Raw genomic sequence first — 139,282 nt, 5'->3', positions numbered from 1 at the left:
GCCTAGCTGTTCATAAAACCCAGGGAGAACCATCTGGTGATCAGCTTTTCTTTTCGCTCTTCTGACTTTCTTCAGAGTCTGATTTAATTGATCCATTATTTTTCAATGTAATGTGCTGCTAAAGTTACGAGCTGTCATGTTTGTTGTGCGGCCGGCTATTTGATTGAGCACTGACAACAGCCTATCAAAGTCGTGCAAACGTGTTTCAAACTTTGCCTCGCCTTTATTGGCTAGTGCGATTAAAACATGCTTCTGATTGGCAGGCGCTGTTAAACCCCGAAATGGGAGAATTCTTCTTGGCCAAAAACTCAATCACTCAAATAACATTTGAGAGACGGGCACTGAAAAAGCTGCGGTCAATCATGGACAATTCATCACATCCACTACACAGCATCATCTCCAAACGGAAGAGCAGCTTCAGCGACAGACTGCTGTCACAGTCTTGTTCCACGGACCGACTGAGGAGATCGTTTCTTCCTCATGCCATGAGGCTCTTTAACTCCACCCGGGGGAGTAAAAGCCCACATTAAACCCCACCCCCACATTTTCATATTACCCTATTTTTATTACAGTGTGTATTTTGTGTAGCACTGTTTGAATACTCTATATCAACACGTTATATTGGGTATTTCTGTATTTTATTTCTTTCATTTTATTATTATTTTATTTTCAACACAAGGATACTGCTGGAAGTGTGAATTTCCCTACAGGGATGAATAAAGTATCTATCTATCTAACAAACTGGAACTATAAATACTTGAAAAAAATGCAGTGTTTTCTCAGTTACACTATCGTACTATATATTATAATTCAATTAATCGTGCAACCCTAGTAAGAACCCATAATTGGTAAGTTTGACTTAAAATGAATGCCACATTTCAAAGCTCTTGGTGTACTAATTCTACTGAAGGCCTTGCCGCAAACTAGCTCTGTGCAAGGTTGTGCTCGATCATGCATAAAAGTTTTATTACAGAAGCTCACTTGTGATATTTTCTCTCTTAAACCCCCAACGGTTCTGACTAAGGCGCCCTACGCAGGCCCTGGTCCAACTGTGCACAGCCTCATTTAATCTCTTCTAACCTAGCTTGGGGGCATGTTAGCCTGGCTGCCAAAAGTCAGTCAAGTTTAAAAAAAACAACAGTTTTAGCAGGATATTTGAGTGAATGCAAAAATTGAAGACACACCCTGCTCTGGACACCACAGGAATCACTGATGTCGGTCCAAAAACATGCCATGGAACTTCTTTCTGTTCCCATCATAAAATTGCAAAAACAATTCGTCATATGTGAAATCAAGTCTTATTATTTGGCAAAACAGACGTTTTCAGTCTCAATTCATTGCACCGCTGGGCAGTTGGTAACTTGAGTAGGCCCTATCTTAGCTTTGTCCTCTTTTTTCTTCAACATGACGTTAATGATAAAGCCTGAAGATGACCCAATTAGAAGATGAAGCGTGTTCTTGAGGGCATCTTGTCACAGATGGTTGCTTTTCAACAGTTTCCCCCTAGAGTTCCATAGCTGTTCGTGACAATGGTCTTGAGACTTTAGATTTAGTTGATGAGACCATTTGACTTCTTTTTAGGAGTGTAAAAATGAAGTTTCAAAGAAATATTTTTTTAAAATGGGGCAGCACTGACATCTACTGGTACAGAAAATAACTGCACCTTTATTGGATCATTTTTGTTGTTTTTAGTTACCTAGAGTTATAATAATAATAATAATTTCCTTGTATTGTCATTCTGTGTAACAATGTACACAGAACGAAATGTCGATCGCACCTGACCCGTTGGAGCGAGCCGATGCAGCCGCAGCCAACAGACGGCGCCGCCGACCACTTTTTAAGTCTTAGGAATGACTCGGCCGGGGCGCGAACCACCGACCTCCCAGTCTCAAAGCGGGCGCCTTACCATCTAGGCTACTGAGCTGGTTATGTATAATATACTTACAAACACTACATTTTTATGTGTTAGATGACTGTTATTTTCCCCTCATTAAATGTCTACTAATTATTTATAAACAAAAGAACACAAATACTACTTCTTTTAGTCTATGGTTGCTTCATCTTGAAGCGAGACGAAGTCTGTGTGCGTTAATAAACCGCTCCAACGATTGCATTAGATTTTCGTTTTGGTAAAAGTTTGCGAAACCAAATTTCAAACAAGCTTTGTTATCTATTTTTTTATTGATTTATTTAATTTATGTTCTGGAGACCGATTGGTGTTTTGCACGTAAAAACTTTGAGCGCAATAAAAACGTTTTTTTTAAAGTGATAATAATAGCAAGAAAAAGAAGATAATTGTTTTTGTGACATTTTTCAAATGTAGGCGATTATGCGAATGTAAAATGACGTGTGTTTTTATTCGTACAATAAAGACTCAAACAAGTGTTACAAAAATAGTAAGTGAAAACTAGCTCGATAGCAAGCTTACCAATAGGATATTTGTGTAGCGAAAAAGGCAGTAGTTTCATCATTTTCATGTTAATACAAAAAACATTTACGTAACAGTTCAATTGCTGTATAGCTGGAAATGGATGCCCTAGAAATATTCAACACTAAAATACAGTCACTATTAGCACTGAGAATAGATAAGCTTTGAAACTAGTTTAACTAAAATTCAGTCACTTTTAGCACCGAGTACCAATTATCTTACAAGCTAGTTTCCTCCGTTTGTTTTCGGCCTTGGTTCATACCGATCCGAACTTCTAATTCTTTTTGCGTAAGCCAAATTGGACACACTGACCATTATAATCCTGTTTGTGTTCCACGTAGTGAAGACCTATGCCATTTCATGGTTCCAATAGCAATCACAAGCAGCTAGCAGAAAGAGCCTCCGGGGACAAACTTCGCCTTTCTTTGAACGTCTGCAAGTGTCGATTCAAGAGCAAAGAAAGACTTCAACCAAAAGTTAAGGACAAGTACCAATATACAAATATATAGGTCCATAAATGCTATTTTGCAATAGCCCGCTCTGTATTACAGTGGTTACCAAAGTTGTGCCCGTGGGCAACAAGTAGCCCTCTAAGAACACCTGAGTGGCACTTAGACGACTTCTAAAACTTCCTAACCAGTGATGGGTCATTGTCATTTTCTAGAAATTGGATTCCTAACTGTCATTAACATTTCACACATGCACAAACAAATTCCCATTATGTTTTTAAGTATACGATGAATTATCTTAAAAGTATTTCAATTCCTTTTAAATAAGCCGATTTTTGTGCCTTTATACAAGGTAGATGGTTTAGTTGTTGACTAAACTTATTTTAAAAGGACAGTGTATATTATTTGACCACTAAATGTAACTGTATGATGTCGTGCACAGATATATTCCCCTAGTGCCTTCCCAGGCAGAATGAGAGCCATGACGGATGGCGGGAAGCACCCTAGCGGACAGCACTTGATTGAGTTAAAAGACATATCAAAGACATTATACACAACAAGTTAACAAGTGTTTACTAACTACGTTAATGTCTTACTAAGCTGCTTTATTGCGATCAACCAGCCTTTCAAAACAGTAATCTTTAGAGTATCACAAGTATTGAAAACTGTTATGTGCTCTTCCATAATGCCTATTACGCCGAAATAAACTGTCAAATTATCAAGGGGTAAAACGGGACGCCAACGTTGAAACGATAAAGCGTCATTTCCCAAAAGTAAACATTTTCAACATGCTCAAAAGTGATTTCTACACAAGGTGCAAATGCCCCGTGCTTTACTGTTTTATTACATCCCCCCAAAATTTAGACACAAAGATGTTTTAGTAACATTTCCGTGAGGGGGGATGTTTGCTAGCCCTGCTAATGCTATCCTCAGTATCTCTTAATAGCGCTTTTGGTGCTTTCTGACAAAGTAAGCTAACTTATCCGACAGCTTCACAATATTTGTTTGATTAGTCATTGCCAATGGTATTGAATACTATAGTTTTTTTTGTTTGTTGACTATTTAATGGCTTTAACCACTGTTTAGTACAATTTACTGCCGTCATCATGGTGTTGTCACGTGATTAGGTTAAGTGTGTGCAAATGGTCAATACAGAAGACTAGATAGGACACACCGCTTTGAGTTGCGTACCTACTGCGAGCCTAAGCTATTCAGGTCATACTATCAAAATGGATGGAGTGAAAAAATCCAAAAGATGCACTCAACACCGTACCTCAGAGTCCCAGAAAGCTGTAATAACCTTTCATAGGTAAATGTTTTGGGGCTTATTCATTTTCATTATTTAATCTTGTTTGAGAGCTTCAGTAGCTCTTGTCCCTCTTGGTGGCTTACATTGTTTCAATGTTTTTAAAATAAAGGCTGCGCCACATCGGTTGTAAAATTAGCAAGTTATTATCTATTTTCATCCATCGCTTTAATGGGGATGCTGACACTACCAATATGACCGCCAAGTAGGCACACTAGTTAGCGGGCCTTATACAGACGGATCTGGTGCTCTATAGAAATCTGAGGTGTAGTGCAACAGAAACGAGTGTTAATAAGCACAAGGAAGAATACACACTACGGACACTCAAAGTGACCAAAATACCACATGTTTCTTTGGGGTTTTTGGGTACCTTTAGAAACAAGATGGCAGGCAATTGTGTAAGCACCCTTTAGGTGAGGCCCATGCATGTAAAATAAAAGGTATTTTCTGAAGTATTTAAAAAATCTAATGTTTATATAATACATAGACATACAGTGGCACCTCGGTTTTTGAACGCCTTTCAGTTCGAACAAATCGGAGTCCGACCCAAAATTTCGAGAAATTGTTGCTTTGCTGTTCGGTCAAAAAATCGGAGTTCGAACGCCGGTAATGCGTGAGTGCGTACGCTAGGGTGCTATGCTGAGCACGTACGGGTGTAGATAGCTCTCCGCGTGACCAATTGTTAGCGCGTGCGGACATGTTTCGTTTTGCTTTCGCTTTTAATACAGGTGTACGAAGTGTTTTAGCTCCTAATTATGCCTCTGAAGAAAGTCAGTGCAAGCTGCAAAGTTGCTACAGGTGAAAAAAGAAAAGTAGTGCGTACAACTATTGCATTTAAGAAAGAAATAATAGCAAAATATGAAGGAGGTGTGCGAGCGCCTTCTGCTGACCACCACAAAGGTAAGAAATCCCATTCATAATTCTTTTCTTTTTCCTTTTTTTTATTTTTACACGTTCATGTTAGCGTAATCTTTCGTACGGAAGATTACGATAACGCAAACGTATGATTAGCCTGGGTTAGCTTTAAATTTACGTTAAACATTCAAGTTAAACATTCAGGGTGTTGGAACGGAGCCCCCTTTCCAATGAACCGCTCACCACTTGTTGTGGAGACCCGGGTGCTAAATGACTTGTAAATACCTGATTTTTTTTTTTTTTTTTTTTACACATTCATGTTAGCGTAATCTTTCGTACAGAAGATTACGATAACGCGAACGTACGATTAGCCTGGGTTAGCTTTAAGTTTACGTTAAACATTCATGGTAAACATTCAGGGTGTTGGAACGGATTAAAACGATTTACATTATTTTTAATGGGAAAAATGATTTCGGTGATCGAACAAATTGGTTTTCGAACAGGGTTCTGGAACGGATTATGGTCGAGAACCGAGGTTCCACTGTACTTCTAAATTTACAACCTGGTAATACCATAGTGAACACATAACAATAACATAAATTGCTATTTTAGAAATGCATAACAAACTTATTGCCCCTTGAGCTAATCAGTAACGAAAAAACTCTCAGCTTCAAAAAGGTTGGCGACCCGCTGCATAATATTTGTCCTGTTAGCATAAAGCTAACTGGCTTTGAGTGATAATTTTGGTGTATATGTTTACTTAATGTCCAATTCTTGTTGGTTATGTGAGAGTTTTAAAGCAACATTTGCCTTTTTAGGAAAACATTTCATGGCGTTGTATGCCAGTCTCTTATATACCAACAACTAAAGAGTTAAAACAAGTTTTTTGTGATATAGCAAAAAAAAAAAACATTTTTTGGAGTAAAATAAATATGACTAGTAAATTTGAGGTTGGTAAAAATTAAAAGGAAACTTACTAGATTGCGGGTTGGACTGAGGGAGCGAGAGCGCATGAAACTCATCGAGCTTCTGCTCCACTGCAAGCAAAACAAATTGTATGTCAGGGCGACAGCATCTCAACTCACTCTCAAGTCACTTTCAGTACCACAGCTCCTTTCTTGGTCACAACTTCACCCTTGGCGCACACGGTGCCGCCCTGCATGAGAGCGGGCCACACGTGGTACAAGACCAACTGGGCCGAGAAGTCCGAATCGGGGCTGCGGCGGTACCTGTCGGGAAGAAAGAACTGTCTTTATTGTCATCAATATCCAGGGTTGGGTAGGGTTACTTTAACTTGATTACTTTCAATTACTTTTGGATTACTCCAATACCAAATATTCTAATAAAAGACAAAAGAAACAATATGAACAAAATGACTAAATTTTGTGCAGGCTTGGGGAGTAACGGAATACACGGAACGGCAAAAATGATGTTGGCAAGCTCTTTGGATTTATTTTCATTTTGTTTCTGTCGCATTTTATGTTAGTTTTGCCGGAGATCAAAGAGATCAAAGCCAGGAGAGAAAGCTTACCACGTGTTGTGAGTCATCATTTTATTCATATTTAGTTTATTTTGTCTTTTATTAGCATATTTGGTATTGGAGTAATCCAAAAGTAATTGAAAGTAATCAAGTTGAAGTAACCCTACCCAACCCTGTCAATATCAACATTGAAAAACATTGTGTGCAACATGATTAGACATGACACTTAAGGGACATGTAATATTAAGGCTTTGAAGACAAAAAAAGACTCAGCATGAAAACATCATCACAATCAGCACGTTACTATACAAAAGTAATAAGTTATTGTATCTCACTACTTCGTCCAGAAAGTAACTGAGTTAGAAATTGAATTAGTCTATAGCTTGGAGGTAGTCTCACCCAGGGAGTAATTCAGTGTAGAACAGGCACTGACAAAGTAACGTATTGCTTTTGACCATCAGTAACTATAACAGCCTCATAACGGTGGAAAAAGTAATTAAATAGACTACCCCATTACTGAAAAAAAAAAAAAACGCTTTTATATAACTGCGTTATTCCCAGCACTGATTACAACGTAGTTCTTAAAAAAACGGGCCTAAGTTATGATAATAATAATAATTAAATGAAGAATAATAGTGAATTGTAACAATAGTGCAATAAATAAGTGCAATTTTTGACAATATAATTTACAAGATATATCTCAAGATATGTTTCCACAGTTTTGTGCGTTTGTTTAGGGCAGTGTTCATTTTACCTCTGAAAAGTGATGGGTCCCGGGGACTAGCATGCTCAAAAATCTATGGGTCCCAACAGAGATCTATGGGTCCCCAAAATGTTGTGTTATCGAGGTTGAAATTGATAATCGGCCACAATTGTATAATATAAATCTATATATTCATTCAGTTTTAATCATCACAATTTATTGGTAATACAAATCAGTTATCACTTCAAGATTTCTCAGTTCACAAAAATATTGTACATTATACAAAATAGTATCGATGAAATAATTATATTAATCTACATTTTTATTCAGTTTTAATCATCACAGTTAATTGAGAATACAAAGCAGTTATCACTTCAGATTTTTCAGTTCACAAAAATATTGTACATTATACAAAATAAGATTGCTGAAATATTAATCCATATTTTCATTCAGTTTTAATCATCACAGTTAATTGGTAAAACAAAGTAGTTATCATTTCAGATTTTTCAGTTCATATTCTTCTCAAGGTCCAATCCATTATCATCCTCCTCATTGCGTAACCAGGAATATAATTAGGTCCTTTTTGGCAGAAAAGTCCTTTTCTTGCTAGGAGTATTCTTTTGTTTATTTTCTTTCGTTGAATCGTTCGCTTCAACACGAGTGTTTTCCTTGCCGTTTTTTCGTGCCGGAATTATTGCCGTTGTTCTTAAAAGGACAGTGTTTAATATTTGACCACTAGATTTCAGTGTATTGTGCAGTGCAAACAAAAATGAGTGCTATAAAGCACTAGGAAGAATACAAATTACGGACATTTAAAGTGATCAGACGACACAATTTTTTTTATGTTATGAAAAAGAATTACAAATTTCTTGAAATATATTAGTATTTTTAGGAAATGCATGTTTATATGAGTTATTTTTTTGCTGATCATCCAAATCAATACTGTTTAAGTAAAGTTTTTTTTCTACCTCCAGGTAATACACAATGTCCCTTTAAAGATATTACTGTGAAAAATATTTTTTAAATTATATGTCTACATAGATTTGTTTTACAGATTCATTTTTTAAAAAATGGGGGCGGTAATGCATTGAAATATTGGTGCCAACTGTTGTTAAACTTGAAAAGGAAGAAGAAAAACATCAAAAAGATGACTGTCTTTTGCAGCCTTTACTTGTTGCTGATGTAAAGTTCTCCTTCACTGGCAAAGGCCAAGTCAATGGGCGGGTCCAACGTCTGCATGGTGAAGGCCAGTTTGCACGTTTCCCTAATCAAGGGGTTTGCCACTGACAAGTTGACTTTCGGGATGGAGGCAATGCGAGGGTTGAGGTTCATGGCGCTGAGGACTTCCTGTTGCAAGGAAGAGCACAATATTTGCAAGCACCACGGTAGTTTCGATGATATCGCCCTACTTTCTTACCTCAATGCTGTTCTGCACGTCGTAGAGGTCTTGGTTTCGGACAATGTAGTCCACCACAGTGTCTTCCAAGCTTTCGGGCCCGAAGTGACATGAGGACAGGGTCTTGCGAGCACGTAGTTTGAAGAGACGGTGGGCCAGTTTAGCTGCCTTGAAGGACTCCTGAGAAGTGTAAGGAGATTACACACAACAAGCTTTTTAAAATCTGCCACCTTTGCGTATGGAATTTTGTGTACAGTCGAAACTAACATTTTAGTTGATATCCGATGATTATTTTGTTGATAAATCAGATGACATAAGATATTCTCATTGCAATCCCTAAATTTAAAATACAGCATTATTTCAAATGATATAAGAATAAATAATGATAATGTCATTAGTGGTTGGGCTAATAATGTCAGGAGTAAGGCAAACCCGTAGATTTTTTTTTTCCTTAAAACATAAGGAAACAATAATTAATACTAATAAATAATTTTTTAAAGGGACCCCAAAACTGGCAAATTTGTAAATATAACAACCACATGAGGATTTTATGGATTTTTGCAAAAAAAATTGAATCAACCAAATTGTGACTTATACAGTTCATTTGTTCAAAATTTTGATTTAATAGAAAGGCTTCCAATCATCAAAATTAGCAAATTTGGAAAAAGTGATCTTCAAAAGAGATCCAATTAATTAAATTTCATTGTGAATTTCACATGTTATAATGACAATACATTCTATTCTAATCTATTCTGTTCTAAGACAAATATTTTCCACACTGTAAGGCACAGATGCAAAGAAACAGTTGAACTGATGCCAGAAATTATTTATCTGTAATATTTTTGATGGGAAGAGTGCCCCGAGATTTCGGGATGAAAGAAAGTGTGCCTTTGATCAGAAACTGTTGATAAACACGAGTTTAATGCAAGGATCGGCAACCCAAAATGTTGACAGAGCCATATGAGATTAAAAAAAATGAATAAAAAAAAAATATGGCTTGGGCTGCAAAAAAATCAAGTCAAGTCGTGTTTATTCGTATAACCCCTACGCAAGGAGTCTCAAAGGGCTGCAGAGACCACAGCTTGCTGCAAACTACAGACTATTATTACACAATCCTCTGATTTAAAACCTACATGAGGGCAAGGAAAAACTCAAAAACCTCAACATGAGGAAAATGAAGAAACCTTGAGAGTTGATGATGTAAAAATGTGACTGGACATGTTGAATTTCTACAAGAATGTCTCCGAAATTTTAATATGATGTGTGAATTTTCTGTAACGCAATTAAAAAACAAAAATGGATGCATTGAACTAGTTTACGTTTTCATGATATTCAAATATTTGAAACATAATGAGTATATGCCATAATCAGGTATATTTAAACAATCAAAGTTGATTGACAATAAATTCAGAATGAAGATGATGAACTTTCTTTTTAAATTGCATTACAAAAGAATTATGAACTTTATCACATTATTCTAACTTTCTGAGATAGTCTTGGATAATTAATACTTTTTTTATCAAGTATTAAATGTTTTTTACATTAAAACTCACGGGAAGTCGACCATCAGGAAAAAAAAATTTTTAAAGAGAAAAAAAACTGTCACAAGAGAGCATAACAAATAGAACCCCGTGTTAATCATTACATGTTTTATGAAAGCCTTTCACAAGCCTTTTTAAAATGAAAACAAAAAGGGTATTCGTGCATAAATGTTTTTAATTCATATTAAATATGTGTTTAAAACATTATTACAGCAATAGAACATGTTACAAATGTTGTGAGTCCTGTTTGTCCTTCTACAGAAACCATACTTCTAAAAATTTGTTTCCCTCCCTCATCTTTTTCCACAAAGCTAGAGGGAACCACCACGGCAGTGCTCTAGAGCTGCAGGTTGCTAACCCCGGCCTAATGTAAAGTAGAAATGTGAGTCTAACTTTACTGCTAGGAAACTGGAATTAAGGCTGCCCTAATCGTTTTTGAGCGCCTCGTTTTTGCAACTAGTAAATGAATGAGTAAATGAGATGAAGGCAAATCAAATCAAAAAAGGCCTGTGCGTTGATTTGGTTCATCTGTGCTCTCACCACCACAGCAATGAAGATGATCCTCTGAACCGTCTCAATGTCATTCAGGTAGCCCAACAGCTGTAACTGCGCGTCAGCGCGCTCAACGTTGTATAGGTCATTGAAACGTGATACAACGCGCATCTGTCGGGAGGAAGTTGTAAGTTGCGACCTGGTGCTCGTCTCTGGGCGGCTCGAGGTGGAGGAATTGCTTTTGGCCAGCCTGACAAAAGCCGTGATAAAGCTTGATGAACGCAGGTTGCAGGGTTATAGTGTTTGTGTTTTCGTGTGTATTGCTGATCAAACCTCTGTGAGCTCAGATAGGAAACATCATCCCTCAACTTTGACATCTGGCGCTCATAATCGTGAAAAGAATCCAACTTCTTCTTGTACAGTTCATTTTGTAAGTGCGCTGTTCTCAAGCTAAAAAAACAAAAACAAAGAAATCACCTTGTAATCATGAAATTTCAAAGGGTCCTATTATTTTCACAATTCATTTTTCAATGGGATAATTTGCAAGCATCTCAGTACCGACAAGGCACTGTCTAGTCCGAATATTTAAGTTCCATGAAACAAACTAAATTTCCAAATTCCAAAGGCCTACGACTAATGTAGTGAAAAATGAAAGATAAAAAATCAATCAAAGTAAAAATTTCTCCCACTGAAAGCAAATACAAATACGATTTTCAATACTATAATACTATATATTTGTTCTTATTTTACAATATATTTAAGAACAAAATTAGAAAAATCATACATAGAATTAAGTTTTGTATTCATTTTCTTAGAAAAAAAACCTAAAATTAGCAAAAGTATATGAAATAGCAGATAATTTTGCTCATTTGAAGGATTAATTTGCTTATTTTAGTAGAAAGAAGGGGAAGAAAATACTGTCATTATAAAGAAAATACTTGAAATGGGAGAAAATATTCGTCTTTTATATTTCTTATTTAAATAGAAAAACAATATAAAGTTATTATCAAATTATATATCAAAAATATCAAATATGGCAAAATAAGAAAAATAATATTAAAAATGAGAAAAATCTGCTTGAGATGTCTATTATTTTATAGATTTACTTATTTTGAACATGTGGAAAGAATGAAGGCTGTTTGACTAGGAGAGCATGTAGAGCAGTAGTGCTGGGAAATAAAATGTGAGGAAGGCCTAAATATGGTTGGATGGATGGGGTGAAACATGCTCTGGGTGTGAGGCTGGTTAATTTAATGAATGCAAGAGTGTGTGCTAGAGATGGATATGAATGGCAAAGGATAGTTTAGAATGAATGATATTGACGCAGCTCGAACTGGCCAACCTGGGCTCCCGGTTGGCCAGCTTGGGCCATTGTTTAGTGAATGTGAGTGTGTTCTTAACTCTAGCCACATCCCAATAGGGGGATATGTTATAAGTATATAGATAAATAAATTTACTTACTTTTATGTTTATCAATATTTGCCTATTATAAGTATTATTATTCTCATTTTACTATATCGTACCTTTGTTTGTCACAGCATGTGATTTTTTAAATCTTATTTTACAATATATTTTTTGTTCAAATAAGTAAGACAAAATACTACTCAAAAATGGCCAAAATGTTCACCAAAGGAACACTATTTTTTATTTTATTTTGGGCAGTGTAGCTCAAGGAGATTTTGCACCACTGGAATTTAACCTGGTGAATTGGTATCAATACCCAAAATATAAGGACGTTTTTCCAACGTTTGGGACGAAAAGGAGCTAACAAGGGGGGAAGAAAATAAGCTAATAGTGGTGTTATACCATCAAAAGTTCCAAGTACTTCTAAGGCATGGTCTAGATCTTTAGTATAGAACATACAGGAATTATTCCAAATTTCATCTGGAAAAATGTTAGTTATTTCTGAAGTGTATGTATGCTTGTTTTAATTACTCGTCTTTCAGTTGCAATAATTCATCTTCGTTGGCCTCCAGGGTGGAGGATTTTTTGCCCGTTGTCTTGTTCGTTGTATTGTTTAGATCCCTGCGGGTATTATCCAGCCTGAAAAGAAAATACATATCATAGGTTGACTCAGGGAGCAAATACATTATGGTATCCTTAAATCTGCCACTAAAAGCTAAATATATATTTAAAAGTTTATAATTGTTTATATTTTGCAGCAACACCTTTGTAATTTAGTGAAAGTATGGCACTCAGAAGAAAATTCCTTGATGTTTGTGGTGTGACTTTTTTGCCTTGTGTGTGAGCCTCACTCTGCTTTGACCGAATCCAGCTGGAGCCGAGTGGAGCAGAGCTGCGACTCTAACCAGTGCATGTCGCTCAAGGTGCCGGTAGAGAGATCTGTGAGTCTCTTGTCTTTCTCCGTCAGATCCTGGTCGTCACACAAAATTCAATCAGTTGTCCACAAACCAGCCACCATTTCTGTACTTGGGAGAGCACTGTCACCTTGCTGAAGCGGCTGAAACTGGTGTCCTTGTGAATGGGTGGCCGTAATGGTGAGAAACAGGCCCCCAACCAAGGAAGCAACCTTGTTTTGATTGTTGATACTCCGTCTGTGTGCTGGCCTGAGTCCAAAAGATAATTTAGTTAGGGTTGTGTTGATTTTTTTATATTTTTTCTTAAGACTGCATAAAGCAATTACCTTCGGCAGCTACAGAGTTAAGGATGGCAAAAAGTTGTCCCTGGATTTTGGCTGTAAATTCCATCATCTCACAGCATCGGTTTAGGTTCTCGTCACAGGAAATCACCTTGCGAGCATAAATTTAATAAAGTCACATTCGATTGGCTAGGGCAGATTGCAGATCTTTTAATGGATTTTCATTATTAACAAATATCCATCTGCACCAGACCTCAGTAGCGTCGCGAGGTTTGCTGTCGCCCATCCTAGCCTTCTCCAGGCAGTAGGCAGTGGACACCCTGAACTGGTTGCCAGCCAGTCACAGTGCACACAGAAACAGGCAACCATTCACATGCACATTCATACTTAGGAACAATTTGGAATCACCAGTTAACCTGCCATATACATGGCTTTGGTATCTGGGACGAAACCAGAGTGGCTGAGGAAACAGATGCAGGCACGGGGAGAACATGCAAACTCCACATGCATCCACATGCATGGGGAAGCCAGTAGCTGGAATTGAAACCGGGACCTTGGCACCATGGGGCTGATGCACTAACCACTCATCTCCCGTGTTGCATTAACAAATATCTCATCTCATCTCATTAGCCGTACCGCTTATCCTCATTAGGGTCGCGGGGGGGCTGGAGCCCATCCCAGCCATCTCCGGGCAGTGGGCAGGGGACACCCTGAACTGGTTGCCAGCCAATCGCAGGGCACACAGGGACAGACAACTCATTCGCTCATTCACACCTAGGGACAATTTGGACCGGCCAATTCACCTGAAATGCATGTTTTTGGAACGTGGGAGGAAACCGGAGTGCCCGGAGGAAACCCACGCAGGCACGGGGAGAACATACAAACTCCGCACAGGAAGTCTGGAGCTGGATTTGAACCCACGACAGGTTCCCATGACATGAACTGTGCCGCACAAGCGCTAACCACTGCGCCGCCGTGCTGCCTATTAACAAATATGTAATGTTAAAATAATCGGAAAGCAGCACTGTGGTGCATAATACAAATTACAATTGAATATATGTATTCATCATTGTAATTTCCGGACTTAAAGCAGAAAGTTTTTGATACACAGTTTCCACCCTGCAGCTTATGCGCATAGCAGAAAAGGTAAGAGTGAGACAGGTGGTTTTAAGGAAGACACAACTGCCAAAAAACAACATAGAAGGAAAGTTTAACGTACGATAACGTGCTTTATACATAAATAAAATTAGCATAAAGTGACCCTCATTATGGAATATGCAAAAAGAAAAGTATAAGACGAAGCTCGAGCTGGCCGATAAAGAAGGAAACAAGAGCTTCTGCCCGTATACACCGCATTGATCACCCGGCGGTGATACGCTGGAAACGGAAGCAAGAAGAACTAGAGCAGCCAATGTAAACATTTTAAAAATAAATTATCAGGGATAATTCAAGGAGGTGGACCTAACGAAAACTCATTCTTGAAGGCTGAGTGAACTCAACAGAAAGCAGATAGGGGAGGTGTTTCCACTGTGCAAGTAGGCACGCGAGGGGCCATAGTCCAGTGCGGCTTTTGTATGTAAAGAATGTTTTTTCCTTTAAAATGAATGAAGGGCAGCATATGGTCAGGTGAGAATTATAGTCCGGGAATTACAGTCTGTTAAATCCTTTATTTGTTTTTTATTTCTTGCCATGAATTTGTATAGGTAAAGAAATGGATGATTACTATTTTCAAAGGCTTCTGTTTTGCTAATTAATACAAATATCCGATATCACATTTAATATAACAAAACACCCGAAATACATTTTGAAAGAAAAATGGTAACTTAATTCCCTTCGCCCGCCCACAAAAAAGGATTTGAAAGGAAATGTGAATGTAAATGGTCTGCATTTATACAGCGCTTTTCAAGTCAATGAAGACCTCCCAAAGTGCCTTACAATGTGCTTCACATTTTTCCCTTTTACACACTAACTGATAGCAGCGTCAGCCATGCAAAGCAACTACCTGCTTTCGGGGGCATTAGGGATACAGAGTCTTGCCCAAGGACACTTCAACATATAACACGGAGGAACCGGGAATCTGGATCTCTTGATCCCAAGACAAGCGCTTTACCTCCTGAGCCAATGCCGCCCCATTTAGTATACTGTAATTGGAGGGCATCTCCTTTCATGGCAAGTAAAACAAATTGAAATGATAAAAATGTGAATAGGAATACAAAAGTACAAAATACTAGTGGTAAAATACATATGTTATTACAGCTGAAGAGGCGGACAATTGAATGAGGAATGCTGGTTCAATTGACCAGGAGTCACCTGTGTTGCATCCCATGATCGCGCCATTTTTCTGGCGTGCATGTAAGCAAAATACCAGAAATAAGGATCTGAGTACAGACTAAATAAATTTAGGTTGACAAGTGTTCAAATCCAGCTACCGGACTTACTGTGCGGAGTTTGTATGTTCTCCCCGTGCTTGCGTGGGTTTCCTCCCGGGCACTCCGGTTTCCTCCCATATTCCAAAGACATGCATTTCAGGTGGAATGTCCGGTCCAAATCGTCCCTAGGTGTGAATGAGCGAGCGTGTTGTCTGTCACTGTGTGCCCTGCGATTGGCTGGCAACCAGTTCAGGGTGTCCCCTGCCCACTGCCCGATGATTGCTGGGATGGGCTCCAGCAGCCCCGCGACCCTACTGAGGATAAGCGGTGCAGCTAATGAGATGAGATGAGATGTAACCACTTCTGGATTTTTATGGACAAACCGGAAGTACGATGTACTGAACTGTCTGATCAAGTCAATCACTTTTATTTTTTCTAGCCCTTAATCACAAAATGCCTCAAAGGACTGCACATACCACAGTTACACCATCCCCTGATCTGAAAACAATCTTTTAAACAAGTTTGAAGCGCTTTGGGAAAACATCCTGGCATAACCATGGCAACCAGCTTCCATAGCAACCAACAACCAAACTCAAATTGTAAATAAGTTTAAGTTAAATATCCGTGTGCTGTGGTTTAAAAATAAACCTATTTTGTTATAGTTAGTATAGATGACAAGGCCAATTTGCCATTTTCAATCATACAATGACACCCCCCACATGACGCAGTTTTCATGATGACGTGTTCTTGTGTCATGTTAGTTGGCGTGAACTTCAAAATTAATTAAAGAACTTACATGAAACTCTCTTTTCCATCTCTCCAACCTGTCTTGTAAAATGTTGAAAGAAGAGTGAGTTACCAGGGCGTTCAAAACATCCGCCATGGCTGAGCTCCACCGAGGTACAAAATAAGTCAAAACAAAAGGGGGAAGACAGTCCGGTGTTGAGGGCAAAAATAAGCAGGAAAAAACAAAGTATTTCGAGCCTACAGGTGAGTCGACGTCACGTCATTGTCCTTCTACCTTTGTTTCACAGCAGTCAGACTCAACACACGGAGGGTGTGTGCATGCCAATGTGCTTTATATTCCTGGTTTAATTTATTCAATGCATGAAAGTTAGGCAGTTTGCCTTTTTAATCAAGCAACGGGGCGCCAAAGTTTCCCCCTGTCTGCTTTATTTTGGCATGATCAAAAACTGACTCAATAAAACAAATATAATAACAAAACGGAAAAAACAATAATAAAAGGAAAGAAGAAACATCAGTGCTGTAAAAATGCACTAGAAGGCCAAGTTGTTTACTTTATTACGTATGCTTAGTTTATGAAAAACGATAGGACATTTTGCAATTAAACCTAATTTCTCGGTTACTGAGAAAATTGAGTATTTTGTTAACAATTGATATAAATTAGTCGCTGCTTTCATGCAATGATAGCAAGTAATAAATGAAAAAATAAAATGATTCCAAAAATGTACAGATAAAATATAAAAATACTTTATTTTGTAGCGTATGGAAACTATGGTCAAAGTTATTTGCTATTTTTAGGACCCCCAGCTATTGGTTCGTCACATCGAACGTACCATGTCAAAAATCTATAATTCACATTTTTTTAATCTTCTTTGTTGATTTGACAATGATTGAAATAACGATTTAATTGAAATAAAAGTGAATAGCAGAGATTTCACCCAGTATGAAACAAGTTACAATCTGAATAAAAAAGCAAATTAGAATTAAAAAAAAACAGTGGAGCACTGGAAAGTGGTACGTTCCTTCACCACACTCCAGTTGCAGAGAGGGAGGGTCAACATGGCGTCTGAGCAGGTCCGTTATATTCTCAATTTGTTTACATTTTTTCCATATCTGACACTATTCTGAGATTACTAATGTAGTTGTTGCTATCGTGGGCTCCTTTTTTGCACCTGGATGGTTTACGTTTACGTCCAGGGATGTCATCCCAGTGTAACAAATGCTAGCATTCGTATCGTATTTTTTCTAAATAAAGACTGTGTTGCATGTAAAATGTGAGGAATCGTGACATTTATCAGAATAATGCTCTACGAACTAACGATAAGAGTGCCCATAAGTAACAGTTTCCTACATGTTTTGATGCTATATTTGGAATGGTGTATTTTTAGTGATGACCCCACATGCAGACAGGGTGTCTCATAGAAGTTAGTCACATTGCAGCACACATAAAACAGTAATGTTGCAATGAATAATTTGCATGTTTATGTTTGGTCAAAGTGCCATTAACAGTTAAAATTTAAATGCCATTAAGAGTTCAAGGTGTAAAAGTTCACAAAATGGATTCAAATAGGGCATTGACCAAAATGTATGTTTGAGCAGTGGCAGAGCTTTTTGAATGTGCTCCAGCACCCCCTACAGAAATTCCACCCGGTGCAGCTGCGTGTATTAAGCACCATGGGCGATTTTTGGTTTGGGGGTGCTGAGACCCCTGAGCAAGAGTGGGCAAACTACGGCCCGCCTGCAACCAGTCAGTTTTTTTCATCCAGCCCAACAAGAATGAATGAATGAATGAATGAAACTTTATTTCGAACGTCCATCCATCCATTATCTGCACCGCTTATCCTCAGTAGGGTCGCGGGGATGCTGGAGCCCAGCTATCTTCGGGCAATGGGCAGGGGACACCCTAAACTGGTTGCCAGCCAGTCGCAGGGCACACAGGGACAGACAATTCGCTCGCTCATTCACACCTAGGGACAATTCGGACCGGCCAATCCACCTGACATGCATGTTTTTGGAATGTGGGAGGAAACCGGAGTTCCTGGAGGAAACCCACGCAAACACGGGGAGAACATGCAAACACCACACAGGAGGTTTGATCTCATGACCTCAGAACTGTGCCGCACACGTGCTAACCACTGCGCTGCCGTGCTGCCCTTATTTCGAACATGAGAAAACAAAATTAAAACAAAACAACAAGTAAAAAAATAAAAACAATGGTCAAAATATAACAACAATATACACAGTAGTGAATATAGTACTACTAAAAAAACATGTTTTTTGTGCCAACGTTATCTCTTTGTGTGTCTACAACAAATATACTACTACAGAAGTACTACAAAACTAAATATCAAATTTCATGCTGTAGAAAATACAATAGAAATACTACTACATTAATACTAACATGGGCAGCACGGCAGAGCAGTGGTTAGCGCGTGTGCGGCACAGTTCTGAGGTCATAAGTTTGAACCTCCTGTGTGGAGTTTGCATTTTCTCCCCGTGTTTGCATGGGTTTCCTCCAGGCACTCCGGTCTCCTCCCACATTCCAAAAACATGCATGTCAGGTTAATTGGCCGGTCCAAATTGAGAGCGAAGTGTCTGTCCCTATATGCCCTGCGTCTGGCTGGCAACCAGTTCAGGGTGTCCTCTGCCACTGCCCAAAGATAGCTGGGATGGGCTCCAGTACCCCGGCGACCCTACTGAGGATAAGCGGTGCAGATAATTGATGTATGGATGGATAATACTAACATGCAAAAATAATATGACAAAAATATTACTACAGAAATACTACACAAGTACAACTAGAGTAATATTACAAAATACCGAACACTACAAAGATACTATTAAGGAAATATTTCTACAAAAACATTACAGTAATACTCTAATACAAAATTACTGCCACACAATGAGACAGAAATGCTTCTACATAAGTGTTTTGACAGAAATAAAACTACTACAGTAATACTACAAAAATACTAGATATACTACAAAAATTTGGCTTTATAAATTGTACAAAAATATTATTGCAGAAGTATTATAAAAATAGATAGATAGATAGATAGATACTTTGTTCATCCCCGAAGGGAAATTCACATTTCCAGCAGCATCCCTGAGCTGAGAACAATCGAGAACAATCGAAAATAACACGGGAGCTGCTGGAGTGGCTGCCATTTGTGACGGCGCCGGAAGAAAAGATTCAATTTGAATCATTTACAAACAAACAAACAATTGAATCATGTACAAACAAACAAACAAAATATTCATGTTTCAATAAGTGGAGTGTTAATAAAATATTTCTGATACTGATATAACCAGATAAAACTAATTTTAAGTTACCTGTCCAAATGAATGTTGTGCCATCTCACCTTTCCCACTCTCTCTCCTGCAGTTGACTTGCTGCTGCTCAGGTAGATAACTTAGCATTAATAACTACAGTAATAAAACAAAGACAGAAATACTACAAAAATGTGACTGCAGAAATTCTACAAAAAAATCCAATACAAATACAATAAATACTGTCACATAAATATCACGACAGAAATACTACAAAAAATACTTCTGCGTAAGTATTACGACAGAAATACTACATAAATCCAACTATAGTAATAATACAAAAATACTACAGCTATACTACAAACATTCTATTATACATATTTAACAAGTATACTATTGCAGAAATACTGCAAAAATACAATAAAAATATAACTACAATAATACAACAAATATACAGATACATATTTTTGTTTTGTTTTACTTTAAAAAAAATCTCACATTTTTCATGATATTTAAGCTATCCTGTCCTTGAATCAGGAAAAGAGAGCACCCCCAAAAACGGGCTGGTTATGCCCATGTTCTGCTTGCTCTGCTTTTTCACAGCATCTGTTTTGAAAGACAATGTTTCCAACTACAATGGTACCTCTACTTACTAATATAATTTGTTCTAGGGTTAGCTTTTTAACCTGAAACATTTGTAAGTAGAGACGCCTTTTGAATGTATATGCGTCAATCCGTTCCAAGCTCCGCAAAAGTATATATTTTTAATAAATCATAAAAGAGCACCAAAACATGAGAGAAATATTAAAATGAGATTACCGCACAATAAACGTATAACGAGAGGCACTCTTTGTAAAAAGATAAAAAATAAATAATAAACATATTAAATTACCATTAACTTTTTTTATTGGTCCTCAGCAGGCGTTTCTTAAAAAACTGATCAAATGACATCTGCTTTTGCTGAATTTTGACAATATGTCGGAAATGGGTTAGATGTCATCATAATGAACTAAAGCCTGACCTGTCAACACCTTTTGTAGGTGATTCCTTTCCACAAATTGTCAGACTTCATGGCATTCTCTCAAAATGTCTTTAATTTGGGCTTGTGTAAGGATGGCTGCATCCTCTTTCTTGTCATCCCTGAACTCTTGCATGGGAGTGTGTGCTTCTATATTTTTCTATTATCATCTTGCTTTGTTTCAGTGGCCTGAAAAAGTGTCCTCCTCTTCTTTTCTCCTTGTTCACTTTTCTGCATTTCTTTCGTGGGGTCCATGGTGAATGACAACTCTTGTAGCCGTAACATACAGTAGACTGTTTACCGAGCGGAAAAGGGACACGGAGAGCATGCCGGGAAGAGGATACGGAGAGCATGCCGGGTTTAATGCATACACAACTGTTTGTCAGGTAGAACTCCTAGGAGCGGCGAATGGCAGCGCGTGCTCTACTGTATTTTTGACTTTGAAACCTGAAACTTTTATATGTAGAGACATTTGTAAGTAAAGGTAACACTGTGTTCTCCAGGAGAGCGCCAATGGGCCGGTAAAGAAGTCCATGCGGGAAAAAGCCATCGAGAGACGTGGCGCCAACAAGGAGCACAACAGCAACTTTAAGGCGGGCTATGTGCCCATCGAGGAGGAGCGTCTGCACAAGACTGGTCTCCGCGGACGAAAGGGCAACATGGCCGTGTGCGTCATAGTGCTGCTCTTCCTCCTCGCTTTGATTAACCTCATAGTGAGTATGGCTTGGATAAAATGCATAGTGACATTACTTTTTTGTTTTACAATTCATATATCACTGTAAATTCTGGACTACAGAGCGCTCCTGTTTAAACCGCATGCACAGATTTAAAAACAAAACTTCATTTTGCACTGAAATTAAAGTCACGAGCTTCAACAGCCATAAGAATAAACTAATTCATGTCCATTTCACACCTGGCGTCAACCGCCTGGGGAAAATTCGATGCAGACACTCACCTGACATTGTTTTCAGCCTCGGAAGTTTTTCAGTTCTGCTTCAAGTTGTTAATGTCATGCAGGGTTGGGTAGGGTTACTTTAACTGGATTACTTTCAATTACTTTTGAAATACTCTAATATTAAATATGCTAATAAAAGACAAAAGAAACTAAATATGAATAAAATGATGACTCACAACACGTGGTAAGCTTTCTCTCCTGGCTTTGATCTCTTTGATCTCCGGCAAAACTAACATAAAATGCGACAGAAACAAAATGAAAATAAATCCAAACAGCTTGCCAACAACATTTTTGCCGTTCCATGTATTCTGTTACTCCACAAGCCTGCACAAAATTTAGTAATTTTATTCATATTTAGTTTCTTTTGTCTTTTATTAGCATATTTGGTATTGGAGTAATCCAAAAGTAATTGAAAGTAATCCAGTTAAAGTAATCCTACCCAACCCTGATGTCATGTTAGTTCGTTTTATGTAAATATTCAAGATGGTGATTACAAAGAAGAGCGCATATTTACTACTGCGCCGAAATAAAACGCGGATAAGGGCAGCGCCGTATAAAATGTGAGCCCTTTATTTCTATACCACAGCGCCAGGGCAACAATACTGTGGACAATATTGCCAGATTGTAACACAGACGCAGAAGTTGTCTTTCCTCATTGTCATTGGTTGTTGCCACGGTAGCAGACCAAAATTCATTTGCTTGTTAACGTTCTTCGAGAATCAAAAGAAATTTCAGCGACCTCAATCTGATGCTGATCATACTGAAAGAAAAGTGTAGCGTGTTGAAGGATAACCACTGCTGTTTAATTTGAATGTATAAATAAGGATTTGGTTTGTGGGTAAAAAAAGTTGAAATATCGTGAGTACATTGTAAATCTTAAATAAAATACTGTTAAATCTCTCATTTTGCTCCTTTTATGTATTATGTGAATAATGCTGGCAAAAACATGGACTGTTTTCTCCCGAAAGGGGCTCATAAATGTTTCTAAACATCACAGCTGAGTTTTGTTTTAGAGCGCACGCATTGCGAAAAAGAGCAGCTCGCTGTTTTCCTCGGTGCCAGCACAAAAAAAAGAATAAGCCAAAGTGTTTAAAATTTAGCAAAAAAGTAGTATCTTGTAGTCCGGAACTTCCGGTAAATGCGATTTGACTTTACAACATAACAGTGTGCATTGTAATGTTGTTCCGTTTAGATCACTCTGGTTATATGGACAGTGATCCGCATTGGTCCGAATGGGTGCGACAGCATGGAATTTCACGAATCGGGTCTGCTGCGTTTCAAGCAGAAAGCCGACATGGGTGTTGTTCACCCGCTGCACAAAAGTACTGTTGGGGGTCGGAAGGACCAAGACCTACTTATCGTTGGCAACAACAACCCGGTAAGAATAAAAGGAAAACTTATGAGTACACCAGTGAGCTATGTGAGCTCTTTCTGGTGGTCATCAAAAAAAATATTTATTTTTTTTAGTTCTGAGTATTTGCAGGGTAGAATATCGGACTGTTTTACATAAATGGGTTATGTTCTTTAAAGAACTTTTTGTTTTGTCTTTGCAGGTTGTGTTCCAGCAGGGCACCTCCAAATTGAGTGTAGAAAAGGACAAGATGTCTGTGGTTAGTGACACCGGGATCTCCTTCACGGACCCTCGCACCCAGACCACTTTCTTCAGCACCGACTATGAAAACCATGAGTTCCACCTGCCGAAGGGCGTCAATGTGCTGAGCGTCAAGAAAGCCTCCACAGAAAGGGTAAGCTCCTATCTTCATAATATATCATAGATAAAGCTTTTGTTTCAGTGCTTGGTACTTGAAGTTCTGGTAACTAGTAGGTTACAATTAGCCTAAAAAAAATAATTCATTTTTTTGTATTTGTAATGATTTAACGAGAGAACAGTAAATACTTATTTTTAAATGTTATACTCAGTTATAAGAATTTGGTTTTCTTGTATAATTATCGTGAAAAGTGTTTAGACTGTCAAGGCAACGGGACCAAGAAGAGATCCGTCTTTTTCCTTTCAGCCCATTTTTTCTTTTCGTTTTCTCAATTGTTTCATAAACTTGTTGAAAGTTGAGGTGTGATTGGGCGGCTATACCTGAGCCTGTCATTAAGTGGATAAATAGCCGCCTCCTAGCATTGAAAAATACAATGCTAAAGTTGGGTTGGATCCCTTAACCACTGGGGTTGTTGGGGCAGAATTCCCTGTGGTGTGTCTTGGTCGTGTAAAGCCTGGTGGCGCCTATCCGGGCCAACAAATGTTTCGAACCGGGAACCTTTCACGTGTTAGCCCAACGCGCTAACCACTGCGCCACGAAAACACTGCTAAAATACAGAGTATGAATCAGAATGCCGTCTTTAAACTATCAGTAATGCATACAACATGTTATTTTCATGAAACTTTTAAGGAACTTGTTTTTTAGTACATTAGATCCAAATGGTGTTTATTCTTCACAAAAGCCATATGTGAATATACACATACAGTGGAACCTCGGTTCTCGACCATAATCCGTTCCAGAACCCTGTTGGAAAACCGATTTGTTCGATCACCAAAATCATTTTTCCCATTAAAAATAATGTAAATCGTTTTAATCCGTTCCAACACCCTGAATGTCTACCTTGAATGTTTAACGGAAACATAAAGCTAACCCAGGCTAATCGTACGTCCGCGTTATTGTAATCTTCCGTACGAAAGATTACGCTAACATGAACGTGTAAAAATAAAAAATCAGGTCATTTACAAGTCATTTAGCACCCGGGTCTCCACAACAAGTGGTGAGCGGTTCATTGGAAAGGGGGCTCCGTTACAACACCCTGAAAGTTGGGCTCCGTTCAAACACCCTGAATGTTTACCTGTAAACATAAAGCTAACCTAGGCTAATCGTACGTTCGCTTCATCGTAGTCTTCCGTACGAAAGATTACGGTAACATGAACGTGTAAAAATAAAAAAAAGGATAAAGAAAATAATTATGGATAGGATTTTTTACCTTTGTGGTGGTCAGCAGAAGGCGCAGCTGGACGGACGTCACTCCCTTAGCCGTATCACTAGATTTCACAGCCTCCTTATTCTTTAGTATCGTACTGATCATAGATTTAGCCATGCTGTATTCCCTAGCAAGATCAGAAACTCGCACACCTCCTTCATATTTTGCTATTATTTCTTTCCTAAATACAACAGTTGTACGCACTACTTTTTTTTTTCACCTGTAGCAACTTTGCCGCTTGCACTGACTTTCTTCGGAGGCATAATTAGGGGCTAAAACACCCGTACGCCGCTCAGCATCGCACCCCAGCGTACGCACTCGCGCATTACCGGCGTTCGAACTCCGATTTTTTGACCGAACAGCGAAGCAAGAATTTCTCGAAATTTTTGGTCGGACTCCGATTTGTTCGAACTGAGAGGCGTTCGAAAACCGAGGTTCCACTGTATTTATTATACATCATTATTCCATTCTTGAATTACACTTAGTCAATTTCCCTGCGGGGATGAATTAAGTATCTATCTATCTATCTTGTTTGTTTACGCATTTTTATCCTTTTAATTTGTCTTACTCTAAACTGAAAGGAGAATCACTCTAATTTGTTGTACTACTGTATAATGACTATAAAGGCCATTCATTCATCATGGTCTGCCGTCAGATCACCAGCAACGCAGCATCAGACCTGAACATCCGCGGGGACAGCAAGGCCATCATTCGTGGGAACGAAGGCGTCAACATCATGGGCCGCACTGTCGAGTTCCGAATGGGTGGTGACATCGAGCTCAGGGCGGTAAGTACTCAAAGTAGCAAAACACCAGGACAAAAGTATTCTTTGGGTACTTGCAACCTCCTCACAAATCTCAGCTCCACGGAATCACGCATTCTGTATTAAAACGCTAAACGTCGCGTCCGTGTTGGCACTCACAGGAAAACAGCATCGTGCTCAACGGCTCGGTCATGTTCAACGCCACGCGCATCCCCAACTCGGCAGGCGACGTCTACTTCGACGAAGGCGTGGAACGCTACAAGCTGTGCATGTGCGCTGACGGGACGTTGTTCCGCGTTCAGGTAAAGTATCCCAACATGGGCTGCCAGACATCGGACAACCCATGCCGGAACACACTGCAAGGACTGTAACCTTTTACAAAAACTGTATTCTTGGATTACATGATGACAGGAAGCTGCTGTGTTTGTTCATTTGACCATATAGTATTATTTGTATTATTATTTATGTCCTGCAGGGTTTCACATGGACTTACTCAGCAGTTGTGTGTCTGTGTGATGTGTTTACTGACCACTAAACAAGGAGTTGAATTTACAGCACTTAAGTCATGCTCAAGGCTCTCAAAACTGTTAATCATTACATCGGTTTGGAGAGGATTTAAATGGCCTACGCTGAACATGTAAATCAACAAGACCTGTGTCAAATGGTCAAATGGTTGCTCTCACAGATATTGGTTTTGTTCAATTAATTTTCTGTTATTCTGCAGATCAAATTGCCCCACTTTAAAATCATTAAAATTATATAGTTTATATGTATATTGATATGTTTAAGGAGGAAAATTGATTATAGTCTTGTATTGATTATTCTTTCCTATTATCAATAATTTGTGTATTTGATTATATTGAACAGTTTTTAAAAAGTCTTTCAAATTAATAAAAATTTAAATTAGTGTTGATAATCAGCATCATGATTAAAAAACAATTTTAAATTGTTTATAATTTTAAAATTAATTTAAATTAAGCTACAGATCAAATTGAGTTATCTAAAAATAAAAAATCTTATGACATTATTTTGGGCATATCCAAAATAAAATACATAACTGTTCAAAATTCTAGAATTTTAAAGGGGAAATGGTAGGAAAAGCTTACCTAAGCATCCAAAATATTTATTCTGTATGTAAATGAGAGGCATTCTAAACGGTGGAAAAAGTACCGACTTGTGTTGAAAATATGTTTGAGGGTGATTGGTTAATTTTGCTCTCTGCCATGTCTCATCTAAATAATTTTTGTTGCTTTGAGTATTAGTTACATTCACATAAAGAGCATGTTTTCCACACATATATATATATATATATATAATATATATGTCACTTTTAAATATCCAATTGTATGTTTTTTATTTTCCTTTTGGTGTCTTACAGTAGCCAACCAAATTGTGAGTATTCTTTCGATTTTGTACTATCACTGAGTAATGATCCAAAAGTATGGAATGTTTCCTTGCCAACATGTTGGTGTGATTTCTCTGAATAAAAACATGGTGTGTCAGCGTACCGCTGCCTCTTATCGTTTGTTTTGGTTAAAGGTCTCGGGGTGTGCGCGCTCTCAATTGGTAAATGACAACCTTTTATGATGGAATAGAATGTGTGGGCTAGGCCGTCAGGAACGTGTTTATCTAGGCGTCAAAACGGGAAGACTGTAAGGTATTGACCCCGCGTAAATGATTGAACAGCGTCTTTGGGCGGGTTTGTTCTTGAGCAATCTTTGGATGTGAAGTTTAAAGTGCTTTAGATGTGACAAGTAGACAGTCGCTGTGGATTATTTGGATTGGGCAGGATGGCTCGGATTCTGATGCTTTTATTGCTGATACTGGCCCCCTCCGGGCTCCAGTGCCACTCACCCGCTTGCCCACCATCCTGTTCGTGTCCGGAACCGGCCACTTTAAACTGCTCCTCGGCCGGCTTGCGGGCTGTGCCGCAAATCTTGGACTTTATGTCATATCTGGAAGTTTCCCACAACAAGTTAGGAAAGGCGACGCGAGCTAGAAGGACACTTCCTCACCTCCGCAGCTTACGCTTGGCTAACAACTCTATTTCGCACCTGTCGCTCTGCATCCACGGGCGTGTCCAGGGTCGAGGCTGCACCTCCTGGAGCCCTAACCTGCAGCTGCTCTCCGTGGAGAGGAATGAGCTACGGCGACTCCCCAAGGGTGAGGCACACGGTCGCAAATGCTTTAGTGAAGGGGTCGGGAACCTTTTTGACTCAAAGAGCCATAAAAGCAAAAAATATTAATTTTATTTTGGGAAAGAGCCACACCATAAATTATGAGACAAATTTACTAAATTGCTAAACCGGCGCCCCAGACAAAAGCTTAGTCTTCAGCTCATTTATTTTTGATGATTTGATAAAAATTATGAAAAGAGAATAATGCCAGAGCCCCTGTCCCAAATTCAACAAACAGACTTGACACTTTAAACTTGTCTCTTTCTTGCAATTACTCAAGATCGGTTAAACTCCTTTTGACCTTTTTTTTCATACATATTGGTTTCAAAACCAGATGCAAGCATTTATTTTGTAAAAACGTCACAACATTCTGAGAATAGGGAGCCTTATGTGCTTACCTTTGGCGAGAGATGGGAGGGAATGCTTGTACTTTTTGCATAGCTCCACCCATCCCTCCCACTCACCCAATCAAATGACTAAGTTCTCTTCCGGTGTTTTGGCGTATTTACAGTTCTGTGGATTCATCATAAAGTATCTGAACACTGAACACAGATTATTTAGTGAACTTTTAAATAAAGGATTCTTTAGCGTTGTACAGCCAAAACGAGTTTTTTTCCCCCTTTTTTTGTGTGACACCTTGACTGTAAATTGTAGTGAAAAACGTGCCCTATATATACTGCGAAGTGTCACCTTTAAATTTAGCTTTTGTTTGGCTTTACGTGTACCTGAATAGGATAGACAATTTGGGTTTAGAACAAGATGGAGAAATTTTGCATTCAATCAAATTGGTCTCTGAGCCACAGATACTCATAGAAAGAGCCATATATGGCTCGCGAGCCATAGGTTCCCGACCCCTGCTTTAGTGCATCTGAACATGCTAAATCAAAGATACTGACCCTCATTATAACCAAAAGGCTTTGATGGAGAACCCTAACCCAGTAAACAAGTGATTCAATAGATGTAAACAATATTGCTTGTCCAAGATTCTTATATTGTACCAAACTCGAGCTCTGATGTTAAATGCACGATTGCCTTATCTTGAGCTTTGGGACAAGGCCCTTACCTGAGCATCTGAGATGGGTGGGTTCTAGGTTCCTCTTGACAGGCGTAAAACCCGTCAATAAAATCAATGGCATACAAACGGGTGTTTTGATTAAAACCACTGGTCCCGAAACTACTGCCCACTTCCACATTGGGTCCGGCCCCCTGAACAATACTAGAGCATTCAGATTTGTTTTTCAGTTATATGAGTGTGTGTGTATAAATATTTATTTTTGTAGAACATGCTTTTTTTTTTCTACCTAAAAATGATCTCAAAGACTGGGTGCGCTTTTTGTTGTGACAGAATTTTGACCCGGGTAAGGTTGGTGAGAGCGCCAAACTCTTACAACTATACTCCCAGTGATGAAAACGACATTAAAGGCATTGGGTTTTATCTCATTAACGAATTTGTCACAATGCTCAGAAAATAAGCAAATAATGTATTGTCATTTTAACTCGTGAAACGCACAACAAAATTAAAATTTGTTTCTAGTACTGTGACTAAAAATTAGGTGATAATGAGATAAAATCTGCCTTTTCACATGTTTTCTGTACCACTTGCAATACTGTGCTCTGACATCTAAACTCAATTTTGACCCGTTAAACTTTCTGCTTTGCCAGGCAGTGTTATGGACTTTTGTTATTATTTTATCTATTTCATAAATATTGTTTTGTTTTTTAATTTTGTTTTCTAAAGAATCAAAATGCTTTTTTTTTATCGTGGCCTACTCAAAATCAATCAATTTCTACATTTGGACACTCCCGCACTCGACACCAACTTAAACCCCAGCCCCTCATCTGAGAAGGGAAAAGTTATGTGGCCCACACAGGAAAAGGTTTGGGGGGCCCTGATTTAAACCTTTAATATAGTGACACTTCAAAAAGGTTAACTTGTGTTGTGAATTTTCTTTAATTACCGGTTTGATATATGTGAGTGTAAAAAAGAAAGTCAAAATAATCAGCCATGATTCTAAATAGAATCATTTTTTAAAAGGTGTACGACTTCACTGCTGCCCTCTACTGAAGTAATTGAGTAATTAAAGATAACCACAAAAATCTTGAGTTAACACACATTGTAACGTGACCTCTTATTTAGGTGGTTTAGGTGTCAAAATTTGATGGCTTAAAAATGTGTTGATATATTTTCAAAAATGTATTAGTTGTATTAATTAGGTTGAATGAGGTTGTATACAAAAAACTTTGTAGAAAATTAAACACTTTATGTTCCAATAACGTAAATAAAAGTTTTAAAATTACTTCAGAATACTTAATTTATTAAACCATTGTGAAATTATCAAATTACCGGTAGTTATGAATTTGATTATTTTTTTACCATAACGGAATAAAAACTTAAATCATTTTCTGTGATTTTTTTTTCTCATTGCTACATTTGTGTGCTCAAATCACTACCTAAAAAGTGAATGATTCAAAATTAATTATAAAAAATACAATTTTTGGTGTAAAAGTCAACAAATTATGTCATTTGCTTACAATGAAATAATAAACCGCACCTATCACAAGTTTGGCACGTGACTGAAGTGCAGATGATCCTAAGTGCTCAGTGTAATTCTGGTTAACAACCAAAACAAAATCCAAAGAAGACGATCGATTTGCTACTCCTGTAGAGTTAGTCTGAAAAGAGTGTCATTACTCCTTTACCAAATCTGCAATGCTCCAAAGGGTTGACTTCTGTGGAAACCTTGGAGGTCCTGCAGCTGTCCTTCAACAGCATCACCACCATCCAGTTAGGAGAACTGGACAACCTGCATGTTCTAAGGGAACTTTACTTACAACACAACCTCATCAGCAGCCTGCACTGGCATGCCTTCAGACATTTACACCAGCTCAAGGTAAATCAATCCATGCAGTAACACTCAAATCATTTAAAAGAATTGGTCTCACTACAGATCCTTGACTTGAGCTTCAACATGCTGACCAGCCTCTACCCTTCCACCTACCTCTCACTGCGCACTATTGGAGTGGACATCCACCTATCTGGAAACAGGTGGCATTGTGACTGCAGTATGCATAACATGAGAAGATTGATCGCTTTAGACAAAAGTAGAGATTCACACTCAAGTGGGTTGGTTTGCGCTTCTCCAACGGATTTCGCCGGTGCAGACCTATTAGACCTGGAAGATGATCTCAAATGTCCGAGCGTTGACAATAAATCACAGTATCGGCAAGATGTGATGGTTAACAAAGGTTCAGAGGTTTTGCTGCCCTGTGCCACAGAAGGTAAAACAAACTAAGTCTTCCACACAATCTGAACCAAATAAACACCCAAGTTTTATTATTCCTAGGTGTATTCTGGTGGACACCTGCAGGTTTTGCACCTGTGAACCGACCTCCGTCCGGTCTCCATATTAGTGCCGTCACGGAGAAAAACACTGGTTTTTATTTGTGTTTGTCCAAGGACCACCAGCTGGTGTCCATATTTCACCTCCATATTGGAGTATCTAGCAGAAGAGTTCGAAGTGTATCTGCAGAAATCACAGGTGAAGAAAAGAGCCAAACCGTGACACAGTCTAACCTGACATTAGCTGTGTGCCTGTCTGTTTTCATCACTTTTCTGGTTGCCTTCATCCTGGGGGTTCTCCTAAGACCTTACATTGACATGCTCTGTAAGAGGATCAAAAGGAAGAAAACGTCCACCTCTGCTTCATCGGCCGAGGAAGGACAATATGACAACAGGGGCTACTCGGAAGGCGAGGACCCAGATGAGTTGCAGCCTCACAGGGAAAGGAGAGTCACATTCAGCACTGTGGATTTCAGGCAAGAAAATGATGTTAAATACTACGACATAGAACTGGAAAGAACAAATAGTACTGTAGTTGGATGTGAACCTGTCACTGATGGAGATTCCGGAAGTCGTAAAAGTCCTAACAGGAGCGATTCAGAAGATACAAGAAAACCTTGGAAACATTTCCCAAAGAAAGAGAGAAACTTGTCAGATTCTTCACTTTCTGAAAAGTGTAAAAAGGAAGTGGAGATTGTTCAACAAAACTCAACACAATTACCTCACATTTCCCACAATAAAAACACGGGATTATCAGGTAAAATAAATGCAGGTTGTACACCACATCCAAACAATGAAACATTTGCAGATGAACCAGAGGAGGAAGAAGAACAATTTGACTTGAGCGACTCAGTCCGCAGTTCATCACCTAGAACCAGCAGCCCCTTGGATTCTTTTAACTACACCAGACAAATTATGCCACGACTGGCAAGGAAGTACTCATCCAATTCCAGTTCATACATGAGTGACGATGAACTTTCGCAATACACGGTCAACCCAGATCTTCTAGAAGAGGAAGTGAACAATGCTGAAACGCAGTTCTCAGACACTCATGTCGGTTTGAAATCTACGAGAGGATATGAACCTACTGTGGGTCAAAGCTCAGAATCTTGGTGGCCCACGATTGATCTTGAGCACTCCATTCTTGTTCCAAGACGGCTGGATATCAAAGTGTGTGACATGGATAATAAATTTTCAAGCTACAAGGAAAAGCCCAGGAGAGAGATAGTGGTCGCTGCAGGTGAAAGACCTTCAACTTATTTCTCAAGCAGTGAGAGTGAAAATGAAACAAGGCATCCTCCAGTTACAGTAAGCCCAAAACCTGACTCACAAAGACACTTGGTAGCGCTTGATCTGGAACGTGCCAGCTTCTATCAGAGAAGCTTGGACATCGAAGCACTGTCACTAACATCATCTGGCAGTGAACCCGAGGATAGCTCAGACCGCTTCGTAGAGGCACCTCAAAAGGTTGACAGAACATGGCATCAAGGTCAAGAATTAAACCATGAAATAGACTCTACATGGCCTTCCATTAACTTTCAAGAAATTCCTTGCTTTGAAAGTGATTTAAAAGTAAATTCAACACTGCCTGAATCCTGTTCAAACAATGACTGGGACAATAAGGAAGAAATAATCTCAAACCTGACCCAGCCTACATCAAAAATATCACCAAGTAATGACCAACAATCCCCTTGGCCTTTAATAGATCTAAATGGTCCTTTCAGAATTAAGAGGCGTTTGTATGCCAAACTATTGTCACCAACTTCAGGTTCAACATGCAGCAGTAGCAGTGATAATGAAACAATGTACTACCCTGAAAATCAAGAGAAAAGGATTGTTAAAGTAACTAGGGAGCCTACTGAAGTACCTCAAATCCTAAATCATGATGCACAATCGCATTGGCCATCAATTGATTTTGAAGATGCTTTCAGAATTAAGAAGCATCTAGAAGTCAAAACATTGTCACCAACTTGTAGTTTAGCATCTAGCAACAGTGAAGATGACATGTTTTACTACCCTGAAAAAGACGAGCAAGAGACTGTTAAATTAACAAAAGAGCCAATTTTAACATCTCAAATCCTAAACTATGACGCAAAATCATATTGGCCTTCAATTGATCTTGAGAATTCTTTCAGAATCAAGAGGCGTCTAGATACCAAACTACTGTCACCAAGTTCACGTTCCGTTTCTAGCAGTAACAGTGAAGATGAAATGATGACCTACTCCCAAAAAGAGAAGTACGCGACTGTACAAGTAATTACAAACGACATAAAATCACTTCAGATCCCAAATTACGACACACAATCAGATTGGCCGTCCATTGATCTTGAGGGTTCTTTCAGAATTAAGAGACGTCTTGATGCCAAACCATTAGCACCAACTTTGGTGTCCACGTCAAGCAATAACATTGAAAATGAAACAATTCATTATACTCATAAAAATGAGCAAGGGTCAATCAAACCTACTCCTACACTAAGACACCCAGAAACACCTTGGCCTTCAGTTAATCTTGAGAATACTTTCAGAATCAAGAGACGTCTAAACTTTTCAGCATCTTCCCCACCTGAAGAACATGGAGCCAGTATAATAAATAAGTACCCCACAAAACCAGCACCATCACTTAATACTCATGCCCTCCGAACGACCTTGCCTCCAGTTGATCTTGAGGATTCTTTTCGAATCAAGAGGCGTCTCAACCTTAAAGCACTTCTTCCAACTTTCGACTCCAGCAGTGACAATGAGCATGAAACAATCCAATACACCAAGAGCAAGGAGCAAATAGCTCCTGAAGTAACCAGGCCCCACACAAATAAATCAGCAACACAAATATATGAGATGCAAGCACCATGGCCCACTGTTAATCTTGAGGATTCTTTTAAAACTAAGAGAAGGCTAGACGTCAAAGCACTGTCTCCAACTTTGGACAACACATTCCACAGCATCCGTGATAATGAAATGACTAACTGCATTACAGAATTGGAACAAGAGACAAAAAATCCAATTATCCACACCCCTAAGGCACCTCTAACATCAAGTTATGACCCAAAATCACTTTGGCCTTCAGTTGATCTTGACGATTCTTTCAAAATCAAAAGGCGCTTGATTGTCAAAGGAGCATCACCACCTTTTGATCTATCATCTAGCAGGGGTGGTGATTATGGAACAAATGATATAATACAGAAGGAACCACAAATATGTACACAAGTAACTAGTAACCAAACTAAAGTGTCATCAACACCAAATTATGGTTCACAATCACTGTGGTCCACGATTGATCTCGAGGATTCTTTTAAAATTAAGAGGCATCTAAACGTCAAAGCCTCCTTACAACCATCGGAATCATCATCTAGCAGTGACGATGAACATGAAACAAATCTTGTCAGAGAACATGAGCAAGTCAGTACTGAAGTACCTACATACTCCACTAAAGTTTCACCAACAGTAAATTCTGACCCGCAAACACTCTGGCCTTCTCTTAATCTTGAAGATTCTTTTGGGATTAAAAGGAGATTGGATGTCATAACAAATTCACTAACTTCTTACACATTATCCAACAGCAACAGAAATTACCAAACGGTTGATAACATCACAAAGCTGGAGCAAGAGACTCTTAAAGTAAATACGTATCCCATCAAAGTACCTCCGACAAAACGTTTTGCACCACAAGCACCGTGGCCCTTAATTGATCTTGAGGATTCTTTTAAAATTAAGAGGCATCTAAACGTCAAAGCCTCCTTACAACCATCGGAATCATCATCTAGCAGTGACGATGAACATGAAACAAATCTTGTCAGAGAACATGAGCAAGTCAGTACTGAAGTACCTACATACTCCACTAAAGTTTCACCAACAGTAAAATCTGACCCGCAAACACTCTGGCCTTCTCTTAATCTTGAAGATTATTTTCGGATTAAAAGGAGATTAGACGTCAAAACAAATTCACTAACTTCTGACGCATTATCCAACAGCAACAGAGATTACCAAACGGTTGATAACATCACAAAGCTGGAGCAAGAGACTCTTAAAGTAAATACGTCTCCCATCAAAGTACCTCCGACAAAACGTTTTGCACCACAAGCACCGTGGCCCTTAATTGATCTTGAGGATTCTTTCACACTTAAAAGGCATCTCAACATCAAAGCTCCTCCTCTGCCTTCTGATTCATTGTCAAGCAGCCACAATGAGCAACAAATAGATAATATAATCACAAAACACGAGAAAGAGACAATGAAAGTAACCACATACCCCATTCAAGTGCCTCCCAAAAAGTGCTATGTCCCACAATCATCGTGGGCCTCATTGGATCTTGAGGATTCTTTCAAAATTAAAAGGCATCTCATGGTCAAAGGACCACCACCTTCAGGTTCATTGTCAGGTAGTGACAGTGGTCAAGAAACAAATAGTTATGTGATAAAACACCAAGGAACCCAGTATACCACTAAAGCATCACCACCACACATATATGACCCACATGAAACCTGGCACTCTATTAATCTGAAAGAATCTTTCAGAATAAAAAAACGTTTAGATGTGAAAGCATCATTCCCAACTTTCACTGTATCACCCAAAAGTGACAATGTAAAGACCATTAACATAACAAATCCGGACCAAGAAATCACAAAAGTCATAAAGTACCCAATAAAATCGGATCCAACATCAAGTTATGACCCAGAAGCATTTTGGCCATCAATTAATCTAGAAGATCATTTTAAAATTAAGAGGCGTCTAAATTTCAAAACAACTTCACTACCTCCAGATTCATCACAATTCAGCAGTGAAAGTCAACCAGAAACAAATGATTACTGCATAAGCCAAGAGCAACAAAATCTGGATAGCCCCGAAGTGTCACCGACCCCAATCACCAATTGGCCCTCTATTAATCTTGAGAATTTTTTCAGAATTAAGAGGTGTTTGGACATCAAAGCACCACCGTCAACTTCATATTCATCACTCAACAATGACCTTGAGGATGAAATAATTTGTCACATCTCAGAGGAGTTTAAAACAAGCCCAAATGCAACAAGGCCCTCAATTCAAGCACCTCTGACACCAAGTTTTGACAGGCCAGCTCTAGATTCCTTTAAAATCAAAAGGCGTCTTGATGTCAAAGCACCTTCAAATTCCTCATCGAGTGATGACAGGGAATATAAATTGAAGGACCACAGCCTTAAAGAGGAGAAAGGTACTAAAATTGTAACCGGGTACTCCCAAAATATGTCACAAAGGCCTAATTATGACCAACCAGGCCCTTGGCCTTCTATAGATCTCAATGATTCTTTAAGAATTAGAAAGCGTCTAGAATTTTTTAGACAACCATCAACTTTTGATTTATTGACCATCAGGGAAGGTAATCATGAAACATTGAAATTCCCTACATTAACAACTGCCCCCAATGTATTATCTCCAGCATCAAGCTATGGCTCACAAACACTTCTGACAGCTGTTGATTTCAATAGTGCTTTCAGAATTGTACGGCGTCTGGATGTCAAAGGACCGTCCCCAACTTTCGAGTCATTCTCCAGCAGTAAAAGTGAAAACATAAAGACGGAATCCACTACTAAAAAATACCAGGAAGCCACCAAATTGCCGACATACTCCATGAATGAACCGCCAGAATACTTTTATGACCCATTATCTCCATGGCCCTTAATTGCGTTTGACGATTCTTTCCGAATTAAGAGGCGTCTTAACATTATACCACTTTCACCAACTTCAGATTTATCATCCAGTTGCATCACAGAGCATGAAATGACTCTACAACCCACACAACAGAACCACGAAGTCAAAAACATAGTTAAGGAGCCGGGTAAAACACCTCAAATGGCAAGTTACGGCCCAGTTGTAACTTCACCCCAAATTGAAATTGAGGATTCCTTCTTGGTTAAAAAACGTTTGGACTTCAAAACACTACCACCAACTTCAGACTTGTTTAGTAGAGAAAGTGAAGATGAAACAATGTACCAAAATCATAAGAGCTCAAAATTACTTACTTACCCTATTAAGGCTTCACTTTCACCAAGCAATGAACTACAGTCATCATGGCCATCACTTGATTTTGAAGATTTCCCCAAAATAAAGAAACGCTTAGACTTCTGTGCACCTTCACCACCTTCAGTTTCTCTGTCCAGCAGAACCGGTGATAAAAAGCCTGATGACATCCTAATACCAGAGCAGGAGATCCATAATCTTCAGACATCCATAAAAGTGTCACTTAAACCAGATTTTCCACCACAATCAACTTGGCCCTTACTTGATCTTGGAGATTTATCACGAATCAAGAGGCGTTTAGATTTTCGAGTGCTGTCACCAACTTCAGATTTACATTCCAGAAATATTAAAAGAGAACAAGGGATTGCAACTGTAGCAAGGTATCACTCTGGAGAATTGCCAATACCAGGGCAAGATCTACGAGGCAATTTTCATTCTGATGCCACGGAGACGCAGGAACCACCACAATTAATTTTGGGTGTCAACAGACATTTAGACATCATATCAAAACCACAATTGGCTCCAGATAGATTTTCTACTGAGTCTTGGTATTCCCTATCAAATCGCTCAACAAGTGACAGCAGTGATAAGAACAAAGATGGAGAGGCTATTGAGTCGCCTGTCATTATTGTTCCTCCCAATCCCCCAAAAGATTACGACATCAAATTGGAAAAGTACGTCAATGTTACTGAAATGCCCAAAAAAGAAACCAAAGACTTTAGCACAGAGATTAATCCAGAGCTCCAGTCACAGTGGGCTAACATGCATCTTGGATTCTCACGCTTCAGAAAACGTCTTGAAATCACACCACATACACGTGAAACTCCTTTGGTGCCCCCCAGTAAAAGTGAAACTGCAGAAACAAAACCAAAGCAAGTGGTAGTTGACAGTCAATTTAACAAACACACACGGTCACCCCTAACTCCAACGCTCATTAATGACAAAACAAACAGACCAGTAACAAGTCCCACCAATGAAGGAAAGCCGGGTTTACCACTTATAAAGAGATACCTGGACATACAAGCTCCTGGTACTCTACAACAAAATCTGGATTCAACTATCGGCAGTGAGAATGAGGGTGAATCAACAGAATTTGTGGAGACCGAACTGACAAAGGACAAATCACAAGTAACCACTCTTGAGAAGTCTTCCTCTAGTACCAGTAAAGATGAGACAAGCGAGGGTGTGGAGGTCACCAAGGTGACAGAAGTTGTAAAAGAGTCGTTTGTACCAGACACTCAATCGCCAATACAATACAGACGCCTTATTATCAAATCTTTGTCTCCACAGAATACTTCTTACAGGGACCAAACAATAGCAAACACTGATTTAATTCCTACAGAGAGCAGCTCCTCCTTTAGTACCAGATACCAACTCCCATCTCTTGCCCCCAAGACCATTCCTGATCCAAGATATCGGGATGATACCTCCTCCATGAGAAATAAACAAGATTCTAACAACGATGTCATATACCAGAACACACCTGGTACTCCTAGCATGGATCCATCAGGCGTGAACACACAAACATTGCAGCATGGGGCCTCTCATAGTGACAGGTACAAGTTACCCTCTACTGCTACATACCTGAAACCTTATGCTTCGCCAAAGACCACTCCTAACCCATATCCAAGGGATACTTCCCCAAGCAGGGAGACATCAGCTGTGACCACAACGACAGAAAATGATTCTTCCTTTAATAGAATGAGATACCAGATCCCATCTCTTGCCCCAAGACCTTTCAGAAGCTCAACTGAGGGCCCACCAGCTGACTTACGATGGACTGGACTGAGGACGCAACTGACCGATCTCTCCAAAAATCAAGCAGACACAAGCCTACCACCTCGACCTTTTGCTGAGTCCTTAAAAAAAGAAGTACCTAAGGAAAACCTGAGCGCAAACGCGATAAAATCTCTAAAACAAAGCGATAGTTCATTATCATTTAGCACAGACTACATGTCAAAGGCTCCATCAGAAAAAAGGGAAAAGGGGCTTAGTGCCCTGAAAGCCATGTCGTCCCAGAGACAAAGATGGGATGGGGAGGATCCAATGAAAAACTCCATCATAGTAAGTGACAACACATTTTCTAATTTCAACCAGGACAGCCCAGAACTCCTCATCTCTTTTACCTCCGCAAGCACTGCAGAAGACCCTCCTTATGAAATTCCTCACTACAGAACACATGCGCCTGTAACTAGGGATATACCGCCTCCTGTCGCAACAACACAACTGCCAGATGAGGCTGTGGAGTTGATGCTGGATTCTCATAGTTCATATACCCCAAGCATTAGTCAAGTTTAATCTGTGGGTCTGGCATAAAAACCTTTTAAAATGTTTAAGATACAACAATGCACTATTTTGTAATTGTCAGTTATATATTGCTGCACCTTTCAGTTTTCAGGAACAAATGGGTTTATGACAGGTAAATTGATGTAGTAATATTTAAAGAAGCTACGATTTTTATTTGAAGCAGACATTTTTGGGAAAATTTCCCTACAGCACTTTGAATTCTATTATGTTTTGAAAGTTTGCATCATGAGCCTTCGTACTGTATTAGGCTAATCGATTGTGCTAAATTACCCGAAACTGCCTTTATCTAAGCATGTGATGTAGGAGCATCCAAATACTCTTCTAGTTAACGTCACTTAGTTTTCAGTACATGTTTTCACTATGTAATTATGTAAATATTATTGATTTAACCCTCTTCTATTAGATAACATGTCCAACATTTATTTTCAGTACATTGTCTTTTTTTTGTAAAATATGTGACTGTGCTCAATGGCAATATGTTCATTCCAGTTTGACATGTGGTATTGCCAGAATTAAACTTGTATTTCCTTCCACTCAAGTCTTTTTCTCCTCATTTACTTACTATTTTTACCATGGTCTGATGATTTGGACAAGTTTTCAGAAAGAAGTGTTCACAAACAAGCCTTATTGAGTTAAGTTAATAAACCCTTTTTTTATTTAAGTATATAGACATTGGTTATAGTGAAAACCGACATATAGACACTTAGTTTTACGTACATATATACAGCGGGGACAAGCACGTTCATCTTCCTGCATTGTCACAATACTAGAACATGAAATTAATCTATACAAAACCACATGTTGTCTATTCCACATACAGTGAAACCAGGTGGTGGCGACATGTGCATGTGTGTCTAAGTCAACAAATGTCCTGCTAAATAAATAAACCGCCTACGCCACTCTAGCGTTTTCATGTAGCGTTAAAATTTGTGACCACTTGTGACCACCATGAGGTTTTCCACATGTTTTTTCCAGGTCTTAACAACGATAAACACAATCATGAGTTCCGCTCAGGAAAACCAAACTATAGATAATTTGATGAGGATTATCCCCCTGAAATTTACAAAAATATCTAACCACAAAAACATTCACACAAATTAATGTACAGAAAAAAAAGGCTCTGTTGGGAGCTGCATGCAAATATTAAAATAATTTGGACGAGTTCGCGTCACAGCACATCCAAAAAGACAAGTGTTTACGGGGTGAAAATAGGAAAAACAGCAGAGTGCTAAAACACAGATCTGACCTGTCCCACAATCTCATAGGTGCTGGTTCCAACACTTTTGGGGATGCTACCTGAAACGATGGGACTGAAAAGGAAGACTGAACCGCACGTTGTGAGAGAGGTGGGGGGAAAACTGATACCGGGCTTGACATCAAACAGAATCCTAATCTTTTCACATATGTACAGTTTTCATCTTTGTATGTGGTAAATTTTGAGGCACAGCTAAGTGGATGCATTCATCGGCCCGGTTCACGGACCAATAAATGCTAAGAGGGGGCCCTTTCCGGCCCACCTGAATGGAATTAGCAGCAATGCGGTTTTGTTTGGTAATTAAAAAAAAAAAAAAATTAAAAAAAAATATGACTGGCACTAATCAAGTAAACAGCTCAGACAGTTGATACCTGCCATGAGAACCCACCATGTGACTTTTTTTTTTAATTATCTAAATGTGCTCACTTTTAAGACTCTGACCCTTTCGCCTTCTCCTAACTTAAAATGTTTTTAATTTCTTAGTGGAAAGTGGTAAAGCGTTACCAAATCTGGCAACGTGCACCCACCCCACCCACGTCTCTTTCGCTTTTAAACGTCGTAGATTCTCCTCGTTGCTGTCGTCACAGTATTTTTGATGTTGGCTTTTCTTTTGCCAGTCGTAGCTAGGACATTTGTCTTTCCTTGTACCATTCCACAAACTCGTCCAACAAGACAGGCCCTGGTGAGAGAGAAAAAAGGGACTCTTAAATCTATATCGTAAAAAAGTTAATTCATTGTCTTGTAAAGACAAGTGCAACAATAATATTAGGTGTTTGATGCCTCATTCATTTGCCATCTTATCTAAATGGAAGTGTACATCTTTAGCTTTCAATGGCACTGAATGTACATTAAACATAAGAGACAAAAATTACATGGTACAGAAAAACAAAACAAAATGTATAGTTTGTAATCTTGGTTAAGTGTATCTGTCCATTTAAGTCTTTCTGCTCCAACACAGTAGACTCAATGAACTGGACAGTTATCAGACCTCGACAGAGCTTGCTGATGAGCTGCACCAGTATTAGAGGAGGGAGACATTGGAAACAGGAACTACAGCTCATGAGGCGCAGGGTTCTATATTTCCTTGATTCTTTGCATTTTCCTCTTTTTTTAATCTGACCATATGTAAATGTCTAGTCTCTAGAAAAGTGCAATGTGAATATACTATTTTTTTTAAAGGTAGTAGTGCAGCTTCGCTATTTTTCTTTTAAAAAAAAAAAAACAACAACAGGGGGTTGATGTAAAAAATAAAGAACCAAAAATTCATTTTTGTCCCGATATAAAAAAATGTTTTCTTTTACGACAGGAAGTACAATAATCCCTTGTTAAGCAGTGCTTGGCAGATTCAGACTGGCTGAAAAATTATCTGCTATCCCTGGTTGCATATTACTGCAAGCAGGGGCCATAGATTGCACTTTTGGAGAGCGCAGCAGCTCCTTTTTTGTAGTGCTGTCCACTATAAGGTGAACTGCACTGGCTTGACCACGATACATTATACATTGCTTTGAACAGGGACTGGTGGGGCGCACTTTTTTCCAACTTGGAAGCTCTTTTCCCACCTAAAATTAACTGCTTTCATGCAGCGGTGAGCCATCATCCTCAACCCCATAGTGCTGTGAGCAGAGACCACCAAGATGACTTTTGTCAAGAGGCTTGCCACTCTGGCACAGTTGTGGCTGCGATCCATTATCTCCAGATGCCTATTGCTGAGAGCAAAGGCGAGTAAAGAACATTTTTCTCTCAGTCCAGTCAGCTAAAGTATGCCATTGTGGCCTGCCTAAAATATACTGAACTGTTTTTGCCACAATCCAATGTCTGAGACTATTGCTGAGAAGGCAATTTTACTATCACTTTGCAGATTTTTGTCCCCATTAACCACGATAAAAATGGATTACAGTGAAGTCCTTTAAGAATGTTTATTCTTTTTTTAGGGAAAAAATTGGCCCAAAAAAGGATTAACAGTGAATAGCATTTTATTCCAAGTTCTAAAAATTGTTTAAATCTACAGTGGTATTACTTATTTTTTTTTTTTTTTTTTGAAAAATGAACACTACTGTGTACATCAATGGTACAACAGATAAGCTCGTCTGATGTAGAAAAAAACGTCATTTTTCAGGTGACTTTAGTAAAGGTGTCTCCAACGTGGGCACCAGGTTACCCACCGACATGTTTTGAAAATAGCTTTTCAGTAATGGGTCATTGTGATTTTCCGGGAAATTTTATTTCTAACTAGCAAGATACCCATTTTAACTCAACTTCTAATAACTACAACCTGGTAATAACACACTAACAACATAGTAAAAACATGAAAAGTTATCATTTTAGAAATGTAAATCAAACTGGTAGCCTTTAATGCCAGTCAGTAACAAAATGTAGGTCTCAGCCTAGAAAAACATTTGGTGACCCCTGCTTTAGTTTATTTTCAGGCAACTAAGCATTATTAGCCAGAGGCTGTGCGGCACAGTCTTTGTTTATGGAAGAGTTGTGCAGCTCTGGAGGGTGACAAGTAAACCTTCTGTTCCTTAGCCAATTGAACGACGTGGCAAGCCTGTAGCGATCAAGTTCAACATTGGGGAACTTACAGGCGCCGTCCTCATCATAGTTGCTGAGGTCCAAGTTGATTGTCCGGCTGAACTCCAACACGTTGCACCACTGATCTTTGTTGACCACTTTGTACTTGGATTGCTGGGGAAAAAAATCAGATTGGGGTGTAATTGAATTTGAGACATATTGATAGAATAAAAAAATGCACCTATATCTAAAATACTTTTTGTCTAATATTACATTATAATTTTGGGAGAACATTTTACAAATACTCCAAATTTCTGTCCTTTCCAAATCACATGCTCTTCGGACATTTCTTACCTCCAGAAATTGATTGAAGACCGGAAAGAGGGGCCACGTCTTTCCTAACAGAAGACCCAGCATACACTTTGCTGTGTTCAAGTCCAAACTCCTCTGATCTTTCTCCTACAAAATGATACAAACACACGTTTTTTTGGTGTTGTACACATTATGAAAATTGCAAAAACTTAAATTTCTTGAAAGCGCTCACATTGCTGGGGGAAAGAAAATACTTGTTCAGTTGGCAAAATACTTTTGCTCACATTAAGCATTTTTGACTATATTCTTCAAATGATACGTGTGTAAATGTTTATGAGACAAATCTCACCCTAGGTAGGCTTTGGGTAAAACGACGGTGACATGTAGCTTATATTTTCAGTTGCAGGAAGTTCTTACCATTACAATTTACCACTGGGAAATGGTACCTTGATTTTTTTGCATGGCCCATGATTAATGTCCATAATTGACATGTAATCCTTGCACTAATACACATTTCATAGTGCACTGTTAAGGTGTAGCATGCACATGTCCCCTTAGATGTGACCCGTAAAGGGTGATGACTTTTCAGAGGACAATACCATAAAAAATAATGCCATCTGCCCTCAATCACAGGGCAAGAAGGAATGCAATGGCAAAGCGGAGCAAGAAAGAAGTGTCGGCGTCAATTTAAATTAATCAAGCTTGTTTTGAAACATGACAACAATTTCAAATCATTAACAAGCCCTTGGTCCCACATTCAAGCACTTTTCAATCTTTGAAAAGACAACATAAAAGTTCATGCATTTACAAGGATTTCAGAACCCATAACTTTTCTGACTCACCCTGGCAAAGTCAAAAGCGTATCTGTAAATATGTTTGAAGCTGGTGGTGTCATTGAGGACCGATCTCAGGAAGTCCAGCGAGTTCCTCAACCTCTCGGTAGAGTCACACCTGGGGGAATCGCACGAGTCAGTCAGATGCATGGGAACAAAAAAATAAGTAAAATAAAATACAAACTACGTACTGCAGAGAACCCATGCCCCTCAGCCACTCCTGCAGCGTAAAGTATCCCATGCTCTGAGCATCCAACTTCCACGCCAGAACGAGCATCACAACCTGCCGTACACATAACATCCCCATTAGACTTCCCTAATGATAGCAAAATCTACACACTCTTGTGGTATAATAATGATCTATGGTGGGCAGATCAAGCAATCTTACATTTTCTGGTTCCACGCCGATGTCCTCACAGAATTTCTCCATCCCCTCTGGCCCAACCACGTCATCACAGCCTATCAAAGTAAAGAGTCACATCAATGTGACCACAACAAGGCCATTTCAAAACTACGATGTGTCGGCTCAACGTACCTGCATATTCATAGAACCACTCCAAGCATCTTTTGTTGGAAAAAGTTTCTTCCTCGCGAATTAGTGCTGTGTCGATTTTTCTGAAGCACAGAGCAAAATCAGTCAAACAATAGTTACCCATTATTTTAATCAAATTGTATTTACATTTTCTATATTGATGTATTCAAGGTAAATTTCTGCATGAATACAGCATTAGACCCGAGTTATCCGACCTGCACGGACGACTAGTGCTTGAAAATTGGTCACATTGAACGTTTACCTCTCCTGACGACTCTTCTTTGCTGTAATATCATCTCCGGCAGTGGGTCTCCTCTTTTTCCGCGGCGGCATGGCTCTGGAGCAACAAGCTAAGGGAAAAGAGAAACATTAGCAAGAAACAATCAACATTTAGGTACTTTTTGGGAGTTCAATTACACGGGGGGATTTGAATAGACAGTAGGGCTAAAACTGACGACTACTTTTATACCCATTTTTAATAGCTTGTCAGTAGACATAAACCCATAAAAAAACAGTTCATTGTTACTTAGAGGCAAATAATAAATTAAAATCAAGTAAACATTTTTAATCCCTGTAAAAAAAAAAACAGGCACATTACCAACAGTAAAACAGTAAATAAAACAAATATATGCATTGTGAAGTGCATTCAATGTTCAACTGCAAAGTCTGTAACAAAAGTACTTAATGGTTCAAAAGCATGAAACTGAACTGTTTTAGAGACAGACATTTGCCGTTTTTAGCGTTTTAACAACTGCCATTTGTTTTTCGGACTGCATGCATTTGTTGGGCAAAGTTTGGCATAACGGTCAAGCTCTTGTCTAGCGAAATATATGCATACAAAATGTACAATACATGATACCAAAACCTACTTGAATCTTACCGATGTGAGTCAGACTCTGTTTCGTTCAACTGTCTGACTGTTCTCTTAAAATGTTCATGCATGACCAAGGTGCTGCCATAACACAAACTTTGCAAGTAGTATTTATATTTTCCATATCCATGCCAAAATGATCTAAAAAGTTTTGGTTTGCGTTCACTTAATTTTGACATTACCGTTTGAGACAGACACTTTTGTACATGGGCTACTCTCAGCAGAGATTATATTGATGTAGAGATGCCTCACTGTATTGGAAAAGTCAAATCAAGTCAAGTCAAATTTATTTATATAGCCCTTAATCACAAAAATGTCTCAAAGGACTGCACAGGATTACAGTTACAAAATTACACAAAGTGTGACTTGCAACAATAGTCGAGAATGGAAATCATTGTAGACCAATTCTATTATTGATTTTTGTCATCGTCAACTCATCGTTGCAGTCCTAATACACACAGGTATTGGTTCATTTATTAAATCAGAGAAGAGAGTACTTTTGGGAGCGGAGACAAATCTCAACAAAAACAACAGTGATAAACAAAACTTCTATGTTAATCTCAATAAAATAAATCACTTCGAGGGAAAAAAGGCCTTTACCCCAGATAGTTTTGCACATTAAAAAAATAACTGATTGGATTTCAAATGTGAAGATGGCAATTCTATCTAGAAACAAAGCATTGCAGATGTTACCGGATGTGTGGTTCTCCTGTGCAACGTCTTCTGTCAGGTTCTGCCAGAAAACATGTTAGACTGCATTAAGCCAATTAAATAGACACTTTAAAAACAAACACAACATATTTCTGAATGATTTACCAGCCTGTGCAATGTGTGATGGATCTTATGGATGCCGGCAAGCGTAGTCAAGTGAGCATTCAGTTGAAAATCTGCCAAAATTAACAAAAATAAAAGACACGAGGCATCAATATTTTAAGAATTTGTTGAATATGGAAATCAAGTCAGGTACGAGGACACACGAAAATCCACGAGGGTGACGTCAGAGTCTTGTCAAAAGTCCGGATCCCGTCCGTTGGCTAACGCTAGCAGTGTCAGTAGATGTTTACGGCTTAGCTTTAAAGCGCCACTGCGTGATGTTTAAGCACGAAACGACAGGACACACTCTTGACGTGATTATAAAATGTGTGTTTCATTTTCAGGTGGTCGCCAAATACAAATTCATAGTGGTTATTAAAAAAGCAATACAGCTAGGCTAACTTTAGCTTATGTACCGAAAATAGCACTGTAACTTGCGCGGAGTTTACAAAGTACCCAAGCGAGGGGTGCGTTTGGAATTTGTAGTCCATTTCCGCCATGATTGTAATGGGCTTTAAAGCTAACCAAAGGCTCTTAGGACTACAATTCCCAAGAACGTCCACAAGCCTACCGATTCTTTCATAGCCAGCTGCCCCCACCACCACTATTAAACCATAGTAGTTTTCAAGATTTTTATATTATCAATAACGTTAATGTTGGTTGACAACGAAACACAAACGTGCAGACGTAGCGTACTGTTTAATTTCTGTGAGGAAGCCGACTAAAGGGGGCATGTGGACCAAATGGAAGATGTTAACTCAACTGCGTCACATTTTTTCTTCTCTTAAAAACCTACACACACATTGGACCCATTTCCACGTTCTTTTGTAGTCCACTCAACTCTCCCGAAACCATATATAGTTCGTTTGTACGTCTCTGCAGTCTTAAAAATACGAGACAAGATCGCAACGCGGGCAGATAAGCTTTGCGTTCAAGAAAAAAAAATATCGACTGTAATCGTGTAAGGCGACCGAAAAGCATTTACATTTAAAACGTTTCATTTGGGAAGAAGTAGGATTGGAATAAGAATTAGTATTCTATTTAAATCAGTACACGTCCTTTTGTTATCACACTAGCAAATACAAAGAGACCGACGCAAAATAGCTCAAAATTCATCGAAGAAACGCAACGCCATGGAGTCAAGTGTTTCTATACATGGTTAAAAAACGTCTAGTTTCTTTTAACTAATGCTAATTTTACCAAAACAGTCGACATGATCTCCTACTTACTGGTCGCATCAGAGTGCATCTTTATGAAGCATACAACTGTCTGTGGGAAGTCTGCAGACCGGCCAATGGGCGGGGCAACGAGATCTTAAGCCGCGCCCTGCGGTCAGTGATTGGAGTGAAACTGCAACTTCCGCCCTACCTTCCATTTAATTCGCCAGTCAAACTGCCACTCTGAATACACCTACCAGTAGTTCCTCCTATGTGCTTATGCAATTGGTTACTATTTCCAAGAAGGCGTACCCGAAATGTATGATTCATTGGTCCAAATTTTTAATTAACATGACTGACGCCCCTAAATCCAAATACTGTACTCTTCAGTCTGTTCTATTTCCGCCTGTACTTCAATTTGATTGGCTATTCTCTTGCCGAACCCAATCTAATTGGGTAACAAGAAATGTGTGTTTTACGCTTAATTTTACTTTAAGTTCCTTTCAAATATACTGTAATGTAGTTCATCATACACGTATAATTTGTTGCAACGAAATAAAAATTTCCAACTTGCAAATAACCAGACCTTCTGATTTTCTCTAAATACCGTTGAATTGAAAAAGTAGCCTTTTTGCTAAGTTACCACAAGAGAGCGCTATTATTCTTTCGCCAATAAATATGATTTCAAACAGGCGGCTTTGGTTCATTGGTTGTATTGAGGTCTTGGGTTCATCCATCCATCCATTATATGCACCGCTTATCCTCAGTAGGGTCGTGGGGCTGCTGGAGCCCATCCGAGCCATCTTCGGGCAGTGGGCAGAGGACACCCTGAACTGGTTGCCAGCCCGTCGCAGGGCACACAGAGACAGACAACTCACTCGCGTATTCCCACTTAGTGACAATTCGGACCAGCCAATTAACCTTACATGCATGTTTTTGGCATGTGGGAGGAAACCAGAGTACCCGGAGGAAACCCACGCAAGCACGGGGAGAACATGGAAACTCCACACAGGAAGGTTTGATCTCATGACCTCAGAACTGTACTGCGGATGCGCTAACCACTATGCTGCCGTGCTGCCCGTATTTGGTTCAGATTAGATAAATATATTCAAACAATCTATCCAGATATATTGGCTTACTATAACCATTTGAAATAATGTTTTTCATTTTTATTTATTCATTTAATATTGTTTACTAAACAGTTAAGTTGAATCAGAGGGTATTAGGAGTTGATTAGATTTAAAAAACAAACTTTCTTCTGTACCGCTTATGCTCAGTAGGGTCGCGGGGCTGCTGGAGCCCATCCGAGCCATCTTCAGGCAGTGGGCAGGAGACACCCTGAACTGGTTGCTAGCCAGGTGCAGCGCAGACAGAGACAGACAACTCTCACGCTCATTCACACCTAGGGACAATTTGGACCGGCATGCGCCTTGATAAGTTTTGTTTTTCTAACTCCATGTCTTCCGACTGTTGGGTCCTGACCCAAAAGTGGTTCTTGGACTGGATTTCAGTGGGTTTCGAGCCTTTGCAAAAATAATGCTAAGAAATAAGAATAACTGGGGATCAGTTACACTTCTTAAGCTGAGATGCCCTGCAAATGTGAGTTAACAAGCTTCTATTTGAAAAAAAAAATCAAAATAAAAAAAAAAATCAAACGTGAATACATTTGAGAAGTGGAAATGATTTTCTCGATTTGAGTCGCACCTTTTAATTAAGGTAGTATTTTGGGTCCTGAAGTCAGACCAATTGAGAATCACTGTTCTAACTTGCTATTGTTTTAAATTCACTTTATAATTTAGCAATCCATCCATTATCTGCATCGCTTATCCTCATTAGGGTCGCAGGTATACTGAGGCCCACCCCAGCCATCTTCGGGCAGTGGGCAGGGGACACCCTGAACTGGTTTCCAGCCAGTAGCTCGGCACACAGAGACAGACAAGTCACTCGCTCATTCACACCTAGGGACAATTTTGACCGGCCAATTAACCTGACATGCATGTTTTTGGAATGTGGGAGGAAATCCACTCTAGCACGGGGAGAACATGCAAACTCCGCACAGGAAGGCTGGTAGCTGGATTTGATCCCATGACCTCAGAACTGTGCCGCGGACGGGCTAACCACTCATCTGCCGTGCTGCCCTTTATAGTCTAATTGAAATTATCATGGAAGACAATTGTCGGTACAGTATTTTCTTCATTGGTGTTTCCCCCCCAATTTTCATTGATCTACTCGCAGACACGTTTTGAGGAAACCATGTTTAATATTTGATCACTACTTCTCACTGTATTGTGTAGTGCAACCGAAAACTATCAGTGACCTACTCGCAGACATATTTTAAAGGAACACTGTGGAATATTTGATCACTAGACTTCACTGTATTCTGTGGTGCAACAAAAAAGGAGTGCTTCAAAGCAAAAGGAAGAATACAAACTACGAAGACTCAAAGTGACAAAACTGCACCATTTTACTTCTCTTTTTTTTTTTCGGGCCAGCCTTTAACAAGGTTTTTGGGAGTACGCTTACTAGCAAGATAGCGGACAATCATGTTAGCTCCCTTTAAGTGAGGCTCATGTTTTGTCAATAAATACTTTTTTAAAAAATCTCCGAGTATTTTAAAAATGCACATTTATATGATAGTTTGTGAATTTTTGCTTATTCTTAAACAAATCTTTTTTTTTTTTTCAATAAATTAAGTTTTTTTTTTAAACAACAGGACAGGGTCAGCAACCAGCACCTCTACAGCGCCATGTGGCTGTCCTAGATCTTTTTCAGAAATGTTTCAAAGTGGATAAATAAACGAATGTATATATATATATATATATATATATATATATATATATATATATATATATATATATATATATATATATATATATATATATATATATATATATATATATATATACCTTTAAACAGTAAAATGTGACAACTTTTGGACATAGTAGTATGCATTTCCTAATTGCAAGCTGCTAACAGTATAATATATATATATATATATATATATATATATATATATATATATATATATATATATATATATATATGTATATATATATACATATATATATATATATATGTATATACATATATATATATATATATATATATATATATATATATATATATATATATATATATATATATATATATATATATATATATATATATATATATATATATATATTCAGACTTCAAAAATAAAGATATAAAACTGTAATTTCTTGTGAAGAATCAACAATAAGTGGGACACAATCATGAAGTGGAACACACTTTATTGGATATTTTAAACTTTTCTGACAAATAAAAAACGAAAAAGTGGCTGTGCAAAATTATTCAGCTCCATTTAATTAATACTTTGTAGCGCCACCTTTTGCTGCGATTACAGCTACTAGTCGCTTGGGTAATGTCTCTATCAGTTTTGCACATCAAGAAACTGATATTTTTGCCCATTCCTCCTTGCAAAACAGTTCAAGCTCAGTGAGGTTGAATGGAAAGCGTTTGTGAACAGCAGTTTTCAGTTCTTTCCACAGATTCTCAATTGGATTGAGGTCTGGACTTTGACTTGGCCATTCTAACACCTGGCTCCATCCATCCATCCTTCTTCCCATCAATTTTAACCATCTTCCCTGTCCCTGTCTCATCTGACCAGAGCACCTTCTTCTACATGTTTGGTGTGTCTCCCATGTGGCTTGTGGCAAACTTTAAATTACACTTTTTATGGATATCTTTAACAAATGGCTTCCTTCTTGCCACTCTTCCATAAAGGCCAGATTTGTGCAGTATACGACTGATTGTTGTCCTATAGACAGATTCTCCTACCTCTGCTGTAGACCTCTGCAGTTCATCAAATTTATTGAATGAAAGCATTGTGCAGTTCAAACCAGAGACAGGAGAATAATTTCACATTAAAAAAACAAAAAACAAATGGCCAGCTAAACCAAAATGACGTTAAGTAATATTATTCCTCTTAATGCTCATTTAGCTGCTTTTTTAAAATGAAATCCAAAACGCTTCATTTCTGTGGCTTTGTCTCCAAGATAACAAAATCCATATGTCATATACACTTCTGTTTGGCAATGCTCAACATCTGTAAACAAACATTATCTGTCTTTTTTTGTGGTGTCAATAGGCAGGTATCAACTTGCATTTCCGGTAAATTATCATTACCTACTGTTATTATTTCTAAATGACTCTCAGTTATATTACTCCTTTCTAAGCATTATTTTGCCATGGCAAAGGCCCAGGAGCCACTAATAACGGGTCCACGACCCACTTTTGGGTCTTGACCCACCAGTTGAGAAAAACTGCTTTAAAGCACAACAAAACGAGAATAAGCCAGGAGGTGGAAAATATTTCTTTATTGTTACTAAAGTTTAATATGGCATTCGTGTTTCCATTTCGAAATTTTAAAAAGCTTTTTCGAATGTCTCAATTTGGTCCAAACTCCACTACAATCAACTGGTATGATTTTTCTCTATGTTTCTGCAGCACTTTCTGTTCCCCTGAAATGTTAACTTTGTATTGTTGTTCGACTATTTCATGCCAATTTTGTTTGTTATGATGCAATGTTTAAAAAAAAAGCCTGAAAAAAATGCTATGACGTCCCCTTTCGTGACGGCCAGGGTGTCTTCCTTTTAAGGTATTCTGTGTCCTTGATATTACTATGTAATCATTTACCAAAACCCCCGCCCGCCTGAACCATCTCCGGTACACGCCAGATTTAAAGCGAACAAGCCCGTGGGGATGTCCTCTCCCGGCCTTGTCCAATCAAAAATCCTCTTTTGGTAGATTGACACCAACTTTGTTCCTATGGGAAACGACTTGATTTAGGCGTATTCTCGCTAAGCCAATAGAAACGGTGAAAGGCGGGGTCAAGAGACCACAGGCTGTTCTGACAGAGGGGTACTTTCAACACTCGGACGGATTGAGAAAAGAAAGAGAGGGGGTGAGCGAGAGAGAGAGATACCAAGAGAGACCGTGAGAGAGAGAGGGAGAGAGCGAGTGAGAGAGAGAGAGAGAGAAAGAGAGAGAGAAAACAAATCACACCACTACGCAAATCCTTCCAATGGAGGAGGGCCAGCCAGGACGTTGGAGCTTGTCCAGCGAATAAGGTGTGTGAGCCAGCCCCGCTATAGCGCAACTCGAACGGGGAAGCTTCGCACAAACAACCCGAAGCGCACAATAAAGTTGTAAGTATCACCGCTGTTGTGTCGACAATGTAGAAAAAAAAAGAAAACTGGGTGGTCACTCGTATCCTGATGTTGTAGTCACCGTTACCGCACGCTAACTTTGTCGCGCGGGGGCTGAAACACAGTATTAAAGCAACCGAAACGATGTGTTAAAAGTGGTGAATAGTCCCCATTAGTTCCATTTTGTAAGCTGGTCAGCACCGCAGCATTTCCCGCAGCTTAAAAACATGAATTACAAACTTGGCTGTTGTGGCTAACTAGCATCTCTCTTTCCAATAGCCCTCAAAGCTACAAAAGCTGCCGGGAGGATGTTGCTTTAAGTCGGTTAAGTAATGTATCCGTTTGACAATTATATTTTAATTTTAAACAATCAAGCATATTGCAAGTTGAATGACTTAAATAACAGGTAAACAAGCCCTTTATGGAATGGTGTTGAGGTTGTTCACTCTTTTTTGTGTTTTTCTCCATTTCTTTCTTATTTAAGATGGCGTATTTGGAGGGACCTTTAAGCCATAACAAAACATATGGACCTATATTTGACCTGAGGCCTTTTATTCTCAGAGTCAGTAACCATAATGACGCATCTGTTTAGCATTGTGTTATAATAAAATTAATTTTAACTTTTATTTGATGCTCTTCTAGTGCCTGCAGTATTAAACTTCAGAATCCCCCTTTTCAAATTGCATTTCTAAAACGCGATTACAGTTGCACTCCTGTTGGCAAGACATATACGATATAAAGACTGACGAATAGAGAAAAAAATGATATATATTATTTCTTTTTCTAAAATGTGTTCACATCTAGTATTAACAATTACATCTAAAATAAGAAACATAGATAACTGGTATATTGTACTTCAACCGGGTGAAATTGCACTGAAAAATGAAAAATATTCCATTGCAATATTCTGAAAAAGATCCAGGGAGTCACTAGGACAGTACTAAAATAATGAAGTAAAGAACGTTTCTGCAATAAAATACTCTTCTGCATAACTGTTTCAGAAATCAGTCATGAACATCTAAAGTAAAACTACATAACCAGGATATTGAACTTGAACCGGGATATTCTACTTAAAACCTTAAACAGTAAAATGTGACAACTTTTGGACATAGTTGTATGCATTTCCTAATTGCAAGCTGCTAACAGTATAATATGCGGAAATAACGCTTATATTATTGGCTATTTCAACTGGGAATGTTCAATTCAACATTTTTTGAGCAGTGCGATACAGAACTCTTGAATAGTCATGATGAATCCAATTTAGAATTAGCAAAAATCTGGCATGAAAACCCCTCTGTCTTTAGGAATTATTCACCATTTTGAAGTAATAAAGGATTACCTTCGTAAATTGTATAGTTCCGGGAGGAATATCTTTTGACGTGGGGAGAGGGTTATTGTCAGCATTCCTAAAGTGAACCAGGCATCTAAAGTGGTGCGTTTAAATTTAAAAAACTACTTTGCGCGGGCAGAAGTACTGTATTTATTTGTGTGTAACATAGCGAGACTTTCTCATTTTTACACTATTTTTATTTACAGTTTCAGAGAGGAATGTTAGAGAATGGCAAAAACAGAAAGTGGTCCTGAAATAAATAAATAAAACGCAAAAAAAGACGTGACGGGGGAAACAACTATCTGGTTTATCTGATGATAAATCGAACTTTGAAGGACATGGACACATTGTAGATTTAATGTTTGTATTGTTTTCATAGTGTTCAATAAAAGATTTGAATCATGGCCGCATGCATTCAAAGTTTGTTACATTCAATGCTTAGTTTGAACCGAGAAAAAGTAAAAGACAAATTTTGACAGATTTTCAAAAGATCAAAAATTAGGGGTTATAAAATTAAAAAAATATATATTGTGTTTCCTCCACACCTTACTCACCTTTTCAAGCCCAGACTCATTTTCATGCCTGAAAATTACCTTTTAAAGTACTTTAAAATCCAAACAAAATGTTTCGTTGGTAATGCATTTATTTACCATTCCTTGTTCAATAGTCACGTATAACATGAGTTAACACTAACAGCTAGGAATGTTCAATACAACATTTTGAGAGCGGTGCAACGCCCAAATAATGCATAGCCAGCGATCTATAAAACTATCTTCCTCCTGCAAACATGAGTAACCTTTAACAAGAAATATCTTTAAATCTAAACAAAATGTTCCTTTTGCATTACATTTATTTACCATTCCTTGTTAAATGGTCACAATTTAACATTAAGTCATCACACTAGAGAATGGCTATTTTAACTAGGAATGAGCAATACCATATTATTTGAAGAAACACGACCTCAATATCATGAATAGTTATCAATACATAAATTTCCATTCCCTCTGCATAAATTAATGACATTTTAAAAGAAATAACCCCAAATCCAGACAAATATTTCCTTCATATAGAATTTATTTAGCATTGACAGTAGGCAATCCCACATTAAATGGCTATTTCCATAAGGAATGTTCAATACCACATTTCTGTTTAGAGCAATGTGATTTTCACATGTTGAATTGTCATTAAAACATAACATTTCCTCCCCTCTAAAAAATATTAATATTTTAGAAGAAATAGTTGACCATTTAATATAGAAATATAGTTTTTCTCTGTATTTCATTTATTTACAATATCTTGGCCACTAGAAAGCATCCAATACTACTATTTCGAGTACTGATACTTTTTAAGAGTCGCTGATACTATAGCTGAGGTATCAGAACTGGCCCATTCACTTTATTGACAAAAGCATCACATGCAAATGAATAGTATAACGTTAACTAAAAAAATCAGTGGAGCTAAACTTGAAGAATTTTAAGATGGTTGAAAAAAAGTGCTTCATTTTAATTTTATTTTAGTATTTCATATCACATTCATTTTCCCATTACTTTGTAATCTATCAACACCCAAATTAACATAAAGATAGTTGATTTTTCTGTTAGGTATAGAGCTGCAACCTTCAAAGCACTTAAAACTCTTCAACAAATCCTAAAAAACGACATCAGTGCAATCATAATTCGTTAAACCATGACTCAAATGAAAACAATATTGCAAATAAATCCAGGCCTTTATTGCATCAAATTTAAATACTTTATGAAACAATGAGAAACTTGTAACTTCACTTTTCAAGCACTGAACTTTGCTCTCGTTATTTTGATGAATAAATTAATGAGTCAATTTGTTATTTTATAAAGGATGGTACTGATATCTCAATAAGACATACACCAGAGATCAAAATGAGAGAACAACTTGTATGAAATATTACCGTCTTCACTGTTCCACAGTTAAATTACATTTTATTGTGTCTATGTCATGATACTACAACACTTTTTTTCACAAAATTACAAAAGGCATTTCACAAGAAAAATATTTTTTCAGAAAACACACTGATCAAAATTCGAGAACACGCTGATCAAAATTAAAGGACAAAAATGATTGGCATGGTTATATTTTTTTCTGAAGGTTACAACAGTCCGCAAAGAAGTACAAGCTTCTGCTGTGAATGACTTTAGCATATCTGCAACCACATGATATTGGTATTGAAGTGCAACGGGTTGAAACATTGAGCTCTGTGAAGTTTCGAGACTGTGTGTGAGCAGTAGCACAAACCCTTCCTCTAAACTGTGCTGCATAACCACCATGTCAGCATTGCAGACATAGCGTAAAAATCTCTTAAATTGCTCATGTAAAATGAAAACAGCCACTTTTTTTCACCTAGCTACAATTTTCTACACGTCTTCTGCCACCTTTCTAATTAGCAACCTCCTGCTTGTGCTTATGCTGACTGTGGTGTTGCACTGCGGAAAGTGCATTGACGCACAGGACTGAGCAAATATTTGGGCTGTAGGCCCTTTAGCACCTGCTCCATTGGCCCATCACTTTTATTCTGCAAACTGTTCACCTGTTTCAACAAGGGCGTCAGTTTTTGGACCACTATCGTCTTTCTATTTTGTCCTTACCGACCGTCAAAGGGGGTGCTTCAAGCATGAAATTTAACCTTCGTGCATGCGCAGTTCCAGAAATGCATACCAAAATTTGTCACTCCATCAAACCTGTGTCCTCATGAATGTATTAATTCCTGTCTCCTCACAGGTACACCACTTTTTTGTCTTCTCAGGTGGGGGTTTTATACCGCTGAGTTCTGATTGAAGGAATTTTCGTTTTTGCCATCACTACTGCTTAAGACTGTCTTCGTCGAAGCTGCGTGTTTTATTGCACCCCTAGAAGGCTGCGTGGGGTTTGTTTACCTGCCGACTTTGGGGGTTGGTTTCTGGGTCTCCTTCGCCTCCCTTGGGGTCGGCGAGTGTGGCCTTATGTTTGTTTGCTGCGTGTCGCGGTTGTTTTGATTTTGCCTGGTGTATCTTCCTATTAGCATGGGGGGCACTGGGTCTGGTTTAGGCTAGCTCGCGTTGTCGCTGTGGCCAATGCTTACGCTGTTTCCAAATATTCCCAGGTTGGTTGCTTGCAAGCCAAGTGGTTTTTGTCCGGCTATTTTTCCTGCTGGCATCAGGACTACAACATCTAATCCTTGCAGTCCCTGCATTGTCGCTGCGGCCTATGGCGGTGTTGTTTCCGGTTAGTCCCCGGCTTGCCTGCTTGCGGGCCGGGTGTTTTTTGTCCATTTTCTTAGCATCAGGGCTGCCCCGTCTACTCCCTGCATCACGTTATCGCTCCATCCGATTCTGGGGCTGTTTTCAATTATTCCCTGGTTTGCTCGCTTGCAAGCCAGTTGGTGGGAGACTGAAACTAGTATCGGCAGGCATTGTAGGCAAACCGGGGCAAACGGCAATTTCATGGGGTAGGCAGGACACCAGAGCCAGCAACCTAAGAGTCCTGGATGACCACATGTAAAAGCCCAGACATGAGGAACGGCAACACACAAAGGCAGCTGCTCACCTCAGGAACGAGGAAGCAGGCAGAGTAATAGCCGGCCGGACACATAAACAGATCCACCGTCACAATGACAGCGAGGGCGGACAGCAGCTTTCCCAGCGCCACGGCACCAGCCAGGTCGATGAAAGAAACTTACCGCAACCAACAGGAACGGTGGCATCCGCAAATCAAAATGTGCCTTATGGGCCGAGGCAGCAGGCCATGGACCGAGCAGCTGTCGGCAAAGACGTCTGACGTGGGCTCCAGCTTCCGTAGGTGCTGGACACAGCCCCGGCAGGGCAAGACGGCGAGGAAAGGACATGCACGCAACAGGGGCTAGGCAAGGGTGGCCCACCTGGGCAAGTTTTGCGTTTCAACCCGCGCTGCCTCCGCCTCGTGTGTTTGGCCTATAAAGCGGCCTGGTTCGGCTGCGTGGTTGTGCCGACCAGCTCGGGCACACCATTCTTGGCGCCAGTGCACTGTTTGCTTGGTCGGGAGTATACGGTGACTTTGTCCTTGTGCTGCTCCTCGTGTCCCATCTTGGGGTTCCCGGATCGTGGCGCATCGCCTTTTGGCAGGCCTTTAGTGGGTTCCCTCACCCAGGCTTCTACTGAGAACGTTGGCTAGCTTCATGCCTTATCGGCTGGCTTCGCCTGCCTGTGGTTCCGCTTGGATGGTGCTGGCGTCTTGCTTTGGCCAAATGCCCCCTTAGTCCTTGTCTGGTGTTTATTTGGTCTGAGTGACGCTTGTCCCGCTGGATTGCGGGGACTGTTTCTCGTATTTGCTGCCGTATGCCTTCAGGGGTGCACTGCCATTCTTTCAGGGCTGTCCCTGTCCCCAGAGGACATTTGTGCTGACGCCTCTTGGGCGTTGCTTAGCACTTTTGCCAGGTTCTACAGCGTTGATGTGGACTCCCCCGCAGTGTTAGGCGTTGTTTTTAGTCCATCCAAGGCTTCTCAGTTTGGTTGTTTCTAGGGATCCTCTTGACTACGCTGGTATCAGTTGATCTATGCTGGTGGTTGATAGGCACAAAATAGAGGGGAAATTTGCAAATATAATTACGGTCCTGTATAATCGCCACCGCATCATGTCACTTAGAATCCTCGTATTGAGACGGGATTCAATAGACATTCCTGAAGACACGGGTGTAATGGAGTGACAAATTTTGTATGCATTTCTTGAACTGCGAATGCGCAACTGTGAAATTCCGTGCTTGAAGCACCGCCTTTGGCGGTCGTACGGGACTCGTACAGCCATAGTTGCATTGTAACTTTCGTTTTAAATGTCACTTCATAGTAGATGAAGTAAATATTCTCTTAAAATGATACAAAGCCTATAACTGTTCCAAAACCCTTAAGATTAGTTTATAAAGAAATCTAATATAGCAATCAATTGTTAAAAACATAAAAAAGAGTGTGTAAAAATGCATAACTTTTTTTGTAAAGCACCATGTGGAATGTATGTCATGGAGGCATGGCTTCGTGAGTGAAATGAGAAGCTGGACTTTTGCTGGGCAGTTAAGCCGTTTTCATGCTGCACTAGGCTTGGCGTGAAAAGGTTATGTGGCGGGGTGATAGAACGTTGCACGGAGGTAGTCAGCATGCCCATAAATGGAAATGCTGACGTAACAGCTGACCAGGAAGTAAGCAGAAAGCTTTTGATATAATTTTAGATGAGTAGTGGTCCACAGTTGCATTTCTCTGGTATGTATATTTTATTGAAAAAGAAAAAAGGTTGTGTCCTCAACGTTTTGCATAAAAGGATTGGGTCAGAGATTCTACCACCACCTGTTGGTTACAGTAATTGTCATAGATTTTTCATTTTTACGTTCAACATATTATATAATTGACTTTTCGATTAATAAATGGAAGGCACCCCTTGCTTCCTAACATACTACTTGTGTTGGGTGGGCTTGGTAAGGGCACATTTTATGTACATGCACCCAAAAATTGATTTCACCTTTCATCTTCATTGTTCACTATCATTGTTTGCCTTGTCTTACCCATCCCGTGTAGTGTCAAAATAGCGCAAGACTTTGTGAGCTCTTGACATATTTATTTTTCTTTTACTCGATCGTGTGGAACCGAGCCGGGGAGCTGGAAATAAACTATAATTGAGCCCTGCTGTGGAAGATTATCCACAGCTTCGAGAGCAAGACTTTAACTGATGTTTGGCAAGTAAAACCACACTCTTCTTTCTACCAGAGAAAAGGAGGCAACCACAGTAAATGTTACCGTATTTAGTTACATTTCTACCCTATAACTAATTTTTGGGGTTGAGAGAAGCAACAAGAGGAATGCCTATACTGGGTGACTGCATGACCAACAAATAGTTCTCACTTTTTTAGGGCTGTTAGTGTTTGTTACTGTTTCATATACAAGGAAAAGTATATCAGAAGTGTATAACGAACATCATAACCATGATGTAGTCTATCTTTTATGTTTCACTAAAAGAAACTGCAGACATTTTTTGCTCCAATGCTTTTTGAAATTACACAGGGAACATTTTGAATAATGATTTAATTTGTTTAACATGTACAACTGTAAACCATATGAATGACCTCGTTGATTTAACTAACTTTCTATTTTGTGAAAGGAAAAAAGTAATAATTTACCAACTGTGAATCTAAGTGAGTAGAAGTTAAAATACAGAAGCAGAGTGCATAGGCCGTGCTTGGTCTCACGACCAATTTCCCGCCTCTTTGGTGCAGCATCCCTATTGCTTGTACTTAAGCAGATTGCAGGTCATGCCGGTTGAAGTCAAGCTAATCATTGATCTGATGCTTTTCGTTCCACTGACCTTTGGCCACCCCTACACTTACCTTCCTTTTGTCCTTGGGAAGTTGAGATGGCATGGTTTAAAGAAATGAATCTGGTTAAAGATTGGAATTTTTTAGTGACATTATATCAACCCGTTGAACTACTTGATCCTAACGGTGTGTGACTCATTTTTCTGTCTGCTTTTGCAGCACGAAGTGTGACAATGCATTACAAGGGGACTGTCAGCAAGATAAAACAATGATTTATCCCCACCCCCTTAATTTGCTGCATCCCTGCAATATGACTGATAGGCTGCTGGTGGGGTTGTTAGAGCTCATATTGTTGCACAGTTGACCTCATTCCTATTGACAACAGTACAGTGGAAGTTCTCAGACCCATCAACTTCTCTGTCTGGCCGCCTGGTGACTCAGTGACAGGCCTTTCTTCCTTTGTATCTTGAGTGGTTAACTGTACCTAGCGGAATCTGTTCGTTGCGGCTTTCTGTTTACCAGAGAATGAGAATTGGAAATAAACATAATGGTGTCCTGACGTTGAATTGTGATAGGTGAACAAAAAAAAAACACTTCTGAAAGTATTTTAAAGATAAATAATTAAACAAATGATTTATAATTGACCAATTTAGAAAGTGCCCACAGAAAATGTGTCAAAAAAACAGACACTTAATGAGACACAGAAAAAGAGTTTTAAGAATCAGTCTGTCAATCTTGTCAGCATCATTTCTTTGAATTTAGATGACTGTAAAATCCTTCAAGTGAACAATTGGATAACCTTTTTTTTGCCAAAGTTTAACCCAAAACGGTTTACACGACAGCTGTGTATTAAGCAATGATCTTTTTTATTTGCTTTTTATATGCAGTGAAAAAACTACACTATAATTAAGTTGTCAACTCACAAGGGCCTGATTTGATATTATAACCGCCAGGTTAGCAAAAACACGATTGCAAATCTTTTACAATAATGGATCGCTTTTGTTGAACAAATTCAAATATTAACCGCTGTTTACCGTTGGCTAATCATAATTTAAACAGGGGTTTGGTTATCAAAATAGTTGGTTACTTGATTTATCATTTCGGGGTCAATTAAGAGACCGTATGGATTGTAAGTATGATCAATGGCAGTGTTTCTCAATTGGTGGATTGCGACCCACTTGTGGGTCTCAGACCCATTTTGAGTGAGTTGCGCGCTTGTGTCTTGGCAAGAAAATGCTGGGAAAAATATAACAGAGGGTCAATTCCATTCCTTAATAGTTGATGGCAATAATCCCTTGCAAATGGGAGTTGATAGCTACCATTTCACACCGCAGAAAAAGACCAGGAAAGTTTGTTTACACATGCTGAGCATGGCCAAACGCATATACAACGAAGGAATACATGAGATTTTATTATATTAATGAGACAAAGCTACTGAAATAAAGCATTTTTGATTCAATTGAAAATTCCGCTAATTGAATATTAAACAGAGAATGTGTGTGTTTTTTTTTTAACACTAGTTGTTGTCGTATTGTGTATTACAACTGAAAATGAGTGCCTAATAGCACAAGGATACAAACTATAGAGAATGAAAGTAACCAAAATGCACTATTTTTGACCTCCTTTTTTTGCCAAGTTTATTGCAAGCTTTTGTGTTTTTTTGTTTTTTTTTGTCTAGGTTACCTTTAGCATCAAGAATGCTGACAATTATGGTTAGGCTCATTCAATTATTACGAGAATTGGCGTCTTTTTGCATTTGGGTCGCGACTCGTAATTCAAGTGGGATGATGGGATCTGAAGTCATACTAGTTGAGAAGCAATGATCTAAGGCACGCTTGACTGTGGAGCTTCCAGACTGGTTGATATTAGTGCACTAGATTTAATGACCTTTTTTTCTTTTTATTATATCAGTCTCATCAATGCTTAACTGGTTGGAAAGTACACTTTAGGACTCAGAGGATCAGTTACATAACAGCTTGATGTCGAAAGGGTAATCTACAGATTATTCCGCTGCTTCGGAAGAAGGTTTAAATCCGGTGCCAGCCTGGAGCTGAGCGAAGCATAGTTGAACCGCCCTGTTGCCAAGATAACAGAGCTGACTTGCTTCTCTGCAGTGATATGGAAATTGAATAACGATTGCAATACTTTGACAAGTGTGACATCGTTTTGGAAAAGTCTCTGGTCTGTGCCCACAATGTCCATTTTACGTGTTAAATGCATGGTGTGCGCTGTGGTTGAGGTTTTATTAACGTCACCGAGCTAAGCAGTGTGGGAACTGAGCAAAACGAGTAATAATCTCTTTGTTTGTTTGGCCAATTGTAGAAATAGTGCAAGGTTGCCTTTTTCTCCCTGCCTTTTGTTTTTGGTCCATTCGAGCTTGTGTAACTTTTTAGAGCGCCAACAAACTCCTGACAAAAGTCTTGCCTTTGCTGTCGCGTATCAAATACTAGCTCCAACAAATGACATGCCTTTATCAATCACAACATGCCTTTGTAGACTCCCCTTTCACAGTGGTACCTTCTTGGGTTTACATGTTTCCTTTTAAAGTGATAATGCTTGGTAAAATACAGTGAAAATATAAAAATGGGGCAGCACGGCGGCGCAGTGGTTAGCGCTTGTGCGGCACAGTTCATGTCATGGGAACCTGTCGTGGGTTCAAATCCAGCTCAAGACTTCCTGTGCGGAGTTTGTATGTTCTCCCCGTGCTTGCGTGGGTTTCCTCCGGGCACTCCGGTTTCCTCCCGCGTTCCAAAAACATGCATTTCAGGTGAATTGGCCGGTCCAAATTGTCCCTAGGTGTGAATGAGCGAATGAGTTGTCTGTCCCTGTGTGCCCTGCGATTCGCTGGCAACCAGTTCAGGGTGTCCCCTGCCCACTGCCCGGAGATGGCTGGGATGGGATCCAGCCCCCCTGCGACCCTAATGAGGATAAGCGGTACGGCTAATGAGATGAATATAAAAATGGTCGAACAAGATTTTTTAAAAAGAATAGAAAAAAACAAGAGTAGAAAGAAGGCAAACCTCATAACAGTAGGAAAGGCAGATTAAAGTCATGAAACAAACGTTGCATACAATGTTTCACAACGTTGATATCAATGACAATAAAGACTTCAGACGCTCCCCTACTTTCAACCGTTCGACTTATCTAAAATGGTACACACGAACATGTCGGAAAATATCCGGACATGGCTGTAAGTTAGATTTTGTATTGTGTGCACCTTTTTCCGAGTACAGGACATTACTGTAGTGCTTCTTTCCACCGCTACTGGCGTGTGGTGGCGCTGTGAGAGGTCACCCAGCATCCACCTGGAAGAAAAAAAAAATCTGCTTCCTCTTCTTAGTTCGTGTGTAAACATTCTATACTGTCTATGTGTATACTATCTCCAGCGTGCTAAGATTTTTGACATTTCATTGTTCAATATCTCGTGCATCCATTTAATATGGTTGGTGTAAAGTGTAAAGAAGAGGCCAGCCGTTTCTTCTGAAATTAAAGTGGAATAAGAAAGTTTGATGCGGTTAAGAAAATGGTCTGAACGCTTTTTTTTTCGGCCTCTTTTTAAAACGCAGGAGGACCTCCTTGAAGCGCATCTTCCAAAAGTAAGTTAAACTCAATTTTATTCATCTTCTTAGAGCATACTATTTTATGAAATGTTTATTTTTTTTGTACAAAACAATACAGGTTACTTTTACAAGCCCTAAACATACTTATATAAACCTTAAACATACAAAGAATAGCACTGAAGCAACTTACGAACAAATTCAACTTACAAACGATCGTTTTGTTCGTAAGCAGAGGAGCGTCTGTATTCTATTCTCTTCCATTCTATTCTATTCCATAGTACTTGATCAGAGCAAACCTCTGACAAAAAACTGGACGAGTTGACCCAAAGTTATATGCAACAGATATAGTTGCTCACAGCTTCAGTTCTTTTCGGTTGTTTATCAGTATTGGAGGACTCCACATTTTGAAGTATAAAACATCTCCCGAATACAACGTTTTTGCGCTGGTAGAAAACATTTTCATGAAGTGTCCTATCCAGTCTGGTCACATTCTTTAGCCCAGCGAATTCCCCCCTTTGGTCGCCCCACCACTGTCACCCTGGCTTGTGACCAAACCAGCCGGACTTCTTTGTCTGCCTGTCCAGAACTTGAACATAGACTTGCTTGTTATTGCTCGCATGGGGAAGAGTTGGAGCCGCCCTCTTATAAGGTTGCCACAAAAATCTGAAAGTCCAGAAGGACAAGAAAACGTGGTAGTGAAAACTTTTGCTACCACAAGAACGAACACTAAATTGCTCCTGCAATAAAAATCCGAGGGACTAACTGGTGCCCCCCAATCCACAGAGCATTGACATTTTTATACTTTTAGGCCTTTTGTGTCACCTTGTCTTTTTTCAGCACTTTCTATTTACCCCTTAATACTACAAACATTTTTGTAACCTTTTACCACCAGGGGGCAGTGTGACTTTGTTTTAAAATACAGCTGTGGCTGTCAGGGAGGTCAAATAAGTGCAATATGCTAGTGATCGTTATGACTGTACTTGAGTCTCCGGGTCCCTGCCCACGAGTTTTCCTGTTTTGTCCTCCGTTTGAAAGCAGCACAAGACGGGAATGCAGGCAGGCGCAGGACTCAAAACGACACCAGAGCGATACACATTGTCCCGGGGCTTCCTTTTTCACATTCCTAGGCTGATTGGGATCTTGGCCTCCAATGTGACGCCATTGTTCTCACTGTGCAGTGGCCAAAAAGCCAGACCGGTTTACAGCTGCCATCATTTCAGCGTTTGACAGCGATCCGTTTGTCACTTGGATTAAAAACATTAAGCAGAGACACTTTATGACTGTTATTGTTTGTAATTCTCTATCCCATGTGTTGTAGTCATACAATAGTTGGAATATATAGAAACTATTGCTTTGGATCAGTAAATCTAAAAAGTGAATTATGCTTTTGTATTTCTATGGAATTTTTCTCAACTAAATATGCAAATGTGACAGGTCTTCTGTTAAGACTTTGACGAAGCAATTTTCCTCTAAATGCTTGAAAGAAGATATGGCTGCAATGTACCAATCAATTGCCATGAATGTTATCCAAAACTTAATGTCACACCTTTTTTTATGCACATTTAGATGATACAATAAACAGCCCCTAGATGTGGCTCTAAATTTCCTTTATTTAGTCATCTGATATATTTTCATGTGTCAATTGCCCGGTTTGACATTCAATTAAGAACACTACACTTTAAATAAACATCAGTTGAATTTTTGTGCTCGTTTGCGGTGCTAAGTATTAACCAGCAAAATAAATTCTACATTAACTGACACAGTGTAGTAAAATCTCCGGAAACGCAGTACTTGTTTTTGTGTTGTGTTCCAGATTTTGTGGCCTTTAGATGGCAGAATTGTACATTTTATTTTTGTGTATTCAATGCTGTTTTGGTCACTTTGAATTTATATTTAAATGAGAACAATGTCTATTTTTTTTGTCAGACTCAAAAACACAGTCACAAAAGTTAAGTCCCTGTGGTTTGAGCCTTTAAATCCCCTTGGCATGTATATTGAATTGATTACATCACCTCATGTGCAGTATATGCTGCATTAGAGTGTTAAAGCACAAAGTGGGTGCGATAGTCAAGATGGCTGTTTTGGGTTGTGTTACGATTATTAATTTTCTAATGAGGTTTTATAGTTTACTGTAGACATATTGTGTAATTTTCTGGGTGTCCGCAAATTCTGGCTCCATAAGACATTATTTCACTTTGTCTAGTTCACCAGAAATTTTCAAAACAAATCAAATGTTGCATTGAGAATTATGGAATTAGTCAAGGTTATGATTTGATGAAGACCTTTTTCTTTTTATGGACCTCTAAAGTTTATGTTCCAGGTAAAACTTAAACCTACCACACCTTGTTCTATATTGCTAGACCAGGCAGTTAACTCATACTACAATTTTAGGTACGTTATAAAAAATACATAATGATTCTAAGAGAGACTGAAGATCTGTCTAACACCTCTCCCAATCAAAATTTGCAAGACCGAGAGTTTTACTTTTGCGTTTGGAAACAAGTATTGTAAATAATGGGGGGGACTCTTAAACTCTTCGCTTTGATGAGAGCGGTGCTATAACTTTATGGTTCTCTCTATATCGCGACACAGTCTGGGCTATACCTCCTCAGATGAAGGTGCACTCTTTATACAAGCCTTGTTTTTATTAAGACTGTTTATATGGAAGCGGACGAGTAATTATATGCAATGATAAGGGCTATCGGTTCCCACAGTCGGATGCGTTGATTTCGCTTCCTCATGTCTTTCTACTTCTCACGCCGCCTGTCAATCTCCTTTGCCTGTGTGCCTTTTTGACTGGTCGAGCAATGCAGACTGGTGGGGGCGTGGCCTGCGTCGCCCTCCCACGTTATCTCCTGTGGAACATGTCCGAGTCCCACCCGAGATAGTACCCATTTGCCGTGACATCACCAGACTGCATCAATTGCCGTGACTCTCTGCCTTCCGACAGGTAGCGTTGCAGTGCTGGGAGTTGTTCTGCTTTGACCAAGTATGTCAGCAACTAGTTAGTCCAGAAAGACTACTTTTAAGAAGTGCAGCATTTTGCCTGCCCTCTTAGTTTGCGTTGTAGCTTCCATGGCTAGCACATGTTCTTCTCCCGGTGAGAGCAAATGCTCTTGGTAGCTGTTCTGGTACCTTAGGATGGGGTGACAATGGCGTGGCACAAGCTGCTGGACGGTACACACGAGCGAATGAGCAACAAATTGAATATGGACTTTCTGAAGAATCTGGTGCCGGGTGGGGCCCAGGTACCCAGTGCTCAGGGGCCTCCTGTACTGCCGGCCACGCAGCTCATCCACATGCGGAGAATGGGCTTGTTGGTCATGGGGGAAACAATTGTGGAGGAGGACACCTCGGTTGACGGCGACCCGATTGTTACCTCTGCCGTGCTACACAGAATTAGGAAAACTCACTTCAAAGGTATGTCAAACAATAAAATTGGTCTCTGTGAAGGAACTAGGTTATTTCTTGATTTGTCCACCTTTCCTGTTTGTCAGCTTGCTCATGCAAATTTCTGTGGGACCTGCATGGGTGCACAGTAGATGACAAAAATGCTCAGCTTTGCTGCCCCCAGTAGTTTCAAATCCAACAAGCTGACCATATGATTAAAAAGTACGATTTTACGCCTTTTTTTAACTTAATTGAAGGAACTTTTCAAATAATTTACCTTCTGTTCCCTTTTTGCAGGCTATTGTCACATCACTTTACAGTACCATAAATTGCGGATAACTATCCACTACTTTTTTTCCTCTACATTTTAAACACTGTGGCTTAGAATACAATGTGGTTCACTCTTTATTTAATTCATTTCGCAAGGCGGATGGTAGTGTGGGTGTTGGCAGCGACTTTGGACACATGACGAGCCCTTCCCGCGGATCTCCCCAGGTTTAGCACGTCGGGGTTCTGCAACAGTGCTCCCCACCCCGAAGGCGGTGTCCCCGGTTGGTCTCCTCTGCGGGCACCAAACAGCTGGCTTAGAACTTTTGTGCACCAGGAAAATCCGACTGTTTAAATAATACAAAGAATCGTGAGGGTTGCAGACTGGCAATGATGCGATTTCTGCCCAGTACTCTGAATGTCAAAGCAAAGAATTTCTATGAGCACGGGTAAACGGTGACTTCCGCCAAGTGGCTCGTCATCTAATTAGCGGTAATCGTGAATGGATAAACAAGATTCTCACTGTGCACGTCCGCCAGTAAATTACGTTTACTCTTATTACGAATAGATTTTTCACTTACCCGATGAAGTCCGAGGGCTAGCCCTGCGCGGTCTATCAGTTCTGGTCCTAAGCGCTCCGGCAGGCTACTTGAGGCAGTCCATGTGCCCAGGTTATCCGTTTCGATATAATCTATGAATTTTTTCAGGGTACCCGCATGATTTTTTTGAAATGTAAGAAATGGACGTGAATGTGTTCATTTTAGTGGTTGTTTAGGCCTAAAATCCATTGTGACTTGTACAAAAACAATCCTTTTCTACATTTGCGTATGCAGTTTTTATCAGGTGCGCTTTATACTCTGTAGTTTGGCAGTGTTTTTCAACCTTTTTTGAGCCAGGGCACGTTTTTTACATTGGAAAAATTTTGTGCCACACCACTAACCAAAAATGTTATAAAATGACACTGAATAGTATGCTTAATTACAATATAATTTGTAATCCCCCCCAGTTTTTACAGTACAGACACTTGACAGTTACATAATATTTACAGAAAATGATTCATAAATGTTTTATAACATTTTAAATTTTAAAACTTGACATTCGATAATTTCTCACAGCACACCTGACGATCACTCACGGCACACTAATGTGTCGCGGCACAGTGGTTGAAAATCACTGAATTACGGTATGCCAACAGACAAAAACAAGAATTTAATATTTAATGTAAAAGTGACAAAAATAAAGTTTAAATAAATGCAAAAATGTTCACTGAAACAAGTCCACACCATTAGTTTTTTTTTCTCTGTAGAATTGCTCTGTCGAAGTGTTTGAGGAGTATGTTAGGAGTGACAAGATTGGATAGATTGAGAAATGAAATTGTGAGAGACAACTGGAGTAGTAGCGGAACTGAGCAAGCGTGTGGATGAGAGAGTACTTTGTTGGTTTGGACACATGGAGAGGATTGATGAGGAGCAAATGGTAAACAGGATCTACAGAGTAGAAGTAAATGGATAGAGACCAAGAGGAAGGCCGCGGCTGATGTGGATGGATGGTGTTATGAGTGCACTGCATGATCGATGTCTAAATGTAGTGGAAGCTAGAGCTCTTGTTGGTGATGAGAATAAGTGAAGAAATGTTGTTAAAGGATAGTGGGATGTTTGGACGTGTTCTAAGGAATGGGCAGGGCACCTGTATGATACGGCAGGGGTAAACCAGTGAAAGCTGTCGGACCATGCTGTTGAACACAAGAGTGTGTTGTGTCACCCTGACCTGAGTGACATGGCAGATTTCTTGTGTCCCGTTTCATCTGGAGGGACGAAAGCATGACCAACTTTGGTGCCGAGGTGCTTAACTTGTTTAGGTGTTTGGGCATTTGTGTTGGCCATGGTCAAATGTTGTGTTTTCTGCTCCTTTTCTCCTTTTTTTTGAGGGATATGGCCAGGGTAGGTAGGTAGGTAGGTAGGTAGGTAGCTCTGTAGGATCCAACTGTTTTAATCCTGAATTTTCACTGAGAATGACATTGCAGTTGATTAGTGGTCTAGCAACAACCAATCACAGCTAATCTCTTTTATGAATCTGAGCTGTTTGTTGTCTACTCATCCGTGAGCGGCCAAATGTCCACCCACAGACATGAATATAAAGTATAAACAAAATTTAGAGGAAAGGGACACAAATGGGAGATCAGAGTCATTCACCTCCCATCTAGCAGATTGCTGCATTTGTTGCAATAGTTGAGCTCAAAAGAGCAACCTGGAGACTGTTTTTTGTTGTGTCTTTATGTGCTGATAATATGAACGTGCAGATGAGGAAGTGGCAGCTTTGATAAGCGCCCCTCGCGTGGCCTCGTGATGATGATCTACTTGACTCCAACTTACTAAATTCAGCCGCAGACTGACAGAAGAATTTATGTCAAATACAGTACGGTTAGAAAAGCATGCCTTATGAACACCGTTTCCAAACATGACCCATTCCCGTCTTTAAGTAGCAATGTCTTCTGTTTTTGAAAATATTTGGAGAGCAATAGCAAACTCACTGGCTTGTTTTCCAAATCAAACTTGGGGTTTTATGCGTGATTAGGTCAATTTCTTTTTGCTTAGTGTTGGCCATTGAAAAATATAACATTTTCTTCAACAAAGTTTGAGCTTTGGTACATGTTCACGCTCTCAATGTTATTTGTTTAAAAGAAGGGGGTCAAATCTACAACTACAACTAAGACATTGCAGAGTTGGCTTGAATAAGTTAAATACGAACTTAATTAATGAGAGATTGTTGCTGTCAGTGCTGTTGTTTGGGTTGGCAAACAATCATGGTATTGTCAAAGATGATAATTTTCGGAGAGGTGTTTTTATTTTAAGTACATGATTCCCACGTATCCTTAAAGTCTTAAAAAACCTTTGATTTATTATTCTAAAAATAAGGTCCTCATGGTCATCAAATTTTCCAATCATCAAAGATCCAATTTTTTAAATTCTTAAAAATGTGAACACATTAAAAAGACTGATATTTGATTGCTCTAAAACGATTTTGTAACATTTATCAATGATCTTTTTTAATAATTCACCGATTTACTTTGGTGCTAACATGGCGTGACCACAATAACGTAGCAATCGAAACGGTGGGGCGGTTTTAGTCGGGCCTTTCAGAGCAGACTTCTCAGTCTTAGGTCAACCCACTATACACATTGCAACTTGGAACAGAGACGTTTACTTAGGACCATGGAAAAGTTTTCATTTAATGAGAAGTGGCTGTCTGATGAACGTTTTTCGCCATGGCTAAAAGCTGTGCCAGGTAATGTGTACGAGGCACGATGTATTGTTTTTTAGTTTTGTTTGTTTCAATTTTTTGTTGGTTTGGTCTTAAATTTGATTTCAAACTGCATTCAAAAAGTCTTTAAAAGACTTAAATTGAACTTGCCTTAAGCTGTAGGAACCCTGAAGTTGTCCTGGGTCTATTTCCAAAGGGCTGATTCAACCTTATTTATGGTGAATACACTCATCATATACTGTGAAGCAAATGCATTAAATTATGTTTGAACATTTTTCCATTGCATTTGGATTTAATGCTTTATATCCAGCATACCACAGAAGAACTATAGAACTATAGCAGGATGCAAACATTCTGTGAAGTTTATTTAACAGCTTGCATTAATCCAAATGACTCTTTAAGGTTGTTTTTGGTTTTTATAACGTCAATGCCATTTGGGATATGTGTATGTTCCAGCACGGATTTTTGAGCTCGTTTTAAATCTTAGTTTTTGTTTTTTCCCAACCAGGAAACATCCACCGATTTCGGAAAACATCCTTTTTACAGCATGCTCAGCGTGGCCGTGACCGTGAGGGTGAGTTATACGTGTGTGGGGAAAAAATGAATTTTTGTTTAATTGAATACATACTGTTGGTTGAGTGTTGTGTTCATACCAAAGGATAATTTGCCTTGTTGTGATCTGGGCGCCACTCCCTTCTGTAGAACTGGCTTAGCCTGAGTTGGCTTTAAAGGGGTTGCTACTTTCCTGCTGGCATTTGTCTAATTTTGTACACACATCATGTTGTCGCTAGGTGTACACTTTTTTGTACGATATTTTAAGGAAACTCTTAACATAATTAGAGCAGTTAATTTATAGATAGAGCACCACGTTTTGTGTTTGTGATGTCAGGTTTGTTTCTAATTCAAGTAAGTGATTCCGCGCAGAACAGTCCCTGCATTGTGTTGTCGCGCAGCCTTGATGTGAAATGACAAATTGGTAAAACATCCCTATTATGGTTCATTGCAATGCGCTGTTAGAATTCAGCAGTGAGTTGGTGGCCAATGTCATTTGTAGGATTAGCTAGAAAATGCATACCCCAAAGTTCTTAAAAAAAGTTTGTCTTTTTACATTTTAAAAAAAATGTAAACAGTGTAAACAGTTTAAGAAATAATTTTATCCAGCTTAAGAAATGTCGCTTTTAACAATATACAGTACATGGCTATATCGCCGCTCCTGATTCTGTATTAATATATTGATTTTATTTGATCATTTTATGGATGGGTATGCTTAAGCCTTGGCTGCAGATTATGTGATTTGTTTTGAGAAATACGGCTTCATCCCGTTTCTGTGGTATAGAAGCTCGATCTTCTGCCACTCAGGCATTACCGGACCGGAGTTCGTGGATCAAATTGCTGCTCAGGTCGATTCCTGTTCCCAGGGCTGCCCTTCAGACAGGAAATGCATACTTTAGCTTTTGTGGGCATCTTGGAAAATCACCTGCTTCAAAAAAGGATATACTTACAATGATAATACAGCAAATTTGAACACCGTCCCTGCATTACAAAATGCCGATGTCTCGGAAGGATTCTTTTTTTGTTGTATTTGGCATGTTAAGACTAATAATTCAAGCCTCAGTGCTGTATTTAAAAAAAAAAAAAAACAACAACAACAACAACTAATAATTAACTGTTGTTTTTAAAAGAATAATGACATGCTTAAAAAATATTGATAAAATTAAAAATGTTACCACCTTTTTTATTGAGAGTCTAAAGTCTCAAATTTTAGAGTCTAAAAGATAACACAAAATTAATCTGTAAATTCAATGAACATGATGCCTAACGTTAACAAAAAAAAACCTAGGTGTCAATTTGTTGACAAAAATTTCTCCAATAAAGATAGTTTAGGAGGCATTTTGTGAATAATAAAGACCACAAAAATGGAAAAGGGATCTTTGCAGCAGCAAATACCCATTTGAAATGAATTATAACGATCCTCTAAAAAATGTGTATGTCTGTGTCATATTAGGCCTCTGATAGTCCTTTGCCCTCCTTTTGAACAAACTATGAGCCTAAATGATTTATGTTCACATGAGATCTGTTTGATAAAGCACCTTTTTTCCAGCCCCCTTCTGTCTTTGCTTCACCGGAAGTCAGTCGGCCCCATCGAGTTTGAATGTTCCCAGAGAGTGGTTGATGTTGTCGGTTCCTCCTCTGCATTCCTCAAACAAGCGAACTGGGTTTACACAAAACAGTTCCTCCCGAAATCTGACTGCTTTGCTGATAACTGCTCTCATAATGCAACGTCCTGTGTTTCTGGTTCGCTCAAAAACAGACAGACGTTGCCCTTATTATGCCCAATGAGGGAAATATTTTCTTGGTTTTAGCAGTGTCACTTTACTGGTATGCTGACCGAGGTCATTACTCCGGTTGCAGAATTGGCCGAGAACCACAAATATCAAGCCGAGAACTCTGTTACAGTGATGCTAAAGAAAATGCATGAGGTTGTAGATTAAATTGCTTTAAAGAGGTCATGGGTTCACAATCCAAGAACATAATAATAATAATAATAATAATTTCCTTGTATTGTCATTCTGTGTAACAATGTACACAGAACGAAATGTCGATTGCATCTGACCCGATGCAGCCGCAGCCAAGAGAGGGCGCCGCCGACCACTTTTTAAGTCTTAGGAATGACTCGGCCGGGGCGCGAACCCGAACCTCCCAGTCTCAAAGCGGGCGCCTTACCATCTAGGCTACTGCATGTCAGGTCCAAAGTGTCCCTAGATGTGAATGAGCGAGCAAATTGTCTCTGTGTCCCCTACGACTGGCTGGCAACTAGTTCAGGGTGTCCCTTGCCCACTGCCCGAAGATAGCTGGGATAGGCTCCTGCACCCCCTGCAACCCTACTGAGGATAAGCGGTGCAAATAATGAATGGATATATTTATTTGGTTCAGAATCTAATTCAGTGGTTGCTGATTCGACCAGTAGGTGGTGCTCATGATTTTCCACACAAATTAGTGTCCAAAAAAGCCTCTTTTTGTCTCCTCTCTCATTTCTAATACAGTTATCAATAATCTAAACTGGTGTTAGGGAGGGGGAAGAAATTATCTAGCAAGAATGTACTGATCAATAAACCCAGTTTTAAGATAATCAACTCATTTAAAGGATCAGGAATTATTTAAAAGCTTTTTTTACTTCGGTGTGGATGCTTGGTGACCTCTCACAGCGCCACACGCCCGTAGCAGCAGAAGGAATCACTACAGTGATGTTCTGTACTCAGAAAAAAAGGTGCACACAATACAAAATCTAATTTACAGCAATATCCGGATTTTTTTTTTTTTGACATCCCGAAAAAAATGTTCGTATCTATTGTTTTTCGTAAGTCTAATGGTCATAAGTAGGGGAGCATCTGTATACTGAAATCAAACTCAGTTTTGTTCCCTGTGCTTTTTTATTTGATACACAGGCCTGTTGTGGTATTAAATGTTGCCTCGTGAAACTCGCGTCTATTAGGCCAGTGCGCTATATGAGCCGACAAAAAAATAATTAGAACCAAGGAGAGTGCTCCCTTTAAAACAGTGCGCCTAACGGGTGTGAAAATGCGGAATGGATGTGACAGTTGCTCAGATCTACATATTAATTGCAGTGTGTAATTTGCCATCTTAACAGTAGTGTTTTGCCTTAATGAGTGAAACTTGAGAAAATTGAAGTTGGCGCTGTCCTGAGGCGTGATGACAGCTGTGGTCTGTGCAGCCCTTTGAGACTCTTTGTAATTTAGGGTTATACAAATAAACATGACTTGACTTGACTTGTTACCCTTGCAATATAGTGCAGAAGAGAGTCCCATTGGCATGAGGCAGGACCATCAATGCTAAACAGGCAACTTCAGTTAAGCTTGAAAAAAAGATCAAAGGTTAATCCATCAAGCTCTCTATTCCTATAACTCCATATATAGTTATTTATTTATTCAACATTTAACCTCACATATCTGATCTATGAGAACTTTTTCACCAGTCAATGAAATTAACAAAATCACTCTAGAGCTAAAACCCAATAAATCTTAATTACAAAAGCGGATTTGTATCTGAGTTTAATTTGTTAAACTTAAATAACCTTGTAAAATAGATGGACTGATGAAAAGTGATCAAATACTACTGTTAAATTGGAAAAAAAATATTTAGAATAAACTCTTAAGCGTTGGCGCAGTCATGTAAATAAACTTGCTTGTTTGTGACAGAAACATGACGTAAGAGGTAAAAATCCCAAACTATACCGCAAGTTTTACTTCTTCACTCTAATTTTCTTCCATTCATGTCCTTGCACCCAACCTGCATTCTTTTAATCTAAGATAGGGTGGGGCGAGTCTTGAATGGAATGCAGGGCCCTGAAAATTCATCAAGAGAATAAATCGAGCCAGTCGTCGCACACAGCAGGACTCTGTCAGAACTGACTACACAGATATGCCATGATGTGCTACACCACCTCTGCCCAATCACTGTGTTTCGAGACTGTAAACAATTGTAAAAATCTGCCGTTCAAAAAGAAATATGCCTCGATCTTCTTCCCCACAACCCCTCAGAGAAGATTCATAAATGCAGCCACTCGGGAACGAAATTAGACTTTCAAACCTGGAGTGCATATCATTTCCATCTTTTTGTATTTTACCCTTACAAAGGAGGACACGATGAATTAATTTGGAATAATTGTATGCACTGGCTCTTTATTGAGTCTTTTTAGTAAATATTGTACACTGAATATAAAGCACACACCCCTGATGATAACATATCCTTAGGATACAATAAAAATAACTCATTCCAGTACAGACGCTGCCCTACTTACGAACAAGACTATTGTTTGTAAGTTAAATTTGTTCGTAAGTCGCTTCAGTGCTATATTTTGTATTTTTAAGGTTTATGAGTATGTTTAAGGCTTGTATAAGTAACCTGTATTGTTTTGTACTAAAAAAACATTTCATCAAACAATATACTCTATAAGGATAAATAAAGTTGAGTGTAACTTACTTTTGGGAGATGCGCTTCAAGAGGTCCTCGTCCGTGGTAAAAGTGGCCGGAAAAAAACGTTCTGACCATTTTCTCAACTGCATCAAGCTTTCTTATTCCACTTTCATTTCAAAAGAAATGGCTCGCTTCTTCTTTACACTTTACACCAACCATATGGAATAGATGCACGAGATGTTAAACTAGAAAAATATCAAAGTTCTTAGCGCGCTGGAGATAGTGTAGGCGTAGAATGTGAGGTGCGCATGAAAGATGTCAGTAGGGCGACAAATGTCACGAGAGTTTAGGGGGGCGTGAGAGTTTAGTTTTGGAGAGAGTTCGGTGTGTTTACAATAAACTGGTGCTGACGGTTGTCGCTCTCCAAAGAGACTGTAAGTGAGTATTTTTTCATGAATGAGGAGCAATCCATTACCCACACAAAACGACACGCTACATTGGAGGCAGCGGTGGGATAAAGAGCAGGTGAAGGAGATGTTTACGCACGAACTAGGAAGAGGAAGCGGATTATTTTTTTCACTTCCGGGTGGATGCTGGGTGACCTCTCACAGCGCCACACGCGGGTAGCGGCAGAAAGAAGCACTACAGTAATGTTCTGTACTCAGAATAAGGTGCACACAATACAAAATCTAATTTACAGCTATGTCCGGATATTTTTCGATATCCCGAAAAAAATGTTCGTATTTACTGTTTTTCGTAAGTCAAATGGTCGTAAATAGGGAAGCGTCTGAATGATGACACTGTTTGTTGTAGACACCTATTGAAAAATGAATGATTGCAAGAGGAAGTGAAATAAATTATCGAGGAAATCAAGATGCAAAGGTGTTAGCAATCTTTTAACAATTATGATCTGGTTGTTCAAAAATCTCATTGAATTTCAAATGTGAATCAATTAACACACGCCTCTCTCTTATTTTAAAGTAGTTTATTACCAGCTCGTTATATATATTTTTTAATTAGTCAAGTGTCGTAACTCATATTAGTCAAAGGTTTTTTCCATGATGTTTTTGAACATCTAATAGTCTAAACACAGAATTCTGATAATCACAAGATTCCACCCATTTTTGTTATGTAATTTGCGGTTGAGAATCTCACACTCGTCTTGAGAAAGGCATCAGGGTTGCACCACAAAGTGGCTGCTTATGTTGACTGTGCTCGGCTCTGCCTGGTTTTTGCATAACTTGTGTAGTGGAGGGCATGTGACACAGCAAGAGATGAGAAATCAACCAAACAAGAAAGGACAAAGGCCTTTTGTCAGTTGCAGCCCTTCCCGTCCTCTCATTTCCTTGGATATTTTGTTAACAAACAATCTGCTTATTTAACTGTGAAATGACTCAATGTCACGCGGATCTGCTTAGTGTCTGAAAAGAGGATTTCTCGACAAGATTAGAATATCAGATAAATCAATTTTGTGATTATGATGGTTAATTGATAGAAAATGGGTTTTCATTTTGAGTCAACATCCAATATTTAGTGCTGGATTCACATTTGAATTTTGTTGAAAGTAGACATAATTAGCTAAATCAAAATTTTTAAGCTTTTGGCCATTTTTAGAATGGTAGAAACACATTTAATTTTTTTTTCTCCAATCACCCATCTGTGAAGACATGTTTATGCTCCCTCCCATTTTGTGAACACCGCTTGGGTGCATTTAGTGTGTGTAACTGTTGGGACCCTTCAGTGTGAGTTCGTTTTCTCAGCCATACAATAAGAGTTTAATAAAAATATTTTCTACATTTATTCTTTTATAACTTGATTAACTCAATTATTTTTTAAATTTAATTTAACCTAAACCAGCTCGGTAGCCTAGATGGTAGGGCGCCCGCTCTGAGACTGGGAGGTCGCTGGTTCAAGCCTCGGCCGAGTCATACCTAAGACTTACAACATTGGTACTCATTGCCTCCCTGCTTGGCGCTCAGCATTAAGGGTTGGAATTGGGGGGTTTGGTCACCTAATGACTAAAATGGCTGCGCCCTGTTTGGCTGCGGCTGCATCGGCTCGCTACAGTTTAACTGTACGTGTCAGTTGTATCGACATTTCGTTCTGTGTGCATTGTTACAAAGAATGACAATAAAAGTAAATTCTATTCTATTCTATTTTAAAAAAAGAACTCTGGTGCGTGTTCTACACAAGGTTGTACCGTATTATTGCAGAACATCGGTCGTAACGGCGTTCAAACGCGGGTCACAGCAGCGAGAACACAGAACTTTAACCAAGAAACCTGTGATTTGGATGACAAGCGGAATGGCATTGGGTTTTATCTCCTCATCACACTATCTTTAGTCACAGTACCAGAGACAAATGTTAGTTTCATTGTGCATTTGGTTACAATGACAATACATTTTTCACTTACAGTGCTTAGAATAGAATAATGGAATAAAATATATTGTCATTGTCACATGTGAAACACACAACAAAATTTACATTTGTCTCTGGTACCGTGAATAAAAATTGTGTGATAATGCGAGAAAATCTACTGCCTTTTATATGTCCTCTATACCACTGGTGTTCCAATGGTTAGAATTCACTGTTCTCACCGCTGCGACATGGATTTGATTCCCGTTGCATCCTACCGCAATGTTTGAGCTGAGAAAAAGTTAAACAATATTTTATACCGATTTTTGATTAAAAAATAGGAGTGAGTGTGCGTCATGAACGAGTGCACGTTACACACGAATAAAAAGAGTTGTCAAATATCTGAATAACAACCAGATGCTACTGTGCAGGTAAAATGATAAAAAGCAAAATCCTGTATGAGTGTACACTCAAACTTCAGTATGCTACTTTAGCAGCGATTGTCACTTCGAATGCCTATCAAACGTATTATCAAGTGCTTCTGTCATTAGCTCCATGCGAATGTTATTCTACCAACGCATAATACTGCTCAGGCTAGACCTATTAACAAGATGTCAGTGATTTCTGCTATCAAGTTCCAAGGAAAAGGAAATGACTGCCTAAGCCTGTTAGCGACGTCAGCATGCCTAGGCTCTGTGCATCACAGTGTTGTCTGCGTTTGTGTGTGACTCTGTCTTGTTAAACACTGATGTCATAAGTAGTTCCCTTAACTCTTATGTTGGCGATGGGTTATATGGAGAACCCAACTTTAAATCAGTCTGCGTTTACACTAGCCTTATTTCGAAAAGCTGACGGTCAATAAGTGTGGCATTAGCAATGGCTTTTTTGTGTGAGACCGCACTGCCCCCTGAAAATGTGCTCTAGGTCCCCACCCTTGATGCCCTGAATCTTTTTGAAATGGTGAACAGAAATGCATAAGATTGTTTTGGAACAGCAGTCATATTGTCTTATATTTATTTTCCAAAGGCGTAGCCGTGACGGCTGTGTTGTGATCGTGCGACCCTCCCATTGTTCCTTCCCCTCCCGCAACAGTCAGCAATGACGCATCAGTTATTGCCGTGGTGCTTGACAGAAACTGGCTTTTCATAGGCCAGTAGCTGAAAGGTGGGTGGTGTCTGTGAATGCAGCGTTCCGCACAGTAGCCACTCTTGACACCGGCAGCATTTTGATGACATCATCATCATCACGGAGCACACCCTCTCTCTTTCTGCTTCTGTCTCCATTCTCCCGCCTTCTCCTGCTTGCTGTCGAAACCAGGTCTTGCTATCTCTCTCTCTCGCTCTCTCTCTATTGCGCTCTCTTTGGGTCTGTGTGAAAGAACGATGCTCGGGAAGGGGAGGAGGCTGCCCTATGAGCGAATGGGGAGGAAAAGAGCTTTGAGGGGGAGCTAAGAAGGGGGGGGGGGGACTGTATTAGGAGGCTAGTACTGGCACATTCACACACAGGAAGAGCAGCGGAAAGAAAATATCGCAGTCTGTTATTCCATTTCTCTCTCTTGTTGCAGTATTTTTAGTACTTTTTACTTTTTTTAATTAACCGGATGATTTCTGGATTGTTAGTCCCCTATGCCCTGCACGAATGAGTTGGCGGAATGGCACTCAAGTGAATTGTTGGACCAGCCTGTCAACCCCAAAACTTGGAGCTAAAAACCTGGAGGCTCCACTCTACAGAGTCAAGGAACATTCATCCCAGGATGTTTACTTTTGGCCCCTACCTGTGTGGTATAGCAACAGCACTGTTAATTTAATGAATGGCTTTAAAGACGAACAGCCAAATTAAGCACATCAGTGCGAAAATTGTGCCTTGCCGGACCATGCCAAACTTTTGAGCCGTCATGCTGAGCCTGCAGGATTCGGTCTTCTTCGAAATCAGCATCAAATCTCTTCTCAAGTCGTGGAGCAGTAGCTGTGAGTGCCTTCTGTTTACATACCACACTTTTATCTGCATGGCATTGTTGCATTGCGCTCCCCCTAAATCTTAAACCTGTGTAAAAATTACTAATGGGGAATCAGGATGACTGCTTGTCTTATGCCCAGACACAGTCGGGCTTGCGTCGTTCAGGTGACTGCATTCGACCCTGGCTTTTATTCTCACTTCCTTGAATTAAACTGCTCTACTGATGCATAACAAGTTGGGTGCTTACCAACAGATACACACTAACAAAAACTCAGCAATGGCAGTCTTCTTTGCTGCCTCTATAATAATACCTATATTATGGATAGCGAGATTGCATGTTTTTGTACCCGAATGAGATGAATGACTGGAGAAAAACCCACTTTCAACAAACCATAACAATGACTGAAATCTGTGTGAATTTTGGTTGACTAATAAGACTTGCCCAAATTATAGTTCAATCAAGTTAAAGAATTAAGGCTGTACATCAGATATTACATTAGGTCGATCACAGAGCATCTTATCAAACAAAGTTGAAGGTTGTGCTATCACACTGCCTTAAAACCTATGTGCAGCAAGTAAAAGTGTGGCCACAAGGGGTTAGTACTACCGCATATGCTTGTTGATGTTACATCACAAGGTAGAGAAAAAAAGTTTTATCAGACAAATACTTGACTATGCTGTTATGCCTGTTATGTTTTTCATATTCAGTAAAGCACATTTTTACCATGATTCTGACAAAGCATTTTTCCTCAATATAAGTCTAAAACCATTAAAGTTTGTTACTAGCCTCTGTCCAATTATTGACCAGTTCTATGCTAACGCAACCTCCTGCCACTCTCAATTCTGTTTTCACTCCCTAAATCTACTTTGCTGGGTTCATTTAGTTGCACTCACCGCAAATCTCAGTCCGTTCTGTTCCACCCACCCACGCTACACCCAACCCCACGCCTGCTTTTATAACCCTGCTCTCCAACCCCTAAGGGGCAGCTAATGTTTCCTGACTATTGATCCGTCTTCCGTCTCTGTCCTGTTATTAACTTCTCGGCGTTCACTCTAAGAAGTCCAAAAGGCATCCATTCCACAACTGGCCCCCTGGATTGGGGACAAATGGATACACTTGTGTTATTTTATTGCAGCAGAGATGTGCTGTAAGCGTGCAACCTCAGCCTAAATCTTTGCAGTGAGTCTCAAAGATAAATGTTTTGCTAGCTTCTCACCAAGTTGGTCCGTTGTGTCATCATGTTACAAGACGATGCTGCAGTGTTGATCTTTAATGTCCCCGGAGCTATGCATGTACTGCGCAATAATGACCTTTCATTGTAGCTTTAAGCACATTGATGACTCATCATTTTGTTGCCATTGCTGCAGATTATAGTGTCACACAAGTTTAATTTGCATGCAGCTACAGTGTGGTATAGATTGAACATGTTGCATGAGTGCGACCAACAGCCCGTTAGAAAGTCGTTATAATGTCACAAACCAATTAAGTCGTATACTGTATGGGACAAAATTTCCAAATGAACCCACATTTTCTATAGTATATTAAAAAAAGGAGAGGGGCATGGCAGCTGAGTGATTAGCGAGCATCTCCTCAGTGCAACGTCCAGGGTTCAATTCCAGCTACCGCATCCTCCCCGTGCCTGCGTGGGTTTCCTCCAGGCCAAATTTAGTCCAAAGTGTCCCCTAAGTGTGAATGAGTGAATGAGTTGTCCGTCTTTGTGTGCCATGCAACTGGCTGGCAACCAGGTATGGGTGTCCCTTGCCCACTGCCCAAAAATAGCTAGGATTGACTCCATTGCTCCCGCGACCCTAGTGAGGATAAGCGATGCAGAAAATGGATGGATATTTAAAAGGCTGTAAAATGACTGCACTCTTTCTTTACTAATGGCAAAGGGAGAAATTACATTTTGTCATGTTAAACAGTCTGTGTACAGCCATCTGTCATTGAAAAATGAGTCTCAGAAAAATGAGTCCACTTACATCTAACAGAAGAAAAAGGCAGAACATAAACTGTTGTAATTAGAAATACTTTTAATTAATGGCATTCTAAAATCACACATCTAAATTGGTTCTTTTTTCTCTGCCTTACGTTTACTCCCAACATTCTCTGATTAGTAAAATTCAGTTGCAGTAAATTGCAATATAATATTGGCAACAACATTGTGAATTGTCTTTTTAGGTGATGCTATGTCTTCGCTTCCAGTTTAGGTCAGTGTTTAATTTATTTACCATGCTGCACTGATATTCATGAGTGAAGGAGTGGTTTCAGAAGTAGCCTGTACCTGTATGACCATCCGACAAAACTGCATTGCGATCAATAGTGCAACTAGCATGCCATGTTCCACTCTTCATACTGGCACCAACCCTCTCTCTCTGTCCCCTTCTCTTTAAGCCCGTTAATAGTTGTTGGTCCTCTCAAAACAAATAATGGAATCATCAAACCAGAAAGCAAAACAGATCACCTTCCTTTTATGTGATTTCTGTATTTATTTTTCCGCATGCCATTTGCTATGTACTTTACAGCTAGTTAAAATACTGTATCTTTTTCTTACCTGTCGTTTACTAATGACTTGTCAGTCAACAAATTGAAGGGACACAATGATACATTTGACCCTGCCATGCCACATCAACATTAGCAGTGGGTCTTTATCCTAGTTAAAAAGAAAAAAAAAAGAAAAGGGATTCAGCTATGCATTCCAGCTGTATGTGTGATTGCGATGTTTTTGCTGGTTGTCCTGACAGTGGCCGCCGGGAGTGTTTTTTTTTTCTTCTTAACTGTGACAAGGTGGAGTTGCTAATAGTTGTGTAATCATGTTTTCTAAGTGAAAAGCACAGCGTGTGTATGTAGTTTGTTTCAAGCAAGAGTGTTTAAAAAGAGTCTATGATTTTTAGAACATTACACAAACATTACAATACTTGTTTATGAACAGTTAAATACAATTCCAACGTGCAACCAACAGAGGGGCAAGGTTGCAAAGTAAGTTGAAATCAGAAAATAACTACATTCTAAGGTTTATGTATTTAACTTTTACTACAATTCAAAACTAATCCATTATTGAGTTTTATTTTAAAGAGGAAAAAAACTGAAAAGGTTTTCGTTGTTTTTTTAGACAAGTGAAGATTGCAGTTTTCCTTGGTTTTTGGAAAGTGAAACAACATCAACAACTCATAGTTGGTTATTTTTCTCGGTAATTTTCTCATCTACAATTTTTTTTTGTGACAACTTGTTCTACTATGTCAAAAATACATTGCTTTTGTGTCCTTGGGTCTTTAATTTTTGCAGTAAATAAATGCATGTAACATATGTGTGCTACAATTTCGTAACTCTTTTACCCCAAAGTCGGTGTGGGGAGTTGAATTAAGTGTAATCAACATTCCATTTACATAACTGAAGCTGAACTTACAAAATAGTGGGAACTTCCCATAAAAGTGTCAGCACAATCAGTTTTTTTCCCCACTACATTTGAAGTTCATCCCATGAAAGCATGGACATTTTGCATGCCACCAATGATTGATTGGCATGTCGTTGTCCCAAAAAGTTTTAAGGTGTTTTCTCTGTCCCTGCTCTTTCGTTGTTGTTAAAACGTGAAGCAATCAATCATTTGTACGTGATGGTCCAGTTAGCTTCAGGCAGGAGGAAGAACATTAGGATACCCACAGCATTGATTGGTTATTAAGGGGGAGGCTAGGTTGTGGTACATCATTGCAATATAATAATGAAGACAAGGGTGGCTTGAAAGGTTCTCTGTGTTGCAATGACACAACATAATTGATACGCTACAGTTAGCCACAACGTGCTCAAAATACCAAGAAATTCTTAAGATGAGACACAAAATGGAAAATGTACCACGGCAATCATATTAGGCTGGTGATTTACAAAGACTTCTTAGAAAGCAAGATGTTTTGTATCAAATTGGATGTAGATCCCCATTTCGCGACAGTCGTTTTCAGAGTAATTTTATTTTGGGATTGTACTGTGTATAAATGAGTCACTTGTCAACCCAATTAAAGATGTACACACCTAAATAATCAGTTTGTTGATCACATATACTTTTTCAACACAAATATTACTTGTGAATAAATCATTTTACAGGAACAAGTAAGATATAAATCTGACCACTGGGAAGAAAAACTTCCTAAATAGTAAATGTAAATAAATATTTGACAGTATAACCCCCCCCCCCCCCCTCACACAGCAAAAATCTTCTAAAAATAATTATTCAAAATAATGATTATTATACCTGAAGCCAGAGACGAGAAGCAACCACCAATTGTAAAGGGGAGCTGATGTACTGGCATCACTTTTTTGCTAGCCCCGTTGTGAGCTCAGACTGAAGTTATGCTAGACTCCTCACATAATCTTTCACACACGCACACCTTTTAAAGTTATGACTATGAGCCGTGTGCATGACGATGCGTAACGGTGCGTTTCATGGGGGTTAAAGCCATTTTCCACTATTGAGTTGTATATGGCTGCTGTTCTTGCTAGGGTCATATAGCATCTGTGCTTTTTTTCAGTTTCCTTATAGTTGAAGACTTTAGTGAATTTAAAATTCTACAGTCATTGGTTTAAAAGCTTGCCGAAATATGATTTGGTTAAATTGCAAGATTTTAGAACCTTTAAAACTCACTTGCCTTAACCTTATAACGCTTGAGTCTGTCAAAACAGCTGCTCGCAGTGTTTACTATACATAAGAAGATTCTGCCTGGCCACCGGGGCTTGATTAGTCTTGCCAGAGTCTCTCAAATTTGTACTTTTAAAATATGATAATTTTTTTAAACATATATAAATGCGAACTTAACCAAAATAACTTTCAAATTTCTCATTATATAAATGACTGTAAATGCCATGTTGTGTATTTTTGCTACGTATCTCCCCCATACTAAAGCTGGCACTCTCAATGGTTGTTGTGAGATAATCCACCCCACCTGCAATGTGTTTAGATGGCTGGGTAAAACTTGACATTAATACCAAATTGAACATTTTATACTCTCTGCAACCAGAAAAAAAGTTTAGTGCTAAGCAATCTACGCAGAAAATCTGACCACCGCCTGGTTGCACTAGTGGCGTTATCAACAGAGCGTTAAAATGCAGCACTGCTATTGCAAGCAATTATACAAATTTGCTCAGAGAAGGAAAAAGCTTTGTTGAACACGGGCCCTAACTCTACCTCATAGGTTGCGCTGTACAATAACTTCCTGTAAATCCGCATCCTGTCATAGCAGCAATCAAAAAAGCACCAGTACAGTATATTTAATACTGTAATTTACTGAAATTTAAAACTCATATCAGTGATTTATTCATTTTACTCGCTGATACAATACCTTAAAATAGTACAGCATCTGCATCGGAAGACACTTGTATTATTAGTCTGATTTAGATGAGCAGATTTTTTGCATTAAACTCCTGCCTGTTTTACCACAGTATGGGTATGACTTGTTTGCTGTCTCATAGCATTCCATAACTAGTGTATTAATGATTTAATAGTTTACAAGTGCACACATTGATCATAGATCTAGCTTCTTAATTTGTTCTCGAAAAATGCACCAGATACATGCGTTTGAATTTAAGATGTAAAAATATTTCTTCTGGGGGAGTTAGAAGGAGCAAGTCAGACAGAAGTGTGGGTTGTGTACAGAATGCACACTTGTGTTTTTTAGACCTATACACAAGATTTACATAAGATACATTAGATTTTTAAATTTACAACATTCCCTGTCTAAACTCGGCATCTTTCCCTGATCTCTTGGGCCCACAGCGTCTGCGCCAGTCAGCAGCAGCAGTGTGAGTAGACGGCGCGCCCCCGCCTCGGCAACTCCCTTGTCGTGGGAAAAACACAACCTCAGAGCCATGTCTATCATCACCATCGACCCCGAGCTCAAGCCCGGGGAGTTTGTCATCAAAAGCCTTTTCGCGGAGTTTGCCGTGCTAGCCGAGAAGAAGATCGAGATGGTGATGGCCGAACCGCTGGTAAGTGGCTATTTAACAACTTCTCAGCCACCTCATAAATGGACGAGACGTGAGCGGGAGGCATTAGAGGAAGCTCGTTAGGTTTATGTGTGTAGATTAATGCTTAACGTTCTGCACTCATTGTTTTCTGCTACGCAAAATCGGATTATGTGGTCACATAGTCTAAAAGTTGTAAAAGGGGTAATTTTGATAATAGGCTTGTTCCTTCTGGTTTTGAAATTCCAGTTAAAGAATGGCTTAATTATATAATTGACTTTTACAATCAAGATAAAAAAAATGTTATTAGTTTAAGGCGTTGCAATTAGAGGTAAGATCGAGCCTAAAAAAATTCAGCCTGATCCGAACCAGGCCCACAGGCATTAATGCCCGACCCAGGCCGAGCCCAACCAATTAACTTGATTTGCAGGACCGAGCTTGAAGCAAAACGAAATTTCATATTTTATTTGTGAGGTCTCAGGAGGAGAGGTGATTTATGATAACAAATTAAAGTCTGTTTTTTGTAACGAAATTAAAATTGAACAGGACTGGATAAACATTAGCATCTTTTATATTTCTGTGTGTGCAGAGGTTACATTACCCAAAAATTTCCATCATTGATGAACTTTTAAGAGTTGACGGGAAACTTTTTAAAGACGCTGTCATTTTGACTGCTCAAAAATTGGCCCATATACCGCAGCAGCGGTACGTCCTTAAGAATATAGCACAGCACTTTAAAAGAGGTTTTTTTTTCATACATTTATATATATATAATTTATTTTTATTTTTATTTATTTATTTGTATTTATTTATTTTCAACAATTGCTTTTTTTGTATCCACACATGGTTTTAGTATGCATTTTTATAAACATGCATTCATTTAATAAGAAAAAGAGAAAAATAGGAGCATGAGAGAAGCCAGACCAACCCAAACGTCACTCGAGCTGAAATTCGGGACTGGCTCTGACTTGGACCTAAGATCTTACCCCTGATGCAATATGTTAAGTCTTATGTTATTTACAATAACCTATTTTAGGGATTTATATGATATATATATTATTGATTTAATGTTGTATTGCATCAACAAATTCGTTTTTGAGTTAAAATAAAAAATATATTGTACATAAATATTATATATATTATTTATAGTGCTTTAAAAATGTTAATAAAATAAGTTTTTGTTTGGTAGATTATAGTTTATTATCTCATCGGTAATTCAATAAAGGACACAGTCCCACTGTCTACTCACTTAATCTGATTACCACTGTTTTATAAGTACAAACAAACAAAATATTTTTCTAAAAGTGTATCACTTGCTTTTCAAGTGAATCTCTTCATCTTCCCCCAGGAAAAACCTCTGTCCCGGTCTCTCCAAAGAGGAGAGGATGCACAGTTTGACCAGGTCAGTACGATGGTGTGAATGTACCCCCGCGCCCCACTCTCCAGGACCCCACTGCCAAGTTCTATACTTGTGCGCAGTATTTGAATCCCTCCTCCCCCCTGGTTGCACACAATCAATGCCCCATTCAGCGGCCGATCATGTGTACAATAAGGCCCGCTGCAAAGCTTTGTTCGTGGCAGCACGAGGCAGATGAGGAGTATATACAGCAAGAGAAATTCAGTTGGCTTGGAAGCGCTGTGTCATCGGAGCCACAAAATATTCTACTGGCTGCTGGCATTATTTCTCTGTTTGCGGGTGTTTTTCTTTTCTTGATGTCTGTCTTTCTGTTTCAACTATGTGTGTTTTTGTCTCTACTTGGGCACTTGTGTGTGCCATGTGGGTTGGCTGCCTGGCCCCACGAGGGGCAGCGGTGGGCGTGTGTCTTGCGTAACTTCGCTGGCTGTCATCCACAGTTGACGCCCTGCATGCCCACTGACCCACATGTCATGTCCAAAATATTCATCTGTGTCGTGTTTTTTTTTTTGTTTGTTTTTGTTTTCGTCTAAACCAGATATTTTCAGAGAAAATTCGACAAAAACGCCAGACCTCATCTCCAGACAAAAGCTAATTCTTCAGCACATTAATGATATTTCACTGTGTGACATTACATGATTCGATAAAGTCTGACCTATGATGTTTGTGTCCCATGTCAATACACCACTTAAAATTTGTCTCCCTTCTGCAGTTACTTAGGAGTGAAAAGGCTCATTTAAAAATTATCATTTTAAATTATGATTTTAAAACAAGGTCCATGCAGTTATTTTGCAAAAATTTCACAAAATGAGTGTGCACACTGTGTGTAAAGCTCCGCCCATTCCTACCGCTCACCCAATCAAATTGCCCTGGGTGCTTTGCTGGAGTTTTAAGGTGTTTAAAGTTTGTTCCTTGGGTTTTCATCATATAGTTCTCAACAGTGAACCTAAATTGTTCAATGACCTTCCATATAAAATATTATTTTGCGATGTACAGACAAAATAGGGTCAGTCACTGAAAATGGTAGTTGAGACTGCCCTATATACACTGAAAATAACCGTTTTCTTTTCTAGTGTCTTCCTGGCTTTGCACATGCTAAAAGCGGCCTTGCATGTAAAAATTGTGCATGTTCAGTTTTATCTCTGAGCCATAGATTCCCCACTCCTGGGCCAAATGTGGTCCACAACATGTATTAATGTGGCCCAAAAGAGTATTAATGTGGCCCACAAAAGCTTAAACTGTGTCTGAAAATAGATTGGTGCTCCGACCAAAAACTACAGATCGCACAATGCTTGTCAACTACCACACCAGCGAAGTGAATGCTCACTGTCACTGCATGGCAGTGTTTGCTCATCAATGCCAATGAGTGGAAATGTGAATTAAAGGATTCCTTAAATGTCCAAGATGTTGTTATTTTGATATATAATATTTATGTCGAGTGACATTTTTTTTTCAATGCAATTAACTGAGTTATTTGACAAGCTATTCAAATACATTTAGTTATAAGTTACTTCAGGCCGTGAGTCGATATGCTGATGTGGCCCTTGTTTAAAATGAGTTTGATCCCCCCCTACTCTACACCTTTTATAATATTTCCAGATATTGACATTAAATTGTAGTTTTTTTTTTACTATGCTGAATGCATTTGGCTCCATTGACTTCATTGTTTTTGTATTCCTATTTTATAGTTAATAAGCTCTATGAGCTCCATAGCCGAACACTGTTTGCCCTCCTTGCTGCGTACGCTGTTCGACTGGTACCGGCGGCAGAGCGGTACTGAAGACGAGTCATACGAGTACAGACCCCGTTCCAGCACAAAGTCCAAAGGGTAAGCTTCTTCAATGAAACCAAGCATATATTTTTTTCTGCAGTTTTCTCCTCTCATTTATTTGTTCGTTTCCTTTTACGGCAGGGATGAGCAGCATCGAGATAAAGACTACCTTCTTGAGAGAAGGGATTTAGCCATAGATTTCCTGTTTTGCCTGGTGTCAGTGGAGGTTCTGAAACGGGTGAGCCCTTGTTGACACTTTGAATGCTGCTTTGAATGTTTTGTTGTTTTAGGTACAATGAGTGCTAGCACTCTGCATTCAGGTGGAACGTCACTGGATGAGCAGAAGTGTAAAAATTTGAATGAAAAAAAATGTCTGCAAAAAAATAAAGTTCTGATTTAACTTCTGATTTAAAAAAAACTGAATAGACTTTATGGTAAAATTCCTGTATTCAAATTATACTCATGAAATGAGAGACTGTAGTTCCCCTAACATGGAAAATGACGCATGCCCATTTTTAACTCAAGCATATGAGTTTACTGTGCTACCATTAGATTATTATTACTTCATGTTAATTATTGGAGGAAGCCCACTGGGACTACAATTAATGATAATGCTACAAATAATTATTTATGTGGAGGAGCTCTTCTAGTGGGAAAAGCAAGAATTATATTAAAAAAAAAAAAAAGAAACCTCAGTCAATTTGATGCATGTGCATCATTGACAGGTTTAAATTTCACCTTTAAATGGCACATAAAGAAACATGTTTTGTTTTTTTCCTGTTTAAAAGTAATCGTTTTAGGAATGTACGTTATTGTTGTCATTGAGACCTTGATGTACATGGGGTGCCTTGTAAATCAACACTTCCAGCATTTCCAGCCTGGGTGCATAGCCAAAGGGGACTGTCCAAATTTTGAAGCAACATTCCAAAAGCCGTACCCCCGAGAGACCGGCTCTAACTTGCCCTTGGCTGTGCTCAGATCCTGAAGGAAATGAAATGTGGCGATACAAGTTAAAAAAAAATTATCACTGCTGACTTGTATGAGTGTTTTCTTTCTGTTTGTCACAGATTCCTCTTCATCCCGTGCCAGACACTTTAGTGCATGAAGTTCTAAACCTGGCATTTAAGCACTTTAAACACAAAGAGGGGTAAGTAAACACGACCACTTTCACTGACTTTGAAGATCGCATGAGAATGTCTTGTCTCATTGGTTTTGTTTTTATTGTGTTTAAATATTTTTATATTTATTATAGTTAGCTTATGTAATGTTGTCTGACTCAGTCTGAGTTTTAGTATTAAGCCACTAGAAGGTTTGCTATTATAATTAATATGTTCTGTTTGGTTTTTAATTTGTCTCATACTGTGAATGGGTAAAAAGTAGCCTGGGGTGAAGTACTTTTTGATTTCGTGTGGCAGTTTTCAATAAGGCAAAGAGCTTTTTTATTCTTTGCAGATATTGTGGCCCCAACACAGGCAATGTGCACATCATCGCTGACTTGTATGCAGAGGTTATTGGAGTTCTCACTCGGTCAAAGTGAGTCCTTTTTTGTTTCTCCTGTACACAGATTATGCGGCAAGTCATTAATGCTGCAAAGTAATTTTGTTAAACAAACAAGAAAAAAAGGAAAACATAATAATATTTAAGAAAAATCTCTGTAAAATGTATTTGAAATGACAATGAAAAAATATTACCAATTCTAAATTAAACAGTGTTCAAAAACATTTTACTCTAAGCAATTCTGTATAAAGCTGAAATACTCTTCATTCAATCCATATATGACATTTTTTCTATGCAGTAGTCGGACGACACAACAGTTTTTAATTTTGCAAATACCTTCTTGGGCAAAAACAAATTGTACCTACACCAAAACTTTGTAATTATCCACCACCGATTTGCAAATTCTACAAAACAATGTAGAAATGATTAAGAATGATTATAATGTTTGGGTGTCTGTGTTTTTAGGTTTTTAGCAGTGACAAAAAAGTTCAACACTGAGTTGGATGAGCTCCGGAAAAAAGAACAGAGTCCCTACATAGTACAGTGCATCATCAGTCTCATTATGGGCATGAAGTTCTTTCGGGTCAAGATGTATCCCGTCGAGGATTTTGAGGCATCCTTTCTTTTCATGCAGGTAAATTACTCAAAACATATTCCTGATATTCAGCCCATGTACAAAAACACTTTTTTTCTACACCTCTGCCCTTGTTCAAATCTATTGCCACTTGATTTAGAGCATTTCTTCTAAACACACATTCACACCAGTGATTGATTTAACATGTAGTTCTCTTACTAGTTTGTTAAAGTTGTCCCAAAATATAAAGACAAGGAGCCTTTTTTGTGCATGGACCTTATGCAGGATATCAAGGATATGCTCCCACTGCTGTGTACACGCTAGGCATGCCTATAAACGTTTGGTCTGATAAGATTGTTTGCTAAATCACACCGGTCTCTTTTTTTATGACTTTACCGCTCTGTACAAATCCAGTAGCGCCTCATAAAACCAGATGAATAACTGTTACTTGTTTTTCCAAAAAGATTTTTTTCCCATGCATCTCTTTGTGAAGCATTACTTGTTGCCTCATAAGCACTTTTGATGAAGTCTGCAGTGGTTTATGTCCTCATTTCACCCAACCACAGTTTTGTAACGATCTTGCATCCAAACTTCTTTGCTATTAGATTTCCTTAATTTATACACAAATGACAAACAACACTTAGTTTTCCCAAAAATATCATCAATTGTGAAATATCATTTAAAAACGGACAAACATTGCTTCTAGGAACAAGCCTAACATTTTGAAGTGTCTTGTACTAAAACTTCAATCGATCACTTTTCAAATATTTCAGCGTCTTTCATGCTCAATTATACTATAATTGCTTTATTTATTCAACTTAACACTTCATGACAAAGAATAAAGTTTGCATACCCTAGTGTCAGTGTTTAAACGTAATTGTAACTAGAGAAAGACTTTAATTGGTTTTGAGAGCTAATATTTAAACCTCAGAGCCCCCATTGCAATACGGGCTCAATAGTCTTAGCAGGAAAGTCGGAAACTGTGCCTCCTTTTTGGCATGCTGCTTGTTTCAATCATTCCGCTTGAATGGTCATTACTTCTTTTTAAGTGTGACCTAATGTCTTTGTAGGAGTGTGCCCAGTACTTCCTGGAAGTCAAGGACAAGGACATAAAACACGCACTCGCCGGTCTTTTTGTGGAGATCCTCATCCCAGTCGCAGCTGTAAGTAAAGCTAGTTCTCCTTTTTTGTTCTCCATTCAAAGGCTTGAGTGCAATTGTGTTATTTGGATCCCTTTCTCGGGGTGATAAGTCTTTTTTTTTTTTTTTTTTTTTTATCCAGGCAGTGAAAAATGAAGTAAACGTGCCATGCCTGAAGAACTTTGTGGAAAAACTGTACCAGACTACGTTTGACCTCAGCTCCAGAAAGAAGCACTCTTTGGTCATAACCACCCCTTACTTTCTTCTAAAAACATGGCTGTAATGTCTATAAAAATGTGGAAGGCCGTGTCCTGCAGGTCTTTTATCCACTACGTTTAATTTTTTTTTTTGTGTACTTGTATGTCTTTTGGAATATTCAGTTGCTAATAATATGGCCCAGGAGTGCATGTAATATGCCTGCCATTTGAAATTAGACTGAGCAATGTGGTTAATATGACACATTTCATTGCTATTAGGCTAACAAGCTACAAGCCACCACTATAAATAACATTAAATTATTAAGACCTTGGGCCAGAAACTGATAATTCAAGTAGGGGTGCTGAACCTGTTTTTGAACTTTCCAGGCCCTCTATCCGTTGGTGACCTGCTTGTTGTGTGTCAGCCAAAAACAGTTCTTCCTCAACAACTGGCATATCTTCCTGCAGAACTGCCTCTCACATCTAAAGGTAACCCCTCAAGATTTGCGATCAGCACAGTTCGACCAAAGATAGTTTAGAGTTTGTGGCCTGCACTCGACAATGCCTGAATTCACTTTTGAGTCCTCATGACTGTCGTTGCTTAAGACCATGTTGGTATTTTGGTCATAGAAACCAACAACGTTACTGTTTTGCTCTCATTGTTATGATCGGTTACCCGTTGATGCTGATTGATCAGAAGCTGCCTTGGATTTGAATGCTTTGCCTTGTGGTTCTGTCTGGAGATCATAATGTTCTGTCCTACTCATTGTCAAGCAGCAGATCCGGACAGGAATAGCACTTGACTGACAGCATTGTCTTTGTTCACAACGAGGAGAAAAAAACCGTATTTCACGCTGAAAGGATAAAATGCCGAGTACCGGTTATCATCATTTAGTGTCTTATGACAACTTAAAATGCTGGTCTATTAAAAATGATTAGCCTCTCTGCTCAGATTTTTTGTGTGGACCCATATGAAGATGACCTAAATGCATTTCAGCAAACTTAGTAATTACATTATTTTTATTTTGTACCAGAGATGTTCACATTTTACTCTCTACAATGACATTTCTGTACTGTTTGTCTTCAGTTCTGTCAATATCCTCTCAGAATCAAGTCTCCTATTACCGCTTCACTCTCTAATAGACAAGATGATCCAACTCGATGATTCTTGATCCCACTTTTCCCTTGATTGATCCTAGATTGTTTGGGTGATCCGTGTGTTTTGGTGGTGTTTGTACAACCTTGTGATTTGTAGTATTTGGCTCTGTACAACAATATTGATTATGGTTGACGAATTGCCGTCATTTTCAGAGTTGTCATAATGATTTTTTTCTTCTTCTCTCTTTTAACTCTTTGGTGTTTTTGTCAACAAAACTTCAACATGGACTAACAAACATTTACAAATGCACACACTAACCTTATCCTAAGCCTATGGTGTTTGGATGCCTTAACCACTAGGTTCGTATGTGGCACCATTTCCTGTGGTGTGTCTAGGGCAACTACAGCCTGGTGGCACCCATCCCTCTTCAGGCCAGGCCAACACTAAAACAGGGTTTTGTATGGGTGCTTGAAATCCTTGAAAATTAATTTTAATTTTGTTTTTTCAAGGTCAGGAAAATACTTGAATTTTGGGAGAAGTGCTGAAATTATTGCCATTGCCATGTTTTTTGGCAGTTTGACTCTATAGACCACGCAATAAATGAAGAAAATTTTAAGGACACCTCTATTTAGAAAACGTTTTTGCTGCCTTTATTGGTTCGGCTCACTGAGAACAGCCTGGTCTTTAGGGTCCCAAACTACTCCTCGGGTTTTTTTTTTTGGTTTTAGTGATATATTATCAATTATAATAAAACATTATGCACCAAATTATTTAGTAATTTCAAATGTTTTGCACGGAAGCCCTGAAAAACACTTAAAATATAAATTAAATTATTTAGAGTTCTACCAAAAGAAATGTAAAATACAAAACGATTTTAGTTTTTTTCACACTGAAAGGATTCAGACAAAGTCGAACAAACAACACAAAATCCCTGAAAATGCAAAAACATTAAAAAAAATTACTTTTCAGTGTTATAAATAAATACAATATTTCCAAAAATAATTATTTTTAATTAAGACACTAAATCCTTAATGCCCCCAATAAGCAGGTAGGCGCCTTGCATGGCTGACTCCCTATTGGTGTGTGAGTGTGTGTGTGAATGGGTACGTGTGAAGCACATTGTAAAGCACTTTGGGAGGTCTTCATTGACTTGAAAAGCGCTTTATAAATGCCGACCATGTACCATTTTAACCAATTCAGACACAGATCCTCTGACAAACATGCAAAAAAATCTAAATTAAAATAATTAAAACAAAAACCCAAAGATCAGTATTCTTTAAGATTGAAAGATTGAATGCTTTTTGTTTCAGAGCAATCAATATCATTAAAATGTGTCCAAATTTGGCTAATTTTTCTGCTTTTTATACACGCAGGACTTTCTTTCAATTTTTGTCTTTCGTATTGAACTCAATTATTATCTATAGAGCCCTTTCCATGATTGTAAAAAAGTGTGACGTAGCCAAGCTGCGAGTGCATTGTTGAACCTGAATGGCAGAATTCATGTCAGTTTATGCCAGCCCATTGACACAAAGAGATCGTAGATCATAGATAGGAACAGCTCAATGTGCTAATCATGTAAAAGTCATCGTATTTTCATCCCAGAATGGAGGGGGGCTTCTTACTTTTCTCGGAACACCAGACAAGGATCTCACTGAGAACAAAGGGGTCATTTGTCAATAACTCAACGGCTCTGAATCAAATAACTCCAGACCAAGTAATAATTGCCTTCCACCACCCTCCTCTCACAATCGTATCAGTGTCGAGCAATAGGTATTTGCCTTCTGTTCTGAAGTATAGCTTTAAATTTTCCACAGGGTTAACTGCATCACTTGGTTTGAGGGTGAAAACGTTGCTGGCTTTGTTTTTGCTTGCCTTGCCTTTTCTTTCTTTCGACAATTTCTTCATCCCTTTTTTAAACTGGATCTGGAACCCCAAACGTCCAAAACAGAACACACAATTGTTTTCCAGATAGTTAATAGTCATTTGAATAATTAAATTCTAATTCATGGATCATGAAAAACAAACTCTAAAATGCTATACATTTTAGTTTTATGAACTAACTATTCTCATTTGTCTTTATTTGAAATCAATTTTAATTACTAGCTTTACTTGAATAAAATGGTTCATTTATTAAACTCTATTAACGGATAACAATGTTCTGCTATTTCATTTAAATATGAATTTGGCCTTTTGGGTGTTTCACTGCATGCTATGTGTTTTACATCATCCTCACCCTTTTATCTGTTGACTATTGATCCATTTCAAAATAAGGGCCACTGCACATCATAAATGCACATTTTTAGCATACCGGAACGTGGCACTGGATTTTTTTTTTTCTTTTTTTTTAAATAGCCTTATTCCAAATATATATTTCTCTGCATAAAATAAACTACCTATTTGCAATATGGGTAGTGGGGTAGAACTTTATTTTTGATTAAAATAATCCTACTTAAGTATGTGCAGTATTTGACATAACATTTTTTTAGCTTGGGTAATTGGGATTTTTGCAGTGTTTTTCCTCTTTGGAAAAATAGAAAAAATTCTTAAAAACACAATCTTTCATTGAGTTTGCCACCTGTCCACATTGAGCTTTAGAAGGGAGTTGACCAAGAACTGAATTGACATTAGAAACGTCCTTTAGCTTCACTCAAGCATGAAAGAGAAAATTATTTACAGTCATCAGATTAAGTATTAAACTATTTGGAACCAGGCACTTCTGATCACCTCACCAATAACATTCCTTCAATGCTGTGTTGCAGCTACATCAAGACGTGAGAATTATTTTTTTTACCAGTATGTCAGGACTGACGGCGAGACCAAAACAAACAACTATCCCAAAAAATCTATTTTAGGTTGTCATTATCATATGTGCGTTTATAATTCGTATTTGTAAAAACAAATTTATTCAATTTTTGGATGAAGCTGTTGGATGACAAAACTTGGAAAAATGCTGAATATTTTCCAACTGCACTGAAAATTGATAGACAAATTTGACCTGATATGAAATTGTAAAATAAACATAAAATGGGCCATAACATGTATATTAAGCTGTCTCCCTTTGGATGCACTATAACAACTGTTCAATATTTTTTATACTCGTGTGGCCAGTTAAAATCCTGCAAAATCTGTAAAATCAAATATCCAAGCTATTTTATGTTTTTACGTGAATTTGTAAATTCAAATATTAGCAGCAAAAATTTAAAATAAATATGGAAAGTCATACTACCAGTCAACATCAATAACAAATGCTATGGAAAATTATGTAACATGTCGACTGCCTGGCCAGAGTGCACCTCATTAAATTTTATGCACTCATTGCTAATCATGTGAGGGTGATCCTCTAAAACTAAAAATAATACCTGCATATCACACAAACAATATTTTCTGTTTACATTGAACTACTTTAGTCAGTCTCACAACAAATAAATTAGATGGATCTAAATTTTTATGAATTGAAGCGATCCTATTGGGCTTCTTTTTGAAAAAATGGCAAGTTACACAAAAGTAATAAGGCAACACATAGTAAGGCATTTGAAATCCTAAGAGTATGTACATTATTTCACTTTAAGAGGTCAGTGCATGTCCAGGTGTATCATAAAATACCACCGGAAAGCTGAAAATCCCTAACATATTCTGTATGTCTGGTCGTGGTTGGTTTTATTTTTTTCTTGTTTATAACTCGCATGTTTGATATGTCTTTTTTTATTCTCCCCACCAACCTTTATTCTTTGCTTGCTGTCATGTTATCTTCACCCCCATCTCACATCCACCCGCTCCAGATGCCATCTAACAACAGCATCCGAAAGCAGATTGAGACGCTGCAGGTGAGTTGTTTGGTGCCTTGTGACGTCACACAAAAGCGCACTGGGTAACATAACCCCTATGTTACTAGGGTTCCTGCAGCTTGCTAGTCAAAAGTATAAGGGAAGTTGTTGTTTAGCTGGTTTGCATTAGCAATTGTTTATCGAGGAGATTACTAGGGACCCTGCTGGTGTTTATTCTTTGGCCACCAATAGGAGCGAAGGAGCTGGTCACAATGGCTCACTATGGTATAGTAGCATTTGTTGTTGTTTTTGTTGATAATAAAGAATATATTCTACTGTTCAAAGGTTTGGGGTCACTTAGACATATCCATTCTTTGATGAAAGCAAAGTTTGAAGGATACATTTGTTTTAAATAAAAAGCATTGTCTAAACTTCTCAATTTCTCAACAATAGTTTTTATTTATTTTGCAACTAATTTGGTTAATGAAAAAAAAGTTGTACTAATATTTGTGGCATAATTGTGATCCCCAAACATTTGAAAGGTAATTAATGTTTGGTAAAATTATTGTTGTGGAAAAAATGTGTGGCACAGAAATTGAAAATCTACTCTATTTGACAGGTGTTTGGCAGGAAACTTTGACAATAAAAAAAAAGCTTCTGTTATGGAAAATATTTTTACTGTTAATGTAGAGATGAAATACAAACTGATATAGAGTTAATACAAAAATAAAAACCCTCATGTTTTGACTGAAACTGTGTTCCTTGCTGCTTATTTTCTTTCTGAATGCTGAAATCCCCCTGCCCTTACATTTTTACATTATAAATCCTCCCGTCCTGATGTTTGGCCAACCAGGTTGACATTTGCATGATGAAAGCTCCAGTAGAAATATGCACATGAAAGCACAATGATAAGTTCAGTCATGCATGTTCCGATCTCTGATCTGTTGCATTACGTCCATCTCCAAGCTTACGTGTCGGATTAGGCAAGTTCCTGCAGGGAATGTTTTTTTCACAGTTTAGATATTCTGAAAGGTATGACAACAAAACTGTCGCTCCTCTTCTGTAATGATTAGCCAGATTCTCCAAGTGAGGTTTCTGTTATGAATGCATGTTAAGTGTGTGTTTATGTTCATTAGTTTTTGCCATATTTATGGCTATTGTTTTGTCTAAACATCAGTGCAATGCAATGTTGCATATGCATTAAATACTATATTCACTTTCTCTCCTGTACATACAAATCACTTCTACTATTATATCCATTGTCATTCTAGGGGATGTATACAACATGAGTAATTAGTAATGGCTCTTTGGGCCTACATCAAACAGTTGTACTAAATATTTGTGGCATAATTGTGAAGCGCTTGCAGAGTTGTCATGTTTTTGTGGGATTTTTGTTGTTGAATTTTTGCCTACAGGTTCTTTTATCATGTATGTTGCTAATTTTTTATCCAGACCATTTTTTTCATAGTTCAACCCTATGTTAATCAGGTTCTGTTCATAAGTCAGTAATTGGATCTTAGAAAATAGCTAGTTATTCCTAAAGTCAAGGTACTGATCGGCTAAACTGCTCCTCCATTTAAAACATGTAGACTACTACTCACGTACACACAAGCTGTTGTTGAAGTTGGCATGAAAATAGCAATTAATATTGAATTTGTCATGAAATCAAAATTTTACACTCAGTATGAATCTATTGTAAATGTGAGATGAAACTTGGCCACTCACAAGTTTCTCTGTTTTTACCAGAACAAAGACCCCAAAATGTCCCGAGTGGCTCTGGAGTCACTATACAGGCTGCTGTGGGTCTATATTATCAGGATCAAGTGTGAGAGTAACACTGTTACACAGAGGTCAGTCTAATCCCATAGGAAGACATCTAGTCCTGTTAAATTGACTAAATTGCATTTATTTGTTTACTTTGCTGTGTTGTTTTAAAGTGCAATAATGATAGTCTCTTCCTGTTATGTTCCTCCTAGTCGACTACTCAGCATTGTTTCAGCACTTTTCCCCAAAGGGTCCCGTAGTGTGGTACCGCGAGACACGCCCCTCAACATATTTGTCAGAATCATACAATTCATTGCTCAGGTAGCTATTTTTTTTTTGGGGTACATTTTTTGGGGTACAATTTCTGAGAAAGGGTAAATGATTTTCTCCTGATTTTTCCTGGATACCAGGAAAGACTTGACTTTGCCATGAAGGAGATCATCTACGACCTCCTGTGTGTTGGCAAGTTTCACAAAACCTTCACCATCAACCCAGAGGTAAGATAAAATTTCATGCTTTTTTCCCTGTAGTTTTTTAAATACTATAGTAGTCAACGGTGTTGTTTACTCCCACTCAGAGGATGAATATCGGCCTGCGAGCCTTCTTGGTAATTGCCAACAGCCTGCAACAGAAGGACAGTGAACCTCCCATGCCCACCACCAGTATTATCATGCCTTCTGGTAACACATTGCGCGTTAAAAAGATCTTCCTCAACACTACGCTTACTGATGAGGAGGCCAAGGTCATAGGTATGGCAAATCCTGACATTTGTATTTGCAAATGCTAAATTTATATGTTATGATATGATATTTATTTTTCAATATTGAGTTTTTCCTAACATAAGAAGCAGATTAGCGCTGAATAATTGTTCACTTCCAGGCATGTCCCTGTATTATCCACAAGTGAGGAAAGCCTTGGATAATATTCTGAGACATCTGGACAAGGAGGTGGGACGTTCCATGAGCATGACCAGCGTCCAAATGTCGAACAAGGAGCCAGAGGATATGATAACGTATGCTCTATGCATGTGCATGTATTTTATTTTTTTTAACTTTCGTTTTGACTCTGGCTTGATTCGTTGACAGGGGTGAAAGGAAACCAAAGATTGATTTGTTCCGCACTTGCATTGCTGCTATACCCCGACTGATACCAGACGGCATGAGCAGACAAGATCTCATTGACCTCCTCGCCAAGTATGTCTTTTTTTTTTTCCCCAACTGTCCTTTTTAAAATCTGCTGGCCAAATTTGACTATACAGTCGCAGCCCTACTTACGAATGAGTTACAATCCAGACGATCCTTCATAAGTTGAATTTTTTCGTAAGTTGCTTCAGTGCTATGTTTTGTATAGAAAGTATGTTAAAGGTTTATATTAGTATGTTTAGGCTTGTATAAGTAACCTGTATTGTTTTGTACGAAAAATAAATATTTAATAAAAAAATAAGCTCTATAAAAAGAAATAAAGTGAAGTTTTACTTACTTTTAGAAGATGAGCTTCAATAGTTAGGCGACTTCCTCCTCAGTGGTAGAAAGTGGCCCAAAAAAAAAGCGATCCAACTATTTTCTCAAGCGCATCTAGCTTTCTTATTCCACTTTAATTTCAAAAGAAACGGCTGGTCTCTTCTTTACGCTTTACACCAACCATATTTAATGGATGCACGAGATATTAAACAATAAAAAGGTCAAAGTTCTTAGCGTGCTGGAGATACAATATAGAATTTTTACACACGAATTAGGAAGAGGAACCGGATTTCTTCTTCGGGGTGGATGCTGGGTGAGCTCTCACAGCACCACACACCGGCAGCAGCGGAAAGAAGCACTACAGTACTGTCCTGTACTTGAAAAAAGGTGCACAATACAAAATGTAACTTACAGCAATGTCCGGATATTTTTCGACATCCCTAAAGAAATGTCCGTATCTGTTTTTCGTAACTCGAATGTTCGTAAGTAGGGGAGCGTCTGTATATATGCTTTTTGTATTAAAGGTGCTGGAATTCTCCGTCACATCTTAGGACCTTATTTGAACCATCAAACACACAAATGCAAAATGAAACCCAAACCTGCTTCCTCAATTAACATCCTGACACTCAGGCACAGATGATTACCCTCATGTACACGCCATGAAAGCAAACTTAGAACACAACAGCTTTGTGATTTGTTTTAGAGACTGTTTCATTAAATTTACATTTTGTATTTTTCTTATGGTTTTATATGCTGCTTTTCCTCAGTGGGTCCACAGAAAAAAATAGTACAGCACTTGCAAAATCACTATAATCTTGTAAAAGTTGTGGGAAAAATTGACCAGTTTATTTCAACAAAGTGTTGACATTTGCTAATGGGTTTAGTTTGTATAACACTTTTCACCTACAATGTATTCAGTGCTTTGACACTGAATTCTTATTTACCTGATTAGAAAATATCTGACTGGGATAGTGGTCCCCATTTCAAGAAGGGGGACCGGAGAGTGTGTTCCATCTACAGGGGAATCACACTTCTTAACCCTCCTGGTAAGGTATTTTTGGGGGCACTGTAGTGGAGGGTTCGTCAGGAAGCCAAATCTCTGATCCAAGAGGATCTGTTTAGTTTTCCTCCAGGTTGTGGAAAAGTGTACCAGCTTTAAACACTTTGCCGAGTCCTTAAGGGTGTATGGGAGTTTGCCTATCCAGTGTACATGTGTTTTGTGGACTTGGAGAAGGCTTTCAACCGTGTTCCTTGCAGAGCCTCTAGGGTGTCGCTCTGGTAGTATGGGGTACCAGACAGTCTTATCCAGGCTGTGCAGTCCCTGTATGATCGTTGCCAGAGTTTGGGCCGCATTACTCACAGTAAGTCAGATATGTTACCACGGGGAGCTGGACTCCGCCAAGGTTGTTTGTCACTGATTCTGTTCATTACTTTTATGGACAGAATTTCTTGCCGCAGCCTTGGCGGGGAGGGAATCCAGTTTAGAAGCCTCGGCATTGCATCTCTGCTTTTTGCAGTTCATGTGGTGCTGTTGGATTCCTCAAGCTGTAATCTTCAGCTTTCACTGGAGCAGTTCGCAGCCAAGTGTGAAGCAACCGGGATAAAGATCACCACCTCAAATTCCAAGATCATGGTTGTAAACCGAAAAAAGGGTGGCATGCTCTTTCTGGGTCGGGGATGAGATTTTGCCCTAAGTGGAGGAGTTCAGGTATTTGGGTCTTGCTCACGAGTGAGGGTAGGATGGAACTGGAGATAAATAGACTGATTGGTGCAGCGTCCGTGGTCAAGCGAACCTTGTGCTAGGAATGTCGTTCTGAAGAAGGAGCTGAGCTGAAAGGCCAAGCTCTCGATTTACTGGTCGGTCTACATTCTCACCCACACCTATGGTCATGAACTCTGGGTCATGACCGAAAGAACAAAACCCCGGATACAAGGGCTGAAATGAGTTTACGTCGCGGGGTGGCTTTGCGCTTAGGGTGAGAAGCTAGGTCATCTGGGAGGGGCTCAGTGTAGAGTTGCTGCCCCTCCGTATTGAGAGGAACTGGCTGAGGTGCCTGGGGGGATCTTATAATGATGCTTCCTGGACGCACCCCTAAGGAGATGTTCCAGGCATGTGTTGCCGGCCCCGGGGACAACCCAGGATACGCTGGAGAGACGACGTCTCCAGGCTCGCCTGGAAACGCCTCTGGATCCCATCAGATAAGCTGGATGAAGTGGCTGGGGATGGGGAGGTCTGTGCTTCCTTACTGAGGCTGCTGCCCTTGTGACCCGATCTCGGATAGGCAGAAGATAATGTATAGATGGATGAACAATATCCGCTTTTTTCCAATTTGAGCCAAAATGGTTAACCTTCCCACAGGCTGACAATCCACATGGATGAGGAGCTCCGCGGTTTGGCCTTCACATCCCTCCAAGCTCTTATGGTGGACTTCCCAGAGTGGCGGGAGGACGTGCTGTCCGGCTTTGTCTACTTTATCATGCGCGAGGTGACAGATGTGCACCCCACGCTGCTGGACAACTCTGTCAAAATGCTGCTGCAGCTCATCAGTCAGTGGAGGCAGGTTGCTCAGAGCAACAACAGGATCAACGAAGCACAGGTGGGTCACTTTTCTAAGGGTCTACTTTAACATCTGTTCAACGGATAGATATATAGTAAATCCCTGTTTATTGAGAATGATAGGTTTCAGCCCACCTGTAATTTTTGTTGAAATATAATTACTTAGAACTTATTATGTCTCCACAGAGTTTGAGCTGCAGTCATTCAATTTCTGTGGAGCGTTCACTGCTGAGCGTGCTGCACGTAGTGGAAGGTTTGGCCATGGTGGTGCTTTGTAGCTGTCGCCCTGCTACACGCAGGCTGGCTGTCAATGTCTTGAAGGAGGTCCGCGCCTTACACACTGCCCTGGGCATCAACAAGGTAATAGGGTTAATGATTATCCTCCTCACAATTAATAGTTGTGTGTCTGTTAAGTGAAAATATAAGGAGTAACAAACGGATTAACTGGTACCTCAGCAGAAACATTTCTCTCAAAAAAGTGATAATACACTTTTAGCATATGAAAGTAGCAAAAAACCTTCACATATTTTCAACCTGTTGTTCAAATATTAAAATTTGCACTGTAAATCGCATCAGGAATTAAAAAAAGTTCCAAGAGGCTAGGATCATTTAGGTTTTTTATGACCACAGATAATTAGATATAGTATTATGAGAAGAGTTCATTCATTTTCCATCCGTCAAACCTCATGAGTGTCCCAGGGGCGCTGGATTCCATCAATAATAATATAATAATAATAATAATAATAATACGCTGACCTGGGGCAATGGGCAATGAGCACCAGCCAATTGAAGGGTATGAGATGAGTTGTTTTTTTCCCAAAACATAATACAGTTGAAAATAGTACATTTCAAGTGGTAATGAGGGTAAACATATCTAAAGCTTTTTTTTTACTAAATGATATTACATATATTTTAAGTACATGGTTTAAGTCAAAACGTGTCAAGGTTATCTATCATTCCATTTTTCAAAACAGAACTTTTCATATAATTGTGCATTTTTCTGTAAGAAACGCCTTATGTTATTAAAGGGACGGTCTGTAATATTTAGTGCCTCCTCGTGGTACAAAAAAACTTTCATTTAGTAAAAAAAACTTTGCTTTGAATACTTGGCAAAAATACATGAAATATCAATTATCAACTACCAATGTTAATTCCTATTAAAAAAAGTCTTATTTCTTTTACATTGTGGAATCCCTACCTAGAAGTCACTGCCATGTTTGTCTGGCATCTTGCTGCTACACTGTGATTTTGGCACTGGTTCTTGTTCCCATTAGAACAATACAGTGTCATCTAGTGGTCAAATATTACACACTGAGACTTTTAAACAACATGAATATGCACAAAGAAAGAAAAAACTTTTGGCATGCTGCAAGTTGTAGACGACCAAGACTATGATATTACGTATGAGGTTAGTGTGAATGCAACTGTGAATTTACTTAAGATTATTGTCCTATATTGTGGACGAACCCATGGCCCATAGACTACAGAATATTCAGCGTCTGTGGTTTGAGAACCAGTCTTAAACTTTAGAAGAGTATTTTGAGTTCTTCTGCAACATTTGCTCCCTGCTATTATTTTAGGGCGATGAAGAACTGGCAATAGATGTCATGGATAGACTAAGCGCATCGGTGTTGGAGAGCTTCATTCATCTTACAGGTGCTGATCAGGTAAATGCTTTTCCACGGAAAAAATGTCGCAACTTTTTAGAGCCAAGTGTCTTCGCAGGCACTACTTTGTGTAAAAATACAAAAGGCCAACTTTTCTAAAAATGTTTAGTTTAAATGTTTGTCATTCGTCTCGACATCCTTTCTAGACCAACCTTCTGTACTGCCCAAGTGGCATAGATCTACAGTCATTGGCAGAGTGGAGCTCGTCTCCCATCAGTCACCAGTTTGACGTGGTGAGCCCATCGCACATCTGGGTGTTTGCGCACGTCACGCAGGGCCAGGACCCATGGGTCATTAGCTTGGCCAGCTACTTGCGCCAGGAGAACTTGCCCAAGCATTGCCCCACCGCTCTTAACTACGCCTGGATGTTTGCCTACACCCGCTTGCAGCTGCTCTCTCCTCAAGTTGACATTAAGTAAGGCCAACTGTGACATTAAGTGTGTTTTAAAAATGTCACTGATTTCAGTTTGACAAGTTCTTTATTTTTCCACTCACAGTAGCCCCATCAATGCCAAGAAAGTGAACAATTTGAGCGGCAGCGATTCTTATGTCAGCCTTTGGCGGAATTACCTGATCCTATGCTGCAGTGCAGCTTCCTCGTCCTCATCACCTGCATGCTCCTCTTCTGCATCAGGCTCTGTCCGCTGTTCACCGTCCGAGACGCTGGCGTCAACGCCGGACAGTGGCTACAGTTACGATTCCAAGGTGAGGATACCTGCCAGTTCTCTTCCATTTTCTCGTACACTGACTTGTGCGCTATTTTCTCTTGCAAGATTGTGGGCACTCCCTCTCCCTCTTCCCTTTTTAAACACATTGTTCCTATGATGCGCTCTGAAAACATGGACATCACAGAGTCTCTTGTCCTGGGTCTTGGCAGGACCAACCCTTTGGCCTTTAGGTGCGATCATCCCTTCACAAAAAAAAATATTTACTTTTTATTTCATGCACACTAATACTTTTTCATCACCAGAGAGTTAATTGAGGAGCTAAATCCCATCATAAAAGAAGCTCTGGAAAGAAGACCTGAAGTAAGTTTGGGTAGACATTGTGACATATGTCTCAGGTTTAAACTTTCTTTCATTGAAAATAACTAAGAAAGTCGAGTACAGCTCAAGTAGTTTTTTTCTGAAGAAAAGTTATGAACAACACGCTAGACCAGTGGTTCCCAAAGTGGGCGGTGAGAAAAATAGGGGCAGTAGGAGGGCGGTAGGGGGGGCGGCAGTCCGAAGTAAGAAGTTTGAACGTTTGTTTGACTATTTGTACACGACATGTTAGGGCTGCACGATTAACGGAAATCGAAATCGACGTCGTGATGTGACGTAGTATGGTTGTGAAACCGCAAAGCACTGCATTTTTTTAAGGTTTTGTACTGAATGATGGAGTTTTGACCAACCACAATTTTTACTGTTCAAGTTTTAAAAGCGCCGACCAATCAGAGGCAAGTTTTAATTATCCGCCCTGGTTTATTCCTGGATGCTGGCTATTTCAGCTGAAAATGAAAATCTCCATTCTGATCCCTGACTATGCCAAACCCACCGTGTGAGCTCATTGAGTGTCATGGCGGACTACAAAAACATAGTCCCAGAGTCAACGTGGAACAGAAGAAATACGCCCGTTGCAGAATTTGCTTTTGCGCAGTTCCTCGGTCCAGAGGAAACGCAAGTAATTTGTACCAGCACCTTAAAAATCATCACAAATTACAATACACGTCATTTGAAAAGGGATTACAAGTAAAACACGAAAAAGGTGAATCTACATTTGGACTGGGAGGTAAAAAAAAACTCCTACAAAGCAGCATTTGTGTCCTTCACGCCGTACAAAAAAAGTTCGCAAAAGCACAAAGAAATTACCAATTCTGTGACTCTCGCCAAAAAATGTCTAATCGTGTCCAACCCCAAAACTGCATTATCGATTAGAGGTAACACTTTTTATTTATTATTTATTAAGTTAATAAGTGAAATGTTATCATAAGAGTAATAAATAGTTTTAGCAGTAGTGTTAATAAGTTAGCATGAATGGTGGGTTTGAATTAATACTTGAATACATTTCTTGCACTGATGCTGCAGTAGCACATGGATACTTTTTATGTTGCACTATTTGCAGACATGTCGCGTTTACAGCCTTAAAAGTATGTGGATTATTTTTAGTGTGCAATGTTTACGTTTTTATAGTGTGCACAATTTCACTGGTGAGCCAAGGGGGCGCCAGCCTGCAAAAGTTTGGGAACCGTTGCGCTAGACACTCAGTCTATTATGAGTAAAACTTTGCAATGTTCTTTCTGCTTTGTAGAACATGAAGCGTCGCCGGCGACGTGACATCCTCAGGGTCCAGCTGGTCCGGATTTTTGAGCTTTTGGCTGATGCTGGCGTCGTCAGTCAGATGTATGATATTCACAACGTATTCATCTACATTATGCCTCTCGAACGTTTGATTACATGAGCGGGTGAAAAGGAACCCATTTTTAACAACATAATATTGTGACTTATTCCATAAAAATATATATTTTGATACTAAACTACCAAATTGAATTGAATCTTAAATCTCTTAAATGAGTAAATAATTGAATAGAGAGACCGTTAAATCTTACGAAAGAGTGGATTTTAAAAATAGTTTATTAAGAACATGCACAATTTAAGTGGGCATAACAACAATGTCGCCTGTGATCCTGGTATGACTGCTCAGAGTAATGTCACCAATGGATCAGTCCCTCTTTTCTAAGTTGATGTTGCTCACTCATTCATTTGACAGATGAGTGTTAATTGGAAATTCTTTGGTCTGCCTACCGGTTTTTGAGAAGCACACAATTAAAATAAAAGATAAACCTTTCAATTAAACCAGGTGTTTCTTCCCATCCAATGTCACAGTGCAAGTGGGGGCTTAGATGGCGAGAGTCACTCTTTGAACAGCACGCTGCTTGAGTATGTGGACCTGACCCGACAGCTGCTGGAGGCGGAAAACGACAAGGACTCTGATACGCTTAAGGACATCCGTTGTCACTTCAGCGCGCTTGTGGCAAACATCATCCAGAATGTTCCAGGTATTGTTCATCCTTATTTTAAAATGTTTCATTGGCTCTGTATATTTATTTAATGCGACCCAATTTGTTTAAGTGCATTTGTTTGAGACACATAACATATTATGTGTAAAATGGAAGTGTATTGTAAAGTACTTTGGAACTCCTCACTAACTGCTAAAGCGCTATGTAAATGCAGTCCATTTACAGTCATGGTGTCACACCAACAGACCCCATTTTGGCTGTACATTGCTATGAATCCTTAATATGAAAGCTCATTTGTGACATTTTTACAAAAGAACATTGCTCATACCTTGTTTTGAAATCATTATTTAGGACAAGAATGATGGTCAAGATGAGCTTCAACACTCTTATGTAACCTTACTATGGGAGGGAAACATATTTTATTTGGGACGAAGGCTCTTGCATTATTATTCCAAAAATGTTCTCAAATTATAAAACGTCACATATTTAAATATAACGTGTTGAAGAATAGTCCTTTTTCTGGAGACCTGGCTTGGATGTTTTGTCGAATTTTGTCTTAAAATATACGGTGTGGCTCTCACCCTCCATAAAAAACTAAATGTTTTGCTTTTATAGCTCTTTGGGTCAAAAAGTTCCGGACTCCTGGTCTAGCCCAATCTGAATTGCAATAAAAGCCTTTTATTTATTTTATGCTTAATTGAATGTCTTATTTCATCCCATGAAGTGCACAAGCGACGGAGCATCTTCCCACAGCAATCACTGCGACACAGCCTCTTCATGCTCTTCAGCCATTGGGCTGGTCCCTTCAGCATCATGTTCACGCCACTGGACCGCTATAGTGATCGGAACACGCAGATTAACCGCCATCAGTACTGCGCATTAAAGGTACACACAAGAAACAGATTTGTTTTTGTAGTCCGTGTAATATGGATGCTAAACAATGATGATAGGCCCAGGATAAATTGCAAATAAAGTTTACGCAATCAGTAGAGGTGGCGGATGTAATTTGGGCCTACTTAATTTGACATGGTGAAACATAGGAAGCTTACATCTAACAAAACCAATAATTGTTACATCCTCATGAGGCATTCAACTAAGGGGAATGTTATCGTTTATTGCCGTGAATATTGCTTGGCTGTGTTCCTTTTTGCTATCTTATAAGATTATTTTTCAGCATTAAAACAGTCTTTGAGTTTTAAAAAAACGCAAAGGTTTTATTCAACACAACTAGACATAATACCCCTTTAAAGGCTTATAGGCTTTAAAACATGAAAATAATCTATAACAATAATTTATCTTTGAAAGTGTTTTTATTTTCAATATGTTTACAAGTGCAGGATGGGTGAAAGCATACTAAAAACATTGTCTCATGTGGATTCTCCTCCCAGGCAATGTCTGCTGTGTTATGTTGTGGCCCCGTTGCTGACAATGTTGGCCTCTCCTCTGATGGATACCTCTACAAGTGGCTGGATAACATCTTGGATTCTCATGATAAGAAGGTGGGTGGTATGAAATTTCCTAGTTAAAAGGACACATACATGTATATGTCTATGTTGTTGTTACAATGGAGTGCGGTATACATGTACAGGTAATGGACTTAAAGTTTGAAATTATCCCTGTCCTCCTAGAAAGGATGGTTGAGGGCTCATTTGTTATTTTTATGATATTATTGTTGGTAATTATCCTCTGGTTCTGGAATTTTTCTACAAGTCATGTACACCCCCGTTCAGCTGGTGAAAAAAAATTAAATGTGACTCTTTACGGTTCTTATGTTTTTTCAGATGTCAGCTACACACATTAAAACAAAAACTCATCATAGGAATGTGGAGAGTCCTAAATGTTTCTCAGACCACATTAGCAGAAGTTAAACACCCAAAACATATCAGGTCTCACCAAAGATTATTTTCTAACATAGCTTCCTCTTATATTCATCACACAACTCTGTGCAGTCACTCTGTCAATGAATAAAATAGTCTAAATTGCATTGTGGTTACATAATGCATTCTTAACGGAATAACATGGCTGTTGTGTCAATGAACCAGTATGTTTTGCTTGGCGTATCTCAGAATTTTGAGGTCACCAATGATGCGCTCTGAAAACATCAGGGCCCCCTAGTGTTGTTCAGTGTTACTTGCAGACCTTTTGACTGCATGATTCATACGGGTGCTTGAAGTCTGGGAAAATTGTTGAATTGAATGTAGTGTTTTCAAGGTCAGGATATGGCTTGAACTTTGAGTGAATTGCTTGAAAATGCTTGAAATTCCTGCCATGTTTCTCAGCATTCTGGATCCACAGACCAAGCCTTAAACAAAATGATAATAATTATTAAGTCGACACAACACTGCAATTCAATGGCGTTGTCATGTGAAGTGGCATCGCCCCTATAGGTGTATTAGGACCGGTGCATTAGAGTGAAAAAAAGGGATACAGGGATACTTCTCTTCACAATGGGAAAGGCAACGCTTTCCAGTCATATGAAAGATAACTCACAGAAATTACTATCTTACTAAGATTTTTTTTTTTTGCTAACTGATTGCTACACCTCAACAGGGCACTATGAAATGTGTATTTGCGCAAGGTTTATTTATCAATTATGGACATTCGTGTGAAAAATTGAGGTATTGTTTCCCAGTTGTAAATTGTAATTGGAAGAACTTCATGCAACAGAAAATGTAAGCTACATATTAACGTCTTTTTTACCCTACACCTATATGGGGAGAGATTTGTCTATAAAAATATTAGCTCACGTTTAGGTCCACTAATATACATGCAATTTACTTAAGATCTAAACATCATTTCTTGATAAATCCACACGCAAGATTCAAAATTGTTTATGTAAATTGCAGATATTTTTGTGGATCTGCAAAATACCTGATTCGCACCGTATTTCCTCTTTTAACGGTATTGGAATAATTGTCCTTGAAAATGCTAAAGAATTGCTTGAATTTGGCCATGGAAAAGTGTTCGAACCCTGTCAAGTCACATTAAGTCACATTTATTTGTACAGCCCTTAATCACAAAAATGTCTCAAAGGACTGCAAAAGTACTGTGACTACATCCTGAGACTAAAATGGCCTAGAATGACCAGCAGTTTGTAACTTTCAGATGATGTCCATGTTAACTGCTTGAGTCTAATCAACATTATTGGCTTGCTTGTAAAAATGTATAAACTCCATTTAGGTTCATCAGTTGGGTTGTGAGGCTGTGATGCTCCTACTGGAGTTGAACCCAGACCAGAGCAACCTGATGTTTTGGGCTGTGGATCGCTGCTACACGGGCTCCCGCCGCGTTGCCACAGGCTGCTTCCGGGCCATTGCCAACGTCTTTCATAACAGGTAGTGACCCAGCAGACAAAAGTACCTGTTGGTTTTTGCTATTCCACTTTGTTTCTTACACCCTATTGCATTGTAGGGAATATCAGTTTGACACTGTGGTGCTGCTGAACCTGATTCTGTTTAAAGCTGCGGATTCTTCCCGAGATATCTATGAGGTGGCCATGCAACTGTTACAGGTAAGAGAATTGGAAAAAAAAATTATATTACTGAATATTTAATCAAGCCATAATAACCTCGTTTTTAGAGGGAATGCTTTTTAAATATTAACACACGATCCATAATTGTATTGGTGGACGAAACAAAAGTAGTTAATTGTTAACCTTCAAAAGGGTTTACAAGTCAAGTTGAACTTAAACGACACTTGGCCTTTGTTTGTATAATACCACCTTCAATTGGCCAGACTTCAATCTGAAGTGAAAACACTGCACGTTAACCATAAAAAATAACTATCTTTTATAGATTCAATTTACTCCATTTCAAAATAAAGCTTATAAACAATCAGCATGCTCAAATGCACACAGTGAAACAAATTTAAATCTAATTAATGTGCATGTGTTTTTCTTTTCCAATGCACAGATTCTGGAACCCAAGTTTTTCCGTTATGCCCACAAGTTGGAGATCCTACAATCAGATGGCATCTTGACGCCTCCCTCACCTTTGCCACACCTCTACTCCATGTCATACTACCAGCTATCTGAAGAGTTAGCCAGGACATACCCAGAGCTTACGCTGCCCATCTTTTCAGGTCCAATAATCTCTTTACAAACATTTCTTTTAGAAGGGTACTCTCTTCGTATTTGTCCCTTTTAGATCATGGGTTCCAGGTGGCTCACGTTAAAAAATGTAGCCCTGGTCGCAATGCAATATCTATTGATCGCTAGTTGACGACAACTTAGTAAAAAGAAAAACATTTTGGCCCTTATTCCTACGGCCATATATTCCTACACAGATCCTACTAAGTGAGGGTAGAATAGGACGTTTGTAACACTTCAAGTAGTCTGCAAAGTCAAATTTTGTTGTTTTCGCAAGATTTTTTGAACTTGTCCGGTTGTCTTATATTTAGAGGTGAGTCAGCGTATACAAACAGCGCATCCTGGTGGTCGCCAGGTGATGTTACACTACCTCCTGCCCTGGATGAACAATGTGGAGCTGGTTGACTTCAAGCCCGCCATGCGTCGCCCCGAGGACCCGGGCAGCAGCGAGGAGGATGAGGATACGCACGATGGGGATATAATGATGGTCAACAGCCGACGCTGGTTACATGGCGAAGGATGGGGCTCACCACGGGCTACCACCATGGTGCTCAACAACCTTATGTTCATGACCGCAAAGGTGAGCCATATGCACTCAGTGTATTCAGTTGTCTGGCTATTTAAATAGATCTCTGTGGCTTTAAGTTGCTGTCAAACTTTGGACAAATCTAATGTATACTTTTAATATATTCGAAAAGTTAATAATTTTTTTCTTTTATCATCTCTGGCATGACCATTAATTCATTTGCAGTATGGAGACGAGCTTGCCTGGTCCGAGATTGAGAACGTGTGGACCACCCTTGCCGATAGCTGGCCAAAGAACCTTAAAATAATCTTGCACTTCCTCATCAGCATGTCTGGAGTCAGTAGCGAACCTAGCCTGCTACCTTATGTGAGTATCATTTTAACATGATTCAATATGTCTGATGCATTCCCTGCAACAGTCATCCGTCTCATGCCTTCACAGGTAAAGCGAGTTGTTGTGTACTTGGGCCGAGACAAGACTATGCAGCTGCTGGAAGAGTTGATGAGCGAACTGGAATTGACGGACCCTGTCAGCTCAGCTGTCACTCACATGGACAACGCGCCTTACTATCGTATCAGCTCCAGCTATAAGATCCCTTCTGTCACCTCAGGTTAGTCTCACAGCTCACGGTTATCGTGATACCAAATCAAATCACGTCGCATCTGTGTAGGTACGACGTCCAGCAGCAACACTATGGTGCCAGGACACGATGGCCATCATGATGGCAAGGTCAAAGATCCTAACATGGATGAAAGGTACAATGTACTAGATTGTGAGATGAGGTTTCGGCCCAACGCCAGTAAAGGAACAGTCGGTGCTTCTGATCTTAAATGTATGAATATAAAGGTTGGTGTTTTGCAGTTACACACACCTAGACATCTACAGCGGGCTGAACACCAACCTGAACCGCCAGCACCACCGCCTAGAGTCTCGTTACAGTAGTAGCTCAGGAGGCTCCTATGAAGAAGAGAAAAGTAAGGTCTAACTTGCGCCGCTGTTTATGATAACAATATTAACCTTTACTGTCTTCAAGGTGACTCCATGCCACTCTATGCTAACTGGCGCTTGAAAGTGATGGATAACAATCGCCCAGAGCCTCTCCCCTTTCCTCCGATGGGTGGATGCTGGTCCCCCTTGGTTGACTATCTCCCGGAGACCAACACTCCTGCTGTGGCACTACACAGGTTTTCCAACTAGGCTTCTTGCGCATGTGTACCTATAACAGTTCGGAACAACTTAACCCATTGTGCAAATCCTTTCAGATAATGAAAACAAAATGTAGTGATTTTATTGTATTCCTCACACCCTAAAGGACAGAACAGTAAAATCAACACATTGGGAAAAAATGGACAAAGCAAAACATTTCCTAATAGCTTTGTCTTTGACTGTTTTTAGAAAGAAAATCAGGTTAAATTGCATCAATATAATACTGAAAAAATGTAACCAAAAAAAATCATCAAAAATAAACGATCTCAAGAATTGGTTTTCACCTTTCTGCAATAAAAGACTATTAGATTAAAGACAGGGCCATTTTAAGATGGAAGCCAATTCGAGGGTGGGGTTATTTGGTTTAATTCAGGCCTTCTCATCTTTAATTATTTTAACCATTTCTTATTCAAACTGGTTTCAACCCCCTTCTAAAAAGGCAGAGCTAAGTGATGAAATGACATGTTCGACAGAAATACAAATTTGGGTGGTTCCAAACAACTACACATTATAACTAAGAAAGGACAAACTGTTGATAACTGTGTAAAAAAATGACATATCAGGCAACAAATAACGGAAATTAACCATGTTTTGACAAGGAAGACAATAATGTAAAACAATTTTTGTTAAAATCTAAAAAGAAAGAAAAAAAAACTACCCAACTGATGAGTACAGTTGGAGATCAACGTTCAAACTTGTTAAAAAATGTTTAAATGAGCTTGCTGTTGTGTTTCAGATGTAACATCGCCGTCATCCTACTAACGGACCTCATAGTGGACCACGGCGTCAAAGTGGAGTGGAGTGCCTATTTGCATCTCTTGCTGCATGCCATTTTTATAGGTAACTTGCTTGTTGTGGTTGCTTGAGATCTGACTTTACGCTAATGCTAGTCTCGCCATCTCCTCATCAGGGTTTGACCATCAGCACCCAGAGGTTTACGAACACAGCAAACGCCTCCTGCTGCACCTGCTCATTGTGCAGGGCGCCAACAGCAGCGTTCAAGGCATGGCTATGGTGCTCCTCCGCAACAGAGAGTTCAATGACCCGAGAGTGCTCACAGTCAAGCCGCCACCGCCCGAATTCCACTTCACAGGTACCAGTGTTGTTGCTTTTCCCAAAAAATTTTGTTTGAGGCCCCGTGCTTCTTTGTCTAGGTGTTTGTAACATTATGTTGTATTTTTTGGTGCAGGTGTGCAAGAGTTGCTGCCCGATTGTCAGCCGTCGCCGGTCACTGACTCGGGACTCAGCTCCAGCTCCACGTCATCCAGTATCAGCCTGGGTGCCGGCGGCTCGTCCCTGTCTTACGTTTCCCACCTGTCCCACACATCCCCCTCACTCCTCAGTGAGGTGGATGCTACAGCAGAGAAAGATGAGAAAGTCAAAGCACTCATAGAGTTTATAACTTCCAGGTGAGAAAAGACTCCTGTTATCTTTTTTTTTTTGGTATACTTCTTGTCAGTGTTTATTTTTTTGTTTGGCAGATTACCAATTTAATTTTTTTTCCCTTTCTTTTCCTCTATTCTACGAGAGTTTTGGTGAATTTTGTAATATTTATTTATTTTTGCTGATTTTCATTTTTTTATTTTACATTTCTGGGCACATGTTAAATTTCTAATTTTCCCCCGTTCATTGTTTTGCATCATTATTATGACATAAAAAAATTGTAATCACCCCCCCTATGTAATTATGTCTATTAGGAAGCGTGGACCTTTATGGAACCATGAGGACGTGTCCCCCAAGAACCCCAACATCAAAAGCGCCGAGCAGCTCAGCGTGTTTGTTCGACATGTCATAACCGTTTTCAAACTTTGCCAGCCAGGTACATTTTGGCTAAACAGACACAAAAAGGCAACGATCTAAAATTTATAGTTGTTGTTTTCAATAATTTGTATCCTGATATAATAACTTGTTCAACACTGAAAATACGTGAACATTATTTCAAATACAATAAGTATGTAAACTAATTAACATTTAAGGCATTTGATTCACAGATCCAGTCCTCAAGGAATGCTCAACTTTTTTTTTTTCATTTTTCTTTTTTCCTTTAGGTTTTCAACTCGATTCTCTGAGTGATGTGGCTTTGCAGACGGCACTGTCATGCTCTTCCCGACACTACGCGGGACGATCCTTCCAGATATTCCGGGCACTCAAGCAGCCTCTCACTCCAGGCACTTTGTCTGACATCCTTTCAAGACTGGTAGAAACTGTTGGGGACCCTGGAGAGGAGGCTCAGGTCAGGACTTACAAAACTTGTGACTTTTTAATTCAAAAAGAGACCTAAATTATGCTGATACTCCAAATAGTTCAAGTAGAGCTTAAGTTTTACTTTGGGTGCACCTTTTTAGGCGTTCGGGTGACATGCAACAGGTTATAAAAATGAATTGCTGGCCTTTTACTATAGAACCAGCCTTTTTGTGCTCTGGACAAAGTCGTGTTCAAGTTTAGTTGAAATAATGGAAATTTACGACTTTTGATTACATCATTAAATCTGGTCAAATTTTGCTGCAAAAGTTTATATGAGGGGCAACACTTGAGTCTGATTGAAGTTACTAAAACATTTAGACAGGAAATTGTATTGCTTATTGGAAGGTGTTTAAATGTTAAAAGCTGAGATAGTTTGGGCTGTTAATATTTTACTGTGTCATTCTAGGGCTTTGTCATTGAACTGCTGCTCACACTAGAGTCTGGAATCGACACACTGGCAGACACGGTCAAAAACCACGACTTCCTCACTGCATTAGTACAGTACGTCCTGTCATTTCACTTTACTCATGCTGGGCTAATTTTCTCATCCGTGCTGTTGGTTTCTCTTTTAGAACCCCCACCGGTGATCACCTGCTGGGACCCAAGTTTGCCGCTAACAGGAAGAGCACGGGACAGTTGAACCTGAGTAGTGGTGGGCTCTTCCACTATGTGCACAACCGCAGCAACTCACTTCGTGCCAGCCTGATAGGCGAACGTAAAGCGGACCGGCGACGCAGTAACACGCTGGATGTGGCTGACTGCCTCAGTGGCAGCCACGGCAATTTGGCACGCACCCGGAGCTTATCTGCACTGGGCGGGGGTGGCCCCGGTGGTGGGGTGCCGGGCCGGGACGCTACCCCTCCTGTGGACCCCACCAATCTCATGGCCACGGTGTTCTGGATCGCTGCTTCGCTCCTGGAGTCAGACTATGAGTTTGAGTACCTTTTGGCACTACGGCTGCTCAACAAACTGCTGGGGCAGCTGCCTCTAGAGCGGGAGGATAACAGAGAGCACCTTGAAAGGATCCAAGCCAAGCTTAAGTGGTATAGCTTCCCGGGGCTTCTGCAACTCTTCTTGAAGGGCTTCACCTCCACGGCCACATTAGAGCTCACCATCCAGCTTCTCAGCAAGCTCATCAGCGTCTCTAGGCACGCACTTATTGACCCCTCACAACTGGCAGGTAAATCGACTTGGTTCTTCCTTCTATGACCGTCACCCACTTTAGGTCTCTCTGCCTACCATGGCCACATAACAGCAATTTTTGTTCACACTTGCCCCCCCCCTGTTTGTCTGGGTTTTTACATTAGGTCATTTTTGTTTTCAATTTTGTACAAAGTATTATTTATTTTAGAGGGTTAGATTTAGACTGGTACTTAGGTACGGTTTTTTTTTGAAAGTTTTTCGTTTAAAACTATATTGTCTCCAACTTTTTTTCGTTCACATTGAATGTCTAAAATTCTCTTAAAAGTAAAAGAATGTATTTCCCTTATAATTTATAGCTTTTAGTAAATCCCCTAATATTATACTTGGCTGTATACGATGGTCTTTTAGCAAGTTTCAGCACTCAGTATAGTCCAAATTTGAGATAAATTGTTACATATCACCCATTTTTTTGCTTATATGTCCCCTACATTAAATGTTAGAATTCCAATATTAGGTTTTCAGTCCCAACTTAAATTGTTCATGTTATCCTGACAGGCTTCCCGCTGAACATCTTGTGCTTGCTGCCACACCTCATCCAGCACTTTGACAGCCCCACAGCCTTTTGCAGGGAGACTGCAGACAAGATCGCTAAGCTGTGTGCTGACGACAAGTCGGCCACACTATCAAACCTGGCGCACATGTTGAGCCTATACAGCACGCATACTTACTCTCGCGACTGCACCAACTGGATCAACGTCGTTTGTCGTTATGTGCACGACGCCTTCCCTGATATCACCCTCAACTTGGTCACATACTTGGCTGAGGTGTGCCAGAAAAAAAGTCACGACGGACCCTTGTGTTTTCATGTTTAATCGAATGTTGTTTTGCCAGTTGCTGGAGAAGGGCCTTCCTGGCATGCAGCAATCCTTGCTGCAGATCATCTACAGCCTGCTGAGTCATATTGACCTTTTAGCTGCCCCCGTCAAGCAGTTCAACCTGGAGATAATGAAAATTATAGGCAAATTTATTCAGGTCAGACTCCTACCTGCACTCTGTTAACTGTTTAGTGTATGTGTTTTTTTTATGTGTAGTCATTCGTCACAAATCTCATTTTTTGATTTATTTTTTGCATGAGATTAAGTGTGGATTGGTCTTTTCAGGGTTTGGTGAGGAATTGAAGTATTTTTTCATCAACTGTGTTACGGTTTTGTAAAACTGCTTAAAGCTATGACCTACTAGATTTAATTCTGTACTGGCTTAGCCCTTTTGTGTATAGTCTCACTGATGGTCTGGTTTGTGTTTTTAACCGTATTGAGCGAGGGCCAGGATTGGTGAAATAATTTCCCTTTGCATTCCTCAATTCTGCACAACACCCAGTTCACTTACCCCTGTTTATTCTTTCTCTTGTTGTACCTTCCAGAGCCCTCATTGGAAGGAGGCACAGAACATTCTGAAGCTGGTGGTGTCCCGCTCAGCCAGCCTGGTGGTGCCTGACGACGTGCAGCGATCATACAGCAGTGAATCGTGCGGCTCTCCAGAAATTGCCTTTACGCGCATATTCAACAACTCTTCAAAGGAGCTGCCTGGGAAGACATTGGACTTCCACTTTGATATATCAGAGGTTAAGACCATTTTTTTAAAATCTTTTTATTTAACTTGTTTCATAGTTTTTAAGAAACAAACCTGTACTAGCTCGTGCTATTATTTTCCAGGATCATGTTTCCATAACAGAAACTTAACTAATGTCCTTAATGAGAAAATGATGTCAAACTTATGGTAAAAGAAAATTCACCTTGTGTTTTTTGAGGAGTTCAACCTATAATATGTACTTGCTTAACATGAAAATAGTGCATTATCATTATATGGCATCTTTGTGTCAACAAACTATTTTGTATTCTAGAATTGGTTTGACTTAGCCCCCATTTAGTGGACACGTATAACATATCTTTATTTGGAGGTTTTGGAGCTGTCAATTACAAAAAATCAGCTATCTCAAAATTAATCTTTGACTATTTAGACGCCCATAATCGGACATAAGTACGGGGATCAGCGCACTGTAGCCGGTCGGAACGGGAAACCGCAAATCAATGCTGTTACGAGGAGTACATCGTCCACCTCTTCCGGATCCAATTCCAACGGTTTGGTACCCGTTAGCTGGAAGAGGCCGCAACTCTCTCAGGTAGAAAACGTACTGTAAAAAACGTATTGTTTCCCCTTTGATCAGCTAATTTCCTTATTTTTTTTGTCTTTTTATTGTCTTTACAGAGACGGACCAGAGAGAGACTTATGAATGTTCTCTGTCTGTGCGGTCCAGAATCTGGCATTCCCAAAAATCCATCGGTAAGCCTTGTCCTCTAAAGATTCTGCCGAGCTCTGTCAGTTTCACAGCAGATGTACAGGTTATTGTGCTCCATTGTACTTGATTTGTTTCCAAGGAGATAGACACGATTTGCAGTGTGGTTTTTTTCTGAGAAATCAAAAATTAACAATCTTATGATCTAAAGAGCGCCTGCTCTACATTGCAGTAATTTGGATTTAACGCATGAAAATACCTTTTCCACAAAAATGGGTGTAATAACGTTCACCCATCTTTACAGGTGGTGTTCTCATCCAACGAGGATTTGGACTCGGCAGACCAGCAAACCAGCCTAATCCCGACGGTGGAGGAGGTGGTACAAGAAGAAGAAGTGCAGGCAGAGGATTTGGGAAGCGAGCAGCAGTTTGGAGTCTTCAAGGACTTTGACTTCTTGGATATAGAGTTGGAGGACGGCGAGGTGAGAAAACTCATAAAAATGAATGTGACACTTGAGGTGCTAGAATTTTTTTGAACATAAATCCAATGTCCTGCATCATACTAGGAATTTCTTGACACCTCCTTCTAGGAATGTGACTCATTCAATTTCCGTCCATGTTGACTCACTCCCAAGCGTCATTATGTTTAATCTTCTTACCCCACACGTGTTTGTGCTTAACATGTGTCTTAGTTGTCAATGATAGAATGTCTTATAACAACCGTGTTCCTTCTCTTCTTTTGCCACAAGGAGTTGCAGGTAAGTCTGTTAGCAGCTTTAGCAGGGTACACCTGTACTTTTTTAACTTTTCAATTTATTTGTTTAATAGTGGGTATAATTCCAAAGGACCAACACACCTCATCAACACAAAATCATGTCCGCCATCCTTCCAATGCCAGTCTCTGAGAAACAGTAGAAAAAACACAGAGCATCTCACCCTTTGAAGGTGTCATAGAAAAAAATTCAAATTGATTCCCCAATTTGACTAACAAGGCTGAAGGCAAAATCCAGCCTCACCACTTCCTGAGGAATAACATTGTATTCATATATTTTCTCAATACGATGGTACAATTTAAAACTCAATCAAATATTAGACCCAATTATGAGTATGTGTGTACCCTGCTTTTTTCCATGTCATCTGCATTCAGTTTGGTGTTTTTGTCTCCACTGTGTTTCTTGTTCTGATTTACATTTACAGTGACACCTCAGTTCATGTTTTTTATGTTTCCATTTGTCTGCGTATGGGCCATAGTGAAACGCATGGTGTTTTTAAGTGTCAGATACTTGTATAACCACCTCAGCATTTTCGGCTCGGCCTCATTGCTGTGCCTGTGGATGTCCTGCAGGGGGAGAGCATGGACAACTTCAACTGGGGCGTTAGGAGGCGCTCCCTGGAGAGCATGGACAAGGGGGACACGCCATCTCTGCAGGAGTGCCAGTACACCGGCAGCACGCCCAGCCTCAACCTCACCAACCACGAGGACACGGACGAGTCGTCCGAAGAGGAGGTACTGAGCGCTAGCCAGATTCTCAGCCGCTCCGTCCGCGTAAGTCGCACTCTAAACAGGGTCCATATAAACAACACCCTCCAAATCCCAACTGTCCTGCCCCCCTCTCGCTTGCAACGCTCCTCATGCCGGCTTTGTATGTGCTTGAGTGTGTATTGAGCTGGAGCTATGTGGACATGAGGGGCTTGGTGCTTGCTTCTTGGCTGGTGGTGCACTTTCTATGAACCCGTCCCACAGTGGTTGTAGCGTGCCCTTCTTTAAGCTCTGTTTTCCCCTTTCTGGTCGGTAAGTATGGCCTAGTAGCTCAAGGAAAGTACAAACATGAGTCTTTAATAGTAAGAATTCCTAATTTTGTTTGAAGATCACCTTTTTGGGAAAACGGCAATAAAAAAAACTTCACATTTAACACACTGTAACTGCGCTTAAAACAAAGATGTAACTCTGACTTAAACTTTTCAAATGCGTTTGGATTGAAGTTGAAATTACCTCTTTAAATTTCTTATGTTTCAAGCAACTTTAGAATTGAATCATAGCTTAGACTGTACCAAATTAAAACCAGTATTAAACTGGCGAACAAAAAAAGCATGTTTCTTTACACATGCTTTTGCTTTTAAACTAAAACATTGATATCAAAAAACTTTTTAATACAAAAAAAATCATTTTCAAACACTCAATAATTAAATAATTTTGTAATTAGTACTGGTATATGGTTTGTATTGATAAACTAAAAAAAAAATCATAAAAAAGCTTTTCTCAGAATAATTTAACTCATTTAGTGCCGTAATGAATATGTTTTCAGAAGCATTGTTCCTGAGTGCCAAACAAAAGAATGCCCTTTTTTTTAGATTTCGAATCCATTACCGTATAAAGGGTTTTGCACAGCTAATCAGTAAATATCAAGCCTCTGGGAAGAATTTCAGTATGATAATTCACTGTTAGATGCCAGGAGTGGCTTGTAGTTTTGGCAAGAAAATGTTATTTTGGAAGCCAAGTGTCCTTGTGTTCATGGAAAGCATTGTTTAGATATTGGAGGGATCACAAATTCAAAAACAAAAGCGCCAAAGTGAAAGTTCTGCTTAAAATGGATATTTTCAAAAAAAGCTGTTTTTCTTGAAAACTGATTTGTTTGACTTTGTTTTATCAAACACTGGTAAAAGATAGAAACATAGAACATAATTTTCTGTAGTTAGTCAAACATGAGTCAAAATGCCAAAAACTGGCTGGCTCTTCCGGTTTGAGATGAACTTAGGGCATTGAACGAGTTAAGTTCAAATACTTGCTTCCATTTCTTTTTCCCTGTGGTTGAAAAGCCCTTTGTCTAAATACTTATCTTCCGGCACATAACTGTCATGTACATAGACTCTATCTGGTGATCCTCCCTTAATATTTCTTCCCTTTCCTCACCAGCTCAACAGCGACTCGGCTACAGACGACACAGCGTCCAACCATGTTGACTCCTTGCAGCAGTCCCAGGAGTCTTCGGGCGGTGCCTCTACTGAGGAGGCCTCGGCCCTAATGCCCCTTCGCCGTCCGCCTTCCTTCTTGCGGCCTGACAGCCCCGCTTTGGAGACGTCCAACTCAGACAGCACCAGCAGCCAGCTGCCTGAGGTGCGATCATTGGGGAGCAGTGACAAATTGTGGTGCTCTTGGGGTGCATTCTAGCTTACCTCTTTGCCTTCACCTCTTTTTCCTCATTCATGACAACAGTAGTCACAATGGTGCTTGGCTGCGCATTTATTTCACTTTTTATCGCTCTTATAAGGTTTCTCGTTTGTGGGTGATGTAGTGGTATCTGTCTCAATCCCTTTCCCCCCTTTCCGGGTGATAATGTACGTTGTGGGGCTTTCGCATTTGATTTGGGGCAAAGGTGCAAACGAGAGACTCACCTCAGGTCAGCTGTAACTGCTCACCTCCAATAACTACTAAAAACCAAAAAGAAAGAAAGAAATCCTGCAATTTAAACACTTGTGAACTGGACGCTGCCGCCGTAATCGCCACGGAACGCATGTGTGAGTATGACACGTGGGCTCGAGTCCACTCACTTGCTAACAAACACCGACTGGCATTCACCGCTACTCCGAAGATTGTCACATGTACTAACAGATTGCATGTACTGTATGTAGTGTTGTTTATCATCTTTCTTGCATGACTTCACCACGTTTACAGAAATCAGATTAGTCGTGCTCAAAAACACAGCTTCTTTTTTATCAGATTTTAATGGACATATTCATAGGTTTATTGCAAATGTTTAATGTATTATATTCTCACAATGCACCATTTTTTACCAAACTGCTCCAGGGATTACCATGCCATTAATATTGTATGTTTATTTTCAATTTTTGTCAGATTTTACTACTCCGAACACTAGGTTTAAGTTTTTTCTATTTTTCTTTTCTAGTTTGTGAATACGAAGACATTTCTGTTTAATACATGAATACCGTATTTTCCGCACTATATGGCGCACCGGGTTATAGGGCGCACCCCGAAAAAATAGTTTTTGGTCCTATTTTTGACATACATAAGACGCACCGGATTATAAGGCGCTACAATGGGAACGTCGACAAAACAGTCAGATAGTTCAGTCAAACTTATTACCCCCTTAACATTCCCAAAGCTTGCAAAGACGCGAATACGTGTCAAGAACACGTGCGGATGCGGTGTCCGTACGATGTCACTCAAATGCATCGTTCCATCATTCGGAAGGTTAAAGTCTTGGGATTCAAGAAATTCTAACCATTCCTTAGTTTCTATTTTCTTTTACGCTCGCAACTTTACTGTGCATATGACACTAAACACTTGGAATTGAGTTTAATTTAAAAATAGACACTCCATTCTATCCATTATCTGCACCACTTATCACAGAAACATCGAGTTTCAGTCTGAAACAAGATACAGGGACAATATAAAACCCGGAGTAGCTCACCGAAGTCGTTGTGTTCATAATAATGTGCAGCCAATGTCCTCTTATATCCGTGAGTGTAGTAAATCCAGGAGAATAAAATATTTACAAATACAGAATAGAAAAAAATGCTTTCTCTATGCCGTCAGCCACGTGCTATACACATTCATCTTTTTCGGCCAATTGCAGGCTTTGTTTTGCCGTTCAAGCCAATGCCAGCCTGTAAATGATCAAAAGGATCCGCCCCTTGAACTCCGAATAACTTAAGCCAATAGTGATCGATTCAACTGATGATTGACACATCTTTTTCGGCCAATTGCAGGCTTTGTTTTGCCGTTCAAGCCAATGCCAGCCTGTAAATGATAAAAAGGATCCGCCCCTTGACCTCCGAATAACTTAAGCCAATAGTGATCGCTTCAAATGATGATTTACACATTGGTTAGCCAATGAAACGCCGGTAAATAAATCCCAGCATACACCGCGTACTACTTGGCGTTCGGGGGAAAATCTAGTCGGCGGGTGCAAGTTAGTTGGAAAACTTTGCGATTTAATATTGATCCATAAATAAGGCGCATGGTCAGCTTTTGAAAAAAATAAAGGCTTTTAGGTGCGCCTTATAGTGTTAAAATATGGTACTTTAACTACATCGAGGCTTGAAAATAACAGTTTTAAAATGTAATCATTCAAAGTCCAATTTGGATGCACAATTCGTGCAGTTATTGAAAAAAAACTGAATACAGGTTTAATTTTCTCCCCTCAAAGCGCTGATATTGAAGCCAACACTAGGATCAACTACTTCTACTAAAATAGAATTCTTCCTAAAAATAATTGTGTCATTTATTATTTCTGTTAAAGTACATTAAGCTACCAAACACCTATTACGGGAAGTAGGCACTTATATCAAATTACTAAGACATTTCTCCGAAATGAATCAACAATTTTTCCACAGTTCTATTTAAGATTTTAGGGGCCACAATGTTAACTATAATTAATTGTTGGAAGGAATATCCTTTGCATAATTATTTTGATTGAATGACGAGAGCGGGTCTTCCCGGACAGATTCCCAACTTTTTTTTCAATAGAGCCACTGTGTTCAATGTCACCCCAAGGATATCACAGCCACAGCTCTTAGCGTAATGAGCCCCTCAGATAAAAACCATCAATACTCCGGCTCGTTCTCTTGCGGGGCGGACGCTTTCTAAAAGCTTTCCGTAATATCGCGGCCCGTCTCCCCTCACTGATGTACTGGCCGCCTGCCATGCTAGCCTCTCTGCATTAGACTTTTAGTAGGATGACCGAAAAAAAAAAACTTTGACAAGTATTTTTATTTGATTATTTTCATTCATTCATTCATACATTCCATTTCTGAACCCCTTATCCTCTTTGTTTGAATTCATTTGCAGTTAAAAATATTGTTCTCTGGTCACTGCTGGGGAATGTATTGTTGTTGTTTTATCCCTACAATAAATCAAGAGTATATTAGGCATATCCATCACACGCACACACACGCACAAGGAAATTATGTAAATGGTCAAAACGAGGCAAAGGGGAACAATGTGAAGAAAAACGTCTACTGAGGTCTCATCCACACTGAACGTTGTGTCTTAAAAACCTACGTTTTGAGTAATAATTAACAATTATTCAATTTTGGATCGTCGCGGTGCAGTAGAAATCACTAAATTGCATGGGCTGCAATTTTGGGGAGGATTTTTTTTTAATATATAATCTTGAGATAAATTTGATTTATTATATGGCACCTCTGTGGGTGACCAAAACGCTGAAACGCACTCGAGATGATTTGTATATGCGATGTTAAGAGTGATGTAGTGAACTTCTCACAGCCAGTCAGTTGGGACGAGATCCAGCATCTCCTGCACTGTTATGAGGTTTGTAACGTAAATGGATTAGGGATGCTAAATCACGTAAAGGAGATCTCACTCATCTCTTCTCTCCCCAAGCAGTTTCATCATGTGCTTTATTGGAACCGGGGTGAAATTTCTATAGGCGTTTTCAAGATTGATTAATATTGCCTCATGTTTATTGATCCCTTCTCGTTTTCTTTGGTTTCCCGCAGGACTACTTAGTGCGCCACGGGAGTAAAAATGGCGACTTTAATGTCTCGATTAGGATTATTGAGATGTTACGGATTTTGAAGTAAAGTCCTTAATTACATTCTGAAGTGAATTCCCGTAATGTACGTTGCGCTAACGTTGCAGGATTCCATCGGCGCAACGACGACTACTGCCGACGAGCTGAGCAGTAGCATAAGCGAAGATACGGGTTTCGGAAGCGGCCCTCCCTTGCCCCCCGATCGCCCAGACCTCTGTGAGCTCCCCAATCCCCGGGAAATTCCCGAGCTTCAGGAAGACTTGGATCCGGCCCCCCCTCCCCCGCCAGCCATAGACACTCCACCGGGGTCGTTCTATGAGGAGGAACCCCAAACAGTCCTGACGCCTTACAGAGTAGATGGGGATACTAAGCTGGACCTCGATCCGGACCTGGATCCTGGCAGTACTTGTGGCTCTGTCTGGGAGGAGGATGTGACCCAGGCCCTCAAGGAACTGGACGAGCGCTGCGAGGAGGAGGAGGCCGACTACTCTGGCATGTCAAGGTGAGTTGGTTGGGATTTCAACACATGATGCCAATTTCTATCAAGAAAAGTCGATGTAATTTTTTTATTCATTGTATTTGTACTATTTTCATCAATCTGATGGTCAAAAATCATTATTAGTCGGGGCCCAAGTTAATTTATGGAATAAATACCGTCATTTCCACACTATAAGACAACCCCCCCTCCCCGAATAGTCTTTTGTCATATATTTTTCATACGTAAGGTGCACCACACCATTAAGGCACATGAAATTGAGATATCAGTAAGAGTTACTGTGTGCATTTGTTTATAACTGTCAGGCCCTTTATACACTTCCATCCATTCATTATCTGCACCGCTTATCCTCAGTAGGGTCGCGGGGGTCCTGGAGCCCATCCCAGCTATCTTCGGGCAGTGCGCAGGGGACACCCTGAACTGGTTGCCAGCCAGTCGCAGGGCACACAGGGACAGACAATTCGCTCGCTCATTCACACCTAGGGACAATTTGGACCGGCCAATCAACCTGACAAGCATGTTTTTGGAATCTGGAAGGAAAGCGGAGTGCCCGGAGGAAACCCACGCAAGCACGAGGAGAACATGTAAACTCCAAACAGGAGGTTTGATCTCATGACCTCAGAACTGTGCCGCACATGCGCTAACCACTGCGGCGCCGTGCTGCTCCTTTTATACGCTTACAGTACATATTAACGAGATTGAACTGTCAATAAGGGTCGCTGGCCAAATATGCAACGGGAATCAATATCTAAATAGGGAGTTGCAAGTGCAGACGCTTAAAAAACTAGTCCACCATTGGTACAGATAACATCCAAAAAAAAAAAAATATATATATGTATGTAGATATTTATATGCGTATATGTATGTAGATATGTATATGCGTATATGTATATGCTTATATGTATATGCGTATATGTATATGCGTATATGTATATGCGTATATGTATATGCGTATATGTATATGCATATATGTATGTGCGTATATGTATGTGTGTGTATATATATATGTATATGTATGTGTATATATATATATATATATATATATATATATATATATATATTGATTGATTATTGCTCCAGCGAAGGTCGGGGGGTCCCGTCCCTGTGCGTTGAGCCGACCAGATGAACCAGGTTTTTCCAATGCTGGCGGTATATATATATATATATATATATATATATATATACATTGAAGGATTTTATACACTAACAATATGTGTGTGTGTGTGTGTGTGTGTGTGTTTGTTCATGCGCGTTTTACTACTGGTGGTCTCTGGAAGTTGGTGTTCTCTAGTTCGATTCCGATTGCTTACAATGTTTGCAAGTTTAGTCAGCGAAGTTTAAGCGGCTTAGCAATAATTGCACAAATTCGGTACTGTACCATAAAACCTTATATGGTAACGCATACCTATAATTACTGTGTGCAATACCATTCTTATACACTGTATTCTGCAGTAGTAGACGCACTGAAGAATTTTTGTCCCAATTTGGGGTTTTCAGGTGCGCACTGTATCCGGGAAATACGGTCGGAAGTGATACCACCTTATGCCAGTTTCCTGATGTCCTCTATTGGAAAATACCCTTTTTTACATCGCCTGTTGGCGTTTGCACTTCCGCCACTTCGAACATTGTTTTGGCACAGCCTCAGTCTGCGTGAACACTTTGTCGTTAATCTTTTTACTGGCGTGGCTTCCATCCACTTGGGCTTGGATGACGAAGGCTTTTTCAAGGTGTGCCAATTCTGGTTGTAGGGCGGTTGCTTATTCGGAAATCTACTCCACCTGGGGAACAAAAGGAAGGTCCATGGCCCATCTGTACATGTCATGAGGCATTTGTCAATAAACAAAGTATGACTGAAATGTATGTAGATGTGGGGTGGGACTCAATGGGCATAGTCTGAGTGATTGTGCGTTGACAGCGGGGGCACTAAACAGTTTAGCATGTGGCACATCTGTGAGGATTTATGTCTTACTGTTTAAATAGCCCGCCCCCCTCGTTACTGTAAGGCTGCGAGATTCACAGAGTGAGTATGCGGAGGCTGTCTGCACTGCGCTAGTGCCCAGAGAGAGAGAGAGAAAGAGATGAAGAGAGAAAATGAGAGAGAGCGAGAGCGCGGGGATGAGGACGGAGACGGTATCGGCTGCGGTGCTTGGCAATGCCGGCTTCAGATACTTGTATTCTGTCTGCTTCTTTAGGCTCTTTGGTCCCACGGGCCTGTGAGTACTGTATATAAGTGTGTGTGTGTGGGTGTGGGTGTGTGTGTGTTTGAGTAAAATTGAGAGCGAGAGGGTGGAGAGAAATGGTGATGCTAAGTGGCTAATCGCTCATGTTGTTTTGCTCAAGTACTGCAGCAAATGCATCATGAAAGAGGGCTAGTGTTTGTTTATGTCGCCGTTTAGCAACTTGAGCTGAGGCACATTTTAGACACAAGGGAGGATTTCAGTACACATCATCTTTATTTTTCAGGTCCAATTATGATTCTTTTTTGTTCTTTTCCCAATTTTCTTATTTAGAATAGTTGAAATCAAATCATACTTTGGCAGATACTTGGCAGTTTGACCCAATTCAGTGCCAACTATAAATAACTAAATTGACACTACAGCAGTCCTTTAATAGTGCTGTCTGCCCTCTTGGGGGGATGTGTTACAATGCAAGGGTGGATCTCTGAGTAAACTATAAGGCCACACAATCCAATAATAAAACCGAAATAAAGTCCATAATTGAACCTTCACCAGTTCATAAAGTAAATTACACAGTATACAACAAATTGTCTTTTTTTGTCTTACTAGAACACAATTTATTTGCACATCCTCTGCAGTAAGGGGCAGTGGCAGTCTTAAGTTTCAGCAAGCGGTGAAGGAGTATTACCCCCTCTTTAGTTGTGTGCTTACAACAACTATATGGAAAGTCTTTATTTAACAGGAGAGTAATGCAATAAGCTGTTAATTACAGTGGATCCTAGGGTCTTAATCTATTAAGTTTTATAAATATACCTATGGAATATCTTGAGGCATAATGAGGCTTCTAGCAGCTTGTTTTAAATGCTGTAAAATAATTGATCCATCCATTGTTTCAGCCAAGATGAAGGTGAGGCAGAATGCTTCCCAGAAACGCAGGCCTCGCCGCCTCCTTCCCCCTTCCTGTCCGCCATTTTGGCGGCGTTCCAGCCTGTCGCCTACGATGACGAGGAGGACGCCTGGCGCTGCCACGTCAACCAGATGCTCTCTGATGTGGACGGCTCATCTGCAGTCTATACCTTCCACGTCTTCTCACAACTCTTTCAGGTAGAATGGACAGGGCGCACTACTTTTACAGTGGTGCTTTTTTATACCAGCCTCTCTACAAGTTTTTTTTTTTTTTAATAAAAAATCTACATCACTGTACAAAGCAGTCCCAGAGACTACCTCTCTAGAGATCGCTTGTGTCTGCGCACCATCAGGATAAGCTCTTCCAGTTTTGTGCATGAAAACTACTACACAAAAAAAAAAGTTTTTGTTTGTTTTTCCGTATCAACAGTGGTAAATCTCATAGCTGTCAACATCCGCCAATTTCTCCTCTTATTAATGTTTGCAAATCGTCCTTATCAACTGATGAAAAACCTTACAAACACAACACAACACAGCACCTACTCACAAGACAAATTACACTCAAAATAAGAATCCACCCCTAAACCTTGACCTAAAGTACCGTAATTTAATCGCATGTAAATTTCCTTGTATCTTAATGACTTTCGTACAGAGTAAAATATTCCATTTAGAGAAAGTGAATATGATAATCTTAAATTGAATTGAAATAATCCAAACCTTCACATAAAGTGTGTGTGCTTGTTTTAATTACCAAATCTAAACTTGACCTTTCACATTACCTTTTTTTGTATTCATACAGCCTATACATGAATCTAGGTTTATCATAAACTTAAGGAAACAATTATACAATAATGTATTTTACCTATTAATAATCACATACGGAGATTCCTTGACCATCATATAACCTTCATTGCCTTATCATGTCAATAAACACGGGCAACACTGACTTTGGAAAACCTCAACATTATCCATACAGAATTAACAGGGTAAAAGGCAACAACGTCCAACCATTTACCTGGTCATTGAATTGTTTTAATTTTCTTTCCTTGTACTTTCGGGGACAGTCTTTTTTTTTTTTTTACTGCAGTTGAGATTCATTAGTACACTCTGAAAAAAATCAAATGTGTGTCTGAGTTCTGAGGCATAGCTCAGGTGTAGTGGGTAGATGAGGCCAGACAACATGGTCTCTACAAAAGAAATGCTTCTTAGATTTCTCAGCTGTCAACTCCCTCTATGACCACTTCAATTGTTCTGGCTTATCCTCCTCATCATTTTCTTCTCAAATCACAAAGAGTCCCATGATTGTCCGTGCCATATCTTTTTCAGCATTGTTTACACACTATTTATTGAAAAACACACATGAGATGGTGTTTCTAAAATCTTAAAAGCTAAATACCGTACTTTGAAATTCTTAAAGCTAAGTACCAAATGTGATAACCTTTGACCTTACCTGTTCATCCATGCATGCGCTCAGCCTTCTGAGAGTGATATCTAGAGTCAAATAGTTTACTTGAAATGTTTAGATTGAGTTTACAAGAGCCTCGCTTACTTCTCATTTAATTGTTTCCACCTGACATTTTGTTAAATTGGCCAAACATGTTGCTGTTCTTTGATACCACACTCTTTAGAGCAAATCTGCTTTAGTAACCTAGAGATTTTATAGAAAGAAAGATGAGGGCTGTATAATTTGACCAGGTATGCAATCTCTGTTACTCCTACTTGTGCCCCCAATACTATTTGAAAGTGTTTTAGTGACCAGGAAGATGTGTTTTATGGCTATTTATGGTTCACTTGTACGCTTTTGGGAGGACAGGAGGACCAATTAGTTTTAATATCATATCGGGAAAATGTGCTCGTTCCACAAGCAATTTGAGCTACAAGCACGATCCTGGAATGGAACCAGTATGTATCACTGTACTTAATTTAGTTGACTGAAATTCAAAGCTGGAAATTTGATTTGAATTGTATCAGTTCAAATAAAATGTTACTCTGTCATTATCCAGAGCATTCAGAGGAAATTTGGCGCCATCACTCATGCGTCTGTGCATTTCCTCGGCGAGAAGCTTCAGCGAATCGGCAATCAATTCCTCAGCTCCCTGGAGGTCATGACGTCGCACTCGCGGTGCCCCACTGTGCTGCTGGACGCTGAGACGGTGAGGGCGCCACCTACCTTTTTTTTCCCGCTTTACCTGATCCTCGCCATGCAAGTATCAGATATTCATGTTTCGATCTCTCCTCCAGCTGGTCTCGTGCGGACTGCTGGAGACACTTAAGTTTAGTGTGCTGGAGCTGCAAGAGCATCTGGACACGTACAACGCCAAGAGGGAGGCAGCAGAGCTCGTAAGTGGTGGACATTTTTTTTTAGTTACTGCTGAAATGCAGTTTAGCTTCCATCCCAAAAATCTCTGACCAATTAAAGTCAGGAAAACCTTAACTTGCCTCAGCAGTGCGTCAGCTCTCCCATGACATCATCTCTAGCTGCAACGAGCGTCTAAAAATAACCCCATGGGGCTCCTTAAATCAGTTAGAATGGTCCAGGCTGGAGGATTTAGCGAGGGAGGCAGACACTCTGCAGATGAGATTGCAGGGGTTGCGTGCATGGCCGCTAATTGAATGAGAAAAGCACACTCCCCGCAGGGTCAAATATTGCCCACCCACTCCCCAGCATATTGTTTTACAGGCTGCTTTGTTTTAATACGTTAAGTACAATGCATTGATTGAATTTGTTAGCCGAGCAGCCGTTGAGATGCGCGCAGGCTATCAAAGTTCGCCTTCACATGCGTCACTCCTTAAACATCTCTTTCATCTTCTTCGGTTCTCAGTGGCTGGATAACTGCAGGAAAACCTTCGGGGACAAACAGATCTGCCTGCTCGACACTCAAGCGCAGGTAGGCTGACCCGTTTTGTGCAGTTGACACACACAGTGGGGAAGCGGCTGCTGTTCCAGTTCAGGCCAAGGGTGGCAGTCACAAGTTAAAAAGTCTTTAAAATACAGTGGTATCACTACATACCGTGCATGCTTAATTCGTTCCTTCGTAAAGTAAGGTAGCACCTTGAAAAACCATGTATTTCGAAATTCTTGTGTGTAAAGGTGCTCGTTTAAGGAGGTACACTGCACTAAAACACAATTCACGTTATTATTGAATGTAACAAGTCCCAACTTTTTATCTGAAAAAGGCTTTGCTTCCTTGAAATAGAATTTTACCAAGCACACTTTTTCAATGCACTTCTTCCCACCCCACAAAGGTTTGTAAGTTCCAACTAATTCTTTGCTCTTTCTCTCCTTCTTGTCACCCACCTCCTTCTTGCTTAGCACATGGAGAGTCTGGCAGTAAGTGGTTCTCCTGTTTTAGTAGACAACGCCAACAATCATCCTCATCACATTCCCTCGTGTCTCTTTCAGTCCTGATTGACCACGTAACACGAAACTCCCTCATCCAATTTTATTATTGCCCTTATAGCCAAACAAAAATCATTTAAATGTCCTAAATCTAGTCTCATGGGTCCCCCTTTGATTTTGTAATGTTTTTGTGTTTGTTACTCCATCCCCTTTTCAAATAATTTGCAAATAAAATATATTAGAGGATACTGTATACTCGTTTTCCCTTCCTATTGTAGACATCCAACCACAATGTATTTGTAAGCAAAGGCGCACTGATTATTGATAGTTGATTTTATGGCAACGCAATTTATTCTTTTTTTTTTTTTTTTTTTTTTTTTTTTAACAACATTATTTCTTGCCGTTTGAGTCTTGGACATATGTTTGTGTTGTTTTTGAAGTGTTAGTTTTCTATTGCTTCCTTATAATTCGAATTTTGGCATTTTGGGTGTGTTTTTGTTAAATGTCTTATAAAATGTTATTTTCCCCTTATTTTTCTTTTTTTATGTGTTGTATCTTTTTCAACCCATTTTCTGTTGTTCTTGCCAATAATTTTGTCACTCGCAGTTTTGTCAAGTTGTTTTTATTTCATTAGAATTTGGGGGGGCCAGGCCAGCTCTTGGCATATTTTCAAACCCTTTGTTTTTTTTTAGTTCGTAGGTTTTTGAGATCAGATGATTGTGACTGTGCACTACTTTTAATTTAGATTTTTTTTTTTTTGCTTTTTATTCATTTATGTAATACTTTATTCCACTTTGGCTATTATCTTTGGGGGGGGTGGGTGTGACTTTTAGTAAATACTTTGGTCATTATTGGATCGGAAATCAGAACGCGAATTAGCTACCATGATGCAATTGCGTCAATAAACTGTCAGTCCAACAGTGGTTTGACAATCTTTTGTGCCATATATTCTTCTTGCTTACAAATTGTCTGGCCACAGTGCAACCCAACTCTGTTATGTGCTGTTTATAAACCTGGCTCCCATCACAAATCAAGGAAACTCATAATTAGTGACATCATCAACTCGTTATTACCGACATGCGCTCTGAATCTTTTTACTATTGACTAATTTTGCTTGCAATAGACTGGACGCCTGACATCCCCGTGGTTGTCTTTTCCAGGCCTCATTAACCATTTCACCGTCCCTTTCTACTGTTATTCCTTTTTTCTCACCTTCACTTCTTTTTTCATTTTTGTGCATTTAGGAGCTGGAGTTGTGTCGCCGCCTGTACAAGCTGCATTTTCAGCTACTGCTGCTCTTCCAGGCCTACTGCAAGCTCATCAGCAGAGTGGATACCATCAAAAGAGAAGCTGAGGTGAGACGGAAGATATTGTTTTTGGCACCTTTCCGAACATATGACAGTGGGGCGGCTAAACACACAGACATAAAAGCGCTTGAAGCAAACAGTCCAAAGCGATTGCTGACCGAAGCAAGAGTCTCCTGCTTCTCTATCTGGGCCTGCATCTTAATGTACCTTTAAGTGGATTACACCACTGAATCAAATTGAATGAATTCTTATGGTGATTGATGGGGGTCAGCTGCCGTTAGCGTTCAAATCCAATCACCATGTTTATTTTGCTGCCTCCTCCCTCTCTGCTCCGTTCCTGAACGGGATACGCACACTCACGCCGAACCTGTCTATCCGGCTGCCCATTTCCCATCGTTTAGGTGACCAACATGTCGGACGAGCTCAGCGCCCTCGAGTGCTGCCTAAAGATTGCCGAAAGGGACGGGATTGACGGCCAGGAGGATGTTTGCATGCCGGACACGACTCACTCCACCGTCGAGACGGCCATCCAGTCACTGGTTGAGACGCTGAGGGCCCGAGACTTCTGCTCGGCCCTCACCCAAGTGAAAGTCTTCAGGTAGATTAATGACATAGACATGTTGGGGTTAAGATGATGAAAATCATGTTTATTTGTATAGCCCTTAATTACAGAGAGTCTCAAAGGGCTGCGCAGATCAAAGACTATTGCAAACTAAACTATATGACTATTATGACACCATCCCCTCATCTAAAACCTACATGAGGGCAAACAATAAACACATTATCAACATAAAATATAGATTACTCGTATGCTATAGAGTAGAAGTGTGTTTTAAGCTTAGATTTATACATTTCCACTGAGGTTGCAGATCGAATCTCAGAGGAAGAGCATTCCACAGTACAGGAGCCCGGATGGCGAACACTCTCGAACCTGCGGATCTCTTCTTGGCTCTTGGGATCACTAGTAGACCTGCATTTTCAGAGCGAAGGCTCCGGACCGGAACATAGGGGGAAATTAAATCTGAAAGATATGAGGGAGCAAGTCCATGTATGATTTTGTATAATACCAACGAAACCTTAAAATCACATCTTTAGCTAACAGGGAGCCAATGCAGGTTAGCTAAAATCGGGGTAATGTGATCAAACTTTCTTGTCTTAGTTAAAAGCCTCGCTGCAGCATTTTGTACCAGCTGAAGGCTCTTTTATATATATATATATATATATATATATATATATATATATATATATATATATGCACTGCGTATACAGCACAGTAAAAAAGTCTTTCTATATACATATTTAATGTTAAAATAATTGTTAAAACAGGAAGGTTAAATTCAAGATGCTGGATGATTGAGGATAAAAAAAACATTTCATTTTACTTAAAAACACCTTTCAGGACATCCAAGTTCGCTGTAAACCGAATATCCAACAACAATAAAATAAAAATAAAACAAGCAAGTCTTAAATAGCAAATAAAACCAAAGTAAAGTTCAAATTACAATTTAGGAAACTTACCGCTACATGTTTCCTCAAGTTCAATGTTGAATCCTTGAATGCAGAAATCTCTGTTTGTTTGGGCAAACAAAGGCGACATTGCATATTGTAGCGAATGTTTAGCACCCTTTTCAAGGGGAACATGCTTTTGATGTGAGGCCAGGGGTGCTCCTCCTCTTCTGGGTTTTCATAGTCTGTATTGCTAAGAGACATTTTCGATCTGTTCATCCGTAAACAACTTTCCCCTGCTGAAGTTAAATATGGTCACGTGACGAGGCTCCTACGATTGATTGGTTAAACATGGTAAAGCCTGGTGGAATTCTGCTTCAAAATAAAAGCGCCTTAGCGGAGACAGACAGACACGCACGTATGTGGCGGGGATTTATTAGGTAACGAGGTAACAACTTCAATGTTGCCTAATGTAGCGCAATAAAAGTACCGTTTTTTTCTTCACAAATTTACTCAAGTAACAATATGGGAATTTAAAAATACTTTTATTACAAAGTTTCCCAAAACCTACTTAAGAAAATGTAATGGAGTAAATACCCACCTCTGCTTAATTGCGGCATAATGTGTTACTTTTCTTTACTAGACATTTCCTCTATGATTTTTTTTTTTAAATGTAAGAAATGGATGTGAATGAGTTAATTCTTATGACTGTTAAAGCCTGCGGCTTAAAAGAGTTTTTAGCTCGAATTTGCGCTGGCGGCTTTTAATCAGGTGTGCTCTGTAGTCCAGGATTTACGATAGATGAGAGCACAGGTAATTAATACCCTCATGGCGTATCCACCTGACTAATGGGAGCAGTAACTGCAGGATCATCGGCCATGAGACATCTTTCAGTGATGTTTCGCTCCATTTAGCCCAGAACATCTCATGGTGTTGGTACATTCGTTATTGTGAGCAAGCTGAACAAATCGCAATCTCTCAAAAAAAATTATTCTAATTATTTTGCATTATCCTCCACCAGGTCCTTTTGGCCCAACGACATCTTCGGCAGCGAGGGTGAAGACCCTGTGCAGACACTGCTGCACATCTACTTCCGCCACCAAACGTTGGGCCAGACGGGATGCCTGGCCGTGGTGGGCCCCAGCCGAGACCTCTCCCAGGCCAGCGGCCGCCTCATGGAGCTCAACCTGCAGATACGGGAAGCACTCAGTCGGGCGCAGGCTCCCGTCTGCGAAGGCGGAGGACCGTGATGCGAGGGAGGCTGGAGAATCCGCGTACTAAAGGGCTACAAAGCGATCCGTGGGAATAAGAGACTCGCACAGCTTCTTTGCGCCAGAAGGTCGCTTGGAGAAGAGACAATTCTCGGAAAAGGTTTAGGGTATTGAAGCTTTTGAGGGACTTTCCTGGATGAACCTAAAATGAATGGACTAGTACATTTCCAAGGATGTTATTGTGTTCCTTAATGTGAGGTTTCAGTATGCAAGAAAGTCACAGAGAGGCATAAATGACATATTGGGAAATTGTCATGCAATAACCCTTTTAATGTTGCCGGGCAACATCTCGTCAGGGTAAAAGGTTGTGTACAAATTAGTAAGAGTTTCTCTATAAAAATCCTGTCATGAATTTTAGGTTCTCCCCAAAGCTCCAAAAGCAAACCTTTTTCGAGTTGTGCAACTTTCCCACACTAAAAAGACTTATGCAAGATTCCGTTTGCAATAAGAAACACAATGGCGTGCCTGGCAAAGCAGTGGGATGATGGATTTTGCTTTTTTGTTGTGCTTTCCTTTTGCTGTTTATTTCCTACCCTGCACGCCAATCAACGATACGTTCGTGAGCAAAAAAAAAGCATGTTTGACAGAGATGAAAAGCAGAGTATTTTGGAGGAGAAATGTATTTTTATGATTCGGAGCTTGACCTCAGTTGTAAATGTCGGATTATTTAATGCGAGAGCGCCTGTGGGAAATCCTCAGGGAAGTCAGTTGTAAAAACAGAAACGTATATAGAGATATAAATATCTATCTCCTCCCCTTTCAAGGCGTCCTTAATAGCTATTAATCGCCCGTTTAACCAAATAAGCAGATGCCTTTAGAGGTTGTGTGATTTAGATGTACACAGCTCATAACTTATTTTACTCTGTATATATTTTAGAAAGTCTAAAAGCAGTATTTTTGCTCTCCTTTCTTTGTAATTAAATGCACTGCAGAGGATACTATGCTCATGTGATGAGTCATTAACACTTCATTTTTTTCTCGCGGGAATAGCTGCCTTTGTGATGTCACAGCAGAGAGACTGGGAATAAAGGGGGTGATGACTCTACTGTAGCATTCGAATACCTTCTCTCTCCTGCGTCTGAATCCAAAGATGAGGGAGTCTGTTTTCCGTTGGTCCGCCAGCCAAGCAGAACTCTTCTCCCCTGACTGTTTGCCTGGTACATTCTGAATGCTGTTCATAATTTAAAAATATCTTGACTTTGGAAATTCTATTTTAGAGGTGCATTTGTTTTTGTTCACTCACATACCAGCCTTCTCTCTGGATGAATAAAGATCTACTCATACATTAAAGACTTGCGTGGGTCAACTTTGTCCTGACAAAAGAAACTATTGCTTTTTTTGCAAACTTCTAGTTAATCACCTGTTCCTTAACTCATTGGAAGATATTGCAGTACCCCCTCGTTGTGTCGCAGTTTTATTTTTTAGCAGTTTTTTAATCATGCATTGTGTTCTGCATTCTGATTGGTCAGTTGTCCCACTCCTTCTCTGTTTCTATAATATTGGAGTCTAAGTTTTACACAGACAAAAAAGTTTGACGAACCTACATGATGTACAGACAAATCTTTTTCAATTTGGGTTTCTCTAAAAGCCATGTTAACAAAATGCTCTGGACTAAAGTTAAGAACTTCAGACCTAGCCTAGCCTGAAATTTGGTTCGGGCCTAAAATTTCAATAATTCTGTTTGTCGTTCTGCTGTTGTGGTTTGTGGTCCAATGTCGCACATTGGAGGATCCGCGCAATGGAATGTCACCCCTTGTGCAGCGCATTGGGCTCTGCAGTGCTTTTGGCCCCGTGCTCAGCAGCGGCACTGTCGAAATCGGAAGCAAAGTGTGTGGCAGGGTGATGGTCAGTCAAAATCCTCCTCCCAAATAAAATTTAAACTGTTTTCTTTGAGCTTGGTCCCTTCTATTAAATTTATTTAGCAGGCTCGGGAGGTGTCAGGCTCTGAAAACCCGCAGGCCTGTTTTTACCTCTACTCTTAGACCAACAAAAGCACAGAAAGGCAGAGGAAGCTTTTTATCGCTGAAAGTTGGACCTGTCGACATGCTAGAGGACAGAAAAAGCATTTACACTACATTTGTTTCCCAAAATGTCCACATGGTGAAAAATCTGTAGATATTCATCTTTAATTTTATTACAACCTGCCCAAAAAGGCAAAAACATCTCGTCATACCAAAAGTGCATGGGTCACTTTTAGACCAAGTTGTTTTGCCAAAATCAGGTTTCCACAGTAAATGTGTTATTTGCACAAATGCCCAAGTCTTAATCATATTTTAGATAACCTATAAAGTTTGCAAGAATACTAATGACAGTGCTAAATGTTTTTGAAAGTTTAAAATACAGGATTTTCTAAATGCTTGAACCTGATAATTAGGTTTTCAATGTACAGTATAATCCATCCATCATCTGCACCGCTTATCCTCAGGGTCACGGGGGTGCTGGAGCCCATCCCAGCTATCCTCGGGCAAAACTGGTTGCCAGCCCGTTGTAGGGCACAGACTCGCTCATCCACACC

General features: G+C 39.5%; 4 protein-coding genes across 15 annotated transcripts; 2 read left to right on the top strand and 2 right to left on the bottom strand.

Annotated features, from left to right (window-relative positions):
• Positions 1 to 2,338: 2,338 nt before the first annotated feature.
• Positions 2,339 to 16,681, bottom strand: spata18 (spermatogenesis associated 18). 3 transcript variants are annotated; one of them, XM_088348902.1, is made up of 12 exons: positions 16,415 to 16,681; positions 13,295 to 13,400; positions 13,099 to 13,217; positions 12,906 to 13,024; positions 12,586 to 12,693; positions 10,984 to 11,100; positions 10,699 to 10,900; positions 8,639 to 8,797; positions 8,393 to 8,568; positions 6,144 to 6,267; positions 6,016 to 6,075; positions 2,339 to 2,861 (listed from the first exon to the last, which is right to left on the bottom strand). In XM_088348902.1, exons 1-12 carry the CDS (start codon positions 16,499 to 16,501, stop codon positions 2,805 to 2,807), a joined length of 1,434 nt encoding a protein of 477 aa, XP_088205028.1. In that variant the 5' UTR covers positions 16,502 to 16,681; the 3' UTR covers positions 2,339 to 2,804. The 3 variants fall into 3 exon arrangements, with proteins under 3 accessions (XP_088205028.1, XP_088205031.1, XP_088205030.1); XM_088348905.1 differs by lacking the exon at positions 16,415 to 16,681 and adding an exon at positions 16,095 to 16,284; XM_088348904.1 differs by lacking the exon at positions 16,415 to 16,681 and adding an exon at positions 13,503 to 13,919.
• sgcb (sarcoglycan, beta (dystrophin-associated glycoprotein)) lies at positions 16,435 to 26,851 on the top strand. Of its 2 annotated transcripts, none has more exons than XM_088348906.1 (6): positions 16,435 to 16,608; positions 21,154 to 21,363; positions 22,798 to 22,983; positions 23,159 to 23,350; positions 25,237 to 25,368; positions 25,506 to 26,851. In XM_088348906.1, the coding sequence occupies exons 2-6, from the start codon at positions 21,184 to 21,186 to the stop codon at positions 25,713 to 25,715; spliced, it is 900 nt and encodes a 299-aa protein (XP_088205032.1). In that variant the 5' UTR covers positions 16,435 to 16,608; positions 21,154 to 21,183; the 3' UTR covers positions 25,716 to 26,851. The 2 variants fall into 2 exon arrangements, with proteins under 2 accessions (XP_088205032.1, XP_088205033.1); XM_088348907.1 differs by lacking the exon at positions 16,435 to 16,608 and adding an exon at positions 17,407 to 17,436.
• Positions 26,852 to 39,788: 12,937 nt separating this feature from the next.
• Positions 39,789 to 47,585, bottom strand: dcun1d4 (DCN1, defective in cullin neddylation 1, domain containing 4 (S. cerevisiae)). Of its 3 annotated transcripts, none has more exons than XM_088349796.1 (11): positions 47,513 to 47,585; positions 46,287 to 46,357; positions 46,164 to 46,203; positions 44,862 to 44,949; positions 44,603 to 44,682; positions 44,456 to 44,526; positions 44,259 to 44,350; positions 44,077 to 44,185; positions 43,277 to 43,381; positions 42,994 to 43,096; positions 39,789 to 41,090 (listed from the first exon to the last, which is right to left on the bottom strand). In XM_088349796.1, the coding sequence occupies exons 1-11, from the start codon at positions 47,529 to 47,531 to the stop codon at positions 41,035 to 41,037; spliced, it is 834 nt and encodes a 277-aa protein (XP_088205922.1). In that variant the 5' UTR covers positions 47,532 to 47,585; the 3' UTR covers positions 39,789 to 41,034. The 3 variants fall into 3 exon arrangements, with proteins under 3 accessions (XP_088205922.1, XP_088205925.1, XP_088205924.1); XM_088349799.1 differs by lacking the exon at positions 47,513 to 47,585 and adding an exon at positions 47,484 to 47,502; XM_088349798.1 differs by lacking the exon at positions 47,513 to 47,585 and adding an exon at positions 46,458 to 47,406.
• Positions 47,586 to 52,129: 4,544 nt separating this feature from the next.
• On the top strand, positions 52,130 to 138,057 carry fryl (furry homolog, like). 7 transcript variants are annotated; one of them, XM_088350011.1, is made up of 63 exons: positions 52,130 to 52,629; positions 71,226 to 71,291; positions 85,723 to 85,934; positions 87,259 to 87,312; positions 89,013 to 89,152; positions 89,237 to 89,333; positions 90,163 to 90,242; positions 90,548 to 90,628; positions 91,058 to 91,226; positions 92,237 to 92,329; positions 92,448 to 92,546; positions 92,890 to 92,991; positions 97,381 to 97,425; positions 99,112 to 99,215; positions 99,342 to 99,450; positions 99,540 to 99,626; positions 99,707 to 99,878; positions 100,009 to 100,141; positions 100,215 to 100,322; positions 102,949 to 103,186; positions 103,333 to 103,506; positions 104,727 to 104,813; positions 104,960 to 105,228; positions 105,311 to 105,518; positions 105,587 to 105,711; positions 105,784 to 105,841; positions 107,103 to 107,194; positions 107,678 to 107,850; positions 108,536 to 108,696; positions 109,200 to 109,310; positions 110,992 to 111,146; positions 111,223 to 111,322; positions 111,723 to 111,891; positions 112,210 to 112,478; positions 112,650 to 112,790; positions 112,866 to 113,034; positions 113,095 to 113,179; positions 113,286 to 113,398; positions 113,458 to 113,608; positions 114,367 to 114,470; positions 114,541 to 114,723; positions 114,820 to 115,039; positions 115,328 to 115,449; positions 115,679 to 115,863; positions 116,281 to 116,375; positions 116,447 to 117,054; positions 117,573 to 117,841; positions 117,909 to 118,049; positions 118,438 to 118,638; positions 119,035 to 119,196; positions 119,283 to 119,357; positions 119,615 to 119,791; positions 120,655 to 120,855; positions 122,224 to 122,424; positions 125,932 to 126,326; positions 129,394 to 129,601; positions 131,407 to 131,556; positions 131,645 to 131,743; positions 132,226 to 132,291; positions 132,717 to 132,734; positions 133,988 to 134,098; positions 134,452 to 134,648; positions 136,518 to 138,057. In XM_088350011.1, exons 3-63 carry the CDS (start codon positions 85,815 to 85,817, stop codon positions 136,744 to 136,746), a joined length of 9,258 nt encoding a protein of 3,085 aa, XP_088206137.1. In that variant the 5' UTR covers positions 52,130 to 52,629; positions 71,226 to 71,291; positions 85,723 to 85,814; the 3' UTR covers positions 136,747 to 138,057. The 7 variants fall into 7 exon arrangements, with proteins under 7 accessions (XP_088206137.1, XP_088206133.1, XP_088206131.1 ...); XM_088350007.1 differs by lacking the exon at positions 52,130 to 52,629 and adding an exon at positions 66,803 to 67,219 and having other exon boundaries at positions 120,655 to 120,816; XM_088350005.1 differs by lacking the exon at positions 52,130 to 52,629 and adding an exon at positions 66,804 to 67,219.
• The last annotated feature ends 1,225 nt before the right edge of the window (positions 138,058 to 139,282 follow it).

This window comes from Urocampus carinirostris, chromosome 12 (assembly GCF_059441175.1).
Source record: "Urocampus carinirostris isolate Australia breed hairy pipefish chromosome 12, RoL_Ucar_1.0, whole genome shotgun sequence".
NCBI classification, from domain to species: domain Eukaryota; kingdom Metazoa; phylum Chordata; class Actinopteri; order Syngnathiformes; family Syngnathidae; genus Urocampus; species Urocampus carinirostris.
Note: the sequence above shows the minus strand (reverse complement) of the source record. Positions and strands in the feature narration are given on the sequence as shown.

What these genes read in the sequence shown, in the direction of transcription:
- spata18 (XM_088348902.1), bottom strand. Translation starts at nt 16,501, where the DNA reads ATGGCGGATGTTTTGAACGCCCTGGTAACTCACTCTTCTTTCAACATT. An exon ending in GTTTCAGCCGCTTCAGCAAG is followed by an intron (nt 13,025 to 13,098) that starts GTGACAGTGCTC and finishes TGTGACGACCAG; the next exon opens with GATCTGACGGAGAAAGACAA. An exon ending in GAACTTTACATCAGCAACAA is followed by an intron (nt 6,268 to 8,392) that starts GTAAAGGCTGCA and finishes TCTTCCCGACAG; the next exon opens with GTACCGCCGCAGCCCCGATT.
- sgcb (XM_088348907.1), top strand. An exon ending in TCGCTTTGATTAACCTCATA is followed by an intron (nt 21,364 to 22,797) that starts GTGAGTATGGCT and finishes TGTTCCGTTTAG; the next exon opens with ATCACTCTGGTTATATGGAC. An exon ending in AGAAAGCCTCCACAGAAAGG is followed by an intron (nt 23,351 to 25,236) that starts GTAAGCTCCTAT and finishes GTCTGCCGTCAG; the next exon opens with ATCACCAGCAACGCAGCATC.
- dcun1d4 (XM_088349796.1), bottom strand. An exon ending in ACGCTTTTGACTTTGCCAGG is followed by an intron (nt 43,382 to 44,076) that starts GTGAGTCAGAAA and finishes ATCATTTTGTAG; the next exon opens with GAGAAAGATCAGAGGAGTTT. An exon ending in CTATGATGAGGACGGCGCCT is followed by an intron (nt 41,091 to 42,993) that starts GTAAGTTCCCCA and finishes CTCTCTCACCAG; the next exon opens with GGCCTGTCTTGTTGGACGAG.
- fryl (XM_088350005.1), top strand. Translation starts at nt 66,952, where the DNA reads ATGGCGTGGCACAAGCTGCTGGACGGTACACACGAGCGAATGAGCAAC. An exon ending in GCCAACGTCTTTCATAACAG is followed by an intron (nt 111,147 to 111,222) that starts GTAGTGACCCAG and finishes ATTGCATTGTAG; the next exon opens with GGAATATCAGTTTGACACTG. An exon ending in TGGTCACATACTTGGCTGAG is followed by an intron (nt 117,842 to 117,908) that starts GTGTGCCAGAAA and finishes TTGTTTTGCCAG; the next exon opens with TTGCTGGAGAAGGGCCTTCC.